A 143683-nucleotide genomic window follows, 5' to 3' on the forward strand; every position below is an offset into this window, starting at 1 on the left:
TTTTAAGCACAGAAGAACTGGGGTGTAGACCAGAGGTGCAGTGGTTGAAAGGATTCACCAGAGAGAGTGGGGAGCAGAACAGGCAGATGTACTGAAATACACTGCTCAAGGGAGCAGCAGGCATGACAGGAGAAGGCTGCTGCACCCTATGTGGCTTAGCTCCCTCGTGGGGAATTGAACTCAGGCCACAGCAGTGACAGAGCTGAGACTTACTCCCTAAGCCACCAGCGAGGCCCCTTTCCCAATAATTTCTCACTGCAGTATTGGCCATATAGAATTTAATATAAAATGAATGTGTCTTTACTGATCAATGAATCATGTCACAGGCAAGTTTTAGATTTAAATTAATTGGTATGCATGTGTAAGGACTAGATACTACATGGTTGATATGAACACCTTTTCTGGTTTTTAAGTGACTCTGAAATTGAAAAGAGTCTTTTTGGTAAATGTCAAAGTAAAAACTAATATGAAAATATTTAACCTTTCGTTCTTATTATAACAAAATGGAAAATAACAAATGGCAGGGTTTCACATGGTAGCCCTGAAGGATAATGCTTTTCAGATCCCTTTTATCCATCTCTTTTAATAAATAGCCCTTCATTATCTTTTTATGTTGTAAGTTTGCATACTGAACCAGATTGCAATGAAATAACAGTCTAATGAAAAACACTATGTTTGAAATAGATGTAGGTCATTCTGTGCCCATAAATTTTTAAGTAGTTGATGGAAAATTGGTCTCTCTAAGTAAGAGATTTTTGTTTTATTTTCAAGTTAGGCTATGGTTTTGGATCTGTGGGCAAACCATTTACTCTCCCTGGTATTATCTTTCTTCTAACTAATTCTGTGAGTCATAGTCTCTTCCGGTACCATCGATATTATTGCAAATAGCAAGATTTAATCCGGTGGGGTTTTTCAGTAGCTGAGTAGTATTCGTGTGTTGTGCGCCGTATCTTCGTAACCCACTCATCTGTTGTTGGACCCTTAGGTTGCTTCCATCACTTTGGTATTGAAATACCAAATGAACATAGGAGTGCACATATCCCTTCATATTAGTGGTTTTGTATACTTCAGAGAGATATCTAAGAATGGGATTGCTGGATCATCAGGTAGAACTATTTTTAGTATTTTCAGAAATATCTATCCTACTTTTCTAGGAAGGGAAAGAGTCTACATTTCCACCAACAGTGGAGTAAAGACATGGATATAAGTTCTGAAATCACAAAATACACAGAAAAACAAAAATGACTGAGTTCCTTAATCAGCCTTAGAGATGACTTTGTCAATCGGATTACATTGGCAAAGCAAATATACAAATATTACAAAGCAAATATAAACAAATGGGACGATATTGAACTAAAAAGTTTCTATAGAGTGAAAGAAACCACCATTAAAAAAGCTAATGATTTGGAGAAAATACTTATATATGTCAGACAAGGGCTTAATATAGAAATTTTATAAAGAACTCATTAAACTTGTCACCAAAAGAACAAATGTCCCCATTAAAAAGTGGACAGAGATGTTGAAGAGCGACTTGTCCACAGGAGACAGAGATGGCAGCAGGCGCATGAACGTGTGTTCCTCCTCTCCTATTCAGAAAGCAAATCAGAAGCAAAATGAGCTATCGTCTCCTATCTGTTAAGAGGGTTATTATCAAAATAGACAAGAAACAAGTGATGGTAAAGTTGTGGAGAGAAAAATATCTTTGTAGATTGTTGTTACGAATTTAAACTGTTCCAATCATGGAAATAGTGTGGCAATCCCTCAACAAAATTAAGAATAGAAATATCACATGACCCAGCTAGCTGACTTCTCTTTAGTTGTCAAGCTTTATCACAAAAATATACAAACTTAAATTCAAAGAGATATATGGAACACCATGTTCATCATAACATTATTCACAACACTCAAGACAGAGAAAAAAACTCAGAGCCCACTGATAGAAGATAAAAAAAAAAAATGTGATGTATATATACAGTGGGAGACTACTCAGCTATAAAGAAGATGAAATCCTGCCATTTGCAACAACATGGATTGACCTAGAGTATATATATTTTGCTATCTAAAATAAGTAAGAGGGATAATAAAAGCACCATACGATTTTGTTACAGGGCAGGGAGAGGGGCAGCCCAGACACCACAAACCTACCTGCTCTAAATAGGTTCTGCCATCCGCTGCATCAACACAACACATATGAGACTTTACTGGGAAGGGACTTCAATACAATTAGGAAACAATACAGGAAAGGCAAAGATTAGTTTCTTTTTTTTAATATTTTATTTTATATAATTCTTACATCATTTTTCATCTTTGCACAATGTATGCATTTTCATTTTGGTTATATTCCCAATACAATTGCACACCCCCCCCCCCTTATTTTGACTCTAGTCCTTCCTCTCCCTGGCCCTCCCTCCCCTTGCCCCCATCCCCCAGCAGTGTGTCTCTATAGTTTCTAAATAAAGTACCCAAAGTTACCAGTCCCCTCATGGGTAAAAGTCCATCCAAAAGGGATTGGCCCAGAATAAGGCCCCAAAGCCTGCCACAGGTCTAAGGCATCTTCCAGTGGGGACCCACAGAAAAGGATCAGAAACCACCAGACAAGTCTGGAAGGAAAAGAGTAAATTATCAAAAGCAAGAAAAAAACCGCCATTGCCACCTCCCCACGGGTCTCTCGCCCACATCTGTGTCACCCAGTCCACGACCAAAAGGCAAGCGTGGTTTCTTCATGCGTCTCTCTGCTCCACGTGCCTCCTCCGGGTCTCCTTCTGGCTCCATCCTGCTTCCTTCCTTCTTCAGTTTCCTCTGCAGCTTCTTCTCTCCCTGCTCAGCTCCACCCTCCCTTGGGTGGGGTGGGAACCTGGAACCTCCCCCTTTCCTGGGGACCACCCTGTTACAATTTCACTCCTATATAGATGATAAAGAAACAAAACAAATGAACAAACAAAACAAACCAAAAACAACATCTTAGTCTGTAAGAACCAAATATTTGCTGCCAGAGGGAAACAGGAGAAGGGGCTGAGAAATTTGGGTAAAGGAGTTCTTGTAAGGTGAAGAATAGAAACTGTTTATTCAAATGTTAATTTTTAATGTACACCAAAACCTATCACTATATAATGGTACAAACCAGTGGAACTTCAGTAAAAATTAAAAGAAAATGAAGTGAAACACAAAGATGTTTATTAGAGCTCATGAAATTTGTGATAATTCCGAAACTCCATTTTTATATATATGTAAAAAAGTAAAAGCTATTCTGAGATATTTTGACTTGCTCTCTTATACGCAATCCTCATACTTTTCCTTTTTTACATTTTTTCTCCCTCAGCAGTTAATTTTTAAAAACAATGGAATCAACTGATGGCATATGAAGGGACATTTAAAGGTCTTTATTTCAGAGGACATTTATTCTGATTGCTGTGTGTTCTTTACAGTTTTTGCTATAATACATGGGAATCAGAATCTACAAGATGGATGAGTGTTGCTCAAAGACCCACATTTTGATGCAAATTTCCTAAGTCATCCTAATTTCCAGCCACTTCAAAATTCATGGAGCAAACCCAAAGATGTAGAATTGTGGAGAAAAGGGAAATGATTACTTAGAACAAGGAAATGACACCCTCAGGCTAAATTCAACCTTGTAAATACAATGAAAAACCAGCCACCTTCATTTGTTAATTGCCTTTGTCTATCTCCTTGCTGTAGTGCAGATTTTAGTAGTTGCAAAAGGAACTACAATATATGGTAAATAAAGAGAAATTTGTCAATCCTTGTTCTACAGTCATGATTTGTAAACATTCAAGCTCAGCTTCTCTGGCATAGGGAGGGTGAAGAAAGAGATCTGAGCCTGTGTCCTTCTTCCCTTATCAGGTCTCTGAATCTACAGAAAATAAGGGAACTTTTTAGAGTTTGAAAATCAGTGAATTTATCTTTAATTGCCCAACCAATATTAGCTTGCTAATGCTGTTAATAACATTTATATCAGAAATAATAATAATTCAGGGTCAGTGATAGATGATTGGATAGTTAGTTAAGTTGAACAAACGTTATTAAGCAGTCTTTGTGGTGGAACCATAGCTGAGGGAGGCGTGAGGTATGGGGGTGTAAGAGTGCAGCAGAGATGGAGTAGAGAACAGAAAAGGAGGATTTATTGAAATACCCTGCAAGGAAACAGGGTATACAGCTGTGTGTGAAGGATTTGAGACTTTTACACTAGGGTTACATAGGGTTTTGAAAGGTCCATGCAGGAGGCCTGAATGCAGGAGCCAGCCAGGAAGCCTACCTGGGGGGCAGGAATGCGGGATACCTGCCTGGAGGACTCAGACAATGAGCCTCCCCCCTCCCCCCACGAGTCTCTTCTCAAACAAAGAACCTCTACCTGCCCCACAAACTTTTCCCACCTAAGGAGCCCAACTACCCACCTGACCTCTCCTCACCCTATAAAACCCTGCTTCCCCCTAACAAGGTGCGCGACTCCACTGACCCCTGCCTTGGGTCTGTGAGGTCTGCCCGGGGCGCAATAAACTTTCCCTCCCTTTGAGAAATGTAGCCTGGCTCTCCTTTTCTTTACCGCAACGAACCTTTCAGGTTTCTTACTTGGGGAGCCAGTTTGCAAGGGTTATCGGCTGGGGTGTCTGCTCTTGGGTGCAGACCTTTGACACAGACACATGTGCAGGCCCTGCCTCTGCATTCCTGGAGCTGGGCTGGTTTATCTGCCATGGTGGTCAGTCTAGTGGCCCAGTTCCCGTGGCAGCCTTATTGATGCCCTTCTCTGTTCAAGTCTCTCAAACATGACTATGGGGTAAGAGTGAGAGCTTAGTTTTTAACCTTATGAAATGATACCCTGACACCCGTGTTGGGCCAGATGTATACTGCAGGAGTGACAACACAATCCTTTCTCTGGAAATCACAGTATTTTCTTTCCTTTTTCCAGAATTTATACTATTTTTGCTTATTTGATGGGCACATGTTTTAATATTTGGTAATTAAACATGGTTTTGACAGGGAATGAGTAATAAAAAAATAAAGCAACCCAATTCAACCCCCTTTTGCTCTTTTGATTATACCATAACTTACAACTTAATTGTCAGAAATTCTCTCTTAAGAAAATGTAGAATTGCTTCTGTGTTTAGCCTTTGGGGAAATGGGGTTCCCTTTTTGGTAATTTACTTGACACTTATTGATGTAAGAGTGTTAAGTCATAAAGTGCATGCTTTGAATTGTTTCTGTCACCAGAGACTTCCAAATTTAATGGATGCAGACAGGTGAAGACCAGGAAGAGGGAATGTAAATCGCATATAGGAAAGTATCCACTGTGGGAGGAAAACAGAAACCAAATGGTATCTGGTGGGGGTAGCGTTAAATAAGGTGAAAATTAAACCCCACCCCTTGCCCAGCAGGATGGTTTGGGAGGCTTGAACACAGAGAGAACTGATAAGGCTGCTCTGGGTACCAATCTGTAAGATGGATCCCTTTGACCAGGAATGTGGAGGCAAGGCCAGGACACATTCTGGGTCAAAGATCAACCCCCCAGGATCAGACACCCCTGCACTAACCAGCCCAAAACTTACTCCCCAAAGCAAAACTGACAAAACCAGTTATAAAAGGGAGCCCCAAATCTTTCTTCACTTGCAGATCTTTCCTGTCTCCCCAGATGCTTCTCTTAGCAGTGTATTTGAACAAATGTGCCTTTTCTGTTCTCCAGTCTGCCTCCGGTGAAATTTTTCACCCCTGCTCCTCTGGTCTGTCAAGGTGTCGTTAAGAATTTGAAAGCTAATTCCCCACTCCTTGGCCAGCAGGCAAGTTTGGTAGGCTGGAATGATAAAGGGAGTGGATGGAACTGCCATGGAAACATGGACCTTAAGTTGGTGAGGCCCAGAACTGATGACCCTCTATGCGGATTCAGATCATCAGTCAGGACACACCCAAGACTAGTCACCCTAACATTCAATGGTTCTGAAGTATAGAGACTTGGGACCCAAACACTGAGCAGTACACACTTCCTGTTTCGCCCTCTGTTTCTTTTAGCAGTGTATTTCAATAAATTCACCTGGCCTTTCCCATATGTCTCTGGTGAATTCTTTCACCCCTGCAATAGGGCCTCCACCTTGATTCTTCCCCACAACATTATATATCAATAATCTTTGTTAGATAGAGTGGTGTGATTTCTTATAAAAGAAGATGGAACCTAACCTCTTCAATTACACCAATCTTCTATCTACCCAAACCTCTACAATTTGTTCTCTGAATTCAGCAAATAAAAATAAAACTTAAAAAAAAAAAAGCATGGGCCTCCCCTGGTGGCACAGCGGTTGAGTGCTAGGCTGCGAAGCTGCCCGCAACCTCTGCAGCGCCGGTTCGATCCCTGGCCACCAGCGAGGGTCTCACATGGTGCCACAGAACTCACCTGTTGTGCCCGCTGCTCCCCTCAGCAGTGTATTTCGTCACTCTGCCTATTCTGTTCTCTGCTCTGGCTCTGGTGAATTCTCTTACCCTTCCGTACTTCTGACTGTACCCAGGGCTTGTATAAATAAATAAATAAATCTTTTAAAAAAAAAAAAAAAGCAAATAGCAAATACATCTACCAAGTTGCTCAGGATAGAAAGTTTGGCAGCATCTTTAATTTCTGTCTTTCCCTCACTTTCTATATCCATCTAAATCAGCCCTATTAGCTACATCCTAAGCGAAGTACCACTCTGACCCACACCTCTCTCTTTGTCTACTGTAAGTTTCTCGGTTGTTTTCCCTGTTGCATTATTGTTCTCCTACAATCTAGTTTCCCCAATGCAAAGAGATTTTTCTCAAACACAAATTATTCAATTCACTCCACTCACCAACACCTCTCTCCATTTTCACAATTAGCATGAAGTTCAGGCCATCACCCTGAATTAGGAAGTTCTGAGTAACTAGTTTCTGTGAATATCTTTGACCTTGTCTCACAATTCTTTCTCCTTTGTCCACATGAAACACTGACCTCCTTTTTCTTACTGCAGGGTGATTCAGTCATTTCTGCCTCTCTGTGCTCCCCTCTGCAATTGTGCTTTCTCCCAAACTTTGCTGTATGCATCCTGGTCTGTAAATAGAGTTCATATTGTCATTTATTGAAGTCTTATAATTTCCATTAAAGAATAATGTTTTCATAGCTTTACAGATACATACATTTTATTAAAAATATCCTGAAGGGTTTCATATTTTGATGTTATCCTAAATGGCATTGAAAATTCAATTGGTTTGTTTCGAGCCTTTGTACAGATCCAATCACCATTTGTTATTTCTCTGTTGGATATTTTAACTTATTTATATTGCTTTTATTCCCTGCCACTGAAAAGTCAGTTTTATCACAACAATCTCAACAATCTCTCTATATCTTGATCACTAGAACACTATCAATTCTACAAAAGTACAATGTAGTTTCTCAATAATTAGTCATTGTTTCTTTTGAGTGAATATCATATATAGGTAACCTTGGAAAAAGTAATTAACCTCTCTAAATCTCCTTCCTCAGATATTAATATATTTGTAAGTGCACATATTGATGTATGTAATATATATAGAATTAAAACAATGATACTTATACTTCCTGATATTTATCACTATGAAATCACTTTATTTTGGCTGAAGTGTTAAAAGCAACCTAAAAAACAAAGTATTCTGAATTCCCTAACATTTTTGTTTAGTTTTTAAGCACATTGGTATTGTTTATGACATATTGGATTTGTTAGTATATTCCTTCTCAAAGGAACTTTTGTGCATATAGTATTATTATTTAATGTTATTTTTCTACTAAACTAGACTCCATGACACAATTATAACCCCCCAAAAAGAAAGACAGGTTGAAAAAGAATCCTGAAATTACCTCTTGAAAATTTTAGAATTTAAAACTTACTAGTTCATTGCAACAGTAGTAACTGTGCCTCCTTTTTTTTTTTTAATTTTTTTAAAGATGTATTTTATTTACACAAGCACCGGGGTACAGGCCAGATGCGCGGGAGGGTGAGAGGATTCCCCAGAGACAGAGCCGGGAACAGAACAGGCAGACTGACTGAAATCCACTGCTGAGGGGAGCAGCGGGCGCCGCAGGAGGGGTCTGCGCGCCACGTGGGCCCCTCGCGGGCGAGGCAGAGGCTGTGGACAGCTCCCCAGCGCGCGCCCAACCGCCTGCACTCCCTGTTTGCTGTTCTCTCCACAGTATGAGCGCGACAGTAAAGCATCTGCACAAGGCGGGGCCAGGATGGGGACGCCTGGAAAAGCCAAAACCCAGGCCGGGATTGCTCAGGACAGATGAAAGGGCCTCTCGGGCATTCCAAGGGTTGTCGTTAAGCGGCAGCTTTTTCGTTAAGGCTGAGAAACCGCTGGCGGTTCCCTCTGCCAATGGCTGTGGCCTCTGGCTCTGACGCCACAAAGAGCCCTTGTGACGGCACCGGCACCGCCTCCATCAGGCCCGCCCGGACTGCGCCTGTGTCCTCAGGAGCCGGGAAGCTTTGGACAGTGACCTGTGCACTCCGGACGCCGACAGAGAGAGTGAGAGCGTGTTTTGGGGTATTTGGTTTTCTTTGGGTTTATTTATTGGTTTATTTATTTAATTATTTGTTTCGGCTATTTATTTTAGTTATTTTATTTTTCTTTCTTTGTTTTTTTCCTTTTTTTTTGTATTTTCTTATAGTTTTTTTTCTTTTTTCTTTTATTTCTTTGTTTTTTATTTTCCTTTATTGTTTTCTTATTGGCTTTTATTTCTTTCTTTATTTTCTTTGTTTCTTCAGTTTTTAGTTTTATGATTTTTATTTTTCGAGTGGTCTCCCCCATTTTCCCTTCTGTTCTTGTTTCGTTGTTTGTGCTTTCTTCCACTTTATCGTTTCTCTGGGTTTTTATTTTGATTTGTTTGTTTGTTTTTCCAGTTTTTAGTTTCTAATTGTGGTTTGTTCTGTTGTTTGTTCTATTGGTCTTTGTTGTTTTGTTTTATTCTTAAATTTAGTGGTTAGTTTTAAATTAGTTTGTTTTTAATCATATTTTTACATTTACATCTCATTTGTTATTTTTTGTTTGTGTTGTTTCATTTATTTGTAGTGTAGTTAGTATTGCTAGTAAGTTGAGTGAGGTTAGTATTGTTGGTAGAGTTAAGATAGCATTGTTAGTATTTAGTGAGGTTAGTGAATACTTTCTGAGTACTATTAATACTAGATTAATATTCCATTTGTTAATATCTTAGGAGAGTCAGCTGTCAGCGGAGGCAGCACAAGGGCTGGGAGCATAGTCAGGGCTGGTGAGGGTAGTCAGCATAGTCAAGTGCACAGGCGCTATGTCCCAGGGACGTCAAGGGCAAAGCTACCTGGCGCTGCGGGAGCTGGGGCGGGGCTCCCACACCAAGGTGACGCTGGCGGTGCACATGCTCATGGGCACGAAGGTGCTCATCAGGGGCGTCCTTAAGTCCGAGCTGCCCGACCTCCGCCTCCTGGCCCGCGAGATGGGGTGCATGAAGGCCCTTCACCACCCGAACATCATGGAGCTCTTCCAGGTGGTGGACACTGGGCCGGAGCTGCAGCTCGTCAAGGAGTACGTGCAGGGGGAGGACCTGCAGCACTCCCTGGACAGGCGTGGGCGCCTGGGCGAGCGCGAGGCCCGCCCGCTCTTTCAGCAGATCCTCGCGGCCCTCAGCCACTGCCATGCCAAAGGCATCGCACACAGGGATGTGAGACCCAAGAACATTCTGCTGACCCGAGAGGGAAAAGTCAAGCAGGCGGACTTTGGGCTCAGCATCCAGGCCTTCAACAGGGCGCTGAGCACGTGCTGCTGTCGCCCAGAATACAGGGCCCCCAGGTCTACCTTGGCCAGCGCTACAATGTCCCCAAGGTGGACGTGTGGAGCCTGGGTGTCATTCTCTACAGAATGCTGACCGGCAAACTGCCCTTCAGGGCACCCCACCTCCCTGTGGTCAGGGTGCGCGTCCTGGGCGCGTACCTCCAGCTGCCCGACTGCCTCACGGAACAGAGCCAGGACCTGCTGGCCAAAATGCAGGAACGGGACCCCTGGAGGCGTCGGCCCCTGGAGTGCATCCAGCAGCACGCCTGGGTAGCAGAAACGAGCAAGGGACTCCTGCCCTTCAGCGAGCCCTCGCTCAGCCCCCAGGACCCGGCCATAATCAAAGCTATGGAGCGCCTGGGCTATGAGAGGCAGGAAATTCGGGAGGCCATTGACGCTGACAAGTAAGACGAAGTCATGGCCACCTACCTGATCCTCTGCTCCAGAAAGCAGGAGCGGGAGGAGGATTATGAGGAGGAAGGGGAGGAGTGGCCCAGGCGCGTCACCTTCCGGGTGCCAAAGCGTGTCACCTTCCGGGAGCCCGGTGACCCCGATTACAAGGACAGCCTCCCGCAGTCTGAGGTTTCGGGGAATACCCCAAGGCCGGGTATCCTGCGAAAGCAGGAAGTCCAAAAGAGGGGAAAGGAAGCCACCCCGGGCAAAAGGGTCATCTCCGCAGGAGTCTCTGAGCTGGAGGACGCCCAGAAGCACACCACCGCCGCAGGGCCAGGCTCCCTGTTGGAGGACGCCCCGAAGGGCAGACCCTCTGCGCTAGGCCCGGTGCTGGAGGACGCCTGGGGGGACACCAGCACCTCTGTGGCCAGACCCCAGCAGGAGAACACCAGGGAGCACAGCAGCACCTTGGTGTCAGTCCTCCAGTTGGAGGACGCTGGGGAGCATGGCAGCACCACTGAGACGGGCCCCCAGCTGGACAGGGACCAGGAAAGCAGGGCCAACATGATCTGTCCAGCTCCCCAGCCCTCCAGCACCACCCTATAACCTCCCCCAAGAAGTGGCTGGACTTCCAGTGCAGTGGCCCCTTCAGCAATCATCAGGGCCAGAGACAGAGTATTAGATATTATCCTAGAATTTGTTGCTGCTGTGCAGCATTGGAATTGCAGAGCAACAAAGACTAAAAATAGCACCACACCAGACAAAAGCCTCCCCACCCCCAAAGCACAACCACTCAGTGCCCATGGTGAACAGGAGTACACCAGGGAAGGTTGAGGCTCTGGAGAGGCTCAGGGACTGGGTCCGGTCACAGGAGCCAGGAGGAGCATGAGACCCATGGAACTGCAGCACAGAAATCTGGGCAAAACCGATGTCCCTGGAGCACAGATGTCCCTGTAGCAGAGCAGGTGAAGGGCCAGGAGGGCCACAGAACTGGTGAACCATCTGGAGGGGAGCAGAGCAGGTGAGTGGTGGGGTGTGGAGGGGCTGCAGAGAGCTGAGCAGGTACAGGGCCCCTGGAGGTTTATGAGGCTGTGTGGGTGGCCGCAGGGTCAGAGGCCCCAGGGCCAGAGGCAGGAAACCCTGGACCTCTCTCCCCCATCATAGGCTCAGTTCCCTGAGAACCATACTGCCCCCTTGCTGGGAGAGACCTGCTGCTCTATCTTGGGCACAGGGATGGCATAGAGGATGCAGGAGCTCTTGCAAAGGCTTGGGCCCAGGTGGTAAAACGTGCAGATTGCAAGGAACAGATAGAGAAGGTCTCTAGCTCCCCTTAAGAAAGACTCGGGACCAGTATATTAGAATCCAAACAGGAGTCTTCAAGGTGGACAGAGTTTATTCACAGAACAGCCCTATTCCACATGACCTGCTCAGCTGGAAAATCTGCACATCTTCCTACACCAGGAAGCCCTAGGCTATGATCAATCTCAGTCCCGCAGTGAGCATTGTCACCTCAAACTTTTGCAGCTTGGGATTCTTACACAGTGTCAGCCCAGCTGGAATTTCCCCTTTTAAAAATTCTCTCCAGAAGGCCACCCACCCCTCCTCCTCCCTGGATTCAAACCCTGCAGGGTGACCTTAGCCAAATTGGAAACGTTAATATCGCCCAACAGATGCAGGCTTTGGACACCATTCTCTGCCAAGTAAATCACTGGGGACAGGAATGAAAAGCTACAGGGGCTATCTACCTTAAATTTGTGTTTATTCATCATTGTTTAGATGGTGTTCAATTTCCTTCTAAAAGTAAGGTTTTGCTAAGTCTGGTAAATGCAAGTGAGGTGAGGTATGTGTGTTTGAAAAAAGAAATGTATGGAAGAGGGATATTCTGAAGGGCCTTAAGATTATGTAAAGCCGGATGGGTAAAATGAAATGGCATTAGAATGAAAGCAAGCAAAAGAAAGTGTTGAAGGTCTGAGAGAGAGATTTTGGTGAAAAATCGTGTGTACTCAGGTGCCTCCCCCTCCTCCAACACATTCATGGGCTTGCTCATCTGACCAGCAAAGCCCCCTCTGATCAATATTTCGTCAGCCGAAGCTGGGGCCAGGACATCATGGATCCTGCCCCTAGTAGGCCCAGTGATCATGATTATGCTTTTCTTTGTTTCTGCACCCTGTTTGCTCTGCTTTATCCAGGCAAAGCTCTCTGACATGAGCCTTCGCTCTCCCAGACCCGGGAAAGCCATTCCTGTAATTGACAGATGAGCAACAGGGCATTGCTCTAGGGGTTCTGGGCCAACCTGGGCCAGTCCAGTGACCAATTGCTTATTTCTCTAAACAAATGGATCCCACAGTAAGAGGATGGCAGCCCTGCCTGAGCGCACTTGTGGCAGCTGCTCGTCTCGCTAGACAGGCCTTAAAACCCACACTGGGCCAACCTGTAGATGTTAGTTCTCCACATAGGCTCCAGGACCTGCTCATTCACCAGGCTCTCTCCCCTCCATCACCCTCTTGTCTGTTAGATTTCTACTCTCTTTGTCAAAGAGCCTCTCATCTCCCTCTCCCAATCCTCGACTCTCCATCCTGCTAGGTCTCACGGGTGTTCCACTCCCTAACGCAGATAACACCCTCTTCTTACTATGGTGGACACCATCACCAGTCAGACAATGGGCCTGCCTTTATCTCAAAGATTACTCCACAGGTCTCCTCCCTGGGCATCACCTGGAAACTACACATTCCCTCCCAACCGCAATCTTCTGGTAAGGTAGAACGGGTAAATGGTCTGACCAGAGACCACCTAACCAAACTCTCCACTGAGCTGTGGAAATCCTGCATGGAGCTGCTCCCACTGGCTTTAATGCACCTCTGAGCCACCCCTTGTGGCCCCTTGTTCCTGATCCCCCTTGAACGGATGTGTGGCAGACCTCCTCTTACTAACCATGAGCTCCCCGTCCAACCTACGCTGTTGGCTGGATATTTTTCATACTTCTCTTTGCTCAGACAGCTGCTCCAAGAACACGCACACCGTTGTCTGCCACAACCTGTGCCTCCGTCCCCTGATGCACCTGTCAACCTGCTGTGTCCTGGAGACCAGGTTCTTCTGAAAGCCATCACTCCAAAACCACTTCCACCAAAGTGGATGGGTCCACACACGGTCATCCTGACTACACCAACGGCTGTCAAGGTCTTGGGCAACACGTCCTGGCATCAGCTTTGCAGGGTCAAACCGGTCCCTGTGGACAAGCAGTATGTATGCGAGTGCTGGGCCCAACTCGGTTACACATCACTGCGCCCCTGGTCCAGGTTCCACTCAGCCTACAGAGCAGAGGCCCTCTGACTCTCCCTCCTCTGTTTCTAATCCCATCACTTCAAGCCACTTCCAGTTCTTCTGTCTATGCCTGGATATTCCTATCAACACAGCCTCAGGCAAGGTATTAGCACTCACAGGGCCTCTGATCCTAACCTTATTTTTTCTTTTTGCCCCATGCTTACTGCATTTCATCCAACACCTGATCCAAGACCCGCCCCGTAGCACCTTTCACCAACTCCTCCACCCATATCCTCACGTCCATGCAAAGACCTTCTCATAACCAGGCCTGAGCCCCCACCCCGGTCTTCGCCCCCGTCCAGCAGGAAGTAGCCAAAGAAAGAACCGTCGCCCCTTTTCCTATCAACAAAAGGCTGGTATGAAAGGTCGATGCAGGGGCCAGGAATGGGGAAGCCCACATACAAACAAGATGGCCTGAAACCAGTACCCCTGATTCCATCAAACCGAAACTGAAGCCATAAGCAGAAGAAAACAACTCGTCTCCACAAAAAAACAGCTTTGTTCCCCCTAAGCCTGTTTCCCCCGCTACCAACCCAGTTTTCCTGCCTAACCTCTCCTCACCCTATGAAATGACATCTCCCCCCACAACGGGCGTGACTTCAGGGACACCCCACCTTGGGTCAGCAAAGCTCGCCTGGGGGCACAATGAGTTTTCCCTTCCTTTGAGAAAGTTTAGCCTGGCTCCCCTTTTCTTTGCCACGCCAAACCTTTCATCTTGGTGCCTGAAACCTGGAAGGCTGTGTTCCCTGGCGCTGGGGCCGTCTCCCCGTCCCTGGGACTCTCCTCTCCATTGCAGACGCCTCACATCCACCACCAGCCTTGATCCTTGGGGTGAGTCGCCTGTTGACCCTCCTTCCTGGGAGGCCCTCACCCCTCGTTACCTGGCTCTTCTCCTCACCCCCATCCTGGTTGACTGTTCCATAAACCGCAGGCCTATGCCAGCCGACCCCCATTGTTCCTGGTTCTGATTTGGGGACGCCCGTCCAGTCCAGGTGTCCCAGTCCAGGGGACAACCGAGCGGTGGGGACGTCCCCTTCGCTCACCTGCCCCCATTCCAAAGGCCAGGACCAGGTCGTGTGTTGCTGCGATTCGGGGTCTGGGCCCCCAAAGTTCAGATCAGGTCGTGGGACGCTCTGGTCCTGAGTCTGTACCCCCATTCGTTGGGGAGAGGAGCTGACTTAACCAGGAGTCCACAAATTCCAAGCCGAGCCCGGCCACCTCTCTGGGACGCCTTCTCTCAAATCGCAATCCTCTGGGACTCAGGCCAGATCTGCACCTCAGTGTCTCATCTTCTGCAACACTGCACGGCCTCAGTGACCATTGGAGAATGGCTCTCACTGGCCGGGACATGGCACTTTCCATTTCATGGTCCTTACAGACCTAAACAGTCTCTGTCACCGCAATGGAACATGGTCAGAGATTCCCTCATGTCCAGACTTGCTTTCTCATGCGCTCCTGTCCCTCCCTCCTGAAAACCAGTTCTACTTCCCAAGTCTCGAGACTCTTCTCACTCTTCACCCTCTCCAGACCCCTCTTCTGCGTTCTCTGATCCTCTAGATGTTCAGTCTTCACCTCCTTCAGCTCTCCAGGCCTGCCCCCACTTCCACCTCCCAGCCAGCACACCTGCTCTCAAAATCGTCCTCTTTGTCCCCTTAGGGAGGTTGCGGGGACCGAAGGAGCAGGTGGAGTCCACGATCCTTTCCCTCTGTCTGATCTCTCCCAGATTGAAAAGCGTCTCAGCTCTTTCATTAATGACCCCACTACTTACACCAAAGAATTTTGTTATCTTACCCAAGGTTACGCCTAAGGTTACACCTATAACCTTTGGTGTCATGATTACTCGTTATCCTCTCTTCCACCCTGGCCTCTAATCACAGAGAATGTGTTTTTCAGTCTGCTCAAGGCCACACAGATCAGGTCCACTTCACTGACACAACCATACCCCCAGGCCCTGAAGCAGGTCCCCGCCAGGAGCCTGGCTGGGAATCCCAGACTGACACTGACGCGGGTCGCAGGGGCAGGGCTCGCTGAGACGCTTCATCCCCTGCCTCTTAGCCGGGCTCCAAGCAGCAGCCGGGCTCCAAGGCGGTTAATTTTGACAAGCTGTGGGAGATCACCCAGTTCCACCCTGTATGGAGGAGGACGGGGACTACAAACAGCGATGAAGAGCATGTGGCTGCTAGATCCGTTCATAAACCTACCCGGGATGGGTTGGTTGCATTGTAACTGGCTTAGAGGGCAGGACAGTTCAAAGCAGGACGGCTCTACGCAGACGAAACCCTTTGGAACCTGGGGAGGGGTTGCCAGGTGGCCAGCCACGAGCAGATGGTGCTCGGTGGCCAACCTCCTCGCCCTGTGGGCACCTCCCCAGGAATGGCCAGAGGTAGATGGATCCCCGGGGCAGTTGGAACAGGCCCTGTATGAAATAGAAGAAACCCTGAGTGGATGCAGTGCCCGCAAGGTGACAGGATCCGTGGGATGGGTGTTTCTCACAGCTCTGCGACTGTCCAGGCAGAAAGAACAATCTAGAGTCCAGCGAGTATGGGAAGAGATGAGGGAAGAGATGCGGAAACTGCAACAATGTTTGAGGATTCTGGAGGGAGAAGTTCGGAGAAACCAACCCACCATTCTGGAGATGCCAGACTCCCGCTCAGAAAGGAAGGAGAGGGAGGCTGGCCCTTTGCCCGAATTGCAGCCGGTCGTGGGAAACCAACCTGCTACTCCAGAGATGCCAGACCCCTCCTCAGGACAGGAGGAGAGGGAGGCTGGCCCTTTGCCCGAGTCCCAACTGGCGATGACAGAATTTACTTCCTATCAAACATACACTCAGGCGGAACTGGTAGACTTGGGCAAACAGTTTCCACCAGAAACCAGGGGAACCCTTGGCAGCCTGGCTGCTACATTTGTGGGGCCTGGGGCTGGATGGGATTATTTGCACGGCACAAGTGATGGAGAGACTGGCCTCCATGGCTTTACACCCGTCCTTGAGACAGAGGCTACAGAACAGCCAGTGGTATGGCCAGGGCGACCACACCCTCCAGGAATGGATAATGGCTGCCATACGGACAGTCTGGCTGATACAGGAGACGTGCCGGACACAGTAAGTGGATGGCAGATGTACGCCGAGCTGGTACAGGTCCTTTGGGAATTGGGGATGCAGCAGGCCATGTTTAATGTGAATTCCCGTGGTCCTGATGATGAGCGTTTCACAGCAGTGATGAGAGACTTGGTATTAAAAATGTCCCCTCATCCTCATTTGGATCCCTCATGGCAGTTGTAGCACCCCATGTGAGTCGTCAGCTACACGACGTCACAACAGTGATAGCCAGCTTGGCCGAAGTTGAGAGCCGGTGCTCTCAAAGTCAGATGGGAATATGGGTAGTTGTTGAAAAGTCAAAAGGAATGCCAAGGAGGGAAAGGAAGCCTCTTGGCATCACAGAACTTATTAAAGTCACCCATAACCAAATGTGGACAGATTTAGTGAGAGCAGGTGTAGATAGCAGAAAATACATGCACAGCCCAATCTATATTTGTTGGAATTATGGCAGCAGCTGCAAGAAGACCAGAGGTTCATGCCCATGAGAAGGACTGCTGCTCAGGGGGAGCCTGGAAGCTCAAGGCCTCAGGCACACGCCCTGTGCCTGCAACACACTTGCTGCCAACCCCATCCTCAGGTGATGGCCTGATCGCTTTCAAATAGGGTGAGGGCCAAGGAACCTGTCCACAGGGGATGGGCGGGGACCGGAGGCCACATGTGGAGCTTGCCATTCACTGGTCCCCAACTAACATGCAAAGGGTTTTAGCTCTGGCAGACACAGGAGCAGAATGTACTCTGCTCTATGGAAATCTAGAAAGATTTCACGGGTCTACTTGTATTGATGGCTATGGAGGCCAGAGTGTCAAGGTGACAGCAGTGAGACTATCTCTGGGGATTGGGCGATTACCCCACAAAAGAGTATAAAGTATATGTATCGCCCATCCTGGAGTACATCCTGGGGGTGGGTGTACTACGTGGCTTATGGCTAGAGACCACAGCCAGAGAGTTTCACCTTAGAGTGCATGTGGTAAAGGCAGTGGTGAGAGGACACGCTAAGCATCTGCCCACAAAACTGCCAGTCCCTAGGCGAGTGACTCATACCAAGCAATATCGGTTGCCCGGAGGCTACAAGGAAATTATGGGCACAATATCAGAACTGGAGAAAACGGGCATTGTGCGTACTTCCCACGGCCCCGACAATTCACTGGTGTGGCCAGTGAAGAAGCCCGATGGCTCTTAGCGCATGACAGTAGATTATCATGAGTTAAATAAGCTAGTTCCCACCTTGCATGCTGCAGTGCCTTCAGCAGCTGATTTGGTGGATCATCTGCTGGTGCCAATGAATGTCTTTTGCCACTAGGTTGGTTCCTCGCCTGGACTAACTTGTGTTCTGTTCTCTTTTGTTGTTATAGTGTGATGTACACTATTCACTTTTGTGGGCCATGGCTGCATTGTTTATGTTTGCTAAGAAACAAAATTGTCTATATGTAGATGGTCTGGCAGAAAACCCTGAGGGAGTGGATTGTAGGGTAAGTTAAAAAGCATCAGGCTTTTCTGCCCTCCCGCCATTAGGAGAGATGACGGATCCCTGCGGGCCTGAACGCAGGCCTGATGGAGTAGGGCGTAGGGTGGGGGTGCGGTGTCGAGGGTGGAGGAGAGCAGTGGAGTGTGCGGAGGAGAACGGCAACTACAAACAATGGTGAGGAGCATGTGGCTTCTAGAACCATTCATAAACCCACCCGGAATGGATTGGTTGCGTTAAAGCGGGGTCCTGGGGTTCACTCTGGGAAAGGTGTCAGTGCTCCCCTGTCAGTGGTACGTGGCGAGTTTCCCAGGCGAGTTTCTCCACAAGACAGAGACAGTAGTTATATTTAAAGACCAGGTTTATTAGAGAAAGGGAAAGGGGCAGGTTTTGCTGAGAGAGGCCTGCATGGTTGTAGGCGGGCAGCCTTGACAGGTCATAGGCGGGCAGGAAGCTGCTGCCCTGCAGAGGGAGAGAGTTGGTAAGAAGAGGAACCTACACAGTCCCAGGTGGGCAGAGAGAGTGCTGCCCCGAGCCAGTGCAGAGACTTTACAGACACAGTCCTCTTCTGTTTGGGGGAGTCACTCCTTGTGAGCCGTCAGTTGATTGCTGATTTTGGATAACCACGCAGAATCCAAGAGGGACTGGAGATACCAGGATGGGGAGTGGAGATTCCAGGATGGGCCCAATCTCCAAATCTTTCCCCTCAGGTCTGTGCTCCACTCCCTAGAGCATCTGATCCTGCTTGGGTCTCATGCCTTGTGATAAGGCCCTGGTTCCTAAGGGTCACGACCTCTACAGCTGAGTTAATGGTCATGCAATTTCCCTCTATCCCTACCTCCTTGTGAGTCAGGTTCTGGTGTTAGGGCACCTCCTTTCCAGTCTTTCTATTCTGTCTGCCATTAAGGCATTCCTATTATATTTTGTGAGGAGGGGAAGTTGGGTCCCGAATGCTGGGTGAGTACAGAGTAAGTGGCTCCTATAGCAATCAGAAAATTAATATCTTACCTGTGACATCCAGGGTTACCCTAGGCTTAACCACAGAGACCATGTCATTGGGGACGTGGTGACGTCCTTGGGCTCTATCACTTGTCATCCAGGAGGTGTCAGTAGTCAGTCTGTTACAGGGCAGGGAGAGGGGCACCCCAGAACCCCCAAAGCTGCTTGCTCTAAATAGGTTCTGCCATCTGCCGCATCGACACAAAACATTTAAGACTTTAATGGAAAGGAACTTTAACACAATTAGTAAACAATACAGAAAAGACAGGGAATCTGTTAGAGGTCAGGGAGAAGGGCAGCCCAGACACCACAATGCTGCCTGCTCTAACTAGGTTCTGCCATCTGCCGCATCAACAGAAAACATATGAGACTTAAATGAAAAGGAACGTTAATACAATTAGTAAACAATGCAGGAAAGGTAAAGAATATAGTTTCTAAATCAAGCATCCAAAGTTACCTGTCCCCTTGTGGGAAAAAGTCCACCCAAACAGGATTGGCCTAGAGCAAGGCCTGAAAGCCTGTCACAAGTCTAAAGCGCCTTCCAGTGGGGACCCACAGAAAAGGATCAGAAACAACCAGACAAGTCTGGGAGGAAAAGAGCAAAATCAAAATCAAGACAAAAACCACCATTGTCACCTCCCCACCAGTCTCTCGCCCATGCTGTTGTCACCCAGTCCACGACCAAAAGGCATGTGCAGTTTCTTCACGTTCTCTCGGCTCCATGTGCCTCCTCCAGGTCTCCTTCTGGCTCCATCCTGCTTCTTTCCTTCTCAGTCTCCACTGCAGCTTCTTCTCTCCCTTCTCGGCTCCCTTCTCTCCCTTCCTTTGGGTGGGGCAGGGAGCCTGGAACTTCCCCTTTACCTGGTGACCACCCTATTATCCTGGATAACTCATACAGAAACACATATTTTAACTGTCTTAATTTGTTTAGGTGAGATGTCATTAAATTTTAGTTTTCTAATACTAAGAAGCAAAAAATAAACCTGCAAGCTCAACAATATTTAGAAAAAGTGATATTGTTTAACAACTTCTCATTTTTAAACTTAATAAGACCTTATTTTTATATGAAATTTGGCCACCATTTAAATAATGATAAAAGAAAAAATTTAAGGGAGAGATACCAATTGTAGCTGTTAGTTTTTCTTAGGAGTGGAATTTTAAATTAATTTCAGATTTGCAAATTCTAACATCCCGAAAACCAAATTTCGTTCTTAGGCAAGTACTAGATAGATTGATGAAAACCAAGAAAAATAAGAGAGGCTCAATATCATATACATTTCCTACATACCTGTGAGGAACTCAGTGTTGCTAAGTAACTTGCCCACAAGGCTAGTTTTTGCTAGGACAAGTGTATCAAGAAGTCAATCTGGGATTTTTCTGGAAAAGAATTTTATCAAGAGATTTAGGTCTAATCATCAAAATGCAAACTTATCTTTTTTGCTGTAGACTAGGTCAATTACTCTTTTTATTTTTCTGAATACTGTGTGCTTCATTTTGAAAATAAAGACATTTCAACATAAAGTATTGATACTCAACATGAAAACTGTAAGGCTTGCATGCTTCAAATTCAACCATTAAGTTTTGATCTAGTTTTTGATTACCAAATTCTTAAATCCTGATCTCAAAATTGGGGAATTTTTATTAGACTTTATATAGGTGTCATTTATAACTAACACTCCTAAGGCATTAGACAGTGATAGAAACAGAGATTTTTTTTATTCTTTTTTTAAAACTTTGGTCATGTGCATTAGTTTTAAAAAGTAGTTATTCTAAAAAAAATAGTAGTTATTCTATCTGTGAAAACACTGAGACATTTTTATTGATTAAATTTAGAAACTGTTTTTACTAATTCCTTTAGAGAAAACATTTCTCAAATTTGTATATTTTTTTATTTAAATTTTTTAAATATTTATTTATTTATTTATACATGAATCAGGGTACAGACCAGTTGCCCGGGAGGGTGAGAGGATTCACCAGAGACAGAGTGGCAGACTGATTGTAGGTCAAATGGTTTTCAGGCTTTTCTGCCTTCCCACCATCAGGACTGCCCTGCCTGATGGGGCACCTGCAGTTGTTACATTGTAGCAAACTGTCTTCTTTACTTCTGTGGGCCATGGGAGGAGTCCTGAGAGATAGTCATCAAGAGAAGCAGAAGCAGGAGAAAGGAGAGAGACAGAGAGACAGAGAGAGAGAAGGGGAGAAAAGAAGCCAGAGAAGCCCAGAGTGAAGACTTGGGGCTTGGAGGCCTGCTGTGCCCCCCTGGCACCCAAGCCTGCTGTGTACCTGGTTGCTGCAATGCATGTAAAGCTACATAGAAGCCTGAGAAAGCCACTGAGGACTCCAAGACTCTCCTTTACCCTGTCTGCCAGATCAGAGAACCTGCACTGTGCCTATCCTGCCACTACACTGCTGAGGGGAGCAGCGGGCGCCACAGGAGAGGTCTGCAGTGCCATGTGGGACCCTCGTCAGCCGGCCGGGATCGAACTGGCTCTGCAGAGGCTGTGGATAGCTTCACAACGCTATGCTCAAACACCTGGGCCACTAGGGGAGGCCCTCACATTTACATTTTTAAGAGTGACTTGTTGGCTTTAACTTTTTTTTATGTACCATGAGGTATACAGGAGAAGAGACACATTAAGATCTTATTTTATAGTTTGCTTATTCCTGGACTCTCACTAGAAATCTGATTTTGGGACCTCCCCGGTGGCACAGCAGTTGAGCACTGGGTTGCAAGGCTGGCTGGTTCGATTCCCGGATGCCGTTCGAGGGTCCCACATGGCGCTCAGACCTCTCCTGCCACATGCTGCTCCCCTCAGCAGTGTACTTCGTTGGTCTGCCTGCTCTGCTCTCCCCTCTGGCTCTGGTGAAATCTCTCACCCTCCTGCGCTTCTGACTGTACCCAGTGTTTGTATAAATAAATAAAGAAATCTTTAAAAAAAAAAAAGATATCTTAGGTTTGGAATTTAACTCGCAAGAGCTGCATTTTCACGCTATAGTTTTTAGCAGGCTAAGTCGTTTTAACAAAACTTTACACAGACCCGATAAGCAATTTGGAAGTTTTCTCAACCATTAAGTGTCCTGTATAGTTTGTTAGAAGTCCAAAGTAACTTAGCATTTTTTACATTAAACAGTCAGATTTAAGATTAGGAAAACACAGGGAAATAGAAATGTATACCCATAGAACAGAGCAGAACAGTATCTCATGGTGGACAAAAGAAGGGCCCAATTCCCCCACAGAGGGAAGACAGCAGAGAGGAGCCAATGATTCCAGTACTGGGGTCCAGTGCTTGCAGAGACCAGAGGCAGCCTTACCCCCAGCCCCCTCACCAGCCAACTGTAGTGGGTTTTTTTCTAATTGTGAAAGATGCTGAATCCAGACACTATACTGAGTTGTGGTTAGTGTTTTTTAAAAAGATTTATTTTGCTTATTTATGCATACAAGAGGTGGGGTGTAGGCCAGAGAGGGAGGGGGCCAGTGAGAGGATTCGCCAGAGATAGAGTGGGGAACAGAACAGGTGGATCTACTGAAATACACTGCTAAGGGGAGCACTGGGTGAGACAGGAGAGATCTGCGCCATGTGTGTAGCTCCCTGCCTGGGGATTGAACTCCTGCTGCAGTGGCTGCTGATAGCTTCATAGTGCTGAGACTTAACCCCTTGCTCCACCCGGGGTGGGGGTGGAGGGGGCCTGCGGTTAGTCCTGTTTTGATAAGGACTTTCCAATCCCATGCAGTCATTTCATACCCAGTTCTACAGCTTCAAAATTCTTTTGTAAATGAACTTGAATACTATTTTCAGAAATAGATTTTCTAAATTCTTTACAGTCAATGGCAAACTTTCATGTTAGGGACACTGGTCTCCTCCTCAAATAATGTTTCTCCCTTGGATTGTCATGCTTCATGGAACATATTTCTATGGGGGGCTCAGAATGTGCTGGAGGCGGCAGAGGAGGGAGGAGAGGAGAAGGACGCGTTGGGGCAGGAAGCCCTGGGCCCTCTGGGTGTCAGATCTTTTATCCCCTTGAGCGGGTCTCAGTGCTGATCCCAGAGACTCCACGCGGGAAGGGGAGACACTCTCCCGGTCCCGCTGATGGCCTCAGCCACTGCCCTGCCTTCCCCAGGCTTCCAGGTCCAACTCCCTCCTTTTGGGTGCTGAGAACTGTGTTGTCTGAGGATGAGAGGTAATTTATGGAGCTGGCGTTTGGTTATTTTGTGTCCTCCCACTTTTCAAAGACTCTAATTGTAATTTATGCTGTTTCTCCTCACTTGTTAAGTGGTTTCCCCAGAGTTTAAAAGCAAAGGTAAAACTCAACTAAACAAGCAGAGAAAAGGCAAAAACCTCCAGGAGAAATGCCTAACTTGACTCCCCGCAGGCTTGCAAGACCCGCCCTTTGCTGCCTGTGCTCCTCACCAGAATGAAGTGGGACCTCCAAAAAGTCCTTCCCTTTTGTTGGAATCCAGCTGGGAGAGGTCGGCCCAGTTCCCACACGGGGTTCCTCACACGGGGCACCAATTGTCTGGTTGTGACATGCGGTGGTAGCATGAAACAGGTTTACTAGAGGGACCACACCCCGAAGGGGCAGCCAAGCTCCAAGGGCAGTCTCATTTTTATTTAGCATCAGACAGAAAATAAAAAGACCAAAGCAGCAGCAGGCACACGGGGAACGCACACGTGTGGGGGGGACGCATCAGCAGCCGACCCAGCCAAGGTGGGGAGTTAGGGAGAAACAAGGAAAGTGTCAGTGTTTATGCTGCTCTCACCATCACACCTGTTGCTGTTTCTGCACACGCTGTTTCCAGCACGTGTAGACGCTCACACGAGGACATTTGCCCTGAGAGGTTCCTTATCTCAAACTTTCCCTGTTTCTGCCCACTGAGAGGTACGGAATCATCAAAGCAAAGAATAATTAAGGCAAAAAGAGAATAGCTGAGGCACAGGATCATCCAAGCTCCCACAAATGTGGCCACACTTTGGGGGCAGGTCAAGGCCTCAAGCCTGTCCTTCAAAGTCTCCGAGGGCACCATTTTTCTGAGCAACCTGGAGGGTGGAGACCGCCAGTAAGCTGTTCTGCGTGCCTGTCAGCCTGGCAGAAATGTCGGCTCTGTCTGAGTTTTCAGCCTCCTCAGTGTCAGCTCCCAACATGCTCATGAGTCTGATTCTTGGAAGCTCTGCAGCAGCTGCTCTCTGGACTTGACCTGGTTTGTCTCTGCCTGGTCACTTCCTTCCTCTTTCTGTTCCCTCTCTTGGATGACAGCTGTGGCTTCCTCTCAGGGTCTCCGGTCACTATCTTCCCCACAGCCCTCCCGGGCCCCTTGTTCTACTTCACATTGAAACCTTCAACAAGGATCTTGGAGAAGTCCCTGCCCACACTGCCCAGGCCTCTCGCCAGGCCTTCAGACCTGAGTCTGTGTGGCAAGGAGGCCTCGATGGTGGCCCCTGGGAATCCAGAGCACAGGCATTTGCCCCCTGAGGCCCCTCTGGCAGGTTTTTAGATACATGTGGTTCAGGGTTTGCATCATTATGATCTTGTGAGAGCCAGTCACAGCGGAACAGTGAGTAGACAAGGATACTTTTCTTCTCTGGAGTTAGAATGATCTTGTTCCCTCGTGGGCTTAGTTCCTGTTTTGCTCCATCTTAAATACCCAGAAACCCTCCCCTGAGGTCAGAATCTCCGTGGACATATCACACATACCAGCTATTCTTCCCACTTCATCCTGGGCAGACCCCTGTTCCACAGCCTCTGTCCTGCCTCCAGGGGTCTGGGGCCTGCTCACCTGGATGGGGCTGAAGGCCCAGATCCCTCACCTCACCCTTAGCCTCTCTCCTGTCCCTGCTTCCCTGTGGTTGATTTTGCTGTCTCCTGTTCTGTGTCCATCATCTTTGTTTCCCCTTTGCCCACCAGTGTCCTTTGCCCACTAGAGGAGGGACGTGGAAAGTAAGGCCTGAGATCACGAACAGCTGAAGTGAATGTCTGTGCCCCCAGCACCTCCCTCACCTGGGCCTGACATGAGTCTGGGCTGGATTCCCCTGAGGACTGGGCAGGCCTGGCTCCAGGGTCTTTTGCCTTCCAGGCCTGAGTTGTCTCTTGAGGGCCCCAAGGTCTGTTCTTCTCCAGCCTCTTTCTGAAAGTCCCTGGGACAGGTCATGGTGTGGGGCTGCTCATCCTCTGTAGGAGGAACCCGGGGAGGACATTCAGTGTACACATTTTATCTGTGAGTGCTCAGGGATTTTCTTGAATTTTTCAAATAATTTTCACTGTCCATTCTTTTTAGACACTCGTATTATTAACTTGCTGGAATCTCCTGATCGATAGACTCAGGTTCTTGTAGGTCTTCTCTCTGCTTGTCATTTCTTTTCCATCTACATTATACAGTGGGAGTGAGTCTTTAATAGTCCAGTTCATCTACTGATTTATTAATTTCTGTGATTCAATCTCGAATTTTCAAGAACTCTTATTCTGAGCACATGAAATTTTATAAGGTCTCCTTTTTCTTTTTTTCAGTACTAGAAAATAACCAAATTAACCTATGTAAGTGTAGGGAATCTACATCTAAATGAGTGTGAAATCCCTGCGGGAAAGGAGGGTGTGTCTCCTGGCTAAGGAGTGAGATGGGGCCTGGGGCCTCCAGGAGAAAGAAGGGGGTCACATGGCAAGGACAGGGCACCTCATAGGATGAAGACCAGATGTTCTATAATTATGTTTGCCCTGACATGTATGTAGGTTTCTTGGATCCAAACCTCGCTTCTGGTAATAACCATACTTCGGGTAAGACGAGCAATTTTCACACTAGATAGTTCTAGAAGTGGTAAATGTTTCTGAAGATGAACCCCTGGTGGCACAAGGGGTTAAGAAGCAACCTATGAGGGCCTCCCCGGTGGCAACGCGGTTGAGCGCTGGGTTGCGAAGCTGCCCGCGGCCTCTGCGGCGCCGGTTCGATCCCCGGCTGCTCCCCGGCCACCAGAGGAGGGTCCCACATGGCGCGCAGACCTCTCCTGCCGCCCGCTGCTCTCCTCAGCAGTGTACTTCGGTCCTTCTGCCTGCTCTGCTCCCCGCTCTGGCTCTGGTGAATTCTCTCACCCTCCCCGTGCTTCTGACTGTACCTAGTGCATGTATAAAACAAAACAAGCAAAAAACAAACAAACAAATAAATAAAACATGCCTCTAAAAAAAAAAAAAAAAAAAGAAGCAACCTATGAAGCTGTCTGCACACTCTGCAACACAAGTTCAATCCTCCGTCAACCAGGGTGCAACCCACATGGTGCAGCAGACCTCTCCTGACTCACCCACTGATCCCCTCAGCAGTGTATTTTGATCGATCTGCCTGTTCTGCTCCCCACTCTGTCTCTGGTGAATCTTCTCACCCCCTGGACCTCTGGCCTGTACCCCAGCTCTTGTATGCATAAATAAATAAATCTTTGAAAATAAAAATAAAAAAAAATATATGAACCCCTGATGAACCTCAGATGGAAATAACTCACATGCCAAAGTGGCCTGTCTTGGGGACACCTTCCTGAATATCTTGGGGAGTCCTATTCTTCAGTGCATAATAAATGAGGGGAAGACAGATGAGGATGAGGATGGGGCCAGGACCAGGTGGTAGATTAGGCTACAGGCCTCCTCAGTATGGTTGGGTCTTCGGTAGGTCTTGGATGGGGGCTGAGGGAAGAGGGGACAGGTTGGTCTGTTGGGTCCTGCGGTAGGAAACACATACTTCCTCCCAGCATGTATGTCAGGTTGGGTTTACATGTGTGTTTGTCACCTTTACTCAGTGACCATCTCTCACGACAGTGCAAGCTCCAAGTCTCCAGGGTCCTCTCTCTGCTCCCCATTGTATCTGCAGGGGAGGCAGCTTGGGGAGGCAGGAGCCAGCCAGGGAGAGGGATTCTGGAAAGCAAAGGAGAGGCAAAGGCAGAGAACACTTGGGAGATGCTCCCTGGTTTCCTGAGAAAAGCATTTCTCAAAGTGTGGTCTGTGTTTTATAGGGCAGCCCCGATATTAAACGGGTTGCCTGGTTGTGGGTCCTCACCTGCACACTTAAAAGGGACTTATTAATACTCCACTACAGGCATACACAAAAGGTTAATAAAGGGTTTATTTACAAGGGAAAAGGAAATAAGGAAAATGTACAACTCAGGGAGAAAATAGGGAAATAAAGTCTTTAATGCGTCCTACCCAATCCGCCGACCTGGAAACCCAAAGGCACTCTCAGAGCTGGCCGAACGCTGTGAGCTGGCGGAGAGTCAAAAATGGGGGAACCCCGGGCCCATGTGTCTGGCTTTATACGAACCTGGCTGCTTAACCCCACCCTCAGGTCCCAGCCACCTTCCCTTTGGTGGTGATGGGATTTGGAGTTCCCAATGTCTTTGGCTTTGACCTGGGGTGGGGGTGGAGTCCACAAAGCCTGTATGGAATTAGCTTTAGGGCATCCTTTTCCCCCTAACATGTGGAGCCCTTGAAGTCACCCAGAACCTTTCATGGGGTCCATGAGGTAAAATTGTTTTCAAAACATCACTTAGACACCATTTGTCTTTTCACTATTTTGGCATTTGCTGAGGTAAAATTTAGTAAGAGTGGAGCTTATAGTACCACTGCAGAAGCAGTGATTCCTCACCAGCACTTACCTGCAGAGACAAACATTAAAGCCAATTTCACTGGAAAATGTCCTGGAAAAAGCATTAAAATTATCTTCATTATTACGTCAAACTCATCCACATTTTAAAATATGTGGTGTGCTGACCTGGAAGGACACACAGAGCACTTCTGCAGCATCCCCAAGAACTGAGTGCTGAGGAAAATATTTGTTTGAGATGAATTAGGTTCTTTTTATTTGTGGGCAACACCATCTTTACCTGAAGGGATGAATAACAAAAACTAAGGTTATTTAAATTTGGTTAATTAGCAGACACTTTCCTCAAAATGATGTCTAGTTCCTGAAGAAAATCAACAGACAGTTAACAAATGGCAGTAATTTTGCCTCATAAAATATAAGCTCTCAGAGAAAACCAGGATTATGAAAAATTGAGTGCCATCAATTCATGACAACTTACAGTACGAATTTTTCATTTGGGATTTGTGATTAAAAAATAAAACAGATTTTTGATCATTTGATTCCAATGTAATTAACACTAAAGATCCATGTAACTTAGTGAAACAATGTATCACCTTAAAAAAATCACACATTAGCACAAGTTCCAATCAATATGCAAGAGAGGGCTATGGAAATGTAACAGAATAGGAAATATTCCCTGATTTCATTTCAGGTTTCACTTTGCAAATAAGGTTTGAGAAACTGTAACAGGGTGGTTCCCCAGGAAAGGGGGAGGTTCCAGGTTCCCTGCCCCACCCAAATGGAGGGCGGAGCTGAGCAAGAAGAGAAGAGGCTGCAGAGGACACTGAGGAAGGAAGCAGGATGGAGCCAGAAGGAGACCTGGAGGAGGCACATGGAGCCTAGAGACACGTGAAGAAACTGCACTTGTCTTTTGGTCGTGGACAGGGTAACACAGATGTGGGTGAGACCCGTGGGGAGGTGACAATGGCAGCTTTTATCTTGATTTTGATTTTGCTTTTTTCCTTCTGGGCTTGTCTGGTTGTTTCTTACCCTTTTCTGTGGGTCCCTGTTGTGCCCAAGATCAGCAGACTCAGTGAGCATAGCGTCCAGGAATCCAATGACAGCTGATGAAAATAAAAAAGGGAGTTTATTACGGGCTAGAGTCCGGGCTCACGGCACCTACCAACGCAGTGGCAGATAGCAAGAGCCCCGAACAGAGGAAGCAGGGGTCTATTATAGGGTCACAAGCGGTGCAAATTTTGAAAGAAGCTGGATATTACTCATTGGCTACTACAAAGGCATTTTGACGTGCACGGTTAGAGTTTCAAACTGATTGGATGGTTAGTGATGCTGTTCCATTTATGGATAGGACTGCCCTCATTGGCGGCTGGGGTGGTCTGCTTTTTCGTCACCAAGTGGAGTGAGGGTTGTGACTGCTAAAACTATCTCCGGAATGTGGCTATACAAGGACTAACATATCAAGGTGGAGGATATACAAAATGGTGAAACCTTGGCTAAGCTTGGTTCCACAGTCCCCACTGGAAGATGCTTTAGACTTGTGGCAGGCTTTGGGGCCTTGCTCTGGGCCAATCCCATTTGGATGGAGTTTTACCCACGAGGGGACAGGTGACTTTGGGTGCTTTATTTAGAAACTAGATTCTTTGCCTTTCTTGTATTGTTTCCTAATTGTATTGAAGTCCCTTCCCATTCAACTCTCATGTTTTTTGTTGATGCGGCGGATGGCAGAACCCTATATAGAATAGGGAGGTTTGTGGAATTTGGGCTGCCTCTCTCCCTGTCCTATAACAGATTTCGCACCCAACGTGATTTAGGACAGAGCCATCCGGGCTTAGTCTGCCCCTGGGGAAACTGGGCTTCCCTATGGCACTGGCTACCATAAGCGCAAATGTGATTTTTAGTTTCTCTGGTGTGTTTGTTTCATATGTAGATTTGCTGTTGAAAAACTGGCTTGGGCTTTGTGAAGATCTGTGTCTGTATGTAATTTGTTTGTAGTGACTTGCTAAGACATTTGATTTTGTGCAAATTGTTCTGTACAACAGTTTTACTTAAAAGATTAGGTAGTACATTGGACCATGTGGCCAGATCAAAGATGGCATCTGAGGCCACTTGGCAGGCTCTTGTAAAATTCAGAGGTTCTTGTTGCTGGGACTTTGGAACTTTTTTTTTTCTTTCTTTTTGTAATCTCTGCTGTCTCATTAGCATTTCTAAAGGCATTAATGATTCTTCATATGTTGCTTTGTCTTTGTCTACTTCATGACCTCTGCCTGATGGATTTTGCAAGCCAATTGTGGAGCAGTGGTGTTTAAATTAGCAAATGTATGCCTGGGTGTTAAGGAAAGACTAGCCTTAAGCAGTAACTGGTAATTGCTGGTAGCCTTGATAATAGATTCTTGGAGATAACTTGAATTTTTGCAAAGTCTGGATCAGAAAAATTAACAAGATTTTGTCTGAGTCTGAAAGGATTTGCTGCTGTGAATTTTGTCTACACAATTTGTTTTGGGCATGTTTGCCATTTTGAATCCTGGATTTGTTCAATTGCTGGTGTAAGACAAGATTCTAAGTTTCTGCTTTCTACTGAGGAAGGTCTGTTGTGGAAAGCACTCTTTATGGTGCAGCATGTAACTGTACCAGGTTTTCATACCTGTGTTGTTGTTGTCCCTCCCTACTGTGGGGGAGATGTCATCCGTGCTTTGATGTTGAATCTGCTCTTTCAGCTTCTGTCCCAGAGTGGCTAACAGAAGTAAGGAGATGACTCCTTTTAATTGAAAGTTAATTACTGATATTTTGATTTTGCTTTTTCAGGTTCTGTTCCAGGAAACCCAAGGAGTGCCTGCTTGGTGGCTAACAAGAGATGACTCCTTTTGCTTAAAAGTTAACTATTGATTTTACTCTTTCAGCTTCTGTACAGAAATGACTTCTAATAAAAAGTCTTGAATACTGAAAACCTGAAAGTGATAAACAAGGTCATGTAACTCTTGTGATTAATAAAACTTTTCCCTCCTATTTCCAAAGTCTCAGGTTTGTAGGATGACAACTGGAAGCTGTTTTCTGCCAGCAACACTCCACATTTTTTTTGGACTTGAATGTTTTTTTTTCTGAGCCTATGGAGTAAAACTGCAGCTATATAATATATTCCACATGGCATAACTAAAAAAAATACCTGTCTATATGTTGTATGTCCTTGTGTCTGTCTTGGCCTCTAGAGGTTGAAAATTTGGTATACATGGTGCCCACAGACGTTGAAAAAAAAAAGTCTCCAGTTATGAGAAAAAAACTAAAGGTTATGGTTTCATTGTACTACTGAACTAAGCCATTGCCTTCATAGAGATTGAATATTGTTGTTTCTGTTGTTTTTCTGATATTTATGGCAAAGGTTACCAGAAATCTAAATTCAAGTACAAGTTTGGTAGCCTGTCATTTGGCTGATACAAGGAACTTTTGTGGAACCTCAGTAGAGCTCCTGAGACACTCCACAAAGTTTCTTCCTTTCCTCCTGGGAGGTGTTAGATGAATTTGTTCAATTTCGTTTATCTAGTGGAGTAAAACTAGAAGGGAAGCATTTTCACTTGGGAAAACAGGTAACACCTTGACCTGATATGAATGTAAATTGTCAATGGTGATTGTCACCTAGTAATGTTGTATACTTCAATTGTTTAATATCTACAGAAATTGTTTCTGAAAATATAGGGAGAATAGATGGAAAAACAGTTCCATTGATGGAACTGTTGAGAGTAAAACTTTCCTACTAAGGACTGAATAGACCTGGAAATACACTTGATATTTACTAAGTTATCTTTGATATAATACTGGTAACTTTTTTGTATTTTGTTCTGAATCCAAAAAGTTTACTTGTTTTGGTGACCAGGATCTGCAGCAAAGTTGCAATTTTTTTTTTTTACCAGCAAAGCTAACTTATGTTTGCATTTTCTCTCCCGTTGATACCAACACAGCATAAAATAGTGGTAGTAATCTTTTGCGTGTTGATTTTGTATCCTGCCACTTTACTGAACTGATTGATGAGTTGAATTAGTTTTTCTGTGGAGTTTTTGGGGTTCTCTATGTATATTATTATATCATCTGCAAATAATGATAGTTTGACTTCTTCTTTTCCTATTTGGATTCCTTGTATGTATTTCTCTTGTCTTATTGCTCTGGCTAGGACTTCCAGCATTATATTGAAAAGCAGTGGTGGGAGTGAACATCCTTGTCTTGTTCCAGATCTTCATGGAATTGCTTTCAGCTTTTCACCATTGAGAATGATACTGGCTGTTGGCTTGTCATAGATGGCCTTTATGATGTTGAGGTATGTTCCTTGTATCCCAAGAATTTCAAGGGTTTTTATCATGAATGGGTGTTGCAGTTTGTCGAAAGCTTTCTCGGCATCTATTGATATTATCATATGGTTTTTATATTTCTTTTTGTTGATGTGTTGGATAACGTTGATTGATTTTCGGATGTTAAACCATCCTTGTGTCACTGGAATGAATCCTACTTGGTCATGGTGAATTATCTTATGGATACATTGTTGGATTCTGATAGCTAAAATTTTATTGAGGATTTTTGCATCAGTGTTCATTAGGGAGATTGGCCTGTAGTTTTCCTTTTTTGTGTTGTACTTGTTCGGTTTTGGTATTAGTGTAATGTTGGCTTCACAAAACATGTTTGGTATTGTCCCTTCCTTCTCATTTTTTGGAAGAGTTTGTGAAGGATAGGCACTAATTTGTCTCTGAATGTTTGGTAGAATTCATTTGTAAAACCATCAGGTCCTGGGCTTTTGTTTTTGGGGAGGTTTTTGATTACCATTTCAATTTTGCTGCTTGTAATTGGTCTGTTTAGGTATTCTATTTCTTCTTTATCTAGCTTTGGGTGATTGTAGAGTTGTAGGAATTTGTCCATCTCCTCTAGATTGTTGAACTTGTTTCCACAAAACTCTTCATAGTAGTTACTGATTATTCTTTTGATTTCTGTTGTGTCCGTTGTGATTTCTCCTCTTTCATTGATGATCCTGTTTATTTGTGCTTTCTCCCTTTTTTTCCTTTGTGAGCCTGTCTAGGGGTTTGTCTATTTTATTGATTTTTTTCGAAGAACCAGATCTTGGTTTCATTTATCTTTTGGATTGTTTTTTTAGTTTCAATTTCATTTATTTCTGCATTGGTTTTTATTATTTCTTTTCTTCTACTGGTTTTGGGGTTTTTTTTGTTGTTCTTTTTCTAGATCTTTGAGCTTCGAGATTAGGTTGTTTCATTGAGTTCTTTCTTGTTTCTTGATGTGCGCTTCTATTGCTATATATTTTCCTCTTATTACTGCTTTTGGAACATCCCATACATTTAGGATATTGGTGTCCTCCTTGTCATTCAATTCAAAGAATTTTTTAATATCTTCTTTTATCTCATTAGTCCAGTGGTCTTCCAGTAGTGTGGTTTTTAATCTCCATGAGGTAGGAAAGTTCCTTGCCTTCTTTTTATGGTTTATTTCTAGTTTGATGCCTTCATGGTCAGAAAAGATGGTTGGTATGATTTCAATCTTGATGTATCTGTTGATGTTTGTCTTGTGCCCCAGTATGTGATCGATCCTGGAGAATGATCTGTGTGCACTTGAGAAAAATGTGTACTTCATTTTTTTGGGGTTTAGTGTTCTATAGATGTCTGTTAAGCCCAAATGCTTTAGGTCCTTATTTAGAGCTTTAGTTTCTTTACTTATTTTTTGTCTTGTTGATCTATCCATTGTTGATAGTGGTGTGTTGAAGTGTGTTGAAAACACACTACGTATGTGTTTTCTCTGATGTCTGTTTTCAGAGATGACAACAGTTGTCTGATATTTTTTGGTGCTCCTTTGTTCGGTGAGTATATGTTAATGAGTGTTATTTCTTCTTGAAGTATTGTCCCCTTGATCATAATGTAGTGACCATTGGTGTCTCTTTTTACCTTTTTGAGTTTGAAATCTGTTTTATCTGATATAAGTATAGCTGTTCCTGCTTTCTTTTTTGGTCCATTTGCCTGTAGGATTGTTTTCCATCCTTTAACTTTGAGTCTATTTTTATCTTTTGTAGCTAAATGTGTTTCCTGGAGACAGCAAAAGGTTTTGTTTCTTAATCCAGGCTGCAAGTCTGTGTCTTTTTATTGAAGATTTTTGTCCATTTACATTTAGAGTTAATATTGATATGTTAGCATCTGTATTTGCCATTGTGTTTGTCTTTCCTTTGATTTTATTTATTTATTCTTTTAATAACTTTTTTTTTGGCCTTCTTTCACTGTTATTCGTCCCTCTGAGGTTCTGGCTTTAGCATTCCTTGTAGTATTTTTTGGAGTGGGGGTTTAGTCGTAATGAAATTCCAGAGTTTCTGTTTGTCTGGGAAGGTCCTTATTCTTTCTTCATAGAGGAAGGAGAGCTTTGCGGGATAGAGTATTCTTGGTTTGCATCTGTTTACTTGGAGTCTGTTGACTATGTCCCTCCACTCTCTCCTTGCCCGTAGTGTTTCTTGAGAGATGTCTGATGTCACCCTGATTGGTTTTCCTTTGAATATTATCTGTTTCTTCCCTCTTGTCAGCTTCATTATTTTTTCCTTGTCCTGGATTCTTGGGAGCTTTACCATTATGTGTCTTACTGTATTTTTCCTTTCATCGTGGAAGTTTGGTGTTCTTCTTGCTTCTTGTATATCAATTTTCAGCTCCTTCTTCACATTTGGGAAGTTCTTTTCAATTATCTCTTTGAATATTTTCTCTGTTCCTACATCTCTCTCCTCTCCTTGTGGTATTCCTATAACTCTTATATTTCCTTTCCTCATGGAGTCAGATAGTTCCCAATGTGTTTCTTTGTTCTTTTTCCTTTGTATTTGTCTTTCCTTTTCTGTTTTGGTTCTTTTTATTTCTGTGTCTTCAAGAGTACTTATTCGTTCTTCCATTTTATCTATTCAGCTTTCATTGCTTTTCCCAGAGTTCTTTATTTCCTCCATTAATTCTTTGATCTCCTGCGTTTCTTTTGCTTCCCTGTTTATGGACTCAATTTCATTCTTCTGACCATTGGTTTCCCTCTTTAGGGACTCAATTTCCTTCTTCTGATCATTGTTTTCCTTTATGAGTTCTGTCATTTTTTTAATCACGGCAATTTTAAATTCTCTTTCTGGAAGGCTCAGAAGTTCTTCCAAGTTACTGTCGTTGCAATCTGGGGGCTGGTTTTCTTTTTGTGGTGTGCTTTTTTCCTGAGGAGTTGTTAGTTGCGTGTGGTTCTTCTACTCCCTACTGTCTGGTTTCTAATTTGTCATATGCATTGGGACACTGTGTTGCTGGGACTGGCCGGCATCTTGGGTCAGCTTCTCTGCTCCCCTCTGGCTCCTCCAGGAGCCATCTGTCGGTTTCAAGCAGTCTTTACTGAAGAAAGGTCCCTGTTCTAAAATGCCAATGTGGGGACACACTCTCCTGTGCGCTTGGTCTGCCCTGGCGGTGGGTTCTTGCTCCCCCTCTCTGTTTGGACTGCAGGCCAGAAGGGGCCTGGCATGGGCGAGCTTCCCTGCTCACCTCTGGCTCCTGAGGGAGCCTTCTGCAGGCAGTCTTTACTGAAGAAATGTCCCTGTTCTAAAATGGCAATGCGGGATGCACTCCCTGTGCGTCTGGTCTCAGGCACACTTTTCTGTGCGCCCGGTCTGCCCTGGCCATGGGTGCCTGCTCCCCCTGTGGGCTCAGACTGCTGGTCTGAAGGGGTCTGGGGTGGGCTAACTTCCCAGCTGGCCACGGGCTCCTCCCAGAGCCTTCTGCCATTTTCAAGCAGTCTTTTCTGAAGAAAGGTCCCTGTTCTGTGGGGTGTTAGTGACTTTTTTTCTGGTCGCTAGGTGGCGCCAGAGATCTCTCCTAATGTCCTTGGGGAGCTGTTTTTTTCACCCCTTGGGACAGGGAACAGAGTGGGAATGGTAGGGAAAACCTCAACGGCTTTGGGGTGCTGTGTCTGCCTTGTGCCCCACCAACGTGGAGTTCCCAAGCCCCGAATTTCTTGCCCCAGGTCTCAGTTCCAAAGCCTTCAGGTCCAGGATGTGGGCTTAGCCCAGTTCAGTGGCCACAGGAATGGCGCCTTTTGCACCCCGCTCCCGTGTCCGGGCGCCTGGTTTCTGATTACTCAGTGAGGGACTTTCACCTCAGTGAGGGCCCCCGCGCGTCTCCCCGCAAGCCTAGGTCGCAGGCGCGGGTACCTGGGCAGCCACAATCCACGTTTACTTTTCAAGCATGCCACTTTTCCGCACAAGCTTACCGGCCAGCCCGGGGCTGTGTGCAGGTCTCCAGAGTCTTTGTTGTTATCTAATGGCGCCTGGAGCCATTTGCTCACCTCCGCAGCAAATCCTGCAGGGTTCTCCACAGCTCCAGTTCACGGGGTGTGGTGGCTGAAATAGTTCCTTTCCACTCACAGTCCCGCTTGATGCGTAGTTTGTTCTTGTTGGTCATTTTAGTTTGTTTTTTCCCTCCTTTCTGTTGGTCGGAGAGTGCCGACTTTGTGGGTGGGGGAGGGTAGCAGGGTTCTGCGCTTTCCTCCCTTCTAGTCCTCTTTTATGGCAACTTTCTTCTTTGGGTAGTTTGCTGGAGTCGTCTGTTTATCTTCCGTGTCCCAGTTCTTGCTGGGACCTGCTGCTTTTCCTCCCTATTAACTTTTTTTTTAAATGGGAGATCTTACTCACAGTGTCTCCTCACAGCCATGTTTGTTTCGATCCTTTTTACAGATCCTATAACCATTTGTTATTTCTCTGCTGGATTATTTTAAAACTTACTTATATTGCTTTTTTTCCCTGTCACTGTAAAGTCAGTTTTATGACAACATTCTCTCTATATCTTGATCACTAGAACACTATCAATTCTACAAAAGTACAGTGTAGTTTCTCAATTATTAGTCATTGTTTCTTTTGAGTGAATATCGTATATAGGTAACCTTGGAAAAAAATGATGAACCTCTCTTCTCAAAATCTCCTTCCTCAGATACTTATTAATGTATTTGTAAGTGCACATACTGATATATGTAATATATAGAGAATTAAAACAATGATACTTATACTTCCTGATATTTATCACTATTAAATCAATTTTGGCAAAAGTGTTAAAAGCCACCTAAAAAACGAAATATTATGAATTACCTAACATTTATGTTTAGTTTTTAAGCACATTGGTATTGTTATGACCTATTGTATTTGTAGTTTGTTCCTTCTCAAAGGAACTATTGTGTATATAGTGTTATTATTTAATGTTATTTTTCTACTAAACTAGACTCCATGACATAATTATAGCCCCCAAAAGAAAGACATGCTGAGATAGAAATCTGAAATTACCTCTTGAAAATTTTAGAATTTAAACCTTACTAGTTCACTCCAACACTAGTAACTGTGCCTCCTATTTTTTATAATTTTTTTTAAAGATTTATTTTATTTATTTATACAAGAACTGTGGTAAAGGCCAACTTCGCGGGAGGGTGAGAGGATTCCCCAGAGACAGAGCCGGGAACAGAACAGGCAGACTGACTGAAATCTACTGCTGAGGGGAACAGCGGGCGCAGCAGGTCTGCGGGTCATGTGGGACCCTCCCCAGCGTGGCTGAGGCTGTGGACAACTCCCCAGCGCGCACCCAACCGCCTGCGCTCCCTGTTTACTGTTCTCTTCACAGTGTGAGCGCGACAGTAAAGCATCTGCACAAGCAGGGCCAGGATGGGGACGCCTTGAAAAGCCAAAACCCAGGACGGGATTGCTCAGGACAAATGAAAGGGCCTCTCAGGCATTCCAAGGGTTGTCATTAAGCAGCAGCTTTTTCGTTAAGGCTGAGAAACCGCTCGGGGTTCCCTCTGCCAAAGGCTGTGGCCTCTGGCTCTGATGCCACAAAGAGCCATTGTGACGGCACCTGCACCACCTACATCAGGCCCGCCCGGACTGCATCTGTGTCCTCAGGAGCCGGGAAGCTTTGGACAGTGACCTGTGCACCCCGGACGCCTACAGAGAGAGTAAGAGCCTGTTTTGGGGTATTTGGTTTTCTTTTGGTTTATTTATTGCTTTACTTATTTAGTTATTTGTTTAGGCTATTTATTTTAGTTACTTTATTTTTCTTTCTGTTTTTTCCATTATTTTCCTTGATTTTTTTTTTTTTTGTATTTGCTTATACTTTTTTCTACTCTTTATTTTTCCTTTTATTTCCTTGTTTTTTATTTTCCTTTATTGTTTTGTTATTGGCTTTTTTCTTTATTCTTTTATTTCAGTTTTTAGTTTTTTGATTTTATTTTTTGAGTGATTTCCCCCATTTTCCCTTCTGTTCTTGTTTCATTGTTTGTTCTTTCTTCCCCTTTGTTGTTTCTCTGTTTTTGTTTGTTTGTTTGTTTGTTTGCTTGTTTGTTTGTTTTTCCAGTTTTTAGTTTCTAATTGTGGTTTGTTCTGTTGTTTATTCTATTTGTCTTTGTTGGTGTTCTGTTTTATTCTTCAATTTAGTGGTTAGTGTGTAATTGGTTTATTGTTATCATATTTTTACATTTTTATCTCATTTGTAATTTTTTGGTTGTGTATTTTCATTTATTTTTAGTGTAGTTAGTATTGCTAGTAAGGTTAGTGAAGTTAGTATTGCTGATTGAGTTATGTTAGCATTGTTAGTATTTAGTGAGGTTTAGTGAATACTTTTTGAGTACTATTAATACTAGTACATTTGTTAATATCGTAGGAGAGTCAGTTGTCAGCAGAGGTAGAGCTAGGGCTGTGAGCACAGTCAGGGCTGCTTAGTGTAGTCTGCATAGTCCAAGTGCATAGGCGCTATGTGCAATCGCCTCACTCCCCAGGGACATAAAGCAAAAAGCTACCAGGCACTGTGTCGCTGGGGCGGGGCACCCATGCCAAGGTTATGCTTGCGCTGCATGTGCTCACAGGCACGAAGGTGCTCATCAGGGGCATCCGGAAGTCCGAGCTATCTAACCTCTGGCTCCTGGCCCACGAGATGGGGTGCATGAAGGCTCTTTATCATCCGAACATCGTGGAGCTTGTCCAGGTGGTGGACACTGGGCCAAAGCTACAGCTGTCATGGAGTACATGCAGGGGGAAGACCTGCAAGACTTACCTGAGCGAGTGTGGGTGCCTGGAGGAGAGCGAGGCCTGCCATTTCTTTCAGCAGATCCTCGCGGCCTTCAGCTACTGCCATGCCAAAGGCATTGCATGCACACCGGTATGTGAGGCCCCAGCACAACATGTGCTGACCCGAGAAGGAAAAGTCAAGCTGGCAGCCTTCGGGCTCAGTGTCCAAGGCTTCCCCCAGGCGCTGAGCATGTGCTGCTGTCACCCAGAACACAGGGCTCCCGAGGTCTACCTTGGCCAGTGGTACAACGGCCCCAAGGTGGATGTGTGGAGCCTGGGCATCATGCCCTACCAAATGGTGACTGGCACACTGCCCTTCAGGGGGCCCAGCCACAGGGGGATCAGGGAGTGCGTCTAGGGCGGGATCGTCCACCTGACCTCCTACCCTCATGGTCCAGGGCAGGGACTGCTGGCCAAAATGCTGGAATGGGACCCCTGGAGGCCCCACCCCCTGGAGAGCATCCAGCAGCACGGCTGGGTAGCAGAAATGAGCGAGGGACTCCTGCCCTTCAGCGAGCCGTCTCTCAGCCCCCAGGACCCGGCCATAACCAAAGCTATGGAGCGCCTGGGCTACAAGAGGCAGGAAATTTGGGAGGCCATTGACGCTAACAAGTACAAGGAGGTCATGGCCACCTACCTGATACTCCGCTCCAGGAAGCAGGAGGGGAGGAGGACCACGAGGAAGAGGGGGAGGAGCGGCCAAGGCCCGTCACCTTCCGGGAACCTGGTGACCCCAATTCCAAGGACTGCCCCCCTCAACCTGAGGTTTCAGGGGTTACCCCAAGCCAATTATCCTGTGAAAGCACCCAGTGAAAAAGAGCGGAAAGGATGCCCAAACCCCCCACCTCCCCACCACCCCAACCCCTACCCCCCCACAGCCTGAGGTTTTGGGGAATACCCGAAGGCCAGGTATCCTGCAAAAGCAGGAAGTCCAAAAGAGGGAAAGGATGCCACCCCGGGCAACAGGGTCATCTCGGCCAGGTCCCTGAGCTGGAGGACACCCAGGAACACACCACTGCTGCAGGTCCAAGCCCCCTGCTAGAGGACACCCCAAAGGGCAGACCCTCCGTGCTATGCCCAGAGCTGGAGGACACCTGGGGGGACACCAGCACCTCTGTGGCCGGACCCCAGAAGGAGGACACTGGAGAGCACAGCAGTACCGTGGTGTCAGTCCTCCAACTGGAGGACGCTTGGTAGCACAGCAGCACCACTGAGATAGGCCCCTAGCTGGAGAGGGACCAGGAAAGCAGGGCCAACACAATCTGTCCAGCTGCCCAGTCCTCCAGCACCACCCTAAGACCTCACCCAAGACGTGGCTGGCCTTCCAGTGCAGTGGCCCCTTCAGCAATCATCAGGGCCAGAGATAGAATATTGGAAATTATCCTGGAATTTTGTTGCTGCTGTGCAGCATTGGAATTGGAGAGCAACAAAGATTAAAAGTAGCGCCATACCCGGCATAAGACACCCACCCCAAAGCACAACCACTCAGTGGCCATGGTGAACAGGAGTACACCAGGGAAGGTTGAGGCTCTGGAAAGGCTCAGGGGCTGGGCCCAGTCAGAGGGGTCAGGAGCAGCATGAGACTCACAGGACTGCAGCACAGAAGACTGGGCAGCACAGATGTCCCTGGAGCACAGATGTCCCTGGAGCAGAGCAGGTGAAGGGCCAGGTGGGCAACGAAACTGGTGAAGCACCTGGAGAGGAGAAGAGCGGGTGAGGGGTGGGGTATGGAGGGGTTGTGAGAGCTGAGCAGGTACAGGACCAAGAGAACGGTGTGAGGCTGTGTGGGCAGAGCCTCTAGAGGCCCCAGGGCCAGAGGCGGGGAACCCTGGACCTCTCTCCCCCATCTTAGGTTCTGCCCCTTGGTGGGAGAGACCTGCTGCTCACCCCTGGGCACACGGATTGTGCAGAGGATGCAGGAGCCCTTGCAAAGGCTTGAGCCCAGGTGGTAAAACGTGTAGATTGCAAGGAGCAGATAGAGAGGCTCTCTAGCTCCCCTTAAGAAAGACTCTGGGACCAGTATATTAGAATCCAAACAGGACTCTTCAAGGTGGGCAGAGGTTATTCACAGAGCAGCCCTACTCCACACGACCTGCTCAGCTGGAAAATCCGCACATCTTCCTGCTCCATGAAGCCCTAGGCTATGATCAATCTCAGTCCCGCAGCGAGCACACCTAGGTGTCCAGTGTCCCCCGGGCCGAAGCTTCAGCTCGTCATGGAGTATGTGCAAGAGGGATTTTGCAGCTTGGGATTCTTACACAGTGTCAGCCCAGCTGGAATTTCCCCTTTTAAAAATCCTCTCCAGAAGGCCACCCACCCCTCCTCCTCCCTGGATTCAAACCCTGCAGGGTGACCTTAGCCAAATTGGAAACGTTAATATCGCCCAACAGATGCAGGCTTTGGACACCATTCTCTGCCAATTAAATCACTGGGGACAGGAATGAAAAGCTACAGGGGCTATCTACCTTAAATTTGTGTTTTTTCATCATTGTTTAGATGGTGTAAAATTCCCTTCTAAAACTAAGGTTTTGCTAAGTCTGGTAAATGCAAGTGAGGTGAGGTATGTGTGTTTGAAAAAAGAAATGTATGAAAGAGGGATATTCTGAAGGGCCTTAAGATAATGTAAAGCTGGATGGGTAAAATGAAATGGCATTAGAAAGAAAGAAAGCAAAAGAAAGTGTTGAAAGTCTGAGAGAGAGATTTTGGTAAGAAATCGTGTGTACTCAGGTGCCTCCCTCACCTCCAACACATTCATGGGCTTGCTCATCTGACCAGCAAAGCCCCTTCTGACTGACCTTTCATCAGCCGAAGCTGGGGCCAGGACATCCAAACGTGGACCAGCTCTCCCTTACTGCCATGGATCCTTCCCATAGTAGGCCTGGTGATCATGATGATGCTTTTCTTTATTTCTACACCCCGTTTTCTCTGCTTTATCCAGACAAAGCTCTCTGAGATGAGCCTTCGCTCTCCCAGACCCGGGAAAGCCATTCCTGTAATTGACAGATGAGCAACAGGGCATTAATCTAGGGGTTCTGGGCCAACCTGGGCCAGTCCAGCGACCAGTTGCTTATTTCTCTAAACAAATGGATCCCACTGTAAGAGGATGGCAGCCCTGCCTGCACGCACTTGCAGCAGCTGCTCGTCTCGCTAGACAGGCCTTAAAACACACACTGGGCCAACCTGTAGATTTTAGTTCTCCACATCGGCTCCAGGACCTACTCATTCACCAGGCTCTCTCCCCTCCATCACCCTCTTGTCTGTTAGATTTCTACTCTCTTTGTCAAAGATCCTCTCATCTCCCTCTCCCAATCCTCGACTCTCCATCCTGCTAGGTCTCACAGGTGTTCCACTCCCTAACTCAGATAACACCCTCTTCTTACTATGGTGGACACCATCACCAGTCAGACAATGGACCTGCCTTTATCTCAAAGATTACTCCACAGTTCTCCTCCCTGGGTATCACCTGGGAACTATACATTCCCTCCCGACCGCAATCCTCTGGTAAGTTATAACGGGTAAATGGTCTGACCAGAGACCACCTATCCAAACTCTCCACTGAGCCCGCAAATCCTGGGTGGAGCTGCTCCCACTGGCTTTAGTGCACTACTCCCTGAGGACCCTTGTTCCTGAACCCCTTTGAACGGATATATGGCAGACCTCCTCTTACTAACCATGAGCTACACTGTTGGCTGGATATTTTCCATACTTCTCTTTGCTCAGACAGCTGCTCCAAGAACACGCACATCGTTGTCTGCCACAACCTGTGCCTCTATCACCTGATGCACCTGTCAACATGCTGTGCCCTGGAGACCAGGTTTTCTGAAAACCATCTCTCCAAAACCACTTCCACCAAAGTGGATGGGTCCATACACAATCATCCTGACTACACCAACGGCTGTCAAGGTCTTGGGCAACACGTCCTGGCATCAGCTGTCCAGGGTCAAACCGGTCCCTGTGGACAAGAAGTATGTATGCGAGCACATGGGCCCAACTCGGGTTCGCATCACTGTGCCCCTGGCCAACATCCCACTCAGCCTATAGAGTAGAGGCCCTCTGATTCTCCTTCCTCTGTTTCTTTTTTTTTTCTTTTTTAAAGATTTATTTATGCAAGCACTGGGTACAGTCAGAAGCACAGAAGGGTGAGAGAACTCACCAGAGACAAAGCGAAGGGCAGAATAGGCAGACTTGATGAAGTACACTGCTGAGGGGTGCAGTGGGCAGCAGGAGAGGTCTGCCCGCCATGTGGGACCCTTGCCTTGAGGCCAGGGATTGACGGTGCTGTAGAGGCTGCTGGCAGCTTCACAACCCAGCGCTCAACCATCAACTGCTGCGCCACCGGGGAGGCCCCTCTCCTTCCTGTTTCTAATCCCATCTCTTCAAGCCACTTGCCGTTCTTCCGTCTATGCCTGGCAATTCCAGATCAGCACAGCCTCGGAAAAGGTATTACCACTCATAGCACCTCTTACCCTAATCTCCTCATTTTTTCTTTACCCCATGCTTACTATGTTTCATCCAACACCGGATCCAAGACCCGCCCCATAGCACCTTTAACCAACTCCTTCTCCACCCATATCCTCACGTCCCTGCAAGACTGTCTCATAACCAGGCCTGAGCCCCCACCCTGGTCTTCGCCCCGTCCAGCAGGAAGTAGCCAAAGAAAGAACCATTGCCCCTTTTGAACAAAAGGCTGGTATGAAAGGTCGATGCAGGGGCCAGGAATGGGGAAGCCCACATACAAACAAGATGGTCCTGACACCAGTACCCCTGATTCCATCAAACCGAAACTGAAGCCATAAGCAGGAGAAACCACTCGGCTCAATGAAAAAACAATACATTTCCTGGTGCATGCAAGAGGTTAATAGTTTGCAGGCCGTGTGGAGGTTAGGAATTTCTAGTTAAGAGTTAGAACTTACGTAGATTTGATGAACCAAGTTAATTGAGTACTAGAGAATGGGTTGATTTTAGTAGTATAGCATAACAATGGACTTTCATGTCCACTCCAAAATTAGGAAGGCTTGACAGGATGATTGATTGTTACTGAACATTATACTATCTTAGACAATTGATTATGTTAGAAAATGAGTTATACCTAGAAGAGTAATTGTCCCTGTTGATTTTCTTAATCTCACTGCTCACCTTAAGGTATAAAGACCTGCTGAGACCCTCAGTAGGAGATACTTGCACCAGAGAGGGTGTCTGTGTCTACCTCACTTCTACCTCGCTCCACTTCCCCTCAGTCCTCCAAGAGAAAACTTGGCCGACGCTGTCCTCTCCCCCTCCCTGAGACCCCTGACACGACTTCTAGCTGAAGCTGGTCTCCAGCAACCTTAGAGGGGAGCACCCCCTGGGAACACCTCCCAATGCCACTGTGAGTTGGATCCTGGCCCAGTGCTTGAGGCTGTGCCCCCACCTCCAGGCCCTCCCTAACGGGACTGTACCAGCTTGCACAGCAGCCTTAATTTGGAACTATTGGATGCTGCAGACACTATCTGGGGTGAACAGCTGCCACTGAGGCCTTAGAAACTCTTTATTTCACTGCTCCCCTGTTTGTTAACAAAACCTCATTGCTGTTCCCTGAGCCTGAGTGGTCTTGCAATTGAGCACATGGGTGAGAACCACAGACAGTGCCCTGTCCTCTACCTCAGCTCTGTCCTTTTGAGAGGGTGCCAGGGAGGCAGGCCCCATACCTAGGACAGGAACCTGCACACACACAGGCTGCACACACATGCTACATGACTCATGATCTGTTTTCTTTGAACTAAAGCTCTTGTTTTAAACTGAGATCCTGCCCTGCTGATGCCCCAAAGAGTGCCGGACACTGACGCCCTCTGATGTACCAGGGGCAGGATACCCAGGAGGCTGATGGCAAGTTCTGGGGCTGAACAGGACAGACACCAGGAGTGTCAGCTGTGATGGGCTGTTCTGGTGGGCTGTTTGCTCAGAACATAAAGGTTTGTCAGTGCAGAGAGCACCCAGAGACACACAGGAGAGAGACGTGTGGAGAAGGCCCCTTGTTTTTTGGCTTTGGACTTGAACCAGGAACTTAGAGACATGGCACGAAACACCTGGAAGAGACACCGTGATGGCCCGAGATGGATCCCCTGCCAGGGAGCTGCCCACATGGTGCCCGCTGCTCCCCTCAGCAGTGTATTTCAGTAGATCTCCCTGTTCTGTTTCCCACTCTGTCTCTGGTGAATCCTCTCACCAGCCTCCCCACCACCTCTGGCCTATACCCCATCTCTTCTATGCATAAATAAATCGCTGAAAAAAAAAAAGTTTGCATAAATCCAGTAAAGTTCTTTTTCCCCTTCTCTTTAATAGACAATTGGAAATACGGATATTTTACCAAGGCTTTGTCTGGAATGCTGTGTTTTCAGAAACCAGACTCATCTCAGAGGCTGCAAGACAACAGTAAACTGGCACCTATTTAACGGGTACAAGGGTCTGTCATGAGGGTAAAGAAGGCAACCCCTTGTCACATCCAGAAACCCCAAATGTCTTGGGAGCCTCAAGAGGAATTTTCCCAATGATACAGGTACTGCAGGCCAATTCTGGTGGTGAGAACTTGGCGTGGTCCTGAGCCCTGACTCCTGAATGTTAGGAGTTCTCAGTCTGAGGGTTCCTGTATGAAGGTCTGACAAAGCAAGATTAAAAAGTTTGCATAATAATTTCTATTTTCTGTTGAATTCATGCAAACTGACTATGGCGGTATAGTGTCTGGGTGAGGCCGGGGCCTGATAACCAGTACTGGAGGCTGAACATAATGGATACCAGGAGCACAACTGTGATGGGCTGTTCTGACGGCTGTTTGCTGTGACTGTCTGTGTGTAACTGATTATAATTAGGCCAGCTGGAGATGAGATGGGGAAACAGACCCTTCAGGGTGCAATGCCTCCCATTCTCTCAGATCAATGGACTGTAATCTGAAAAGTAAAATTGTTACAGGGCAGCCCCGATAATATTGGTTGCCTGACTGTGGGTCCTCACCCGCGCGCTTAAAAGGGACATATTAATCCTCAACCGCAGGCACACACAAGGGTTAATAAAAGGTTTATTTACAAGGGAAGAGGAAATGTACAGCTCGGGAGAAAAGAGGGAGATAAAGTCTTAAATGCGTCCTACCCGTCTCTGCCAACCTGAATTCCCAATGGCACACTGAGAGCTGGCGGTGAGCCAAAAGCCCTGAAGCCAAGGGACCCCCCCCCCCAGGGGCCCACATGTCTGGTTCTATGCCAAACCTGGCTGTTTAACTCCACCCTTAGGTCCCAGCAACCCTCCCCTGGGTGAAGAAGGGATTTGTAGTTCCCAGTGTCTGCATGGCTTTGACTGGAGTGGGGGTGGAGTCCACAAAGCCTGTATGGAATTAGCTCAGGACATCCTTTCCCCCTAGCAATTCCCCCCATTCACTTTGTGCTACCATTTCCATGGTGATGAAGATTAAATACATGGATGCTGGGATACAGTCTCAGATGAAAATTGTTCAGGGTTCCAGTGTGAAAGAAAACCAGTCTCTCCAGGTACTGTCCATTGTGGAAAGCAAAAGTCCTCCATTCCTGGAAAAAACAGTTCATCAGTCCAAGCCAAAAAACAAAAAACATAAAACAAAACAAAACAAAACATCTGGAGGCATTAGCCAAAACAAGACAGCAAATACGTCAAAATCACAGGAAAAAATCTTAAGATTGGTTCAACTTATGTAAAAAACAAAATCTCTCAACCTTGAGCCCAAATTGTTTCCACAGCATAGCAAAAGTTTGCAAAATAAATCTACTTGTAAACCATATTACCTATTTTTGCATAAAATCATATGGCAGAATAACTAAACAGCAATTTTATCTGGCTTTTGGAATACTCCATTTAGGATCAGAGTGAACTCTTATCACCTGGTCCATGTAGGCTTCAGGAACAAAGTTGGTCTCATCAGACTCCACCTGGGCTTTCCTCCTCTTGAGGGTACCAGGACTTTTTCATTTGCCGGGTTGTCCAGTCCTGCCAATGGAGGCAAGTTTCCTCACCTTCTTTGGAGGTCTCTGGAACCCTACGAACAAAGCGACAGGTTCTCCTCTTCTTGGTTCAGCTCTGCTTCAACTTCCTGGAAGAACTCCACTCAAAGCCACACAATGAAACTCATGTCCAATTTTTTTAGTTTAAGCAGACAAAATCCCTATGGAAGTTATGCAAAAACAGTCTCTGAGATAAGTAGTAAAAAAAAATTACTACCACTATTTTTATGCTGTGTTGGTATGAAGGGGAGAGAAAATGTGAACACAAGTGAGCTCTGCTGAAAAAGGAAAAAATTCAACATTGCTGTAGGTTCCAGTCAGTCAAAACAAGAAAATTTTTGTGGATTCATAATGAAATGCAAAAAAAATTTAACAGTATTATGTCAAAACTTAGTAAAAATCAGGTGAATCTCCAGGTCTATTCAGTCCTTTGTAGGAAATTTTTACTCTCAACAATTCCATCAATAGGAATCTGTTGAGGCCTTTTACCCCTACTTTCTCCAGAAACAATTTCTGTCAATAAACAATTGAAGTATACAATATTACAAGGCGACAATCACCATTGACAATTTACATACATATCAGGTCAAGGTGTTTCCCGTTTTCCCAAGTACAATGCTTCCCTTCTAGTTTTCTCTGCTAGGTAAGCCAAATAGGACAAATTCATCTAATACCTTTCCCAGGAGGAAAGGGAGAAAATGTGGAGTGTCTCTGGAGCTCTACTAAGGTTCCACAAAATTTCCTTGCATCAGCCAAATGACAGGCTACCAAATTTGTACTTGAATTTAGATTTCTGGGAAGCTTTGCCATAAACATCAGAACAATAACGGAAACAACAATGTTCAATCTCCATGAAGGCACCGGCTTAGTTCAGTAGTACAAGGTTGACAATCAAACCATAACCTTTAGTTTTTCCTCATAACTGGAGACTTTTTTTTTTCAATGTCTATAGGCACTATGCATACCAATTTGTCAACCACTAGAGGCCAAGACAAGGACACAAGGAAAGGACATACAGACATACAACATATAGACACAAAGAGCTCTTTAGTTACCATTTATCACACGTGGGGTATCTTATACAACTGCAGTTTCACTCATAGGCCAAAGTAACAAAAACGAGCAGAAAATAAACCTCAAAGTTAAAAAAAAAAAAAAAAAAGTTAAAAGGAAATACCAAAATCAAGATTGAAAGCCTTTCTGTGTAAAAAAAAAAAAAAAAAAACACTGCCAGCATATGCATGATTTTAGATGTTATTTCACATCTCCTAAACTTCCAAAGGAAGATGATTGTTTTGAGCATGTTAGTCATCTTATGGTTTCTTCAGAAAAGTGAATCTGGGCCTCCCCTGGTGGCACAGCGCTTGAGTGCAGGGCTGTGGGGCTGCCCAAAGCCTCTGCAGCGCTGGTTCGATCCCTGGCCACCGGCAAGGGTCCCACATGTCGCACAGACCTCTCATGCCCGCTGCTCCCCTCAGCAATGTGTTTCATCCGTCTGCCTGTTCTGTTCCGCGCTCTGTCTCTGGTGAATTCTCTCACCCTCCTGTGCTTCTGACCATACCCAGTGCTTGTATAAATAAATAAATAAATAAATCTTTAAAAAAAAAATCCAGAAAAGTGAATCCTTTGGCATCCTGCACAATAACTGGAAAAGAAGTCAGTAACATTCAAGTTTTTGTCTTTTTCTTAAATAAACATCTCAAGTCCTGAATGGGTTCACAAGACCATTGGAACTTTATCTCTGGGTCAGTTCCTTCTGGTGCTTGCTTAACTCTGGAATGATGTACCCAGGGTTTTATGCCTGGAAGTTTCAAAGAAGTATGTGTGCTCAGCAAAACGTCATGTGGACCAGTGCATTTTTCTGACAGCTGGTTTTGGGCATCCCCACTCTGCCAAGTCTTGAGTAAGACCTGATCTCCATGTCTCAAAGGAAGCAATGGTTGATCAGGAGGCATAGAGATCCCCGAGGTTGCAAAGTTGTGAATTACTGCCAGAACCTACTGGATGTGTTTCACAAATTGTATGATCCAGCAATCTTGTGCTATTTCCAGACTGGCTTTCAAAACTGAGGCCTGGAAGGGTCTTCCGAACACAATTTCAAAGGGGCTTAACTGGAGTCCATTCTAGGTGCCACTCTTATGCGGAGGAGGGCAAGGGATAGTACCTGGTCCCAACGAAGATGTGTTTCTTGGCACAGTTTTGCCAAGGTTTTCTTTAAGGTGTGGTTCATTTTTTCCAGAAGACTGGTCTCCATGCAGCATGCGATTTCCAGTTGATCTGTAACACATTGCTTACTGCATGAGTAAAGTCAGAGATGAATGTTGGCCCATTATCACTCTGGATGGAGTTGGGCAACCCAAAGTGAGGGATTATCTCTTTCAGCAACTATTTTGCCACCTTGGAAGCTTTCTCCGTCTTTGTGGGAAAACCTTCTACCCACCCCAAGAACGTGTCCACATAATCCAGTAGGTATTTGAAATTGCCTGTTGTTCTAAGTATTTGTGTAAAGTCCACCTGCCAGTCCTCAAAAGGGCACTTGCCCCAATATTGAACCCAAACGGCTTTAGGGTGGGAGTCAGTCTTGGGGTTATTCCTGGCACATAGTTGACAGCCCCAGGTGTGCTATTTTATGTAAATATGGGTCCTTCAAATGTGGGCGCACTGTTTCTAATAAGGCATCTCTCCCATAGTGAGATCCTTCATGAAGATGTTTTAGCACCGGATATACCAGGGCCTCCGGGAGGAGTATCATCCCATGGGAGTTTACTCTCCCAGTGGAGCTGGGGTCAAACTCAGTAAATCCCCATGCACGAGCTCTCTCCTCATCCCGCTCGGTGTAGTCGGGAGCATACTGAGTCAGGTCCACAAGAGGGATGAGTGCACCCTGAAGAAAGGGGAAATGAAGAAATGTACAACTCAAGGAGAATATAGGGAGATAAAGTCTTAAATGCATCCTACCGTTTCCACCAACCTGGAATCCCAATGGTACTCTGAGATTTGGACTTGAGCCAAGAGCCGTGAAGCCAAGAAGGGGGTACCGCAGACCCACGTGTCTGCTTTTATATCAAACCTGGCTGCTTAACTCCACCCTCAGGTCCCAGCCATCTTCCCTTTGGTGGTGATGGGATTTGTCTTTCCCAATGTCCTGATGGCTTTGTTCTGGAGTGGGGGTGGAGTCCACAAAGCCTGTATGGTATTAGCTCAGGACTTCCTTTCCTCCTAACAATTTGATGGGCACATGTTTTAATATTTGGTAATTAAGCATATGGCTTTGACAGGGAATTAGCAATAAAAAAATAAAGCAACCCTATTCAGCCCCGTTTGCTGCTTTTGATTTCACCATAACTTACAATTTAATTGTCAGAAATTCTTTCTTAAGAAAATGTAGAATTGCTTCCGTGTTTAGCCTTTGGGGATTTGGGGTTCCCTTTTTGGTAATTTATGTGACACTTATAAGAGAGTTAAGTCATAAAGTGCATGCTTTGAATTGTTTCTGTCAGTAGAGACTTCCGAATTTAACAGATGCAGACAGGTGAAGACCAGGAAGAGGGAATGTAAATCGCATATAGGAAAGTATCCACTGTGGCAGGAAAACAGAAACCAAATGGTATCTGGTGGGGTAGCGTTAAATAAGGTTAAAATGAAGCTCCTACCCCTTGCCCAGCAGGAAGGTTTGGGAGGCTTGAACACAGAGAGAATTAATAAGGCTGCTCTGGGTCCCAAACTATAAGATGGATCCCTTTGACCAGGAATGTGGAGGCAAGGCCAGGACACATTCTGGGTCAAAGATCAACCCCCCAGGATCAGACACCCCTGCACTAACCAGCCCAAAACTTACTCCCCAAAGCAAAACTGATTATAAAAGGGATTATACCAATTATAAATTGGTATATAAATTGGTATATAAATTTATATATAAATTGGATTATACCAATTATAAAAGGGAGCCCCAAATCTTTCTTCACTTGCAGATCTTTCCTGTCTCCCCAGATGCTTCTCTTAGCAGTGTATTTGAACAAATGTGCCTTTTCTGTTCTCCAGTCTGCCTCTGGTGAAATTTTTCACCCCTGCACTCTGGCCTGTCAAGGTATCATTAAGAATTTGAAAACCAAGCCCCCATTCCTTACCCAGCAGGCAAGTTTGGGAGACTTGAATGATAAAGGGAGTGGGTGGGACTGTCATGGAAACATGGACCTTAAGCTGGTGATGCCCAGAACTGATGACCCTCTATGCTGATTCAGATCATCAGTCGGGACACACCCAAGACTAGTCACCCTAACCAATCAATGGTGTCAAGAATATAAATAGAGACTTGGGACCCAGGCTCTGAGCAGTACACCCCTCCTGTTTCGCCCTTTGCTTCTTTTAGCAGTGTATTTCAATAAATTCACCTGGTCTGTTCTCATCTGTCTCTGGTGAATTCTTTCACCCCTGCAACAGGGCCTCCACCTTGATTCTTCCCCACAACATTATAAATCAATAAATCTGGTGTGATTTCTTATGAAGGAAGATGGAATCAAACCTCTTCAACTACACCAATATTCTATTTACCCAAACCTCTACTCTTTGTTCTCTGAATTCAGCAAACAAAAATAAAACTTAAAAAAAAAAGCAAATAGCAGTTACATCTACCAAGTTGCTCAGGATAGAAAGTTTGGCAGCATATTTAATTTCTGTCTTTCCCTCACTTTCTACACCCATCCAAATCAGCCCTATTAGCTACATCCTAAGCAACGTACCACTCTGACCCACTCCTCTCTCTTTGTCTACTGCAAGTTTCTCGGTTGTTTTCCTGTTGCATTCTTGTTCTCCTACAATCTAGTTTCCCCAATGCAAAGAGATTTTTCTCAAACACAAATTATTCAATTCACTCCACTCTCCAACACCTCTCTCCATTTTCACAATTAGTGGATTCTGGGGGGAGGGGGGAATTGGAAACCTCACACCCAGGGCAGGCTCCGGAGTCTCCTCTCCTCTGAGCCCTGCTGCTCTGACTCCTCACAGAGCATCTCACCCCAGGACGCAGCCCTCCAGCACCCCCAACTCTGCCCACCTCAGCTCCCACCCCTTCCTGGCGGCTCCACCAGAATCCGGACCAGCGCGGCAGCGCCCCCGTGTGGCCACAGGGCTGAGCACAGGAGACCAGAGCTGCCCTTTCTCCTGCTCAGCCAGGCCCTCCCCAGGCTCCCTGGGTCCCCAGCAGCAGGACAGGGATCTGCACACAAGGGGGCGCCCAAGTAAAGTGTCAGGTCAGAAGTCCCCAAATTTTCTTCCTAGTGAGTCCTATGGTCTAAGGATAGAACCAAGTTTCCAGGTTTTAACAGCTGATTCCCAGATTATGGGCAGATCCTCCAAATATTCCTTAAGTCTTGGAATGTAGCCTTTGACTCCAGAGTCTCTGTAATTTGTTTCTGCTTCCAAGGGAGAAAGCACCTCCTCCTGGGAATCAAACTTCAATTTCCCCAGGAGCCCAGGACCTCACCCAGGTAAAGAGCAAGTTTTCTAGAAAAAGGCAAAGCCCATGAGCTGACCATTGAGCCATGTCTTGCAGCAGGGGGCAGCGGAAATGATCCAACTGGGGAAGAGCTGGAGGTTGTATGTGGGTGGACTATTGGTGGGAGCACCACACCTAAGGGTAACAATAACTATAGAAAGATGACCCACTATGTAAGAAAATAAATAAATATATATATTTTAAAGTTCACCATCCTTGAATGAGGGGCGGACAGAGGAGAGCCCCCAGGGCATGGCTAGGAAGATGGGGAGGCTCCTGGAAATGGAGCAGAGGATGAAAATGGGGACTAGGGGATGGGGCCCAAAAGGAGTGGTGGGGGCACCAGAGAGGATGGGGCCAGGACGGGCAGCATCAGGGACACTGCCGGGAGAAAGTCTGTGTGGGTGACACGGGCTCTGGCTGGGGGCTGGGAGAGTCTCTGGTTTCTCCTGGTAGAACTGCAGAGGGGTTGACTATAACTGACCAGTAAATTACTTGTTTTGGGCCTTTTCCTGTCCATGTAGGGCTGGTGTGACTCAAACACACATACTCAGGCTGATGAAGGAGAGAGATGAAGAGAAGACAGATGTTTGGAGGAGGCCCCCATTTCCTGAGCCAGAACATCATCCTCAACTCCACCAATGCTAGGAGCCAAGAGGAGGGCAGAGTAAGGCTTGTGCTGCCCTGGAGGACCAGCCCTGGGGGCTGATTCTGGGGCTCCAGGGCCCCACTCCCTGTAGGCGAGCCTGTATGAATTTTAAGAGGCAAGGAGCAAAAAGAAAAGACAAGGTTATTATTAGTATTGGCCCCAATAGTGGGAGGAGCCATGACACTATAGGAATTTGAAACCATGTCAGCGGAGAGTTGGAGCCCCCACTTTCCCTTTCCACGTCTTTGCATAGTTTCATTAAGGCCTCCACATTTTTTTTACAATCCCTGACTCACTGATATAGTAACAACATTCTTCCCTGAGGAACAGGCAGAGCCTGCCAGTTTTGGAGAGTGGCCTGTGCCAGGGAGTTGTAATGATGCTAAGGACACAGGTTTTTCTAAGGAGGTATCTATCCTTTAACCGAAATGTTAGAAGTGCGGGAATGAAAGCCTACAAGGGCGTCAGTTTGCAAGCAGGGTTAGGTGTGACTGGAGTCCCACAGGGGAACTGAGAGTTGGGGAGTCTGGCAAGCAGCGTCCGTTATCTTGGTCGTAGTGGTATTGAGATTAATTGGAGCTGCCGCCAGTAGAGGCCTCTGAAGAGAAGCGCAGAGGAAACAAGAGGAGGTATTAGTCCCAAAAGAGTCATTTAGGAAGGGTATAACATTTTGGATTATATGAATCCAGGTTGAGGGTGTCTCGGTCTTTTCTGATGATGTTAGCTGATTTTGTAGGACTTGCTCTGAATGGAGGATGTCCTGGGAGACTTGGACCATGGCATTTTGTATCAGGACATATTCCCTTGAGATGGGACAATGTTGCCACTGGGTAGAAATGCCAGCCAGTATACCTTGCGGCTTGGACTCCCTGTACCCAACGTTGGTCTCAAGGATCTGAAATAGCAGAGTTAACTTGATTCGTATTGAAACCGGTATTATGATGGACGGGAGAGAACATTCAGCCTTTGTCTGGAAGGTGCACTGTACACCTTCCAGTAAGGGTAAGGGCACCCCCCATATTATATGTAGGTATTTTTGCAGTGATTTAAGGTTTGATGGTAAAAGAAATAAAAGAAGGTGTTCATAGGGTTAGTAATCGACGAAAGAGTTATGATGAGCATGATAGGTGCTGTGCATCCGGCCTGTGGGCACTCCGCAGTACCCACCAAGTGGGTAGTCTCAGTGGATCCTGAGACAAAGGTCTCCCTAACTTTGAATTTCCATACACACAGTACACTGGGCTCCGGGAGATTTTGACAAGAAATGCGCATCCTAGTAGGACCCAAGTTACGACATGCATACTGTTTGTCTTTGGGGGCATGTTTCACCCGAGAGAGATGGTGCCAGGATGGGTGTCCCAGAAGTGTTACTGCTGCAGGCGTGGTGAGAATGACCGTGTGCGGACCAGTCTATGGAGGCTGCAGTGGCTTTGGCTGAAGTGATTTGAGCAGGACTTGGTCTCCCGGATGCAGTGGTGGGGAAGGTCAGTTGAAAAGGTTGAGATCCAAGGCAGGACTGGGGAAGTACCGGTCTGCGTGTTCCCAAAGCAGCTGCAGAGCTCTAACGAGAGTTTAGTCAAGTGATCCTTGATTAGCCCATTGGCGCACCCCACTTTCCCTGAGGATTGTGGGTGGTGGGGAATGTGAAGTTTTCAGGTGATACCCAGAGCTGCAGAGACCTGCTGAGTAATATTTGAGAAAAAAGCTGGACCATTGTGAGATTGGAGAGATGTGGGGAGGTCAAAGCATGGGATAATGTGGTTAAGAAGGGCCTCAGTAGGGTCTCCCCTGGTGGCGCAGCAGTAGAGCGCTGGGCTGCAAAGCTTCCTGCAGCCTCTGCAGCGCCGGTTCGATCCCCAGCCGCTGGGCGAGGGTCCCACATGGCTCGTAGACCTCTCCTGCCGCCCCCTGCTCCCCTCAGCAGTGTACTTCAGTCCTTCTGCCTGTTCTGCCCCCTGCTCTGGCTCTGGTGAATTCTCTCACCCTCCCGCGCTTCTGAGTGTACCCAGTGCTTGTATAAATAAAATAAATAAATCTTAAAAAAATAAAAAAAATACATTAAAAAAAAAAAGAAGGGCCTCAGTTAATACCTGAGCCATTTTTCTAGCTGCAGGAAGACCTCAACCCAACCTGTTATTGTATCAACCATTGCTAGCAGATATTTAACCTTTTTGTGAGTAGGGAGGTGAGTAAAATCAACCTGCCAATCCTGTCTGGGTAAGTGTCCACGCAGCTGGTGAGCTGCAAGGCTGCTAAAAGCTTAAGGATAAGTTTAGCGTTCATGATGGGGGACCCCTTGGTGGAGAGGAACCCTGTTTCCTGCCAAATCGCAGCATGACTGTGAGCCATAAGGAAGGCATATTTTGGATCCGTATAGATGTTGACTTTCTTATGGTTGCTGAGGGTCAGGGCCCTGGTTAAATGCTATGAGTTCTGCCTTTTGGAAGGTGGTTTCTCTGGGCAGCTTTCCTGCCTCAATTACCTGATTGACGGTAACAATGGCCTAGGTAGCCCTCCGCTGACCTCGCGCATTTACGCAAGAGCCGCCAGTCTACACACACAGTAGGCATCTGAAAAGGGGAGTCAGTTAAACCCAGTCTGGAGGTTTGCATTTTTTTCCCCCAGGATTTTAGGACACGAATGGGCCACAGAAGGGGGCCAGAGACAGCCAGAGGAGTGGCTGGGTTGAGAGAATTAGACTGAATAAGACTCACCAGAGGGTTTGCGATAAAGAGCACATGGAAGTCCTGTGAGCGGACAGGAGTGAGAGTGGAGAGCGGGTGGGGAGAGAGGAGGGCCTGAAGGCGGTGTGGGGAATGTGCTTGGACAGGTCTTCCCAGAGTAAGTTTGAGGGGTTCCTGGGTGAGTAGAGCTGCCGCCGCCAGGGCTCTAAGGCAAGGTTGCCAGCCCCTGACGGTGGGATCCATCTGCTTGGAGAGAGAAGTGACAAGACACAGGGCTGGGCCCATAGGCCAGGAAAGGACACCTGCCCCAATACCCCCGACGTGCGTCTGTGAACAGGAGGAAAGGCTTTTTTTGATGAGGAAGGGCAAGGGCAGGCGCCTAAGGAGGATATGCGTGAGTAAAAGGAAGGCCCTGGGGGATTAGAGACATCCTTTGGGGGAGGCTTTTGCTTCCTCTTACAGTGGCTTGGCTAGGAAAGCAAAATTAGAGATCCAAGATGGAAGAATCCAACCAAACCTAAGAAGGAAATGATTTGTTCTGCCAATTCAGGGGAGGGAAGGTCCCTGATGGCCTGTTTGTGGTTCACCGTCAGCTGTTTGGAGGAAGGAGTTAGTCGAAGACCCAGATAGACGGCTGTGGGAACTGAAAGTTGGGCTTTGGATGGGGAGACACGGTTTCCTTTTGAGCACAGGAAGGTGAGGAGTTGTGCAGTGTGTTGCTGAGATTGTGGTGGAGAAGACTGCAGAGGAGGAGGTCAGCACATCCTGGAGGAGAGTGCTGGGTGGAGTATGACATGACGAGAGATCACTAGCTCATGCCTGACCAAACAGATGAGGGCTGTCCCAGAACCCCTGAGGCAGGACTGTCCAGGCCAGTTGCTGGGAGGCGTGTGTGTGTCCAGATCTTCCCAAGTAAAAGCAAATAGAAAATAACATTGAGGATCCAGAGGGATGGTAAAAAAAAAAAAGGCATCTTTGAGGTCAAGTACAGAGAAGCGTGTGGTAGAAAATGGTATATGATATAGGAGGGTGTAGGGGTTGGCACTCCGGGATGGATAAGCACCACTGTCTTATTAATGAGGTGAAGGTCTCGCACTAGGCAATAAGAACCATCAGGCTTTTTTAACTGGGAGGATGGGAGAATTACAGGGTGGGTTGGTACGAGTAAGGAGTCCCTTTCCCAGGAGTTGTTGGATGATGTTTTGAGACCCTGACGGTGAGTGAGGGAGATTGGAAACTGGGGTCGAGAGGGAAAAGAGGGATCCTTGAGGCAAATGAGGACGGGGGTATGATGGGTGGCAACAATCAGGATAGAGATATTGCAGACCAGGGGGTGACAGGAGAGAGCAGGGAGTCCTGAGGAGGATCAGGAGATGTTTGGAGCAGTGGGAGGATAAGAGCAGCGCTAGGATCTTGGAACCATGAGTAGCCCTGAGTTTGGTCAGGAGGTCGCGACCCAGGAGTGGTGTGGGGCAAGAAGGCATGACTAGGAAAGAGCGGACCAGTGGTCCTGGGCTGAGAAGGAAGGCCGTCAACACCCGTAACCGAGACCTGAGGATAAACTTGACCGAATTAGGAGGGGAGGACAGAGAAGGTAACCCCCGTGTCAACCAGAAAGGAGATTGACTCACCTGCTACCTTGACAGTACCCTGGGCGCCTCGAAGGTTATCGGAGTCGATGAGTCCGGGTCTCTTCAGTCCTCAGCCACCAAACCCAACAGCGCCGGTGGAAGTGTAGCAGGGGCCGGAAGGACTGGCCCACCACAGCCAGGCGTGGAGGTGTTAGGGGGAAAGGATGTCCTGAGCTAATCCCATACAGGCTTTGTGGACCCCACCCCCACTCCAGACCAAAGCCATCAAGACATTAGGAGAGACAAATCCCATCACCACCAAAGGGAAGGTGGCTGCGACCTGAGGGTGGAGTTAAGCAGCCAGGTTGGGTATTAAAACCAAACACGTGGGCCTTGGGGTCTCTCGCTCTGTCGCTCGCCTCCTGGCTTCATGGCTGGTGGCTCGCGGCCAGCTCTCAGAGTGCCATTTGGGATTCCAGATCAGCGGATCGGGTAGGAAGCATTTAAAACTTTGTCTCCCATTTTTCACCCTGAGCTGTACATTTCCTCATTTCCCCTTCCCTTGTAAATAAACCTTTTATTAACCTTTCACGTGTGCCTGCAGTAGAGTATTGGTAAGTCCTTTTAAGTGCGGGGGAGAGGACCCACAGTCAGGCACCCCGTTTTGTATCAGGGCTGCCCTATAACAGAGGGACAGTCACTTTTCCAGTGACCCTGGATGTTGTAGATGGGGCATGGTCCTGGCGGAGAGTCGGGGTTGGGCATTGTCTGGACCAGTGGCCTTTTCGGACACATTTGAAGCAGGCTCCCAGCGGCAGACGGTTGGGGCCCATTGTCGTCCTCTGTCGGGCGGCAGGTGCTGCAGTCGTTGGAGGAGCTGGGCCTGGCGGTCATAAGGCAGCTATTAGGGCCTGAGCTTGAAGCTCAGCCCTCTGGCGATTACGGAGTTCCCTCTCTGCCCTGTCCTGTTCCTCCCGGTTGTTAAATACTGTAAAGGCCATATTCAGCAGATCCTGGATAGGGATTTGAGGACTTTCCTCAGCCTTCTTAAGCTGTTTATTAATGCCTGGGGCTGACTGAGATATAAAATGCGCACCAGAACTGTGGCGCCTCCAGGCAAGTCAGGGTCAAGCCTGGTATTGTGCTGGAGCGCCTCAGTCAGGCTAAGGAGGGCAACAGGGTTTTTTGAGGCAGACTGGGTAATCTTTGTGAGCTTAGTAAAGCTTATAGGTTTAGGTGCTTCCCGTTGGAGACCAGCTAGGAGACAGGTAATAAAACGGTCTAGGTGAGCCCAGCCCCGGGGGTCCTGCCTGTATCAGTCTGGAAGTCCCACCTTGGCTCTGGGCTGGGAACTGCTGCAGAGCCTGGGGGCAAGGTTGTGTCAGTCAAAGGGACCTGATCTGCATGGTCTTGGGCCGACCTAAAAACACATTCCCTTTTATTAGAAGTCAGGGTGGAAGAGAAGATCACATGTAATCATGACTTGTAAGGTCATAGACTTGGGTAAGATAACGAAATTTGTGGGTGTAGGGAGTTAAAGAGCCAAGGTTTCAGTCTGGGAGAGGTCAGACAGAGAAAGGAACATGGACTCTAACTCCTCCTTGAGTCCCACCCACTTCCCTGAGGAGAGGGGCAAGAGGATAAGCACAGAGAGGGTGGGGAGGTTAGGAGGTGAAAAGAAAGGGGAGGGAGGGACTGGATTGGGGAGCTGGAGGAGGAGAAGATAGAGAATTTGGAGTATCAGAGAACGCGGAAGAGGGGTTCGGAGAGGGCGTGAAGAGTCTGAGAGGAGTCTGGAGACTTAGAAAGTATGGCAAGTTCTCAGGAGGGAAGGAAGGGCCGGAGCGCAAGAGAAAGACAGCCTGGGCCTAAGGGAATTTTGGGCCACTTTTTCTGCCTACAGCAAAGGTTGTTTAAGTCAGTTAGAATTTTGGGGTCAAAATGTTAGGGGGAAAGGATGTCCCAAAGCTAATTCTATACAGGCTTTGTGGACCCCACGCACACTCAGACCAAAGCCATCAAGACATTGGGAAAGACAAATCCCGTCACCACCACAGGGAAGGTTGTTGTACCGGGGTTGCCCTGTAACAAAAAGAGCCCATTTCCGGCCACCTAGAGCCATTGTCCAGTTCATATATGGGCCAGGCCGTGGTGCAATAAAAAATGAGGCGCTTAGATCTCATATCCGGCTTTAAATGTAGAGGGCCAAGGGCCTTTAGGAGGCACCCCAAGGGGGTGTCTGCCAGAATGGGGGATTGTGTTGACCCCATAGTGAGTGTCCCTCTTAGGATCTCAAACAGAGGGTCGGGGAGGGAGGCTGGAGTCCCAGTGTCCCTGGCCCGATCCTCAGGGAATTGAGCAGGAGAGTGAAAGAGGAAGGCGGCGTCCTGCCGTCCTCTTTACCTCCAAGAAATAGGACAGGTCGTGCCCCTGAGGAGACGTCTCACCTCAGAGGGAGCCCCAAATGGAAAGCGCGCATCAGGAGGGGGCAGCGATCGCTGAGTGAAAAGAAGAGACCCCCGTGATCCAAGGGATCCTAGAGGCAACAGCTCACCCTGGGAGAGTCAAGAGCCAGGCGCTGGTGGTCCACAGGCCGGCCGGGTCTTTTCGTTCTTCGCGATTATTTGGCAAAGTGCCCTAGGAAGAGAAGGTGGGCCAACAGGAGGAAGAGGAGGATGGCCCCTCCAAGGGAGATGGGAAGAAGTTAAGGCGGAAGTGGCCACATGGATTGGAGTTACCAGGGAAGCCCGGTAAGGGACTCGAGCAAGTCCCTGCTCCGCTCACGTGGCATGAGAGGCAGCGAGGGCCCGTTCTGCCGCAGGGAGGGTGCCCAGGTCATGCAGAGGCCATTAAGCCTTAGTGAGCTTGGAGGGGTTCTTGGCTTCCAGTTCCACAGGGAGAGGTAGAAAGAGGGAGTGAACAAGAGGGAGAGTGGAGGGTTCGGGACGGGGCAGGGTCCCCACGCGGGATTGAACCCCATTCCCGGCCAACGCACCAGATGAAAGATTCGGCGCAGTAAAGAAAAGGAGAGCCAGGCTAAATTTCTCAAAGGAAGGGAAAATTTATTGCGCCGCTGGCGGACCTCGGGACCCAAGGTGGGAGTCCGTGAAGCCACACACATTGTCAGGGGGATGCAGGCTTTTATAGGGTGAGGAGGTCAGACAGGGAACTGGGTTTGTAGGGCACAAAAAGAATTTGTAGGGCGGGGGGAGTTTCTTTGTCTGAGAAATGATTTGTAGGGCAGGGGGAGGTTTATTATCTGAATTCTCTAGGCAGGCTTCAGCATTCCTGTTCCCAGGTGGGCTTCCTGGTGGGTTTTTGCATTCAGGCCTCCTGCATGGACCTTTCAGTAGTGAAACAATAGGTAACTTTTTTTAAAAAATCATACAATTGTATGATTATCCTTACATTTACAGAAAGTTATTTTCTTAAAAATGCTTTGTTAGCATACGTTGGTTATTAATATTCTAAAGTAAAGAAGTAATAATGCCAGGGACCAGCCTTGGCAAACTGTCCTGTCAGGGGTTCCTGTAAGGATGAGAGGGCATGGGACAAATCTGGGTTAGGGAGGGTTAGGGACAAATCTGAGAGGGTTAGGGATAAATCTGAGGGATTAGGGGGAGGGGGAGTGAGGAGATGCAAACACTTGATCAGGGTACAGACATCATCCTGCTGAGGGTGTCAGCAGCCCTTTATATATTACAAGCAAACCCAGTGTTAGGGGGAAAAGGATGTCTTAAAGCTAATTCCATACAGGCTTTGTGGACTCCACCCCCACCCCAGGCCAAAGCCAAAGACACTGGGAACTCCAAATCCCATCACCACCAAAGGGAAGGTGGCTGGGACCTGAGGGTGGGGTTAAGCAGCCAGGTTGGTATAAAGCCAGACACGTGGGCTTTGGAGGGGTCCCCCATTTTGGCTCTCAGACAGCTCGCAGCATCCGGCCAGCTCTGAGAGTGCCTTTGGGTTTCCAGGTCGGCAGACCTGGTAGGACACATTAAAGACTTTATTCCCTATTTTCTCCCTGAGTTGTACATTTTCCTTATTTCCTTTTCCCTTGTAAATAAACCTTTAATTAACCTTTTGTGTGTGCCTGTAGTGGAGTATTAATAAGTCCCTGTAAAGCGCACGGGTGAGGACCCACAGCCAGGAACCCATTCAATATCAGGGCTGCCCTATAACACCAGAGTACATAAGCATATGTATTAGAGTAGGAAGATAACAATTATCACACCTTCCTCTAGAACAGCCAGGGGTTTATTTGTCTTTCAGCAGAGGTTGTAATATATTTTATTTTGAAGAAGGCACAGTTGCTAAACAAAAGTGTTCTTAGAATAGTCATTTATCTTAAACAATCATTTTATTACCAACAAAAACTTTTGTGACTGAAACTAACATTTCTGTGTTTACCATGGTGAAGGATTAACTAAGGGCTGGGGAAACAAAGGGCTGGAAGTTACCTGGGGGAAGGGCGACAGAGGGATTTTTTCTAACTAACCTATAAAGTTGAGACTAACATATAACCATATTGTTACAGGGCAGGGAGAAGGGCAGCCAGACCCCACAAACCTGCCTATTCTAAGTGGGTTCTGCCATCTGCTGCATCAACACAAAACATATGAGACTTTAATGGGAAGGAACTGTAATACAATTAGGAAACAATACAGAAAAGGCAAAGAATATAGTTTCTAAATCTAGCACCCAAAGTTACCTGTCCCCTCGTGGGTAAAAGTCCACCCAAGCAGGATTGGCCTAGAGCAAGGCCCCAAAGTCTGCCACAAGTCTTAAGCATCTTCCAGTGGGGATGTTATAGGGCAGCCCCAATACAAAACGGGTTGCCTGACTGTGGGTCCTCACCCGTGTGCTTAAAAGGACTTATCAATACTCTACTGCAGGCACACGCAAAAGGTTAATAAAAGGTTTATTTACAAGGGAAGGGCAAATGAGGAAATGTACAACTCAGGGAGAAAAGTGGGAGACAAAGTTTTAAATGCGTCCTACCTGATCCACCGATCTGGAACCCCAAATGGCACTCTGAGAGCTGGCCTCAAGCCAGGAGCCATGAAGCCAGGAGGCAAGCGAGACCCCCCAAGTCAACGTGTCTGGTCTTTATACCAAACAGTCCATTAGCTAAGCCAAAAGAAAAAATATCTGGGGCATTAGAAGCGCGCGGTTGAGGACCCACAGCTAGGCAACTCGTTTTATATCGGGGCAGCTCTGTAACAATATGATTAAAGCAAAAAACAGAAGGCTTTTATATAGAAATCATCATCTAATAGTATATTGTTTTAATAAGATATTGATTCAATATTAAGGAACCAAGGGTCTGGAGGGTGACAATGCCAGACAAGCCACACTGACTCTTCCCTAGCCTCAAGCTCTCAATTAAGGGAGGAATTCTCCTAATCTAACAGAAGAGTTTTTCTACCTATTACTCCTATACTTATCTAGTCAGCCTAGTTTCCATATCTAACTTTAAGGTCAAGGGAAAATTCCTTTTTTTGTAAGACTGTTGATTGTTGTTTTAAGGAACTACAAATATTTCATCAGAGGCAGGGCCGGAGATGGTTATAGCTTTTGGTTTTCAGAATGGTTAATAGGTGACATATCAGTAGTGGTAACATTGACTATTTCCAAGTGCATTATTTGTGCTGTCAAGGTTAGTAGCTTAACCAGTCACAAAATTGTTGTTGGCTTATTCTTGAATGCATACTCCAACAGCTACCATACCCATTGTCACTGAAAGGGAACTGTTAAAGGAAAAGGGAATCTTTCCCTGTTAAAGAGCCATAGACATGGAAATGTCAGTAAAAGACAAGCTTGCTTCCTTAACAAGCATATCTAAACAGGGCCTGGCAGCCTGCTAGGCTGGTTGTTCTCCTGGGCCAGTCTCAAAGATCTGCATCCTTCCCCTTTTCCTGTGTCAAGAATTTGTATGCTAACTAACCAATGTTATCAATGAATCATGCAGTGCCATTTGCTGTCAAATTGGTTATTCAGTAATTGATCAAACAGCATTGGCAGTTTTACTTTTAAATGCATATTTTAACAATGGTAGAAACTAGCCATAAACAAATGAGAATCTAGCAGGAGTCAGCTAAAGAGATTCCTGATTTTTCAGGAATCTGCCCCATGCCTGGACCTTTGTAAGACGACAGGAGTAGCATGGCTCCCAACATAATAACATCTTTTTGAAAGGTTTTATTCTAGTAAAGTAAATATGTAAAGCTATAATCCACATGAAAAAATTATACATGGGATCCATAATAATTTGTGAGACGGTAGAGACATCCTGAAAGAAAAACGTTTGAGAATCGCTGACCCAGTTCCTGGGCCTGGATTCAGGGAGGCAACAGTGTGACAAAGGTCTTGGTGCAGGAGAGGAGGGGCCTCGGGGTGTGGCTCTCAAGGTCTCAGTCTCCAGGGCACTGTAGGGTTACTGTTGGGGCTTCCTCATCTCCCCAGTTTCACTTCTTCTCACAACCTGTGTCTGGTCCTACTTCCTGGATACTGGTGAGTCACCCCAGGGCTCACTCCCCATTGCCTGGAGGTCTCCAGAGCAGCCAATCAGCAGCCCCGCGGCTCCCGTTCCAAAGCCCTCGCCCGCCCGCCGGGACTCCGTCTCCCCAGCCCGGGTGGAGGCGCGTCCTGGGGGATGGGGGGCGCAGCCCTCCTGCTCCTGCTCGCGGTGGCCGCGGCCCCGAGGGAGACCCGGGCGGGTGAGTGCGGGTCGGGAGGGGACCGGGCGCTACCAGAGGCGGGAGCGAGGGCGTGGGCGGGCGTGGGAAAGGCGCGACCTCGCCGCCGCCCTAGTTGTCCCCCCATCTCGGCCCCGCCCCGTCCTGGCCCCTTTCCGTCCCCCCCGAGACCCTAGCCTCCTCTGGCCCCCCGAGTCTTGGCCATTTTCGTCCCGCAGGCGCTTTCCACGCTCACTCTTCTTTTACCCACTTTTGGTCTCGTGGGCGTCCCTTGGGACTCGAGCCCCCGAAAGGGAGAAGAATAGCCCGGGTCTCCCCTCCCGCCCCCAGGCCCCCACTCCCTGAGGTTTTTCCACACCGCGATGTCCCGGCCCGACCTCGGGGAGCCTCGCTTCATCTCCGTGGGCTACGTGGACGACACGCAGTTCGACCGCTTCGACAGCGATTCCCTGGGCCGGAGCTTGGAGGCCCTGACGCCCTGGGCGGAGCAGGTGGAGCAGGAGGAGCAGGAGGAGTGGGACGAGGACACGCGGATCCTAAGGGAGCGCGCACTGTGGTACCGCGCGCAGCTGGACACCCTGCGCGGCCTCTACAACCAGAGCGAGACCGGTGAGCTGGCGCGGGGCCGGGCCGGGTCAGCACCCCCATCCCCACGGACGGGGGTCGCTCAGGGTCTCCCCCTCCAGGCTTCTCTGCAACCTGCCCGGGAACAGCCCGCGGGACTTTCACCCCGTTTCATTCTGTTTAGTTTATTCCCGGCGGGAGGGGGTGCGGGAGGGGAGATCGCTGGGTGACTGGGGGTCGGGGACAGGCTCTCACACCTTCCAGAGGATGTCTGGCTGCGACGTGGGGCCCGATGGGCGCCTCCTCCGCGCGTACAGACAGTTCGCCTACGATGGCGCCGATTACATCGCCCTGAACCCGGACCTGCGCTCCTGGACCGCTGCGGACACAGCCGCTCAGATCACCCGGCGCCAGTGGGAGGCCCAGGGAGAGGCAGAGAGATTCAGGAACTATTTGGAGGGCAGGTACTTAACGTTGCTGCGCACATGCCTGGAGTACGGGAAGGAGACTCTGCAGCGCACGGGTAAGAGGGGCCTGGGGGCCTCCCAGTCCTCCCCTGCCTGGAATAACTGCGGGTAATGAGTCCTCTCTCGGGGGACTCCCCTGGGTTTCATGTTCTGCACCAGAGACTCCCAGAGACTCCTGCTTCTCCTGAAGGACAGTGAAGGGATCCAGTCTCTCCTGAGAGACAGACAGTCCCTGACATCACATGTCACCGGGTCCTTTTGACCAGGGGCCTGTTTGAGAATCACAAGTTTCTCTCTCAGTCTTGTTGCTGGTCTGAGAACATTTTTAGTTATGTGATTCCTGCTTTTCTGTGTCATTCACCTTCCACCCAGGTCAGGAATAAAAAGTCTGTGTTCCACTCCCTCTGCTTCATCCTACCCTGGGTTTTCATCCTGATTCTAGGACTTTCAAGGTATAGGAGAATCGCACAGATTCCCCCAGATTAGCCTGTTTTTTACATTTTGTGCTTCTTCCTGCCACACCAGTTGTCTGGTCCATTGTGAGGATGGTCTCATGAGGATTCTTCAGTGTCCATAGGGAAACACAAAGTGAATTTTCTGATTTACCACCTCAGATCCCCCAAAGACACATGTGACCCATCACCCCTCCACTGACCATGAGGTCACCCTGAGGTGCTGGGCCCTGGGCTTCTACCCTGCGGACATCACCCTGACCTGGCAGCGAGATGGGGAGGACCTGACCCAGGAGATGGAGCTGGTGGAGACCAGGCCTGGGGGAGATGGAACCTTCCAGAAGTGGGCTGCTGTGGTGGTGCCTTCTGGAGAGGAGCAGAGATACACGTGCCACGTGCAGCATGAGGGGCTGCTGGAGCCCAGAGTCCTGACTTGGGGTAAGGAGAAGGATATGGGCACTGAGGCTGTTCTCAGGGCCATCAGGAACCCTTCTGGAGACCTTCAGAGGGTCAGGATAAGGTCTGGGGCTCAGGGTATGATCTTCCCTTCCCTTCCAGTGTCCCCTCAGTCCTCCATCCCCACCGTGGGCATCATTGCTGGCCTGCTTCTCCTTGGAGCTGTGCTCACTGGAGCTGCTGTGGCTGCAGCTGTGATGTGGAGAAAGAAACGCTCAGGTAGGAAAGGAACTGGGGGGATCTTGTCCACTGGGGGCTTTCAAGTCCTAGGGAGAACTTATCCTGCCTGGTTAATGGGAAGTACCATCCACACATACGTGTGGTGCCCAGAGGGCATTTGGTTCAGTCCCCCCTCACCTCCTTTCTTCATTTTTCCCAGTCCTGACCTGGGTCTTTAGTCACAGTTCTGGAAACTTCCCTGTTGAGCAGGATTAAAAGATTCCCTTAGGTCTTCTGACCTGACTGCTTCCTGGTCTCACATGATGTTTCTTCCCACAGGAGGACAAGGAGGAAGCTATACTCAGGCCGCAGGTAAGTGTGGATCAGGGGTTTGATCCCTGAGCCCCTGGGGACAGTGTAAATGGACTCCATGGGGAGTCACCCTCATCAGTCCCTCCTGTGGTCTCATCTCTGACCAGGTTCTGTTCTGTTCTCAACCTGGCTGCGACAGTGCCTAGGGATCTGATGTGTCTCTCAGCCCCTAAGGATCTTTAACAATGAACCTGATGAAGCTTCTGTTCTGCACACCCTGGACAGCAGTGTGATGGTATCACTGTTGTTCTTAACTGTGATATTGAGCCTTTGTTCATATTTTTATTTTTCTATGTCTACATAAGTTGCTATGTCTATAAATAATAATAAATATAAATATAATAAATAAAAAGATTTATTTATTCATGCATACAAGAACTGGGGTACAGGCCACATGCATGGGAGGTGATAAGATTCACCAGAGACAGAGTGGGGAACAGAACAGGCAGACTGATGAAATACACTACTGAGGTGAGCAGCGGGTGAGACAGGAGAGGTCTGCTGCGCCATGTGAGATTTGTGCCCGCCGGTCGGGATCGAACCTGCACTGCAGAGACTGTGGACAGCTTCACAGTACTGCACTGAACCACCAGTACCACCAGGGGAGGCCCGGAAGTCAATTTTTTTTTATACTGTTATATTGTTATAGTTGTGTTGTTTACTTCTGTGGGCCATGACTGCAGTATTGAGATATTTCAGGAGAGAGGCAGGAGAGAGAAGGGGAGAGAAAAACGCCAGAGTAACCCAGAATGAAGACTTACCTGGGGTTTGGAGGCCTCAGGCCTCCTGGCCCCCGGACACCCTTTCCTGCCTTGTACCTGATTGCTGCACTGTGGCCCCGTCCCCTGTAATAGGAGAACAACAAGGAATGTGACCCAGGGGCTCCAGCATACTCAATAGCTGCTGCACAGGAAGGCGCCATAATGCAGAGACCCCTGCGGAGAGAGAGGAAGCACGTTCACACCACACCCCTGACAGCACAGACAGCAACTGTTGGTGGGATAGGCCTGGGCACTGCTGCCGTCACCCCCAGAAAGCCATAAGCAAAGCCAGGAATGGAATCTACAAGCACTTTCACTTTTCAGATCACTGGCCATTGATCTGAGAGAATGGGGGCATCGCACCCTGAAGGGCCCGTTCCCCCATCTCATCTCCAGCTGGCCTTGTTATAATCAGTTACACACAGACAGTCAGAGCAAACAGTCCATGTGAATAGCCCATCACAGTTGCTGCTCCTGGTATCCAGCACCTGAGACTAATTATCAGCTCCTGGCCTCACCCAGACATACACTATCATAGTGAGCTTGCATGAATTCAGCAAGAACAGAGATTATTATGCAGACCTTTTAATTTTGCTTTGTTGGAACTTATAGGAACCTCAGACTGAGAGCTTCTAAAGCCAGGAGTCATGGCTCAGGACCACACCAAGATCTCACCATCAGACTTGGCCTGCGGTACCTGTATCTTTGGGGAAATCCCTCTCGAGTCTCTCAAGACATCTGGGGTTTCTAGCCCTGTCAAGGGGTTGCCTTCTTTACCTTCATGATAGATCCTTTGTACCCCCAAACAGGTGCCAGGTTATTGTTTCCTTATTGGCTCTGAAATCAGTCTGTTTTCTGATAACACTACATTCCAGACAAAGCCTTGATAAAACATCCATATTTCCAATTGTCTATTAAAGGGAGGCGGGAAATAACATTATTAGGTCTATACAAACACACATTTTGAAATTAGAAATCAGAATATTTAGTAAAAATTTTACATTTTGGGGGGAAGAGAGAGAAAAGCAGTTGCTTCAGCTTGCTCATAAAAAGATGTAAGATTTATGAATTAAGTTATGCACTTTTCTTTAGTTTCATGACAATCTGTATTTTTTTTCATAGTGTGAGAGAACTTTGAAAGAATTAATGCACATAGAAAGAAGAGAAGAGAGAACACGGGGAATAACACACCTTAAGTTACCCATCATCTCATGGGTAAACACCCAACCACACAGTCTTGGCTCAAAGTAGGGCCACTTGCAGCCTGAAAGATCTCCCGAGTCTGAGGCGCCTTCAGGTGGGGACCTGGGAAGTGGATGAAAGGAGCCAGCAAGTCTAGGCCAAAAGGAGCAAAATTAAAGTACAAGGCAAGGGAGAGGTGGGTCTCCCCATGGGTCTCTTCCAGGCATCTCCTTCCACGTTTCTAAGTTCCTGGTTCAAGTCCAAAGCCAAGAAGCAAGGCGGCTTCTCCTGTGTGTCTCCGGTGCTCTCTGCACTGACAAACCTTTATGTTCTGAGCAAATTGTCCATCAGAATAGCCAGTCACAGCTGACACCCCTAGTGTCCATCATGAACTTGCCCCAGAACTTGCCGTCAGCCTCCCGGTTATCCTGCCTCTGGTACATCAGAGGACGTCAGTGTCCGGCACTCTTTGGGACATCAGCAGGGCAGAATCTCAGTTTAAAACCAGAGCTTTAGTTCAAAGAAAACAGATCATGAGTCATGTAGCATGTACGTGCAGCCTGAGTGTGCAGGTTCCTATACCAGGTATGGGTCCCTCCTCCCTGGCCCCATCTCAGAAGGACAGAGCTAAGGTAGAGGACAGGGCACTGTCTGTGGTTCTCACCTGCCGCAGACCAGCCTCCGGCAAAATGTTGTGTCGAGTTCCTGAAAGGATGAGACAGCATCGGCGAAAACGGAAGGACTAAGGGGAAGGGGATGAGGTAGTGAGGAGACACTAACACTGGATGACGTGCAAGTATCTTCTGCAGAGAGACTCAGCAGGTCTTTATTTATTCATTTTTAGTAATCAGAAAAAAATGCATTATCATGTGTAAAGCAGAGACAATCAGCGTATTTTATTCCCATGGACTACTGGCTCCTATAGTTTTCAGCTAGATGGTAGCCATCAAGGTTGATAGATAAAAAAACAAACCTAACACTAAAACTTATTATTTCAGCTAGACAATTACCTAAGACAGTGGATAGCCGCCAGTGCATCCCTATCAGCTAAAGCCTAAGCATCAAAAGACTCTTCTATTCACATGGCCTTCAGTCAGAGACCAGCTTCTTCTCAGCTATCAGAACTTTTTGTACCTACAAACTTCTTAACACAGTTAACTTCATTTAAAAACTTTCCTAAGAAACTTCTAAATAAAAAGGAACTTCTAAAAAAGCAAAAGAAGGACTTACTACAATAGTTGTGCCTGATTGCTTGTCAGATATGTACAATAAATCATCTCCCATTGTCAAGTGGGACAAATTGTTTAATAACTAATTTCTAAACAGGTAATTGTCAATGCCAATTGCTTGCAGTATGCTGATAAATATAATTTATTGCCTAATGTACTTTTCTGATAAATTTTTCTCCTTTTATGACCAAGAACAAAAAATAAAGGGATGTCAAATCTTCAGCCCCACGGTGTGAGGCACAAGAAATCTTCAGCCCCACGGTGTGAGGCCCTTTAACTTCGGCCCCAAGGTGTGGGCCCTTTAGCTTCGGCCCCAAGGTGTGAGGCCCTTTAGCTTCGATGCTTGCCAGTATCTTATCTGGCTGGGGCATCAAGGCCTCCTGCAGCACTCACCAGTGTGCTCAAGTGCAAGACCACTCAGGCTCAGGGAACAGCATTGAGCTTTCTTTTCTTTTTTTAAAGATTTATTTAATGATGCACGCTAGAACAGGGGTGTAAGCCAGAGGTGCAGGGGTGAGAGGATTCACCAGAAACAGAGTTGGGAGCATAACAGGCAGACTGAATGAAATACACTGCTGAGGGGAGCAGCGGGCAAGACAAGAGAGGTCTGCTGTGCTATGTGGGTAGCTCCCTGGCCAGCCTGGGATCAAACTCATGTTCCAAAGCTGCAGATAGCTTCACAGTGCTGTGCTTGAACCCTTGCGCCACCAGGGAGTTCAGAGTTTCTTTAACAAACAGGAGAACGGGAAATAAAGAGTTTCTAAGGCCTCCGGGGCCAGCTGTGTCACCTCACATAGTGTCCACAGTGTCCAATAGTCCCAAATTAAGGCTGCCCGTGTGAGGTGGTACAGTCCCGTCAGGGAGGGCCTTGAGCTAGTGGCACAGCCACAAGCACTGGACCAGGATCCAACTCACAGTGGCATTGGGAGGTGCTCCAAGGGGGTGCTCATCTCTGAGGAGACACCCAGCGGGCACAGACACAATCTGAATGCTGGGCTGGATGGGAAGGAGGCAAAGTACCAGGAGGTGGTGTCGGATAGTCAGCAGCAATGAAGGTCTCAAAGGGGACCTTGCTGCTGTAGCCTAAGTGGGCTGCATGCCTTGGGGTGGTGTGGGGGTGACAGAGAGCCTCTGCTGCCAGATTGCCTGCTGCCTTTGTCCATGACACTGATGGGAGCTGGTGGTAAAGTGTTCACCCACTGTCACCCACTGCCACTCCCGCTGCTGGGTGCAGTGGGTACAGCTGTCAGGGTGGCCTGGGCCCTGTTCTCAAGCAGCAGCCTCCTGGAGCCTGCCAGGGTGGGTGGGGTCCATTCAAACCCAGCTGTGTCCCCAGCTCTCATCCCTAGTCCAGTGAGGTGGCCTCAGCAAAGCTGTCTTGTGGCACCCACTGCGGGCGGTCTTGGTGCTGCCCAGAAGCAGCTCCTCTGGGGGGCAGGGGAGTGGGAGCCTAAGCCCTAGGGGCTCCTGTGCTTAACCCTGGCTTGCTCTGGGGGAGGGGCCCTCAGAAGGCTGCCTGCCCCCTGACAGGAAACCCCCCTCTGCCACCCCCTCTCAGGCTGTGCCCACCAGCTCCCACCTGCACATGCAGGTGCCAGGGCAGGAAACCCCCACTGCTGCTGCCAGCCCTTTCAGATTCCTGTTCCAACTGGCCTCTGGCTGTGCCCACAGGGGCAACCCCACCAACAAAGCCTGCATGTGCCACCACTCAGGGGGCAGGAAAGAGTTGGGTAAGCCGTAGGGGTCTGGAGTTAGTGTCACACACTATACCATTATACACAAACATATACATTCACATGTATCTATTAATGCCTTTAGTAAATTTTACTTGGAAAATTTGTGTTGTGAATTTGTATCAAATGAGTGAGAAATCCAGGCCCTGCACATCTCTACTTCACAGTCTGAAATGTTGGGTGGCATCCTGACCCCTCTATCTCATAACCCAGATGTCACATTAGGAAATGCTATAAAGTCCATCTCTAAATATATCCAGCTCCAGCGACTTCCTATTATTTTCCTGATCACAGCCCATAAAGCTACCGAATTTTCCATCTTAGAATCTGTGCATGTTTCCTGCATTTATCTTCCCACCTCTCACCCTGCACTGTTGATTCCACACAGCAGCCAGACTGGGGCTTCTAAAGAGAAGTTGCAACATGTCACGCTCTGTCCAGAAAGGTCCAGGATTGATAAGACATCTTACTCAGAGAAAAGATTATGAATTCCAAACCAATCTGCAGTCAAGCTAAATATTTGGCAATTATTTTCTTTTATAGAAAAGTATAGTTTTTTCATTTTAAAACATAGCAAAAGCACAGTGTATCAGTTTAGTTAAAAATCCAGTAGCCAAATATACAACTTAGGCATGAAGTTTCCCTTTGTAAATACATTTAGAATCACACAATTCTACGCTTACTACATAATGGTTTTAAATAAAAACCATCAAAATCTTTAGTGAAGAATTCCCACATCAGGATTTGAATCATTGTAGTATGGATATTTTTTAGAAATTCCAGCTTATTTCTTGATCAGTAACCATGTAACATTTGACAATGTCCCCAGAGAAGAAGCTTCTTGCATGTGGGGAGATGACAGTGTCATCACACCTGCTAGGAAGTGGGTCACTTGCATAGTCACTACTAGATTCTGTCAGACCTGCTGTCATGCTGAGGTTTCCCCATGAACAAAGTACGACAAGTGGTCACTGCCGGACCCACATGGAAGACGGAGCTCACTCCTGACACCAGGCACCACCTGAATCCTGTATTTGTGTTTCCTTGTTATGGTGCTGAGCCTTGGTGTTATTAAACACAATGAGTTTTCCTTAATGAATGTGGTGGGTTAAAGCAAAAGAATATAACCTGGTCCCCTCAATCATTTACTTTCTCTCCACCTTTTTAAAAATTATTGATGGGACACTATAAGTTACAGGTTCACTGGCTGGAAAGACACAGTCATCTCTTAGGTCACCCCTGGTATTTACGCAGGAGGTTGGTTTCCCTTGGTCTCTCAGCATGACCATCCCTCAGCAGGGCTCTCAATGTGGAGTTTCAGACACTACCATTGCTATGTCCCATGGCTGGGTATAGGTTATTTTCCCTCATTAAAAATATTTAATAATTGGGTGATAATCTGCTCGGCCTTTGTAACTTCTCCTTGGAATAACTTAATTTTTTAAAACATTTATTTATTTATTTACTTATTAAAGATTTATTTATTTATTTATACAAGCGCTGGGTACAGTCAGAAGTGCGGGAGGGTGAGAGAATTCACCAGAGCCAGAGCTGGGAGCAGAGCAGGCAGAAAGACCGAAGCACACTGCTGAGGGGAGCAGCGGGCAGCAGGAGAGGTCTGCTCGCCATGTGGGACTTTCCTCCAGTGGCCGGGGAGCAGCCAGGGATAGAACCGGCACTGCAGAGGCTGCGGGCAGCTTTGCAACCCAACGCTCAACCGCTGCACCACTGTGGAGGCCCTAATTTTAATTTTTTACCATTCCCTGCTGGCTGCTGTGCTTTTCTTCTGTCTCCTTCTTCACATAACTGTGGGCCTTTCCCTTCAAAAGAGAAAGAATTTTTGAATGAGCCCCCAATTCTATCCCACAATGTAAAATATTGTCCTCAGTTGTAGTCAAAGAAGAGATGAAGGTGTGTATGGTGATCTGAGCCATTAATAAATGGCCTTAAGATTTGAAGATACGAAAATCCCCATCATGAATGGAAACTGTCCAGTAATTGATGGAGATGTACACCCTAAATAAGCCAGCTTGTGGGATGAAACATCATGTGAGACCAGGGAGTAGTCGGGTCAAAAGTCCTAAAGTAATTTCGAATCCTGCACCGCAGGATAGTTTCCAGAAATGTGACTAAAGACCCAGGTCAAGACCGGGCGTGCAGGGGAGCACGTCCCCGCATTGGCATTTTAGAACAGGGACCTTTCTTCAGTAAAGACTGCTTGAAACCAGCAGAAGGCTCCCGGAGGAGCCAGAGGTGAGCTGGAAATTTCGCCCAAGATGCCAGCCAGTACCAGCAACACAGTGTCCCAATGCACAAGGCAAATTAGAAAATAGGCAGAAGGGAGTAGAAAAACCACATGCAACCCAGCAACTCCTCAGGAAAAAAGCACACCACAAAAAGAAAACCACTCGCCAGATTGCAATGACAGTAACTTGGAAGAACTTCTGAGCCTTCCAGAAAGAGAATTTAAAACTGCCATGATTAAAAAACTGACAGAAGTAATAAAGGAAAACAATGATAAGGGAAAAATAATCAACAATCAGAAGAATGAAATTGAGTCCCTAAAGAGGGAAGTAAAAGAAATGCAGGAGATCAAAGAATTAATGGAGGCACTAAAGAACTCTGGGAAAAGCAATGAAAGCAGAATAGATGAAATGGAAGAACAAAAAATACTCTTGAAGACACAGAAATAAAAAGAACCAAAACAGAAAAGGAAAGAGAAGTACAAAGGAAAAAGAATGAAAAAAGACTTTGGGAACTATCTGACTCCATGAGGAAAGGAAATATAAGAGTTATAGGAATCCCAGAAGGAGAGGAGAGAGATGTAGAAACAGAGAAAATATTCAAGGAAATAATTGAAGAGAAATTCCCAAACGTGAAGAAGGAGCTGAAAATTGATATACAAGAGCAAGAAGAACACCAAACTTCCATGACGAAAGGGAAAACATAGCAAGACACATAATAGTAAAGTTCCCAAGAATCCAAGACAAGGAAAAAATAATGAAGCTGACAAGAGGAAAGAAACAGAAAACATTCAAAGGAAAAACAATCAGACTGACATCAGACTTCTCCAAAGAAACTCTATGGGCAAGGAGAGAGTGGAGGGACATAGTCAACAGACTCCAAGAAAACAGATGCCAACCAAGAATACTCTATCCTGCAAAGCTCTCCTTCCTCTATGAAGAAAGAATAAGGACCTTCCCAGACAAACAGAAACTCTGGAATTTCATTATGACTAAACCCCCCTCCAAAAAAATACTACAAGGAATCCTAAAGCCAGAACCTCAGAGGGACGAATAACAATGAAAGAAGGCCAAAAAAAAAGTTATTAAAAGAATAAATAAATAAAATCAAAGGAAAGACAAACACAATGGCAAATACAGATGCTAACATATCAATATTAACTCTAAATGTAAATGGACTAAACTCTTCAATAAAAAGACACAGAGTCACAGGCTGGATTAAGAAACAAAACCCAATCTTTTGCTGTCTCCAGGAAACACATTAAGCTACAAAAGATAAAAATAGACTCAAAGTTAAAGGATGGAAAACAATCCTACAAGCAAATGGACCAAAAAAGAAAGCAGGAACAGCTATACTTATATCAGATAAAACAGATTTCAAACTCAAAAAGATAAAAAGAGACCCCAACGGTCACTACATTATGATCAAGGGGACAATACTTCAAGAAGAAATAACACTCATTAACATATATTCACCAAACGAAGGAGCACCAAAATATATTAGACAACTATTGTCATCTCTGATAACAGACATCAGAGAAAACACATACGTAGTGGGAGACTTCAACAACCACTATCAACAATGGATAGATCAACAAGACAAAAATAAGTAAAGACACTAAAGCTCTAAATAAGGATCTGGAGCACTTGGGCTTAACAGACATCTATAGAACACTAAACCCAAAAAAATCTGAGTACACATTTTCTCAAGCGCACAAAGATCATTCTCCAAGATCCATCACATACTGGGACACAAGACAAACATCAACCAAGATTGATGGCAGATAAACCAAGATTGAAATCATACCAACCATCTTTTCTGACCATGAAGGCATCAAACTAGAAATAAACCATAAAAAGAAGGCAAGGAACTCTCCTACCTCATGGAGATTGAAAACCACACTACTGCAAGACCACTGGACTAATGAGGAGATCAAAGAAGAAATTAAAAAATTCTTTGAATTGAATGACAAGGAGGACACCAATTTCCTAAATGTATGGGATGCACCAAAAGCAGTAATAAGAGGCAAATATATAGCAATAGAGGCTCACATCAAGAAACAAGAAAGAACTCAAAGAAACAACCTAATCTTGAAGCTCAAAGATCTACAAAAAGAACAACAAAAAAACCCAAAAACCAGTAGAAGAAATGAAATGATAAAAACCAAAGCAGAAATAAATGAAATCAAAACTAAAAAAATAATCCAAAATCAATGAAACCAAGAGCTTGTTCTTTGAAAAAATCAATAAAATAGACAAACCCCTCACCAGGCTCACAAAGGAAAAAAGGGAGAAAGCACAAATAAACAGGATCATAAATGAAAGAGGAGAAATCACAACAGACACAGCAGAAATCAAAAGAATAATCAGTAACTACTATGAACAGTTATATGGAAACAAGTTCAACAATTTAGAGGAGATGGACAAATTCCTACAACTCCACAATCGCCCAAAGCTAGATAAAGAAGAAATAGAACACCTAAACAGACCAATTACAAGCAGCGAAATTGAAATGGTAATCAAAAACCTCCCCAAAACAAAAGCCAAGGACCTCATGGATTTACAAATGAATTCTACCAAACATTCAGAGATGAATTAGTGCCTATCCTTCACAAACTCTTCCAAAAAATTGAGAAGGAAGGGATAACACCAAACACGTTCTATGAAGCCAACATTACACTAATACCAAAACCGAACAAGGACAACACAAAAAAAGAAAACTACAGGCCAATCTCCCTAATGAACACTGATGCAAAAATCCTCAATAAAATTTTAGCTATCAGAATCCAACAATGTATCCATAAGATAATTCACCACGACCAAGTAGGATTCATGCCAGGGACACAAGGATGGTTCAACATCTGAAAAACAATCAACGTTATCCAACACATCAACAAAAAGAAATATAAAAACCATATGATAATATCAATAGATGCTGAGAAAGCTTTCGACGAAGTGCAACACCCATTCATGATAAAAGCCCTTGAAATTCTTGGGATACAAGGAACATACCTCAACATCATAAAAGCCATCTATGACAAGCCAACAGCCAGTATAATTCTCAATGGTGAAAAGCTGAAAGCAATTCCATGAAGATCTGGAACAAGATAAGGATGTCCACTCTCACCACTGCTTTTCAATATAATACTGGAAGTCCTAGCCAGAGCAATAAGACAAGAGGAAGACATACAAGGAATCCAAATAGGAAAAGAAGAAGTCAAACTATCACTATTTGCAGATGATATGATAATATACATAGAGAACCCCAAAAACTCTACAGAAAAACTAATTCAACTCATCAATCAGTTCAGTAAAGTGGCAGGATACAAAATCAACACGCAAAAGTCAGTAGCCTTCCTATACACAAACAATAAATCTGAAGAAGAAGAAATCAAAAAAACCATCCCTTTTATTATCGAAACACCATGACATGACGATTCACACAGAGGTGACTGGACAGAATATAGACGGAGCACACGGAACCCGGAACCATGGAGAGAGGAAAGGAGAGAAATGATAGCACAGAGTAGAGGCTCAGATGAAGACAGGAGGGAAGACGGAGAGTAGAAGGAATCTAGAGCCAAGTGCAGAGGAAAGGAGACAAATGATAGTTCATGGAGAAGGTTCAGATGAAGAATGGGGGTGCCCGGGGGCTGCACTAGATGTAAAGAAGCCCATTAGAATAACCCCCTCAGAGCCCCGGGTAACACTCGCTGTGGGGGATCATCTGATTGATTTCTTGGTGGACACTGGAGTGACATTCTCAGTTCTGAATTCTAAATTGACGAAAGTGAGCAAAGAGACCGCAGCAGTCACTGGGATCACAGGAAGGCCACAACAGAAAGCCTTCCTACAACCTCTGGAGTGCCGCCTGGGCACCACACAGCTCCAGCACAGCTTCCTCTACATGGAAGAGTGTCCAATCCCTCTGCTTGGTCATGACCTTTTAAGTAAGCTTAACGCATGAATTATGTTCTCACCCAAAAATCTGAGGTTTCACCTACAGGTACTTCCAGAGCATGCTCTGCAGTTCCAGATGTTATTTACGCAAGATGTTCCACCAAAAGGTGAAGTTTTACCTTTAGAAATCGTTGAATGAGTAAGTAAATGGGTATGGGCTGGTGGGACCCCAGGATATGCGAAAAATGCAGAGCCTGTAAAGATAGAAGTGATTGAAGGGGGCCTCCCTGGTGGCGCAGCATGTTGAGCGCTGAGCTGTGAAGCTGTCCGCAGCCTCTGCAGCACTGGGTCTATTCCTGGCCGGCCAGGGAGATGCCCACATGGCGGGGCAGGCCTCTCCTGCCTCGCCCACTGCTCCCCTCAGCAGTGTATTTCAGTCTCTCTGCCTGTTCTGTTCCCCTCTCTGTCTCTGGTGAATCCTCTCACCATCCCTCGCTTCTGCCCTGTACCCCAGTTCTTGTATAAAAATAAATAAATCTTAAAAAAAAAAAGAAGTGATAGAAGGGAACAAAACCCCAAGGAGGAAGCAATACCCCTTAAAGGAGGAGGCCTTGAGGGGAACTGAGCCAGTGTTAAAAAGATTCCTTCAATCTGGACTCATTCGGCTCTGCCGCTCACCGTACAACACTCCGATGTTGCCAGTGAGAAAACGCCATACAGGCGAGTACCATTTTGCCCAAGATTTAAGTGCCATCAATGACATTGTCCAGGATTTATATCCCAACTGTGCCTAATCCCTACACCTTATTAACTGCTATACCTGGTGACTTTGGGTAGTTTTCCATATTAGATCTTAAGGATGCCTTTTTCTGTGTCCCAATAGATGTTCAGGATCAACTGCTTTTTGCCTTTGAATGGCAAGACCCTAAGTCCAAGAGCACCCTCCAGTATTGCCGGACTGTGCTTCCACAGGACCTCCCTGGTGGTGCAAGGGGGAAAGACCAACCTATGAAGCTATCAACAACCACTGCAGCAGGAGTTCTAGCCCCAGCCAGGGAGTTACCCACATGGCACAGCAGACCTCTCCTGACTCGCTCGCTGCTCCCCTCAGCAGTGTATTTCAGTCAGTCTGCCTGTTCTGTTCCCCACTCTGTCTCTGGTGAATCCTCTTGCCCCCCACACCTCTGGCCTGTACCCCAGTTCTTATATGCATAAATGAATCTTTAAAAAAAAGAGTTACAGGTATCCCAGAAGGTGAGGAGAGAGACCAAGACACTGAGAAACTATTCAAGGAAATTAAGCATGGAGTTTGGTAATTGCATCACCATTGCTTCATTAACTATTAAAAAAATAGCAACTTTAGTCATGTAAGATGTTAACAAAGTGGAATTGGTGTGGGATAAACAAGAACTGTACTACCTTTGTAACTTTTCTGTAAATTTAACAGTATTCTTTAAGTGTTATTATTTTTTTTAATGTCCTCAATACTAAATAGGCTGTAGAAGGAAACAATGATCTACTTTCCTGTTTTCCCAGGTTTTGTTATCCAGGGACTGGAGAGAGGGGTCCTGGGAGAAAAGTTGGAAACCTCACACACAGGGCAGGCTCCAGAGTCTCCTCTCCTCTGAGCCCTGCTGCTCTGACTCCTCACAGAGCATCTCACCCCAGGACGCCGCCCTCCAGGACCCCCAACTCTGCCCACCTCAGCCCCCGCCCCTTCCTGGCGGCTCCACCAGAATCCGGACCAGCGCGGCAGCGCCCCCGTGTGGCCACAGGGCTGAGCACAGGAGACCAGAGCTGCCCTTTCTCCTGCTCAGCCAGGCCCTCCCCAGGCTCCCTGGGCCCCCAGCGGCAGGACAGGGATCTGCACACAAGGGGGCGCCCAAGTCTGTGTCAGTGTCAGTGTCCTTATTTTTAGTTTCCAGTGGACATGACAACTGGTTCCTAGGTTCTGGGAAAATCCCCAAATATAAAGGTTGCCTAAGTCTGTTGGGATGGAAACTTAGATTCCAGGGTCCCTGTAATTTGTTTCTGCTTCTGCTTCCAAGGACGAAAGCCCCTCCTCCTGGGATCACCTGACATTCTCCATCCTTTGGATCAGGGGAGGGGCCCAGGAGAATCCCCAGGACACTGACTAGGAGGATGGGGAGACTCCTGGAAAAGAAAGCAGAGGATGGAAATGGGGGCTTTAGGAGACAGAGGTGGAAAGAGGTGCGGGGGAGCCAGAGAGGACCGGGCAGGGAAGGGGCAGCATGGGGGACACCGTGGGGGGAAGGTCTGTGTGGGTGACACGGGCTCTCACTGGGGAGCTGGAGCATCTGTCTCACCTGGGGGGATGCAGCAGTGCTGGCCTGTGACTGCCCAGGGAACTGCGCACATCTGGGGCCTTGCCCGTCCTTGCAGGGCTGGTGTCACCCACACACATGCACATGCTGGTGATAGAGAGGACTGTAACAGGGGGCCCCCAGGGGAGGGTCCAGGTTCCTGCCCCACCCAAGGAGGGTGAAGCTGAGCAGGGAGAAGCAGCTGGAGAGGAGGCTGAGGAGGAAGGAAGCAGGATGGAGCCAGAAGGAAACCTGCGAGAGGCACATGGGGCAGAGACACGTGAAGAAGCTGCACTTGCTTCTTGGCCTTGGACTGGTTAACACAGACGTGGGTGAGAAATCCATGTGGAGGTGACAGTGGCAGCTCCTATCTTGATTTTGCTCTTTTCCTTCCATACTTGTCAGCCTGTCCACCCCTTTTCTATGGGTCCCCGCCAGGAGGTGATTTAGACTGTGACAGGTTTTCACGCCCTGTTTTGGGCCAACCCTGTTTGGCTGAACATTTACCCACAAGGGGATGGTGACTTTGGTGCTTGATTTGGAAACTTTATTCTTTCCTTTTTCTTTGTTGCACACTAATTGCACTTAAGCTCCTTTCCATTAAAGTTCTTACATGTTTTGTCTTGATGCTGCAGTTGGCAGAGAGATGGGGGAGATAGATAGTTAAGGGGAGTCCTCCTCCTCTTCCAGAACATCCCCGTTCAGTTCCCCAATGCTGGGGTGGCAGGGAGATTCAGGGAGCCAAGAGGAGGGCAGAGCAAGCTTGTGCCACCCTGAAGGTCCAGCCCTGGGGGCTGATTCTGGGGCTCCAGGGCCCCACTCCCTGCAGACAGTTGAGTCAGCCCTGCTCACAGCTCCAGGCTGCTGACAGCCCCTCTGTGCTGTGACCCTGCAGACACTGCTCTGGGGATAGTGTGAAAAATTAATGAACAGCAAAATTAAATGAAATCTTAAAACACTAGGAACAATTTTTTAAATTCAGGTTCATTTTGAAGGACACTTGTCTTCTATCAGGACCTTGACTGTCATGTGACTTACTCAGTCTCCACTATTTCTTGTAAGAAAACAGCCAATGATCACTTTATTGCCTTAATTTTTTTAATAGTTTTTTTTAAAGTTTTTTTTTATTATAGAGGCATGTTATTTATTTATTTATTTATTTTTTGTTTATACATGCACTGGGTACAGTCAGAAGCGCGGGAGGGTGAGAGAATTCACCAGAGCCAGAGCAGGGAGCAGAGCAGGCAGAAGGACCGAAGTACACTGCTGAGGGGAGCAGCGGGCGGCAGGAGAGGTCTGCGCGCCATGCGGGACCCTCCTCCGGTGGCCGGGGAGCAGCCGGGGATCGAACCGGCGCCGCCGAGGCCGCGGGCAGCTTCGCAACCCAGCGCTCAACCGCTGCGCCACCGGGGAGGCCCTTTTTTTAATAGTTTGTACCAATCACTTCATCCTTTGCACCTAAAACAAAGATCTGGCAACTCGCAGTCTCCGAGGGGGAGGCAGCAGGAGGGGCCTCACTCAGACTCAGAGGCTCCTGCTCTGGGTCTCAGGAGGCTGTGATGGGGAAGAGATGTTGGCGGATCTGAAGGGCCGTGATCAGCGTGGAAGTGTTAGGGGGAAAAGGATGTCCCAAAGCTAATTCCATACAGGCTTTGTGGACTCCACCCCCACCCCAGGTCAAAGCCAAAGACACTGGGAACTCCAAATCCCATCACCACCAAAGGGAAGGTGGCTGGGACCTGAGGGTGGGGTTAAGCAGCCAGGTGGATATAAAAGGCAGACACGTGGGCTTTGGGGCCCCCCATTTTTGGCTCTCCGCCAGCTCGCAGCATCCGGCCAGCTCTGAGAGTGACTTTGGGTTTCCAGGTTGTCGGATCGGGTAGGACGCATTAAAGACTTTATTTCCCTATTTTCTCCCTGAGTTGTGCATTTTTCCTTATTTCCTTTTCTCTTGTAAATAAACCTTTTATTAACCTTTTGTGTGTGTCTGTAGTAGAGTATTCATAAGTCCCTTTAAAGCGCGCGGGTGAGGACCCGCAGCCAGGAACCCGTTTAATATCGGGGTTGCTCTATAACAGAAGGATCATCCCTTCCCCAGGCGTGGGCAGCCAGAGCCCACTCTCTGCTTCTGGGAACAGGCCTGAGAACTTCTCTCTAAATACACCCCAGGTGAGCCTGATGGCACAGACTTGCAGTCAGGCATTTGGGGTCCCCAAGCCCAATGCATGCTGGTACCCAGGAACATACGCCACAGGGTGCTGGGGTCACAGAGAACCACGTGACCCCGCCCTGGAGGCCCTGCAGCCTGGGGTGTGTGAGGAGAGAAGGGCTGCAGTAGCTGCCTAGAGGGGGCCAAGGCAGAGCTGGAGAGTTTCCTTCCACAGCAGGAAGAGGACATGGGAGCTGGGTCTTGAAAGCCAGAAGTGGGCACAGGAATAGAAGTGGCTCAGGGAGCTGATGGAAGGCCGACTATGTGACCTCAGCAGTTACTTTCTCTGTGTGACCTCGGGGATTCCTCCCCAGCACTCTGTGAATTGGGAATTGATACTGTCCTGACACCCCTCCCCCACATTCCCCTTCAGAAACAAGGGCATGGAGACTGAGGGGTTATGGCAGTGCCCAGCTCAGAACCCCAGCCACCTGGCTAATGTCTGGCCTCCCGCCTGACACCATCCTGCAAACTGACCAGGGGACCAAGGAGGCAGTGACCCTGGAGCCCTCACCACCCGCTCCAGATATCACACATTTCTGGGCTGGATTTGACTAAAGACAAACGAGCAGTAGTAACTCATCATGTCATCACCCTTTATGGAAATGAATTGAACTCACCAAAGAAAAAGACACAGAGTAACTGGTTGTACCAAAAAATAAAACCCAACTTTATGCTGTCTCCAGGAGACTGGATCAAAACAGTTCTTGGGAAAAACACAAGAAAATGGGGCACCCCCAAAATTGCAGGGTCTGCCATTTAAGATAAAATAAGCTTCCAGCAAAAAAGCTAACAAGAGACAGAGATGAACATCATACGATTAAGGAATCCTACATCAGGAAGACATAACACTCATCAATACACATGCACCAAGCAAAGGAGCAGCAAAATACATAAGGCAACTATTAACAAATCTGAAAACATATATTGGCAGCAACACAAGAGTGGTAAAGAAATTCAACACCCCACTTTCATCAAGGACACACCACCTGACAGAACTCCGGGAAACTATATCTTTAAGTGAGAAATTAGACAATCTGGGCTGAGTAGATATTTATAGGGTGCTACACTCCAAAAAGCTAAATAATATTCTTGTCAGGTGCACCTGGAATAGCCTCCAGAATACATCACTTGTTGGGTCACATAACAAGTGTCACAAATTCATGATGACTGAAATCATATAAGTATCTCTCTGATCACAATGGTATCAAACTTGAAGAACTATAAAAGGAAACCGGGGGAAAAATAACATGTGAAGATTGAACAACACACTACCAAATCACTCTTGGGTTAAGAAGGAAAGCAACCAAGAAATTTAAAAATACCTTGAGACAAATGACAACCTATTAGTGGGCACAGCACTAGCAGCACTAAAAGGAGAATATAGAGCAATACAGGCCACACCTAGAGTCAAGACAGAGCTCAGGTAAAGAATCTAAACAGCTAGAAAGAACAAATGAAACCAAGAAACAGTAGAAGGAAAAAAATATTAAAGCATAAATAAATGACAGAGAAATCAAAAACAAATTAAAAAAAATCAATGAAACCAAAATATGGTTCTTTGAAAAAAATAAACAAAATAGACAAGTATTTTACTACACTTTCAAGGAGGAAAAAAGGAAAAAAAAAATTAATAAATAGAATAAGAAACAAAAGGGAAGAAGTTACAACAGACACATTAGGATACAAAAGGTCATAATACCAAATCTATATGTCGATAAGTTGAATAACCTCAAATAGCCTTGAAGGAAGCGACAAATTCTTAGAAGTATACAACCTTCTGAGACCGAGTCAGGAAGATTCAGAACAAAGCAACTACAAGCAAAGACACTAAAACATGAATCAAAAGTTTCCTGAAAATCAAAGTCCAGGACCAGACATTTTCAGTCACTTCTACAAACCCTTTAAAGATGAACTAACACCTGACTTCTCAACTCTTCAAAAAAACAGAGGAAGAGGGAATGCTGCCATCACATCTCATAAGCCCAACATTCCCTTGATACCAAAAGCAGAGAAGGACATCACACAAAAAAGAAAGCTACAGACCAATCCCTGATGAACATAGATGCAAACACCCTCAACAAGACCTTAGCAAACCAAATTCAATTACACATGAAAAAGGATCACACGTCATGACTGAGTGGGGTTTATCTTAGCAACACAAGGATGGGTCAACATTTGAAAAAAATCAATTAGATTTCCGCTCACACCAGTAAAAATGTCTATTATCAAAAGTCAAGAAATAAATTCTGTGAGGAACAAGGGTTAAAGGACCCTTGTGCACTATTGGTTGGATGTAACTGGTGCAGCCATTTGGGAAAACAATACGGTGGTTTTCAAAAAAATAAAAAAGAATTGCAATATGATCCAGTATTTCCACCTCTGGATATTGACCTGATGAATAAGAAAACACTTATTCAAAATGAGACAGGGCCCCTATTTTCATTGCAGTGCTATTTACAATTGCCAAATAGGGAACAACCCAAGTTCTAAAGAACAGATGAAAGGATTAACAAAATATGATTGACATATATCATACACACGCATAATGGAATAGTACTCAGATACTGCAAAAAAGAAGAAATCTCGCCATTTTCAACAATGTGGATAGAATTTCAGGGAATTATGCTATATCAAATTGAGAAAGACCGATACCATAGGATTGGACTCATTTGTGGACTATGAAGCAATCAACAACCACAACAAAATGGCAGTCACCAGAGGGGACGGAGGGCGGAGGGAATATCTTGGTGAAGGATTGTGATTGGACTTTTGCTAGTGGGTATGTGTGAAATATACAGTTGCCTGCTGAGAAGCTCTACACCTCACATCTGTGCAGTGTGTAAATTAATGTTACCTCAATTAAAAAAAGAAGAAAAAGCTTCACCCAGCCTGCTCCCCAGTCAGAGCCCTCCACCTGATGAGGCCTGGGAAGATAGGACAGGACTGTGCTGTCCTCGGGAGCCCCCTGCATCTCCAAGGAGCCACTTCTCACCTGTGCTGCCCCAGCTTGGCCTGAGCCCCCTCTCTCTCACCTGGAGACACAGACTAGAGTCTTCTGCCACCTGGGAGTTGAACCAGGCCCTGGTCTGCTTACAGCGTTGAATAATTTCTCTCTCTCTCTCTCTCTTTTTTAAAGATTTATTTATACAAGAACCGCGGTGCAGGCCAGATGCACGGGAGGGTGAGAGGATTCACCAGGGACAGAGTGGGGAACAGAACAGGCAGACTGAAACACACTGCTGAGGGGAGCAGCGGGCAAGACAGGAGAGGTCTGCCGTGCCACTGCAGAGGCTGTGGACAGCTTCACAGCACTGCACTCAACTGCCTGCACCACCAGTGATGCCCTAATTTCTCATTTTTACAACCATTTCCTGATCGCTGCTGTGCTTTTCTTCTGTCACCTTCTTCACATAACTGTGGTCTCTTTCCTTCAAAGGAAGAATGCGCCTCCAATTCTACCCCACAATATAAATTATTGTCCATAGTTGAAGTCAAAGAAGAGATGAATGTCTGTATGGTGAGCTGAGCCTTAAAATAAGTGGCCTTAAGATTTGAAGACACGAAAATCACCACCATGAATGGAAACTGAATGGCTTCATCAACAGTATCCCCAGGGCCTCAGGGATCAAACCCCTGATCCACACTTAACCTGCAACCTTAGTGTCACTTCCTCCTTGTCTTCCTGTGGGAAGAATCATCATGTGAGACAAGGGAGGAGTCAGCCAATGCAATCTTAAAGGAATCTTCTAATCCTGGAATACTGTGACTAAAGACCCAGGTCAGGACTGGGAAAAATGAAGAAAGGAGGTGAGGGGGGACTGAACCAAATGCCTTCTGGGCAACACACGTGTGTGGATGGTACTTCCTGTTAACCAGGCAGGGCAAGTTCTCGTGGGACATGAAAGCCCCCAGTGGACAAGATCCCCCAGTCCCTTCCCTACCTGAGTGCTTCTTCCTCCACATCACAGCTGCAGCCACGGCAGCTCCAGTGAGCACAGCTCCAAGGAGAACCAGGCCAGCAGTGATGCCCGCGGTGGGGATGGAGGGCTGAGGAGGGGCACTGGAAGGGAAGGGAAGGGGAGACCCCAGTCCTTAGTCTGACCCTTAGAAGTTCTCAGAGGGTTCCTGATTCTCCTGAGAAGAGGCTCAGTGCCCAAGTCCCCCTAGTTACCCTATCTCAAAATAAGGGGCTCCAGCAGCCCCTCATGCTGCACATGACACCTGTATCTCTGCTCCTCTCCAGAAGGCACCACCACAGCCACCCACTTCCAGTAGGTTCCATCCCTCAAGCCTGGTCTCCACCAGCTTCATGTCCTGGGCCAGGTCAGGGTAATGTTCACAGGGTAGAAGCCCAGGGCCCAGCACCCCAGGGTGATGTCATGCTCAGAAATGGGGTGCTGGGTCACACGTGCCCTTTGGGGGCCTGAGTGGGAAGAATTGGACATTTATGGTTTCTATTTCCTCTATGGTCACTGAAGCAGCCTCATGACCATCCTCAGAATGGACAGGAAAACATGCTTGGAGGGAGGAAGCACAAACCCCTAGAAACCAGCCTGGTCTGAGATTCCGGGATAGCAGGTGAGAGCCCAGGGTGGGATGCAGTATCTAAGCATTTTGCTACTGACTTGGGTGGAGGGTGATGACACAGACAGGCAGGAGTGAGATCTCCAAAAATGCTGTCTGACCAAAAAACAAGATCTCGAGAGAGAAACTCATTGTTCCTAAGATGGCTGCTGATGAAAAGGGTCCTGTGCAGGGTGATTTCAGGGATGGTCTTCCCTCTTTCTCAGGAGAAACTGGAATCCTTAGCTGTCCTTCAGAAGCAATAGGACCCTCAGGGCCAGTCTCTATGCAGAGCTTGAAAACTTGAGAGACAGTTCTCTCTCTGACCAGAAGGGGGCGTTTTCTGACCATTCAGTGTTCCCTGTGGGGTTTGAGCCTCAGGGAGATCAAAGGCCCCACAGCCCCTCTTACCTCTGAGCTGCAGGGCCTCCTTCTCAATCTCCAGGAGACTTGGGATCCACTCCAAGTACGTGCCCTCCGGGTTGTTCATTTCATGCTTTACCCAAACTTCCTCCTCCACTATGGCAGGTGCCATATCCTCTGGGATCACCGAGACCCTGACTAGGGGCAAAGGTCTCTGGGGAATGGGAGCTGTGACCTGGCCCTGGGCAAGCATTGTTCACTGGTTGAAGCAGCCATGCAGGTCCTCCAGGAGCCATTAGGGCAGCTTGAACCTCTGTGCCTATTGTCTTTGGTTCTGTCTCCTTGTCCAGGTCCTCCTGCCCCACCTGCTCCACCCTGGGCTCCAGCATCTCCACACTGACCTAGAGATTTGCTGTCAAACCGCCTGAACTGTGCGTGGTCCATGTAGCCCACTGCGATGTACCGGGGCTCCTTGAGGCTGGCCTGGGAGGTCTTGATTTCTAAAAGCCTTAAAGAGTGGGAGCCTGGGGGCAGGAAGGGGTGAAAGTCGGCCTGAACCTCCTCCCTGCACTGGTCCTGAGTCCCAGGGAGATGGGGCATGAGAGGAGAAAGTGTTCAGGAAGGGAGGAGGCTCGAGAGCTTGAAAAGGGGCATCAGGTGGAGAAGGAGTGGGACTCAGGGGGACAGAAGAGGGCGCTAGGGTGGGGGGACAGAAAGGGACTAGGATTGAGAGGAACCCTGGGAGGACAGAGGAGCCTTAGGCAACAGCCTCTACCAGAGAAGCCTTTTCCCTCCTCCCTGCACTCACCAGCCCAGGTTTGGGCCACAGCCCTGGAGAGAAGCAGCAGGAGGAGGGTTGGGGGCCCCATGACCAGCACTACTGGGGCCAGGGGAGCTTCTGACTCTAGGCTGGTGGGTGGAAACTTACCTGGGGGCCATGCTGATTGGCTTCCCTGGGAACCATCTAGGCACTGGGGACTGAGAACGGGGATGAGCATTCACAAGGGTCCAGGGCCCAGCACAGGTGGTGGAGACAGAAGTGAGGCTAAGGGGGCAGTGGGGTATCCCCAACAGTAACCTTCTTGCCCTAGTCACAGCCCTGGGGCCTGGAACTATGAGAACCAGACTAGGGCACCTGGGGCTTTGCTCTGGCCCCTCCTCTCCTCACCCAAAGCTTCCTCACCCTGTCTCCGTGACCCAAGCGCTGGGTCTGCGATTCTCAGTCATTTTCCTTTCAGTAACTAAGTGAGGACACCAAGTATACTTTTGTGTATGAGATATCACTCCCCATATTTACCACACTGGGAATAAAGCTGTGTTTAATCATGTAACTATTTCATTTGGAATAATATGAATAACCCAATGCATGTTAACAGAAATTATTTTTTTAATAAATTATTTTATATACTTCTTACATCATTTTTCACTTTTGCATAATGTATGCATTTTCATTTTGGTTATATTCCCCATACAATTCCCAGCCCTTTTTCTGACCCTAATCCCTCTTCTCCTTCCCCTGCCCCCCACTGTAGTGTGTCTCTGGTCTATAGTTGCTTGTTCATTTTGATTTTCACTTTATTGCAATTAGACTGTTTCCTGGTTTCTTATTTAGGTTTTCTAAATTCCTGCTATGAGTGAGACATCCGGTACTTTTTTTTCTTTCTGGCTTATTTCGCTGAGCATTATCCCTTCCAGCTCCATCCACATTGCTGCAAATTGCATGAGTTTATCGTTTTTGATTGCTGAGTAATATTCCATTGTGTATATATTCCACATCTTTTTGATCCAGTCATCTGTTTTGGGCATTGTTATAAACATAGGGGTGCAGGTGCCCTTTTGAATTAATGTTTCTGTGTCCTTTGGGTAAATACTTAGGAGTAGAATTGCTGGATCATACAGAAGCTCTATCTTTAGTAGGTCAAGAAATCTCCACACAGCTTCCCATAGTGTTTGGACCAGTTTGCACTCCCACCAGCCGTGCAGGAGAGTTTCTTTTTGTCCACAACCTCGCCAACATTTGTTGTTGCTAGTTTTTTAATATGTGCCATTCTCACTGTGTAAGATGGTATCTCATGGTAGTTTTGATTTGCACTTCCCTGATTACAAGTGATGTTGAACATTTTTTCATATGCCTGTTGGCCATTTGCATTTCCTCTTCAGAGAAGTTTCTTTTTAGCTCTTCTGCCCATTTTTTGACTGGATTATTTTCTTTGTTTTTGTTGAGTCTCATCAGCTTTTTGTACATTTTTGTGATCAGTCCTTTATCACTCCTAACAGTGTTGTGTGCAAAAATTTTCTCCCAGTCGATGGGGTTTCTCTTTGTTTTGGTTATTGTGTCTTTTGCTGTGCAGAAGCTCTTTAATTTGATGTAGTCCCAGCTGTTTGTCTTTGCCTTCACTATCTCTGCTTTGAGTGATGATGTCTGTAAAGATGTCTTTGAGGTGCATGTCATGTAGTGTCTCATCTATATTTCCTTCTATATATTTTATGGTTTCCAGTCTTTTGTCTAGTTCTTTAATCCATTTTGAGTTGGTTTTTGTGCATGGTGTGAGGTAGTAGTCAAGCTACATTCATTTGCATGCAGTGACCCAGTTTTCCCAGCACCATTTATTCAGCAAACTTTCTTTAAATGAGAAAGTATTCTTTTTTTTTTTTTTTAAGATTTATTTATTTATTTATATAAGCACTGGGTATAGTCAGAAGCGCGGGAGGATGAGAGAATTCACCAGAGCCAGAACAGGGAACAGAACAGGCAGAAGGACCGAAGTACACTGCTGAGGGGAGCAGCAGGCTGCAGGAGAGGTCTGCGCGCCATGTGGGACACTCTCCAGGCGGCTGGGGATCAAACCGGCACTGCAGAGGCTGCCGGCATCTTCTCAACCCAGCGCACAACTGCTGTGCCACCGGGGAGGCCGGAGAAAGTATTCTTAACAAAAATAACATTTCTGAAAATAATCAGGCCAATGAGAAGTGTGGATCTTTTGCATTTTATATTTTTGCAATTGTCTTTCTTGTCTGTCTCATTAGAAGACCTTTGGATTTTCTTCATATTTTCTTCTCCATTTAGTCTGTTGTTCTGGTTGAAGTCTATGAAAAAATATACACTGCCTTACTATAACTATGCAGACACTGCCTTACACAAATATGTCGAAGTAGTGTTTTCAGACAATTTGGAATATTCCACTTTGATACTACATTAAAACTATACAGGTGGTGTTTTGGTGTTTTCTCCAAGGTTAATTGCAAAGTGAAACCTGAAACAATATCATTGAATATTTCTTATTTTGTTACATTTCCATAGTCCTCTTGTTGTAGAAATAAATTCTGGCCTTTTACCCAGGCAGAGGAAGAACAAGGGGTACTTCATAATGGTGAGGTCAGAAGCTTTATTATTCATGCATGAGGTCCCAGACCTGGGTAGCCCCATAAGTCAGAGCACCAGTTTAAAGACCAAGGGTTCTTTTTAAACGCAACTGTGTCCCTATCTGTTATATTGATAGTGACGTGTTTTTTGTGGAGTCTGTGGGTCCTTGGGGTCACTCTGGGAAAGATTTCACCAGAGCTCCTCTTTCAGCGACACGTGGTGAGGTCCCCAGCGAGTTTCTCTACGAGACAAAGACACTAGTTATATTTAAAGGATAGGTTTATTAGGGAAAGGGACAGAAGAGTAGAAGACACTTGCATAGACACAAGCGGGCAGGAAGAGCTGCCCCGAAAGGGACAGGTTTGCTGAGAGAGGCCTGCGTGGTTGCAGGCGGGCAGTCTTGAGGAGAGTGGCCTTCGCTGAAGGAGGTCAGTGCAGAGAAGTCCAGGCATGGTGCAGGTCACAGGCAGGCAGGCAGGAAGCTGCTTTCCTGTGGAGGGAGAGAGTTGGTAAAAAGAGGCACCTGCATAGACACAGGTGGGCAGTGGGCTTGCTGCCCTGAGCCTGTGCAGAGACTGCACTGATATAGTCCTTTGCTGTTTGGGAGGGGCCACTCCTTGTGAGCTTCAGGGTTAGTGGCTGATTTTGGATAACTAAGCAGAATCTGAAAGGGACAGCAGATTCCACAATGGGCTCACTCTCCACATCTTTACCTGTGGATGTGTGCTCTGATACCTGCTTAGATGTTATGTAATCCAGACACTGGTGCCTGAAGATCTGAGTTTTCACAACTGTGTAGTCTGTGCCTAAGGATCCTAGTTTCCATAACTGTGTTGACAGTTATGCTAATCTCTTCCACCCCCATCTTCTTGTGAGAGCCACATTTCTGGTCATGTGGTGCTTCCTTTTTCAGTTTATTTATTTATTTATTTCATTCCTGTCCTCCATCAATAGTATTGTTTTTTCAGAAGGCACAACCATTTGCTGCAAAGTCCCCCGACAAGGGGGGCCAGGCAAGGGGGTAAAGATGCAGGCATTTGGGGATGCCCTTTAAGAGATAGGCCAGCGGGTTGACTGTCCAGCCTTGTAGATAAGAGTGCTGAGGCCCTGGCCATGCATCTTGAAAGGGAAAGAGCTGTGAGTAAGCAAACTTGTTAATTATGCCTGCATGGGAGTGTTCATTGTGTTACAGGGCAAGGAGAGGAGCACCCCAGGCCCCCCAAACCTGCCTGCTCTTAATGGGCTCTGCCATCCACTGCATCAACACAAAACATGTAAGACTATAATGGGAGGGAACTTGAATACAATTAGTAAACAATACAGAAAAGACAAACAATATAGTTTCTGAATCAAGCACCCATGTTACCCATCCCCTTGTGGGGAAAAGACCACCCGAATGATCTTTTGGGCCAGAGCAAGGCCCGAAAGCCTACCACAAATCTAAAGCATCTTTTAGTGGGGACCCACAGAAAAGGATCAGAAATAACCGGACAAGCTTGGGAGGAAAAGAGCAAATTCAAAATCAAGATAAAAGCTGCCATTGTCACCTCCCCATGGTTCTCTCACCCACATCAGTTTCAGGACCAAAAGGTAAGCGTAGTTTCTTCACATGTCTCTCTGTTCCATGTGCCTCCTCCAGGTCTCCTTATGGCTCCATCCTGCTTCCTTCCTTCCTCAGTCTCCTCTGCAGCTTCTTCTCTTCTCTTTAGCTCCACCCTCCTTTGAGTGGGGCAAGAGAACCTGAAACTTCCCCTTTTCCTGGGCACCCTGTTACAATTGCACCAAGACTGGAAATTCTGCTGGAATCTTTATTATATTCATTTGCTCAATAATATATTTTCTCATCAGTTTCTTGCATATTGGTTGGGTATTCTGCTATTGTGTGATTTTTTTAAAGTAATATATTGCTCCACTAAGTTATAAAGATCTTCAGTATTCATTACACTGGAATCAAATTATTAAAAAAAAAATTTCACTTTATTTTTCACCACAAATCCCGAAAGTACAAGTAGTACTGGAAGTTGTCAAGTTAGTGAAAGATGGAGGACAGCAATAGAAAGACTGGAAAGGAGATAAAGATGGCCCAAGACCAGAAATCTGGCTCACACAAGGAGTAGGGGGTAGAAGGGATTAACACAGCCATTGACTCAGATCTAGAAACCAAGATCCTTAGGCTCCAAAGCCTAGATTACAAAGCAGAAAATCCAAGCGGGTATCAGACTGCTGTCTAGAGCACAGGCCCAAGGGTAAAGATATGGAGATTGAGCCCATGGTAGAATCTCCTGTCCCTTTCAGATTCTGCATAGTTATCCAAATTCAACAGCTAACCAGAGGGCTCACAAGGAGTGACCCCTTCCAAACAGAAAAAGACTATGTCAGTGCAGTTTCTGCACAGGCTGGGGGCAGCAATCTCTCTGCCCACCTGTGACTATGCAGGTACATCTTTTCACCAACTCTCTTCTCTGCAGGGCAGCAGCCTCCTGCTTCCCTGTGACCTGCATCATGCCTGCACTTCTCTTCATTGACCTCCCTCAGTGGAGGCAGCTTTCCTCAAGGCTGCCTGCCTGCAACCATGCAGGCCTCTCTCAGCAAACCTGCCCCTTTGGGGTGGGGGGAGGGCTTCCTGCCCGCTTGTGTCTATGCAAGTGTCCTTTACTCTTCCATCCCTTGTCTAATAAATCTGTTCTTCAAATATAACTAATGTCTCTGTCTTGTGGAGAAACTCTCCTGGGGAATTCTTCGTGTGTCGCTGAAACAGGAACTCTGGTGAAACCTTTCCCAGAGTGAACCCAAGGGCCCAGCACTCCAAACCCACTGACTCCAAAAACTCATTAATTAGCATACCATAGGTTATTTATATTATTTTTTTTTAAATTTATTTATTGGGCCTCCCCGTTGGCGCAGTGGTTGAGCGCAGGGTTGCGAAGCTGCCCGCGGCCTCTGTGGCGCTGGTTCGATCCCCGGCTGCTCCCCGGCCACCAGAGGAGGGTCCCACATGGTCCGCAGACCTCTCCTGCTGCCCGCTGCTCCCCTCAGCAGTGTACCTCAGTCCTTCTGCCTGCTCTGCTCCCCGCTCTGGCTCTGGTGAATTCTCTCACCCTCCTGTGCTTCTGACTGTACCCAGTGAGTGTATAAACAAAACAAACAAATAAATAAATAAATAAAAACATTCCTCTATTAAAAAAAGATTTATTTATTTATGCATACAAGAACTGGGGTACAGGCCAGAGGTGTGGTGGGTGAGAGGATTCACCAAAGACAGAGTGGGGAGCAGAACAGGCAGATCTATAGAAATCCACTGCTGAGGGGAGCAGCAGGTGAGGCAGGAGAGGTCTGCTGGGCCATGTGGGTTGCTCCCTGGCCATGGATCGAACTGGTGCTGCTGCAGCTACAGTCACTTCATAGTGCTGATGCTTAACCCCTTGCGCCACCAGGGAGGCCCCAGGTTATTAATATTCTAAAGTAAAGAAGTAATAACATCTTTTAAAAAGGTTTTATTCTAGTAAAGTAAATATTTAAAGCTGTAACCCACATAACAATATTATACATGGGATCCGTAATAATTTGTGAGACTGTACAGAGTTTCTGAAAGAAAAATGTTTGAGACTTGAGTACCCAGTCCCTGGGCCTGGACTCAGGGACACGGTGTGACAAAGGTCTCGGAGCAGGAGAGGAGGGGGCGGCAAAGACCCAGGTCTCGGGGTGTGGCTGTCTGGGTCTCAGTCCCCAGAGCGGGGTGCAGGGCTGGAAGGTGACTGCTGGGGATTTGCCCTCTTCCCTCAGTTCCACGTCTGGGCTCACAGCCTGGGCGGGTCCTCCTGCCTGGATACTGGTGAGTCACCCCAGGGCTCACTCCCCATTGCCTGGAGGTCTCCAGAGCAGCCAATCAGCAGCCCCGCGGCTCCAGTTCCAAAGCCCCCACCCACCCGCCGGGACTCCGTCTCCCCAGCCCGGGTGGAGGCGCGTCCTGGGGGATGGGGGGCGCAGCCCTCCTGCTCCTGCTCGCGGTGGCCGCGGCCCGAGGGAGACCCGGGCTGGTGAGTGCGGGTCGGGAGGGGACCGGGCGCTACCAGAGGCGGGAGCGAGGGCGTGGGCGGGCGTGGGAAAGGCGCGACCTCGCCGCCGCCCTAGTTGTCCCCCCACCTCGGCCCCGCCCCGTCCTGGCCCCTTTCCGTCCCCCGAGACCCCAGCCTCCTCCTGCCCCCCGAGTCCCGGCCATTTTCGTCCCGCAGCCGCTTTTCACTCTCACTCGTCTTTCACCCACTTTCTGTCTCGTGGGCGCCCCCCGGGACTCGAGCCCCCGAAAGGGAGAAGAATAGCCCGGGTCTCCCTCCCTCCCCCAGGCCCCCACTCCCTGAGGTTTTTCCACACCGCGATGTCCCGGCCGGCCCCGGGGAGCCCCGCTTCATCTCCGTGGGCTACGTGGACGACACGCAGTTCAACCGCTTCGACAGCGACTCTCCGGGCCGGAGCTTGGAGCCGCGGGCGCCCGGGGCGGAGCAGGCGGAGCAGGAGGAGCAGGAGGAGTGGGACGAGGACACGCGGATCCTAAGGGAGCGCGCACTGTGGTACCGCGCGCAGCTGGACACCCTGCGCGGCCTCTACAACCAGAGCGAGACCGGTGAGCTGGCGCAGGGCCGGGCCGGGTCAGCACCCCCATCCCCACGGACGGGGGTCGCTCAGGGTCTCCCCCTCCAGGCTTCTCTGCAACCTGCCCGGGAACAGCCCGCGGGACTTTCACCCCGTTTCATTCTGTTTAGTTTATTCCCGGCGGGAGGGGGTGCGGGAGGGGAGATCGCTGGGTGACTGGGGGTCGGGGACAGGCTCTCACACCTTCCAGAGGATGTCTGGCTGCGACGTGGGGCCCGACGGGCGCCTCCTCCGCGGGTACAGTCAGTTCGCCTACGATGGCGCCGATTGATTACCTGGCCCTGAACTGGGACCTGCGCTCCTGGACAAGGCCGCTAGGATCACCCGGCGCCAGTGGGAGGCTGAGGGTTTGGCAGAGGGATTCAGGAACTATGTGGAGGGCAGTAACTTGAGGTGGCTGAGCACATTCCTGGAGTATGGGAAGGAGACTCTGCAGCCCAGGGGTAAGAGGGGCCTGGAGGCCTCCCAGTCCTCCCCTGCCTGGAGTCACTGCGGGAAATGAGTCCTCTCTCTAGTCCCTAGAGGGGGACTCCCCTGGGTTTCATGTTCTGCGCTAGAGAGACTCCCAGAGACTCCGGCTTCTCCTTAAGGACAGTGAAGGGATCCCGTCTCTCCTGAGAAAGACAGACAGTCCCTGACATCACACGTCACCGGGTCCTTTTGACCAGGCGGCCTGTTTGAGAACCACGAGTTTCTCTCTCAGTCTTGTTTCTGGTCTGAGAACATTTTCAGTTATGTGATTCCTGCTTTTCTGTCGTTCATCTCTCCCCTCCCCCCTCGTGGGAAATAAAGTCTGTGTTCCACTCCTTAGAGACCTGCATCATCCTAGCCTGGGCTTTTATCCTGATTCTAGAACTTTCTATGGAATAAGGGAATCTCATAGATTCCCCCCACCACTACCACCCTGCTTTTTACATTTTATGTTTCTTCCTTCTAAACCAGTTGTCTTGTCCATTCCGAGGATGGTCACATGAGGATACTTCAGTGTCCATGGAGGAAACCCAAGATGTGAATTTTCTGATTTACCCCCTCAGATCCCCCAAAGACACATGTGACCCACCACCCCACCTCTGAGCATGAGGTCACCCTGAGGTGCTGGGCCCTGGACTTCTACCCTGTGGACTTCACCCTGACCTGGCAGCGAGATGGGGAGGACCTGACCTAGGAGATGGAGCTGGTGGAGACCAGGCCTGGGGGAGATGGAACCTTCCAGAAGTGGATGGCTGTGGTGGTGCCTTCTGGAGAGGAGCAGAGATACACGTGCCATGTGCAGCATGAGGGGCTGCTGGAGCCCCGAGTTCTGAGATGGGGTAAGGAGGGAACATGGGCACTGAGCTTCTGCTTGGAGGAATCAGGACCCCTTCTGGAAAACCTCTAGTGGCTCAGGATGGGGGACCTGGGGCTCAGGGTCTCACTCTCCCTTCCCTTCCAGTGCCCCCTCCTCAGTTCTCCATCCCCATCGCGGGCATCATTGCTGGCCTAGTTCTCCTTGGAGCTGTGGTCACTGGAGCTGCGGTGGCTGCAGCTGTGATGAGGAGGAAGACGCGCTCAGGTAGGGAAAGGAGTGGGGGATCTTGTCCACTGAGGGCTTTCAAGTCCCAGGGAGAACTTGCCCTGCCTGGTTAATGGGAAGTACCATCCACACACATGTGTGTTGCCTAGAGGGCATTTGGTCCAGTCCCCCCTTACCTCCTTTCTTCATTTTTCCCAGTCCTGACCTGGGTCTTTACTCACAGTTCTGGAAACTTCCTTGTGGTGCAGGATTAGAAGATTCCTTTAGGCTTCTGACCTGACTCCTCCCTGGTCTCACATGATGTCTTTTTCCACAGGTGGAAAAGGAGGAACCTTCACTCAGGTTGCAGGTAAGTGTGGATCAGGGGTTGGATCCCTGAGCCCCTGGGGACAGTATAGGTGGATTCAATGGGAGAGTCACCCCCATCAGTCACTCCTGTGATCTCTTCTCTGACCGGGTTCTGTTTTGTTCTCCCCCAGGCAATGACAATATCCAGGGCTCTGATGTGTCTCTCAGCCCCTAAAGTGTCCTTCAAAATAAATCTGATTGAATAAAATTATTCCTATGGTTTTCAGATTCCATTTAATTTTGCTGTTTGCTTTTATTTTATTCACACTATCTCCAGAGCGGTGTCTGCAGGGTCATGGCACAGAGGGGCTGTGAGCAGGGCTGAATCTGCAATGCCTACAAGGAGTGGGGCCCTGGAGCCCCAGAATCAGCCCCCAGGGCTGGTCCTCCAGGGCAGCACAGGCCTTGCTCTGCCCTCCTCTTGGCTCCTAGCATTGGTGGAGTTGAGGATGATGTTCTGGCTCAGGAAATGGGGGCCTCCTCCAAACATCTGTCTTCTCTTCATCTCTCTCCTTCATCAGCCTGAGTATGTGTGTTTGAGTCACACCAGCCCTGCATTGAAAGGAAAAGGCCCCAAACGAGTAATTTACTGGTCAGTTATAAAGTCAACCCCTCTGCAGTTCTACCAGGAGAAACCAGAGACTCTCCCAGCCCCCAGCCAGAGCCTGTGTCACCCACACAGACCTTCCCCTCACAGTGTCCCCGATGCTGCCCATCCTGGCCCCATCCTCTCTGGTGCCCCCACCACTCCTTTTGGGCCCATCCCCTAGTCTCCATATTCATCCTCTGCTCCATTTCCAGGAGCCTCCCCATCTTCCAAGTCATGCCCTGGGAACTCTCCTCTGTCCGCCCCTCATTCAAGGATGGTGAACTTTAAAAAATATATATTTATTCATTTTCTTACAATGTGGGTCATCTTTCTATAGTTATTGTTACCCTTAGGTGTGGTGCTCCCACCAATAATCCATCCACATACCACCTCCAGCTCTTCCCCAGTTGGATCATTTCCGCTGCCCCCTGCTGCAAGACATGGCTCAATGGTCAGCTCACTGGCCTTGTCTTTTTCTAGAAAACTTGTCCTTTACCTGGGTGAGGTCCTGGGTTCCTGGGGAAATTGAAGTTTGATTCCCAGGAGGAGGTGCTTTTACCCTTGGAAGCAGAAACAAATTAGAGAGACTCTGGAGTCAAAGGCTCCACTCCAACACTTAAGGAATATTTGGAGGATCTGCCCATAATCTGGGAATCAGCTGTTAAAACCTGGAAACCTTGTTCTATCCTTAGTCCATAGGACTCACTAGGAAGAAAATTTGAGGACTTCTGACCTGACACTGGACTTGGGCGCCCCCTTGTGTGCAGATCCCTGTCCTGCCTCTGGGGGCCCAGGGAGCCTGGGGAGGGCCTGGCTGAGCAGGAGAAAGGGCGGCTCTGGTCTCATGTGCTCAGCCCTGTGGCCACACGGGGGCGCTGCCGCGCTGCTCCGGATTCTGGTGGAGCCACCAGGACGGGACGGGGTCTCAGATGGGCAGATTTGGGGGTGCTGGAGGGCGGCGTCCTGGGATGAGATGCTCTGTGAGGAGTCAGAGCAGCAGGGCTCAGAGGAGAGGAGACTCCGGAGCCTGCCCTGGGTGTGAGGTTTCCAATCCCCCCTCCCCCCCCAGAATCCCTACTCTAGTCCCAGGATAACAATACCTGGGAAAACTGGAAAGTAGAAAAAATTTTCCTTCTCCAACCTATTAAATTTTGAGGGCATTTAAAAAATAACATTTAAAGGATACTGTTAGACTTACAGAAAAGTTGCATAGGTAGTACAAGTCTTGCTAATCCCACACAGGTCTTGTTTATCCCATCTTCAGTGTTAACTTCCTACATGAGTAAAATTTTTATTTTTACAACTAAGGGAGCAATGTTGACATAATTACTAAACACCATGCTTTCATTAGTTTTTGCTAATGTGCATTTTATGCTCCATAATCCCATCCAGTTTGCCTAGAAGGCGATTTCTCAGGCTTTCCTTGTTTTTATAACATTGACACTGCTTAGGAGTGATGTTTGGGAGAGGTGCTGGGGTCACAGATGGCGGTTCTCGGGTCACCTCTGAGAAAAGTTTCTCTAGAGTCCCCCTTTAAGTGGCTCACATGTGCGTGCATACACACACACACACACACGCACACACTGAAAGAAGATGCTTGTGCAGACACAAGCAGGCAGGAAGAGCTGCACCTGGAGAGGGCGGGTGTTTTAGCAGGAGCCTGCAGATCCCAGGCGGCTGCCTTGGGAGCCGAGCTGAGCCTTCCCACAGTGCACTGGTTTAGTGTTCTAGTTGGGAGGGCTTCATTCCCCTGTGCAATTGTTATCTGTCTTTAATTACTTCTATGGTGTGACTAGGCTGATTTGTCAGGAGCAGTGATTCTCTGCAATGGCTCCATCCCCATATCCCAGCTCTGGTCTGTGCCTCCTTATACTTCCTATAGTATCTGATACTTGCGATAGCAGTTGGCCCAAAGTGTTTTTCATTTCTATAGTGGGTTTAATGACGATGTTAATCACTTCTCTCCCCTCCTCGTTTCTGGTCATGTGACCCCTCCATCCTGCATTTTCTACTCTTAGCCTCCATCACAGAGCCCTGCTCAGGAATACTGTCCCTTAATTTAGTTTTTTTTTTTCTTTCTTTCTTTCTTAGTGAGACTGTTGGTTTGGGGAAGTAGACCACAAGGATGCAGGGTCATTCTCCACTCAACACAAAAAGGGCACATCATTTCCATCTGACTCATCACTGCTGGTGTTAACCTTCAACACCAGGCTAAGGTAGTTTCCCAGCTGTCCTCCTGCAAAACTTCTCTTTTTTCCATTTCTTTAGATATTGTAGTCTTTGGAGGGGTCTCAGTGTGGCCCTCAAGTATATGTGTCATTTCCAATGGGAATTTTTTTGCACATTTCCTAATTATTAGATTCTGGCTCACAGAAGACCCTGTAGGATGAGAAGTCACATCTACTTTGGTGTGATAATTAGTATTGTTTAGGATTTGATAACAGCAATGCAGGTACATTTTTGGGAATTATTTTCTAGAATTTAGATTTGTATCATTTTCTGCTATATCTTAAGGAACCGGAGGGAACGTGTCAGAGGAAGGTGGTGGTGTCCCTGTAGGCCCTTCCCTCACAGCCCGGCCCAAGGAGAGTCCCCGAGTGTCTCCTCAGGGGCCTCTGCTGCCTCCTCAAGTGAGCAGAGGACTCATGTCCATGGAGGATGGAGACCTTCCCTGTCATGTCTTCCCTCCTTGGGATGAATGTGGGGAGTGAGCCCCCAAGCATGTGTGCAGGGGGTTCCTAGGACCCTTTTTGGCAGAAAGGACTTGATGAATAGCTAGAAGAGCACCAGAGCAGTATCTGCTCCTCTGCTGTGAGTCTAAGGTCTAAGCTCCAGGGACAGCTGTGGGGTGTCTCTCAGACGGGGCTGGTTCTAAGTGACTTACCTGGTGGCTTCCTTTGCCCAGCCTAGGCCTGCCTTAGGCCTTGTCCCTAGCTCAAGATTTTCACCTATTCTTGGATCTACAAGCAGGAAAGGCCCCTGTAGGGAAAGTGATTATCAGGCTTTTCTCCCCTCCAACCACTAGGATTGATGATGGATCCTGCGGTCCTGAATTGCATGCCTGATGGCGGCCCCTGGAATGGGGGGTGGGCACAGTAGGGACACCTGGGCTGAGACTGGCTTATAAGGGTGGAGTCACAGGGACACCAGCAGAACAGAAAAGGAGAAAAGAATAGAAAGGAAATGAGAACAAGTAGAAGAACAAGAGCAGAAGAGAGAAAGAGAAGCAGAAGAGAGAGAACGAGACCACAACAGAACGCTGGAAAGTCCAGGAAAAGTGAAGATTCACCAGGGGCTGCGAGGCCTGCCAGCTCCCAGACCCCCCCACACCTGCCTGCCGTGTACCTGGCAGATCCCAATAAAAGCCTGAGAAAGTCACTGAGGGCTCCAGGACTCTCCTTTACCCATCTGCACAGGGTCTTAGAGATTCTGCTCTGTGCCTTCCTGTCGCTACAGCCCCTTTCCCTGCACAACATGTGCACACGCCCATTTTCACTTGGGAGTTCGGGTGCCCATAGACCCTCTCAGCACCCGGCTCCTTCTGTGAGGACATCCTGCACCATCAGGATCTGGGCTGTGGCTGGAAATGGGAGATGATTAAGACCTGGAGCGCCTACCGGGGCTCCTACTTACAGATCTAGGGACACGTGGAGAACACAGACCTCCCACACTGACTGTGCCATCCTCCCTGTCCCTGCACACTGACTCTGGGCCACTTCCCCACATCCTTACCCACCTCTAACCAGACATGCCCCTTATTTACTGTCACAGTCTCCAGTCTCCCCTTCCCACCAGGACACGCGCTCCACAGGCCAGCAAGTTGGGCTGTATTTAGTTCATTGAGGTTTCCTAGATGCAAAAACAGCCTGTCACACATCTGATGCAACAATTAATTTATGAATGATCAGGGATCAGGGTAAAGCACCTCCCCATTGCAGAGACAGTGTCTTTACTAAGATAGCCTCAGATCACATTCTACACACTCCTCCACTCTCAGAGACATCAGTGTCCTCTCCATTTTTATCACAAATACTGCTCCTTCCCCCCCACCCCCATCTTTTTCTCCCACACCAAACCTGCACACCACAGCTCACAAGAATATTTCTCCATTTAGAAAAGAAGATCCTGGGTGGCACAGGGATTAAAGACACAGCTCTATCAAGCTATCCACAGCCACTGCAGCACAAGTTCGATCCCCACCATGAGGTGACCCACATGTCGCCCCAGACCTCTCCTGTCTCACCCGCTGCTCCCCTCAGCAGTGTATGTCAGTCAGTCTGCCTGTTCTGTTCCCCACTCTGTCTCTGGAGAATCCTCTCACCGCCCCCCCACCTCTGGCCTACACCCCAGTTCTTGTATGCAAAAATAAATAAATCTTTAAAAAAAAATCTATAAAAAAAAAGAAGATCCTAAGTTTATGGGTCTTATTGTTAACCAGCAGTGAACATAACTTAGATCTGGGATATCAGACCTGAGGGTGGGGAGAGGGGGCAGCTGCAGAGAAGACAGAAACCCAACAGGGACTCATCTAAGAAGAGGAATTATCTGATCCTCCTCTCTACTAATACCCAAATTGGGTCCTTTTAAATGGTGGGGAAAAAGATGGAAATCTTTTCAAAAAGTGTTCCAAAATGGAGCCTCCCTGGTGGCACAGGGGTCAAAGACAGTGCTATCAAGCTATTGCCAGTCACTGCAGCACAAGTTCAATCCCCAGCCGGCCAGGGAGCAAACCACATGGCGCAGCAGAGCTCTCCTGTCTTGCCCACTCTCCCCTCAGCGTGTATTTCAGTAGATCCTCCTGTTCTGCTCCCCACTCTTTCTGGTGAATCCTCTCACCCCCCCCCCACACCACTGGCTTATATCCCAGTAATTGTATTCATAAATAAATAAATTAAAAAAAAAACAGTCCCAAAGCTATTTGAGTCTGGACATTAATTTCTAACACCAGATACTCCTGTGAGCAGGGGCCGCCCTGCGCCATATGGGGATAATGACAGATGCTCCTGCTACTGTCAGAGACAGGGATGCCCAGAGGACATAAGCCCTGGTCTGTAAACATGAAAAAGAACAGACATAAAGCAATAAAACCCAGGAAGTAAAATCATAAACACAGAGTATGAGGACTAGGGAACAAACTCTCACCTGAGCCTAGGCTGACGAGGCCCCATGCAACCTCCACCCACATTACTGGAGACAGGACAGGCCCAGGTGGGGTCTGAGTCTCTGTGATCACAGGCCCTGCCAGGACAGGTGCTGCTGAAGGACAAGGACAAAGGAGCAGAGAGATGACCCCTGAGGAGTGACTACATCGAAGCCCAAAACACACTGAGCACTGATTGGACACAGGCCCTGTCCCCCTCGGCTCCTCACAGCCTCTCCCTCCCCCACCTGCACAGACTCAGCACAGCAAACCTGCAGCTGTGGCTGGTCCTCAGGACTCTTTATTTCCTCTTAAATCTTTCTAATTAACCCATCAACCCCACATGATAAGGTAAAAAAAATAATTTCATATGTGGATGGTTATTTTCAACAGGGAAGTAGACATTATTCTCAGGAAAACACAAAGTACAGGCAGGGGTGGAGTCAGTCCCGCCTTTGCTGGAGCAGGAAGGTCATCAGGGAGACAGACACACAGGTCAATGTGGGGAGGGGCCTGGTAGGCAGGGCTGGGCCAGTCTCCCCACCTCCTCACATTACGCTGATATGAGCTCATATATATATGAGCGTATATATATATATATATATACATATTTACATATGTATATATATAAAGTAATGTTGGTTTACATCATTGTTGGAAGTGTAAGATGAGCCCCTTCAGGTGTTTTTAATACACCACAGGCACCACCCAAACCCCCATAATCCACCACTGTGCTCCTCCACACTTTGTTTTTGCTCTTCCCACTTCCCCTCTGGTAGCTGCAGTTCTAGTCAGATTTCAAGGGTTAGTTTTTTAGTTTGACTTTATCTGAGCTTTTGTTTGATTTCTCTATATTCCGCATAGAAGTGACACAAGTAGTATTTGTCTTTCTCCCTCAGACTTAGTTTGCTTAGCATAATCCCTTCCAGCTCTGTGTTTGGCCTGAAGAAAATACACTGCTGAGGGGAGCAGCCGGCAAGACAGGAGATGTCTGCTGCGCCAAGTGGGTTGCTCCATTGCTGGCCAGAGATCAAACTCGTGCTGCAGAGGCTGTGGATTGCTTCATAGTGCGGTTCTTAACACCTTGTGCCACCAGGGAGGTCCTGAGTTTATCTTCTTTGAACACTGAGTAGTATTCCACAGTGTAGACAGACCATATTTGTTTTGGGGAATTTGAGTTGTTTCCACAGCTTGGCTACTGAAAATAGTGCTGTAATCAACATGGGAGTGCATGTCTCCTTTTAAATTATTCTTTTTATATTCTGGAAGTAGATGCTAAGGAGTGGAATTGCTGGATCACATGGCAGATCCATTTTTAATCTTTTTTTAAAACTTTTTTAATTTAATTTTTTCTCTACATAGAAGAACTGGGGTGCAGGTCAGGGGTGCAGGGGTGAGATGCTTCACCAGAGAGAGTGGGGAGCAGAACAGGTGGATCTACTGAAATACACTGCTGAGGGGAGCAGTGGGCGAGACAGGAGAGGTCTGCGCCATGTCGGTTATCTCACTGGCCAGGGATTGAACTCAGGCCACAGCAGTGATAGCACTGAGACTTAACCCCTAGATCAACAGGGAGGCCCCATTTTTAATATTTGAGAAACCACCATTTCCTTTTCCATCGGAGCTGGACCAGTGTACATTCCCACCACAGTGTAGAACTTTTCCCTTTTCTCCACATCCTGTTTCTGGTCTTTTTGTTATGGGTCATTCTCACAGGTATGAGGTTGTATCTCATTGTGGATTAACTAGGGGATACTGAAGTCACAAAATGGGGATCAGAAGAAATCTGCATATCTTAGTCCATGCAAGGTAGCTATGTCACACTGTAAAGGAAAAATTATCAGGAACACATTCAGGTGAGGCACAAAAGTATTGACATTCTCTCTTTTTTTTTAAAAGATTTATTTATTCATACAAGCACTGGGTACAGTCAGAAGCATGGGAGGGTGAGAGAATTCACCAGAGCCAGAGCAGGGAACAGAAGAGGCAGAGTGATGAAATACACTGCTGAGGGGAGCAGTGGGCACGGCAGGAGAAGTCTGTCGCGCCATGTGGGACCCTCGCCAGTGGCCGGGGATAAAACCAGTGCTACAGAGGCTGCGGGCAGCTTCGCAGCCCAGCGCTCAACTGCTGCGCCACCAGGGGAGGCCCATGTTGACATTCTCAATAGTCCACCACATCCTCAGAATGTCCCCCTCACAGCTTCCCTATAACCTGGCCCCATCCTCTTTGCCCCAGCCCCTCCCACTGCAGGCCTCCAGGGTCTGACCTATGCTATGAGGCACAACAGGGCCCTGGGCACTGTCATGCCTGAGGTATAACAAAACAGAACCAGGTCAGGGTCCACAGGAGATGAGAATGAAGGAGGAACTGATGGGTCAGCTTATCCTATGGGCTCCATCTACACTATCCCAAGGGTCTGAGTAATCATAAACCTGATCCATTTACCTCCAGTCTGGGAGTAGCTTCCTTCTTTCCAGCCTGTGGGAATAAAACATCATGTGAGACCATGGAGAGGTCAGGTCTTGAAGTCTTAAAGGAATCCCCTAATCTGGACCACAGGGACATTTCCAGAACTGTGAATGAAGACCCAGGTCAGGACTGAGAAATATGACAAAAGGAGATCAAGGGAGACTGGGCTTACTGCCTCCTGGAGCCTGTCCAAGGCAGGAAACTTGCCCTCTGATATTTTCTGGGAATCAGGTCCCTATAACAAGAACTAGCAATGAGAACACGTTGATTCACTTTCACATGTGCTTTACAAAGACTAAGTGTTAGCAATCAGCTCCAGTTTGATTGCAATAGGTGTGTGGATGGTATTTCCATTAACCACACAGGGCAAGTTCTATGTGGGACTTGAAAGTCCCCAGTGGACAAGATTCCCTACTCCCTTCCTTACCTGAACACTTCTTCCTCCACATCACAGCTGCAGCCACCGCAGCTCCACTGAGCACAGCTCCAAGGAGAACCAGGCCAGCAGTGATGCCCGCGGTGAGGATGGAGGACTGAGGAGGGGGCACTGGAAGGGAAGGGAATGTAATGGGAGACCCCGAACTCCAGGCCTCAGTCTGACACTTTGAAAGTCTCTAGAAGGGCTCCTGGTTCCCTTGACAACAGGCTCTGTGCCCATGTCCCCCTCCTCACCCCATCTCAGGACTTGGGGCTCCAGCAGCCCCTCATGCTGGACATGACATGTGTATCTCTGCTCCTCTCCAGAAGGCACCACCACAGCCGCCCACTTCTGAAAGGTTCCACTCCCCACCCCCCCAACCCGGCCCCAGGTCTGGTCTCCACCAGCTCTGTGTCCTGGGTCAGTTCCTCCCCATCTCACTGCCAGGTCAGGGTGATGTCCGCTGGGTAGAAGCCCAGGGACCAGCACCTCAGGGTGACCTCATGCTCAGAGATGGGGTGGTGGGTCACCTGTGCCCTTTGGGGGCCTGAGTGGGAAGAATCGGAAATTTCATGCTTTTTGTTTCCTCCATGGACACTGAAGCAGCCTCATGACCATCCTCAGACTGCACAGGACAACATGCTTGGAGGGAGGAAGCACAAACCCTAGAAACCAGCCTGGTCTGGAGTCGGGGATAGCAGGTGAGAGCCCAGGGTGGGATGCAGGTCTCTGAGCATTTTGTTGCTGCCTTGGGTGGAGGGTGATGACACAGACAGGCAGGAGTGAGATCTCCAAAAATGCTCTCTGACCAAAAAACAAGATCTCGAGAGAGAAACTCATTGTTCCTATGATGGCTGCCGGTCAAAAGGATCCTGTGAAGGGTGATTTCAGGGGTGGTCTCCCCTCTTTCTCAGGAGAAACTGGATTCCTTTACTGTCCTTTGGAAAAAGTAGGAGCCTCTGGGCCAGTCTCCCTCCCAGAGCTGGAAAACGTGGCCGACAGCTCCCTCTCTGGCCAGAAGGGGGCGCTTTCTCACCATGATTCCATTTCCCTGCGGGGTGCGCACCTCAGGGAGATCAAAGCCCCGCAGCCCTCTCTCCTCTGAGCTGCGGCGCCTCCTTCCCCAACCCCAGGAGTCTGGGGGCCCCTCCACGCACCCGCCGCCCCCGCTGCTCCCGTCCTGCTCTGCCCGACCTTCCCCCTCCCCCTCGCGCCGGGGAGCTGAGCCGCGGGCCGCGGGGTCCAGGCGCGCAGGTCCCCGCCCAGGGCGCGTCCCCGGCGCCGTCGTGGGGAGCTGGTCGTGCCCGAGGGGGAGGCGCCGTCGGGCCCCGCGGCGCAGCCCAGAGTCCTCCGGATCGTGGGAGACCCTGAGCCCGCCCTTCAGTCACCCCGTGGTCTCCTCCCGCACCCGATCTCCCTCCCTGAATAATCCGAAACTTAAATAAAACCTAAAGGGTGAAAGTCCCGCGGGCTCTTCCCTGGTCAAGGGACCTTGCAGGGGCCACGGCCTCGGGGGTCACGGGTCCCCGAGACTAGGGGCTGGGGGTGGGGCGGGAGCGGTGACCCGCCCGGGTCAGCGCTGCTCCCCGGCCCGGCTCTGGCTGCGGCGGCCGCGCGGGGCCTCCAGGAGCGCTTGGAGCCTCCGCGCCGAGTGTCTGCGGAGCCGCGTCTCCTCGCCAGACCCGCCCGCCCACCCAGGGGCCCGCCCGCCCGCCCAGGGGCCCGCCCGCCCGCCCAGGGGCCCGCGGCTCCGCGCTCTGGCCCGGGGAGTCGCTGTTGAACCCCCGAACTGCGTGTCGTCCACGTAGCCCCCGCGATGTATCCCGGCTCCCCGAGGCCGGGCGGGACATCACCATTTCTAAAAGCCTCAGAGAGGGGGAGCCTGGGGGCGGGGAGGGGTGAAAGCCTGGCGGACCCTCCTCCCAGGGCAGGTCCTGAGTCCCAGGGAGATGGGGCAGGGGAGAAAGTGTCCAGGAGGGAGGGAGCTCCAGAGACTGAACATGGGCAGCGGGTCCAGAAGGGGCAAGACTCAGGGGACAAAAGGAGGAGGCGGGGGGGGGGGGGGGGCAGAAAGGGACCAGGACTGAGGGGCGCCACGGGGGTGACAGAGGGGCCTAAGGCAGCAGCTTCCTCTGCAGAAGCCTTTTCCCTCCACCCTGCACTCACCAGCCCAGGTGTCTGTCTGGGCCAGAGCCCTGGAGAGAAGCAGCAGGAGGAGGTTGGGGGCCCCATGACCAGCACTGCTGGGGTCTGGGGAGCTTCTGACTCCAGGCTGGTGGGTGGAGACTTACCTGGGCAGGCAGTGATGCTGACTGGTTCTCTGGGAGCCTCCAGGCACTGGGACTGAGAACTGGGGAGGAGTCACAAGTGTCCAGGGCCCAGCACAGGTGGTGGAGACAGAAGTGAGGCTAAGGGGGCAGTGGGGTATCCCCAACAGTAACCTTCCTGCCCTACACACAGCCCTGGGGCCTGGAACTATGAGAACCAGACTAGGGACCTGGGGCTTTGCTCTGGCCCCTCCTCTCCTCACCCAAAGCTTCCTCACCCTGTCTCTGTGACCCAGGCACTGGGTCTGCGATTCTCAGTCATTTTCCTTTCTGGGTCCGTGTCCAGTCTTTCAAAATAGGGAGGACGCCAAGTATAATCTTGTTTAGGAGGTATCGCTCCCCATATTGACCACACTGGGAATAAAGCTGAGTTTGATCATGCAGCTGTTTATTTAGAATAATCGTAATAATCCAATGCATGTTAATAGAAAATGTTCTTAAGAAAAATAACTTATTTCTGAAAATAATCAGGGCAATGAGAAGAGTGGATCTTTCAAGTTTTTTGTTTGCAGTTGTCTTTCTTGTCTGTCTCATTAGAAGACAGTAGGATTTTCATGCTTCCTTCTGCATTTAGCTGTGGTTCTGGTTGAAGTCTATGAAAAAATGTCTACAGCCTCACACAAATATGTTGAAGTAGTGTTTTCACATAACTGTGAATATTCCACTTTGATACTAAATTAAATCTATACAGGTGGTTATTTTCTCCCAGGTTATTTGCAAAGTGAAACCTGAAACCATATCATTGAATATTTCTTATTCTGTTACATTTCCATAGCCCTCTCTTGCATAAAACTAACTGCAGTTAGTTTTAATGTGTGATTTTTTTAAAGTAATGTATTGTTTCACTAAGTTATAAAGCTCTTCAATGTTCATTACACCGGAATCAAATTATTTTTAAAAATTCATTTTATTTTTCACCACAAATCTAAAAAGTAAAAGTAGTACTGGAAGTTGTCAAGTGATAGGACACAATTTTCCATGATTCTGTTTTTTTCTGAGCACTTATATTTGGTCAAGGTGAAGTTACTCTCAGTTAGCAATTTATTTATTTACACAAGCACTGGGTACAGTCAGAAGCGCTGGAAGGTGAGAGAATTCACCAGATTCAGAGTGGGGAGCAGAACAGGCAGAAAAACAAAATACACACCTGAGGGGAGCATCAGGCAGCAAGAGGGGTCTGCATGCCATGTGGGACCCTCACCAGTGGCCAGGATCACAGCCCAACCCTCAACCTCTGTGCCACCAAGGGAGGCCCTTGTCAGTTGATTTTCTTAAAGGAGCACACACTCATTTTCAGGACAATGTCTGCTAATTAACCAAATCAAATAGCCACAGATTTTGTTATTCATTCCTTCATGTGAAGATGGTATTGCCTACAAAAAAAAAAAAAGAAAAAAAATAGTCTAATTCATCTCATACAAATATTTTTCTTGGCACATAATAGCTGGGAACGCAGCAGGAGTGTGGTGTGTGCACTTGCGTGTCATCGCATCAGGTACTGTAAAATGTGGATTTGAGGATGATAGAATAATGAAGATAATTTTTAATGCTTCAACCAAGACATTCTGAAATGAAACTGTCTTGGAGTTGTGTTTCTGAGGTAAGTAATTGTGAAGAATAACTGCAGTTAGTAAGTTTTACCTCAGCAGATGGCAAAATAGTGAAAAAGTCAATGGTGTCTAAGTGACATTTTGAAAATAGTTTTGACTTCGTGGCTCCTGTGACAGGCTCTGGGTGACTTCAAGGATTCCACAACCACACTTTGAGAAAAGCTTTTCTCAGTGAACCAGGGAGCATCTCCCAAGTGTTCTCTGCCTTTGTCTCCTCATTACTTCCCAGCATCCCTCTCCCTGGCTGGCTCCTGCCTCCCCAAGCTGCCTCCCCTGCAGATACAATGGGGAGCAGAGAGAGGACCCTGGAGACTTGGAGCTTGCACTGTCAGGAGAGATGGACACTGAGTAAAGGTGACAAAGACACATGTAAACCTGACCTGAGCCAAAGGCTGGGAGGAAGGAGCGTGTTTATTATGAAAGTAGAGCAGTAGGAGTGCTTCTATTATTTTAAATAATATCAAAAGATGTAAAAAATATATAAAAACAGGGCCTCCCTGGTGGCATAAGGTTTAACTCTGAGTGCTATCACTGCTTAGAACTGAGTTTGATCCCTGGCCAGGGAGCGACACACATGGGGCAGCAGACCTCTCCTGTCTCACCCACTACTCCCCTCAGCAGTGGATTTCAGTGGATCGGCCTATTCTGCTCCCTACTCTGTGTCTGCACCCTCTGCACCTCTAGCCTATACCCCAGTTCTTGTATGCATAAATAAATAAAAAATGAATCTTAAAAACAAACAAAGAAAAAATTAAATGCAGCATCCAGTACAAGATCCATCTCAGACCCAGTAAACAGCAGAGGCTGGGGACCCAGTGGTGGTGCAGGTGAATCAAGACACAATGGGGGATTCAGTCAGCTGGAGTCAGGCTTTGTCATCAAATGAGTCTGATGTCAAACTAGAGAAGGTCAGTCCACCATCCAGCTGCCAGGCCAGAAAGTCTGGGCTGGTCTGCAGGCCCAGCCAGTAGTCAGGCACCACCTGGAAGACTCAAGGGATAGCTTAAACTAGCCCTTTGTTTAAATATCTATATCTAAGTGATATATTTGTCTTTCTCCTTTGGGCTTATTTCCATTAGCTCCATCCATGTTGCCCCAGATGGCATGAGTTTATGTTTCTTGATGAGTAGTATCCTATTATCTATGTACCATCCCTTCTACAGCTCAGCTACTGTAAATAGTGCTGCAGTGATCTGGGGGGGGGGGGTGTGCCGGTTCCCTTTGAAGTAGTGTAAGGTCCTCTGAGGGTGTTCTGGCACCTGCCGCCCTAAAGGGAACCAGAGTCTCTGAGAGCACCTGCTTACTCTGCACAGGGGGTTCCAGGAGGTTAGAATTTCTGCAAACAGAACTTTTTTTTTTTTAATTTTATTTATACAAGCACTGGGTACAGTCAGAAGCGCAGGAAGGTGAGAGAATTCACCAGAGCCAGAGCAGGAGCAGAACAGGCAGAAGGACCGAAGTACACTGCTGAGGGGAGCAGGGAGCAGCAGGAGAGGACTGTCGCGCCTTGTGGGACCCTCGCCTGTGGGCAGGGATCAAACTGGCGCGGCAGAGGCTGCGGGCAGTAGAGGCTTCAAGCAGCTTCACAGCCCAACACTCAACCACTGCGCCACCAGGGGAGGCCCCCAAGGTGGTTGTTTCCAGAGCCTGAAGTCGCTTGCAATTGTGCACACGGTTGAGAACCACAGCGATGAGTCTCCTACTGGGCACTATCCTTCCATCGGCTCCAGACTGTAGGCCCCTATCATATGGGTACTGAATTGCTCTAGCCCTTGGTTTTGGCTTTGGGGCTTTTTGGCAGCCCTCTTGTCTTAGAGCCCTGGCAGGTGGGTGCCACTGCGGCCTATCCTGGCATCCCATCCTCATGCCCCGTGAATACCCATTTTAGTTGGGATCCCAGCCGGTGTCAGAGACACCAAGGGTTAAAAGCTCTTTGTGAGTTGCTGGACAACACCAAACAACAAACAGCTCTTTCAGACATGAGGCCCGGAGTCTTGGGTGCTCCTTTCTGGTGATGTCAGACACAGGACTGGAGGCCCAGTCTCTGACAGAGGTCTTCATCCTCTCTTCCTCCCACAGAGGTTGGCTACTGGATGCTGCTTTTCTTCTTTCAGCTTCTGGTCCTCCTTTCTTCAGAGGCCAGGAACAGAGTCTTCCCCTTCTTTCTTTGGAGGTTGGAACAGAGCCCCTCAGCTCCCTCTAACCCTGGCTTATATCACTCTTCAGGGTGTCCCAACATCAAGTCCGGTTGGACCGTTTGTCTTTTTTTGTGCAGAAGAACTGGGGTATTGGCCAGAGGTGTAGAGTGAGCAGAACAGGCAGACTGACCGAAACACACTGCTGAGGGGAGCAGCTGGCAAGGCAGGAGAGGTCTGCTGCGCCTTGTGGGTCAGCTCCCGGCCAGGGGTCAAACTCAGGCAGTAGTGGTGATGATGCTGAGACTTAGCCCTGAGGCCACCAGGGAGGCCCTGGACCATGTTTCATCCTTGACTGACTGGGCCACTTAGCACCAATCAGCTCATAGCTTGCACCTGATTGGTCCTGTCCATAACCCAGGAAGCTTGCAAAAAAGGGCAGTTCTGAGGAGCAACTGCTACAACGGACTTGTGGTTGGGCAGCAGAGTGGAGACCACCGCTGCTGCTGGCTCTCGCCACAGAGGCATCTCCCAGATCTGCGCCACAGATGTGGGGGAGAGGCACGGACCCCTCTTCCTGAGGCAGGCACTGTGGGACTTTGCCACCTGCCCAGGCCCCTTCCTTCACTGCAGCAGAACTGCTTTCTAGTGCTCTCTGAAGTGAAGGATGCTGAGGCTCAGCCCTGTTCAGTGAAGCGTGACCCAGGCCAAGTCTGGAACCAGGATGTCTCCACGTCTCCTCGTCTCTCCCCTACTGGCTCATGCCTTCAGCAGGGAGGTGACCTGCTGTCCTGAGGAACCCACCACTTCATGTCAGAGCCTAGGGCACAGGTGGTCACGGACCTGGCAGGACTGCAGGGTCATCAGTGCCCCCCAGCCCTGAGTTGGAGCTATCTCTGTCCTGGCCTAAGGACCTCCCTCCCAGAGGCCTCTGAGCCCTTCCCAGCTGCTGCAGGCCTTACCAGCTCCTTCAGCTCTGCCAGCTTCTCCCGCAGCTGGCCGAGATTCATGGCCAGCTCGCTGTTGGTGTGCTGCTCCGTTTGGAGTGAGCCGGTCACCTCCATGTTCTGATGGGCCTGGATAGACAGAAGAAACAATGAGGCGCCACTCAATATAGCTGGAGACCCAGAGCTCAGTGTCTCTTCCCACATCAGGATGAGGTCATCCCCCAGGCCAGGGCACCCCAGGCACCTTACCTTCTTGCCAAGCGCTCTCTGGGCTCCGAATCCTGATCATCTCCTGCACCCACCCTCTGCCTGGGACTCCCACGTCACCCGCTCTCCACGGGGATGAACACTGCCCACCTCTACACATCAGTCTCAAAGGCACCCCCTCCAGCCTCTAGACCCTTCAGAGCCAACTGCTCCCTCAGTTGCCACATCCCACCTTGCCGCCTAGCAAAGGGTCTGCTGCCAAGGGCCCATGGGAGATGGGTAAGTGTCCAGTTGATTTTTAAAAGACAACAGGGAAGAATGTCCCAGTCACTCATCTCTGGTGAACTTCAGGTACTTTGCAGTTCTGCTACAAAACCCACCTGAATCCTGGCACCTATAACAAAAACCCCCTTTCTCCTAAGCCTGCATTTCCCACTCCTAAGCTAAAATGAATTCATCACTTTGAAAAATCAACCGCTATGTGCACTGTTGGTCTTTGGGAGACATGCCCAGAGGGCAAGCCCTGTGTGTGTGTGTGTGGGGGGGGTGGTTAATGACACTCTCCCAGTAGGACGGGCCTCTGAGCATTCACCCTGGAGGCTTGGAAGGCCCAAATCTCACACCCCTGCTCTGGAAGCTCTCCCCAAAAGACCTTTCACCCTTTACGGTGTATTGTGTCTTCTCCAAGATGATAAAGATGTGTGGAAAGGAAAACAACAATCAACCAAGCAGGTGAAATATCAGACGTGGACTCACCGAGGCTTAATGATGGCAACATAAAATCAGCCAGAGGCCAAGTAACCTAATCAGACAAGCCTCGGGCATGCACGCTGGGAGAGGCCAAGCCAGAGAGGGGTGTCTCTGCACGGCCTCACCTTCCTCCTGTCCAATGAGGGCAGCACTACCCCATTGGAGCGGTTAAGGTCGGACACATGCTCTTCACTTCTCACTCGGCTGCCCCTGGAGCACTCCTCTCCCAGGAAGCCTGGCCGAGCAAGACTTACATCTTCAGATGACTTACAACCACTGGCCTACTGCCATGTTTCTTCTTTTTTTCTTAAATCCTGCAGAAGACCCCAGGATGTTTTTCCTTTGGCATTCTCTCAACTGCGGAGAGGAAAAAGAGAGTTGAGGCTCACGAGAACGGCAAGCCTCTGTACTCACACCCCACTTTACAAGTTAGATTTGCCATCTGACTTCATGCCACCAACATCTCCACCAGGTGCTGTGAGTAGTCCCCCGTCCCATCGTCCCAATGACAGAAGAAATGAACTGATAACTTGGTTTAAAGAAAAAATGTTTAGGAATTTTCACTCAGTCTTCAGACTCGAACTTCTGGGATGCCATGAATCAGTAGCTGCCAGCAGGCAGCGCTGCTCAAGCTCCTGCACCAGTGGATGCTGATGGCAGTGAGGAGACAGCCAGGGGGACACAGGCACATTTCAGAGCAATCTGTTACAATTTCACATATGTCTGCATATGTTCATTAACACAGAAGGCTTTTTTTCTCAAGAGACTCAAGCAGAATTGATGCTTCAGTCACCTGTTTATCCTGTGGCGTGCTGAGCAACCCATGTTGAGACGACTGGGGGAAGATTCCCAACTGGGAAGTTCAGTTTGCTGGGATCTGATCCACAGAGGATAAACAGATCACTCCAAAGAGCACTGACTGGGGGGCACTGTGGCCCCAGGGTTATAAGGAATTAGAATGTGAGATGGAGGAGTCAGACAAAAATTGGAAAGTCTCCAAAGAGAAGTAGAAACCCCGCAGAAAACCAAACTAAACAATTCTTCCCAGTGTCACCCAGAGTGGTTGTCAACGCTTCAAGTTTACTAGGGAAGCGTAGGCTTTGTAGGCGCTCAGTGTTTAAAGGTGGGGTACAGTACAGAGCAAGCAAGCCTGAACCCTCTCCCATGGTCGGGTCCCATGATCTCGAGTCCCCTTCAAGTTGGTAATCTGAGGCCACAAGGGAAACCTGAAAGGGGGTTAGTCCTGGGTTGCTGGGGCAACAAATCAAGCACCCAGCTCTTGATGTGACATAAGAATGGTTCCCAGGGATTGTTACGTAACTACATTCCACCCCTTGCCCCGCCACGCACATTCGCCGCTCCTCTTTGTCCTGGGCCAGCCCGTTTATGAACCCCTTCTCTCTGTGCTCCCCCCTCGTCACTGCTCTCTGGTTCTGACAGAGAGCCAAGGGGGTGGCTCAGGCCTGGTTATGAGGGTCTTCTGCAGGGATGCGAGAATATGGGTGGAGAAGGGGTTGGTTAAAGGTGGTAGGAAACATTTCCTGAATGTGAGCCTGTGTGAATTTTAGGAGGCAAGGAGCAAAAAGAAAAAAATAAAGTTATCATTAGTATTGGCCTCAAGAGTGGGAGGAGCCATGACACTATAGGATTTTGAAACCATGTCAGTGGAGACTTGGAGCCCCCGCTTTCCCTTTCCACGTCTTTGTGTAGTTTCATTAAGGCTTCCACATTTTGTTCTACAATCTCTGATTCATTGATATAGTAACAACATTCTTCCCTGACGAACATGCAGGTGCCCCCTTATCGGTTGTTAACAGATCCAGAGCCCGCCGGTTTTGGAGTGACCTGTGCCAGGGAGGGGAGCTATCTTTGTGATGATGCTAAAGACACAGAGGTTTTTCTAAGGAGGTATGTGTTCATTAACCGAAATGTTAGAAGTGCAGGAATGAAAGCTGACAAGGGCATCAGTTTGCTAGCAGGGGTAGCTGTGATTGGAGTCCCATAGGGGGACTGAGAGTTGGGGAGTCTGGCAAGCAGCGTCCGTTATCTTGGTCGTAGTGGTATTGAGATTAATTGGAGCTGCCACCAGTAGAGGCCTCTGAAGGGAAGCACAGAGGAAACAAGAGGAGGTATTAGTCCCAAAAGAGTCATTTAGGAAGAGTATAGCATTTTGGATTATAGGAACCCAGGTTGAGGGTGTCTCAGTCTTTTCTGATGATGTTAGCTGATTTTGTAGGACTTGCTCTGAATGGAGGATGTCCTGGGAGACTTGGACTGTGGCATTTTGTGTCGGGACATAGTCCCTTGAGACGGACAATGTTGCCACTGGGTAGGAATGCCAGCCAGTGTACCCTGTGGCTTGGACTCCCTGTACAAAGTGTAGGTCCCAAGGATCTGAAAAAGATAGTTAACTTAATTTGTATTGAATCTCATATTATGACAGACCAGAGAGAACATTTGGCCTTTGTCTGGAAGGTGCACTGTACATGACGGATAAGGGCACCCCCCATATTCTTTGCAGGAATTCTTACAGTGATCTAAGGTTTGATGGTAAAAGAAGCAAGGAGTTCATAGTGTTGGTAATCAATGAAAGAGTTAGGGTGAGAGTGATAGGTGCTGTGCATCCGGCCTGTGGGCACTCCGCGGTACCCACCAAGTGGGTAGTCTCCGTGGATCCTGAGACAAAGGTCTCCCTAACTTTGAATTCCCATACCTAGGACACTGGGCTCGGGGAGATTTTGACAAGAAATACGCATCCTAGTAGGACCCAAGTTACGACATGCATACTGTTTGTCTTCGGGGGCATGTTTCACCCGAAAGAGATGGTGCCAGGAGGGGTGTCCCAGAAGTGTTACCGCTGTAGGCGTGGTGAGAATGACCATGTGTGGACCGGTCCGTGGAGGCTGCCGTGGCTTTGGCTGAAGCGATTTGAGCAGAACTTGGTCTCCCGGACGCAGTGATGGGGAAGGTCAGTTGAGGAGATCGAGATTCAAGGCAGGACTGGGTAAGTGCAGGTCTGCGTGTTCCCGGAGCAGTTGCAGAGCTCTCAGGAGAGTTTAGTCAGGTGACCCTTGATGAGCCCATTGGCGCGCTCCACTTTCCCTGAGGATTGCGGGTGGTGGGGAATGTGAAGCTTCCAGGTGATACCCAGAGCCGTGGAGACCTGCTGAGTAATCTTTGAGATAAAAGCTGGACCATTGTCAGATAGGATAGAGCTGGGGAGGCCAAAGCGCAGGATAATGTGGTTAAGAAGGGCCTCGGTTACCACCTGAGCTGTTTCTCTAGCTGCAGGGAAGGGCTCCACCCAACCTGTCATTGTATCAATGATTGATAGCAGATATTTAACCTTTTTGTGAGTAGGGAGGTGAGTAAAATCAACCTGCCAATCCTGTCTGGGTAAGTGTCTACGCAGCTGGTGAGCTGCAAAAGAAGAAGGTGGGTGAACTCCCCCATGAGGTGATCCACGAGCACAGGTTTGATGATGGGAACGTATCTGCCAGACTTTTGCACTCAAGGAGGGGTGGAAATGAGGACTCAGGAATTGGCGTTCATTAGGCTCCTAAGTCAGAGTGATGGAGGGGACAGATAGAGAGAGAATAGGACCAGGATCTGCAGCAGAGTGAGTGGTGGGAGCCCTTGCTGCTGCATCAGCCTTGTTATTCCCTGTGGTCACGTAAGAACTGTCCGTGTGGTGTCCTTCTCAGTGGATAATGGCGACTTCAGTTGGAAGCTGCAAGGCCGCTAGAAGCTTAAGAATAAGTTTAGCGTAAATGATGGGGGACCCCTTGGTGGAAAGGAACCCACTTTCCTGCCAAATCACAGCGTGACTGTGAGCCATAAGGAAGGCATATGTTGAATCCGTATAGATGGTGACTTCCTTATGGTTGCTGAGGGTCAGGGCCCAGGTGCTCTGAGTTCTGCCTTTTGGGAAGTGGTTCCTCCGGGCAGCTTTCCTGCCTCGATGACCTGATCGAGGGTAACCATGGCCTAGGCAGCCCTCCGCTGACCTCGCGCACCTTCGCAAAAGCTGCCGTCTACAGACAGAGCCCAGTAGGCATCTGACAAAAGGGAGTTGGCCAAACCCAGTCTGAAGGTTTGCATTTCAACCAGGATTTCAGGGCATGAATGAGCAGCAGAAGGGGGGCCAGAGACAGAAGAGGGGCTGGTTTGAAAGAATTTGACTGAGTGAGACTCACCAGAGGGTTTTTGATAAAGAGCACGTGGAAGTCCTGTGAGCGGGCAGGAGGGAGAGTGGAGAGCGGGCGGGGAGACAGGAGGGCCTGAAGGAGGTGCGAGGAATGTGCTTGGACAGGTCTTCCCAGAGTAAGTTTGAGGGGTTCCCGGGTGAGTAGAGCTGCCGCCGCCAGGGCACTAAGGCAAGGTTGCCAGCCCCTGATGGTGGGATCCATCTGCTTGGGGAGAGAAGCAACAGGACGCAGGGCTGGGCCCAGAGGCTTGGAAAGGCCGCCTGCTGCCATGCACCAACGTTTGTCTGTGAACAGGAAGAAAGGCTTTTCTGGATCAGGAAGGGCAGGGCAGGTGCCCTCATTCTCTAGACTGAGAATCTAGAGGATCAGAGAACGTTGAAGAGGGTCCAGAGAGGGGAGAGTGAGATAAGGAGGATATATCTGAGTAAAAGGAAGGTCCTGCGCACCTCCCCGGGGGATTGGAGACGTCCTTCAGGGGAGGCTTTTGCTGCATCGTACAGTGGCTTGGCTAGGAAAGCAAAATTAGGGATCCAAAATGGAAGAATCCGACCAAACCTAGGAAGGAAAGGATTTGTTCTGCCGATTCAGGGGAGGGAAGGTCCCGGATGGCCTGTTTGTGGTCCACCGTCAGCTGTTTGGAGGAAGAAGTTAGTCGAAGACCCAGACAGACGGCTGTGGAAACTGAGAGTTGGGCTTTGGATGGGGAGACATGGTATCCTTTGGAGCACAGGAAGGTAAGGGGTTGTCCAGTGTGTTGCTGAGATTGTGGCGGAGAAGGGCTGCAGAGGAGGAGGTCAGCAACATCCTGGAGGAGAGTCCAGAAAGGAGATGGACTTACCTGCTACCTAAACTGTTATCCTGGGCTCCTTGAAGGTTATTGGGGTCGACGAGTCCGGGCCTCTTCAGTCCTCAGCTGCCAAACCCAAGACCACCAGTGGCAAGTGTTGCTTGGGGCTGGAAGGACTGGCCCACCACAGCCAGGTGTGGAGGGATAGTCACTTGTACAGTTGCCCTGGTCATTGCAGATGGGGCATGGTCCTGGCAGGGGTTGGGGCATTATCTGGACCAGTGGCCTTCTCGGCCACATTTGAAGCAGGCTCCCAGCGGCGGTCAGTTGGGGGGCAGGGGGCCCATTGTCGTCCTCTGTCAGGTGGCAGGTGCTGTGGTGGTTGGAGGAGCAGGGCCTGGTGGTCTCAAGGCAGCTATCAGGGCCTGAGCTTGAAGCCCAGCCTTCTGGAGACTACGGAGTTCCCTCTCTGCCTGTCCTGTTCCTCCAGGTTTTTAAAAACTGTCAAGGCCATATTCAGCAGATCCCGGATAGGGGTTTGAGGACTATCCTCAGCCTTTTCTTTTTTTTTTAAAGATTTATTTATTCATTTACACAAGAACCGGGGTACAGGCCAGATAAGTGGGAGGGTGAGAGGATTCACCAGAGACAGAGTGGGGAACCGAACAGGCAGACTGACGAAATATGCTGCTGAGGGGAGGAGTGGGCACAACAGGAGAGGTCTGCTGTGCCATGTGTGACCCTCACCCGCTGGCCGGCCGGGATCAAACTGGCGCGAGAGCCTCACAGCGCGGCGCTTAACCACTGCGCCTCCAGGGGAGGCCCCTCAACCTTCTTAAGCTTCTATCTAATGTCAGGGGCTGACTGGAATATAAAATGGGTAGCCAGAACTGTTGTGTCTCCATTTGAGTCAGTGTCAAGCCTGGTATGGCGCTGGAGTGTCTCCGTCAGGTGGCTAAGGAAGGCAGCACGGTTTTCTGAGGCAGACTGGGTAATCTCCCTGAGCTTAGCAAAATTCACACTTTTGTGCACAGCTTCTTGGAGACCAGATAGGAGACAGGTAATAAAGTAGTTTTGTGGTTTTGGTGAGCCCTGCCCCGGCGGCCCTGCCTGTGTCAGTCTGGTAGCCCACCCCAGCTCTGGGCTGGGAACTGCTGCAGAGCCTGGGGCCATGGTTGTGTCAGTCACAGGGACCTGATCTGCTTGGTCTTGGGCAGACCTAGAAACCTGCTCCCTTTTGTCAGAGGTCAGGGTGGAAGAGAAGATCACATGCAATCATGACAAGTAAGGTCATAGGCTTGGGTAAGATAAGGAAACTCTTTGGTGTAGGTGGTGGGATTGTTAGTGAAAGAGCCAAGAAGCTTTTCAGTCTGGGAGAGACCAGACGGAGAGGAAGGAACATGGACTCTAACTCCTCCTTCAGTCCCCGCCACTTCCCTGAGGGGACCCAGAAGAGGACAACCCAGAGCAGGTGTGGCAGCTAGGAGGTGAAAAAAAAGAGGGGATGCTGGATTGGGGAGCTGGAGGAGGTGAAGACTGAGATCTAGAGGATCAGAGAACGTTGAAGAGGGTCCAGAGAGGGGGAGAGTGAGAGGAGTCTCAAGACCTGGAGAGTGTGGCAGGTTTTCAGGAGGGAGGGGCTGGAGTGGGGGACTGGAGCGCAAGAGAAAGCCAGCCTGGCCCTAAGGGATCTCTGACCATTTTCCATTGCGGTGACAGAACTCTAGGTCTGCAAGGATGGAGAAGTCAAAAGCGCCATGCTCGGCCCGTGGGAGCCATTGTCCAATTGGTATTGAGGCCACGCAGCGCTGCAGTAAAAGATGAGACACTTAGGGCGTATATCTGGCCGAAGCCCCAAGGGACCGAGGTTTGAGAGAACACATCTGTTGCCAACGTGATAGATAAGCTTCAGTCAGAAGTTGGCTCTCAGAGACAATTTTATTCCTATATTGGTCACACACACACTTACGTTCATAGAGGCAAGCCAACCCCAAGTTCCCAAAGTACCTTTGACTGTAGACAGTGGCTGCTACGTGTCTCAGCCGGGCCTTCCACCTAGGTGGAGGTCCTCTGGCTGTGGAAGTCTCTAGGCTCGAGGGCCCACAGTGCAGATGGTCACGCAGGGTGTTGAGCTGATAGGCCGCTTGTGCCGCTGTCAGGGAGCAGGCCATCAGGGAGCCTTCGAAATTCATCCTGGGGGTGCAGCCCCCATCCCCCTATGTGAGTGTGCTGCTGGTGCAGGGCAGCTGCCTTGGGAGCTTTGGAACCAGATCCACCACAGGGCAAAGAAGGTCTGAACCCTCCTCCTTATTGTGGCAACTGAGTCGCCTTCAGGAAGGCTCAGGTTGTCTGATGGCTTTGGAAAGCCTGAGGTTCCAAGCCACACCTCGGCCCAGAGCCACCTTGCAACCAGGCAGGTCACAGAGCGCCTTGCCCTATGTGCCAGTGTTGCTGTGCCCCAGGTAAAGCACCGAGGCCTGCCTGCAGGCCTGTGGACCTGGGCCTGTTGCTCCTTAGGGTCACCTCCCCTTTTCAGCCAGGGGAACTCAGTGTCTGCTGACCCGGGCAAGTTGGCTTCTCTGAGTTCTGCTCCAGTTGGGCAGTAAAACTGTGGCAGTAAAACTCACCACAGACCTGCCTGCCCCGCATCCCTCCACTGATGCTTGCTCTTCTGCTTTTCCACACCAGGAAGGGCCCAGCCTCACCTATTCAACCTGCGGTCCCCCGGCCAGCTGAGGCTCCCCTCTTAGACTTATAAGCCTGTGGCCACTGGCATCCAGCCTCCTGCCCTCCCTGCCTCCAGGATCCGTATGGAGGACTCCTGGGCTTTCTGCCCACCCCAGGGGGGCCCCCCGGTGCTCCCTCCAGCCATCCTCTCAGCTCTGCCCTCCGGGTGCAAACAGTGGTATTCCACCTGTCTTTCTCCATCAGAAATGGTGGTGTCGCGTGGGGCCCGAGGCCCTCTACTCCTGACACTAAGGGTTACCCTGGGCTGGGGGGTTGAAAGACAGGGGAGCAGAGAGGAGGGAGCCGGAGGGGGCCGATCACATGCTGGCCCACGGGTGCACTGTCTTGTATGTGTGAGAAGCCGGCGAGCGTGCAGGGAGAGGCTCCAGTTCCTGCTCCTGCATCCCCCCCTCCCTGTCCCCCCTCTCCTCTCATCCAGAACCCCTGCCCACACCCTCCCCTGCTTCGTCTTCCCTCCCCACCTCCCCCCAGCGCTGCAGTCCAGGCTGCACCTGCCTTCCCAGCTCTCCCCCTTCTCTCCCCTCCCCGGTTTTCTCTCTGCTTCTCTCCAGCTGCCAGCTGATCGGGTCAGGCAAGTCCATCCCGTCCTGAGAGCCCCAGGGCCCCCTTCGGCTTCTAACCAGATCCCTCCTCTTCCGGGGACACCTCTCTTCCCAGGCCTGCCTGGGTGGTTGTTCTGTGACTTGGCCCCCAGCCCCCAAGCCTCCCCCTTCATCTATGACTGTAGTCTGTTGTGGTGGTGAGCTGACACCCCAGGTGTGACCTCGGTGACTCTTGTGCCCCCTCGGTGGTATTGCTCCTGCCCTGCTCTATACATGTCTATAAATACACGGGCAAACACACGTGCGTGCGCGTATCTCTAGTGTTGGGAACCGCTGTGCCGTGCTGTCCTTCTGAGTCTTGTGGCCCAACTACAAGCAAACGCTGTCACCCCAGCCGCCCCCGCCAACACGTGCCACCTCCGACGAGCCTCCCTGCCATTCCTGGCCTGTGCCTATTCAGCACCCCTGCTACCTTCCTGCCCCTTCCCCGAGCATGGGGGTGCTGTCCCGGCAGCTGTATTCTTCTGGCCACGACCAGTCCTGCTGTCTCTTGGCTGAGAATGAAACCCATTTCTGAACAATGGGGAGCAACGTGCTGTGTGCTGGTTGTGTTCTGTGGCGTTCAGGGGGAGGGGAAGTCTTAAGCATGGGGGCGCAGGGGTGCCTGGGATGCCCCAGTCCTTCCCGGGCTGCCCTGGAAAGCACCTGGATGTTAGCTGGTCTTCATCTGGACCCTGCTGTGGATACCAGGGGTAGAGTGCCAGCCTGGAGGACTCATGGGGCCTGGGTGCGGGCCCCAGAGGAACAGGGTGAGAGGAGAAATGCCTAGGCTGGAAGCCAGTACTCTGGGGTGCTGGCACCCTGCTTTCCTCCCACAGAAGTAGACCAGGTTTCCCAGTCTTGGTCATCAGAGCAGGAGCTGGCCCTCCCGGGGTGGCACGCAGTGGGTGGCACCTGTAGGGCCTGAGAGCTGAGCTGGGTTGGATGCCTGACAGGCAGCCACAGTGCGCACCTTGCACCCCAAAGTCTGCCCTCTGCTGGCAGGACCCACACCCAGCGCAGCACCTGAGCCCAGATCCCAGGGCCTGACCACGTGGTGAGTTCGGTTTATTCAGAAACAGAAGTGAAACACCAGGAACCACTCCCTGTCCTTGCCTCCTTCCTCTGTCCTGGGCGATCTATAAATAAGTTTCCTCGATGTCAAATGATTCACAGAAACCTCCTCTCCCAGGGGCCACCGCAGCCTCCGCTGTGATACAGGGGCCGTCTCAGCCCCATGTACACACGTCCCAGCACAGTATGTACACCGCGGGGCTCCCGCGTACCTTCCGCCTGGCCTCCACCAGCCACCCAGGCCCGGCTTCTGGCCAAGCCCAGTTTTCCACAGGGTTGGGGGAGTAAGTGTGTACCCCCAAATTGCCTGAGTAAGCCATGCATCCCCTCTATGGGGACTTTTTATTAAAGAAACAGTGAAGGCCACTCTGCAAATCCTGGGTGGCCTCCAAGATAATCAGGCACAGAGATCCACGGGACTTTTGTAAAGACAGCAAGTGGAGGCCACCCCTTTGTGGACTGTGGTGGTTTCATACCTGCAGGATATTTGAGAGGAGGGAAGGGAGGCCACCCTTTTGTGGATCGGGGTGGCCTCATGCCCGCGGGAATTTTGTGAGGTGGCACGGGGTGAGGGAAGCCACCCCTTTGTGCATTGGGGTGGCCTCATGCCCACGGGTCTTTTGGGAGGGGGGACAGGGTACACCACCCCTTTGAGGATTGGGTTGGCCTCATGCCCGCGGGTCTTTTGTGAGGCGGGTCTTTTTTGAGGGGCGGGACAGGAGAGGCCACTCCTCTGTGGATTGGGATGGCTTCATCCCATGGGCCTTTTGTGAGGGTAGAAGGAGGAGGCCACCCCTTTGCACAATGGGGTGGCCTCATGCCCACGGGACTTTTGTGAGGGGGCACAGGGGAGGCCACCCCTTTGCACACTGGGGTGACCTCATGCCCACGGGCCTTTTATGAGCCGGGACAGGGGAGGACACCCCTTTGAGGACTGTGGTTCCCTCATGCCCGCGGGACTTTTGTGAGGGGAACAGGGTAACCTCAAGCCATAAGACTTGCATAGTGAGCAGAGCTCCCCCCCTTAACAGGTGGGTGCCTACAAAATAATCGGGCACACATTCCCATGGGGACTTTTGCTAGGTAGTAGGAGAGGCCTCCCCTCTGCATATAGGGATCACCTCCAAAATAATTGGATGCAACAAAAAGTAAAAAGAAAAAAATAAAGAAAAATCAAAACAATTACTGAGTCCAACAAAAAATTGAAAAAAAAAAAATTGGGTGCAAAGACCCATGGGGAAATTTCAAAAGGGAGCAGGGGAGGCCACCCCTTTGTGGATCTGGGTGGTCTCACTGCTATCTCTTGGCTACACTCTAGACAGGTGTAGGTGCCCACCTGCACCAGCTGGTATCTCTGTCTGGACTTAGCCCCCATGCCGGGCCTTCAAAATGCTGCCCCACTCCACATGGTTGGGGTGAGGTGGGGGGGCACGTGGCCCCAAATTGCCTGATATAACCTAGGCCCTCTGCAGGAAGGCCTGGTAAGGATTCAATTGGTCATCAAGGAGCCCCTATGTTGTAGAAGGGAGCCCCCTAAATAACTAGTTGGATGTTTCTAGCTCCTTGTCTCTGGAAGTATGATTAGCCCAGAGATTGAGACACAACCCTGACCTAATAGGCTAGGGTCTGCACCTGTTTCCCCCTATTAGATAGGGGAGTTGTTGTACCCCTTTTTTAAGCCGAGGGATAAAAGGACGACTGGGAAGGAGAGCCAAAGGACGGAGGGGGGGAAAGCTTGGGGAACAGGGATGGGTTGGTGAGGGCCAGGTGGGGGCAGAGCCCCCGCCCCCATGCCGGTGGCCTAGATCTCCATTATCTTCACCTTGTTGTCATCAGCCTGGTAGAAGAAGGGAATGCATGGGCTGTTTCCAATGGTGATGCCTTCCTGGGGGGTTCTGCATTTCTTGAAGCAGCTGAATGATCTGCTGCACAGAGGTGTTCTCGAGGGGAGTCAGGCCCAGCTGGGCCTTGCCCTGGGTTGGCTGCACGTCATGGACGAGGCTCACCTCACTCCGTGCTTTAGAGAGACAGAGACAGAATGCTGTGTGCCTGGCGCAGTGTGCTCCTCCTGCCTAGATGCCCGTGCGGGGCTTTCCTCACCTTGGCCGCTGGCAGCGCCAAGCTCCTTGGGGGCTAGGCATGCGCTGGTGGGCTCAGCAGCAGGGTTCTGGGCAGGTGCTCAGAGCTTCGCCCACCATTCGTTGTGTACCTCCACCAGCCACAAAAACAGCTTTTGCAGCTCTAACAGCTTCACCTAGAAGCAGAGATGCTCAGAAGCCCGCCCCGTGCCCAGCTGCACCACCACGGAGCCAGAGCTCTGACTACCTTCATCTCCTCTTTGCTCTGGGCCAGCTGGCTTATGGACTCCTCCTTCTCTCTGTGCTCCTTCCTCATCACTGCTTTCTGGGTCTGGTAGAGAGCGATGTATTGTCCTAGGGGGAGGGTGCATAAACAGCTCAGCTGCTGGGGTCTCCCCAGCCTTTGCATAACACCCCAGCTGCAGGGCACCACTCACCGATGGTGTCAGTCTCTCCAGACATCTAGATACATCGATGCTTCAGCTCCTCCATCCAGTCCTATAAGTTTACTTTCTCCTGAATGAGCTCGGTAAAGTGACCCTGCAGCCAGACAGCGGGCTCAGGGGCTCAGCAGTGCCAGCCTGCCCAGCACCCAACCCGCCCAGCCCTCCGGAGAACCACACTGTAGGGTAAGAAAAAACTATCAGGCTTTTCTGCCCTCCTGCCATTTGGATAGAAGACGGAACCCTATGGTTCTGAATGCATGCCTGATGCAGGCACCTGGAGTAGTGTGTGGGCATATGTAGATGGGATTCACCTGGGCTAAGATGGGCTTTTAAAGGTGGCATCACAGGGACGCCAGCAGAAGCAGAGAAGCAGAAGCAGAACCGAGAGTGCAGAGCAGCAGAGACCACCAGAGAACACCGGAGAGCCCAGAAAGAGTGAAGACTTGCTGGGGGCTGGGAGGCCTGTCAGCCTCCCGGCCCCCCAGCACCCCTACTTGCCATGTACCTGGTAAATCCCAATAAAAGCCTGCAAAAGCCATTGAGGCTTCCAGGACTCTCTTCTCCTAGACCCGGTCTGCTGGATCAGAAGACCTGCCCCGTGCCCATTCCTTTCTGCCTTACAATTGGTGTAAGTCGGCAAGGTGATCCATGCAGACGGTATGGAGCCCTCAGAAGACCGGGAGGGACTGAGGAGCAACAGACTATGTTTTCCTGTGACAGCGCTGGACGTGTCATGGCAGCACAGGAGATGGAAAAGGTCCGGAAGCTGCGGGATGAGACCTCGCCTGGAGGAGGAGACGCCCGAGAGGACCAGCCAATGATCCCCGAGGCAGCAAGAATCGTTCGGGAAGAAAGGACCACGATTCAGAGCTCCCCAGTGTGGACAAAGGGAAAAGCCGATGAACTTGGACTAATGGACTAACAATCCCGCCAGAAGGCGGAGGACCTTGGCAAGTTTGATATGTTTTGGGGACCCTGGGGGAAGATGGGATTGCACACCCCCAGAGATGGGAATCTGGGGGTGGCCAGTGGGCCTTGGTGGCCAAAAGCAGCCAGTGTATTTCCCAGCATCCAGGCAGAGGAGAAAAAGCCAACTGAGAAGGCAAAAGCTGGTGCTAAGTTCGGGAAGCCCTGAGCGGCTGTTAAGCACTACATAAGCTAAAGAAGGCCAGTGAGTCTCTTAAAATCACCTGTGGGTGTTGTCCTGTTCATTGCTGAGTGAGGGTGAGGAGCTGAGGAACCCGTCCTTGGGGGACAGGCGGGGAACGTGGCTTGTGGTGGAGCCCACAGCCGAAGAGGGGACCCAAGGGAGGCTGCATGTGGAGCTTGCATCCACGGATCCCCGACCCATGTGCTTGTGCAGTGGGTTGGCCTGAGTGCAGGGACCTGCATGTTGCATTAGTGACTATGAAAGCCGAGTGTTGGAGTGACTGTAGACAGAAACCCTGAGGGTTGGGCGATTACCCCCAAAGAGTACAGAATCGCCAACCCAAGAGTGAGTGCATCCTGGGGGTGGATGCGGTGTGTGGCTTGTGGCCGAGACCCCAGCCGGAGGGGGCCGGGAGGCCTGAGGGCTCCTGGCCAGTGACGGCAGATGCCTGAGTGGTTCCCTCTCTCGCATGAGCAGTGTCTTCGGCAGCCGAAGTGAAGTGGTGGATCACGTACTGGTGCCAATAGTCTTTTGCCCCTAGGTGAGTGCCCTGCCTGGATTTATTTGTGTTCTGTTATATTACATTGTGACATATTTCATTTGCTTTTGTGGGCCATGGCTGCAGTGTTCATATTCGCCAAGAGAAATGTGTGTATAACTCGTATAGACTGTCTGGCAGGTAAAAGTATCAGGTTTTTCTGCCCTCTCGCCATTAGGATGGATGACGGAACCCTGTGGTCCCGAAGGCATGCCTGATGCAGACACTTGGAGTAGGGTGTGGGTATAGGTAGATGGGATTCACCGGGGCTAAGACTGGGCTTTTATTTATTTATTTATTTTTTAAATGAACTTTGTGAAGTCACTCTCTCTCTCTCTTTTTTAAAAAGATTTATCTATTTATTTATTCATACAAACACTGGGTACAGTCAGAAGCGCGGGAGGGTGAGAGAATTCACCAGAGCCAGAGCGGGGAGCAGAGCAGCAGAAGGACCAAAGTACACTGCTGAGGGTAGTAGCGGGCGGCAGGAGAGGTCTGCGCGCCATGTGGGACCCTCCTCCGGTGGCCGGGGAGCAGCCAGGGATCGAACCAGCGCTGCGGAGGCTGCAGGCAGATTCGGTACCCAGTGATCACCCGCTGCGCCACTGGCGAGGCCCAAGACTAGGCTTTTAAGGGCGGCGTCATGGGGACGCCAGCAGCAGCAGAGAAGCAGAAGCAGACCCGAGACAGCAGAGCAGCAGAGACCACCAGAGAACACCGGAGAGCCCAGAAAGAGTGAAGACTTGCTGGGGGCTGGGAGGCCTGTCTGCCTCCTGACCTCCCAGCACCCCTGCCTGCCATGTACCCGGTAAATCCCAATAAAAGCCTGCAAAAGTCACTGAGTCTTCCAGGACTCACTTCTCCTGTACCTGGTCTATTGGATCAGAAAACCTGCCCTGTGGCCATTCCTTCCTGCCTTACACACACTCACCTGCAGTTTCTCCATGGCTCCCTGAAGGGCCTGGTGGGTCTCCCCAGGCACACTCTCCCCCCAGAGTGGCGGGGGCTGGGGCCTCCATCTTCTTGGGCTCCTGGTCCCATGGGGCTGTCTGCTGAGCCCGGAACTGGCAGAGCAGCTTTTGCTCCTTGAGCTGCCCGCGTAGCCGCGCCGCTCTTCCTCAGCACTGGCCAAGGCCGAGTTACAAAATGCCACCTGTGTGCCAGAGGAGCAGGGTGTCCCTGAGGGTCGGGCAGGGGGCTGGGAGGCACACCTCTCAGGGCCTCCGTGGGCACAGCTGAGATTCGAGGATGGTGTTGGTGTCTGCCCACTGGTCCCCAGCAGAGGTGGGGGGAAGCTTAATCAAAGGGAGGGAAACCAAAGAGAAGGGTGGGAGGGGGAAGGTGGGGCAGGAAGGGGCTCTGGGGCCGAGCTCACCATGGCCTCGCGGCTGTCTAGGTCATCAGGGATGCTTAGCTTTGGCAGGGGACCCTTGTTCTCCTCTTCCTCCTTCTCACTGCTCAGTCCATTTACTGTTGGGGGGCATCCAGAGGGGCTCAAAGAACACCTGGGTTCTGAAGCAGCCCTGAAAGCCAGCAAGCTCTGCCCCCTCCTCTCTGTGCAATACTGCGCCAGCAAGTCCCCAAAGGAGAAAGATCCAAATTGTCCTAAGGGTGGCTTCCACTCTTGCAAACCCCTCCTCTGCTAAGTCCCACTCACTTTCTCCAGTCTGAACCATGAGGTTCAGTGGGGCCGGCAGGAAAGAGTGAGAAGGGATGCTACTTGCAGGTCTTCCTGCTTGGGCGGCCACAGGGTGTCTGGCACTCCAACTGCCCCACCTGTGTTTCCAGTAGCTCTTGGCGGGCCAACTCAACCTCCATCTTGCCCTGCTCTTCTTCGTGCTCCATCCAGTTGACAAGCTGGGTGTTAAGCAGCACCTGCTTCTGCAGGACATCCTTCTCGTTGGCCAGCTGCTGGTAGGCGGCCACGAGCTGCTGGTAGGCGGCCATGTACTCTGAAGGTGACTAAAGTACTGGTCCCACTGCTGCTGCAGCTCCTGAGCCTCTTGATATTTCTCCCCCACCTGCAGGGAAGACGTGGGGGGTGAGGGCAGGTGGCAGTTGACCTCCAAATTGTCACTGGAACCCAGCTGCCTCTGCTAGACGCTACCTCAAGGAGACCAGTAGTGACCATCACTACTGACCAGTGCTGCTCAGCACTCCTGGTGACAGGGCATTGGAACCCTACTTGTACTTCTGGTGGACAGTACCTGGCTGAGGTAGACACCACTCGTGGCTACAGTAAGCTCTGTTTCCCGTTTGTAAAATAAACCCCAAGGTGGTTGTTTACAGAGGCTGAAGTCTCTTGCAATTGTGCACACAGTTGAGAACCACAGTGATGAGTCTCCTACCAGGCACTATCCTTCCATAGGCTCTAACTTGTAGGCCCCTATCGTATGGGGTTTGTATTGCTCCAGCCTTTGGTTTTGACTTTGGGGCTTTTTGGCAGCTCTCTTGTCTTAGAGCCTGGGCAGGTGGGTGCCACTGCGGCCTATCCTGGCATCCCATTCATGCCCGGTGACTACCCTTTTCAGTTGGGATCCCAGCTGATGTCAGAGATACAAAGTGTTAAAAAGTTCTTTGTGAGTTGCTGGACAACACCAACAACAAACAGCTCTTTCAGACACGAGGCCCGGATCCTTTGGTGCTCCTTTCCGGTAATGTCAGACACAAGACTAAAGGCCCAGTCTCTGACAGAGGTCTTCATCCTCTCTTCCTCCCGCAGAGGTTGGCTACTGGATGCTGCTTTTCTTCTTTCAGCTTCTGGTTCTCCTTTCTTTAGAGGCCAGGAACAGAGCCTTCCCGTTCTTTCTTTGGAGGTTGGAACAGAGCCCCTCAGCTCTCTCTAACCCTGGCTTATATCACTCTTCATGGTGTCCCAACATCATGTCTGGTTGGACCATTTTTCTTTTTTTGTGCAGAAGAACTGGGGTATTGGCCAGAAGTGTAGAGTGAGCAGAACAGGCAGATTGACTGAAACACACTGCTGAGGGGAGCAGCTGGCAAGGCAGGAGAGGTCTGCTGTGCCCTGTGGGTCAGATCGCAGAAAGGGATCAAACTCAGGCAGTAGTGATGATGGGTGCCAAGACTTAACCCCTAGGCCACCAGGGAGGCCCTGGACCATTTTCATCCTTGGCTGACTGGACCACTTAGCACCAATCAGCTCATAGCTTCCACCTGATTGGTCCTGCCCATAACCCAGGAAGCATGCAGAAAAGGGCAGCTCTGAGGAGCAACTGCCTCAACGGACTTGTGGTGGAGCAACAGAGTGGAGACCACCGAGGCACCTCCCAGATCTGCACCCACAAATGGGGGGGGACAGGCACTGTGGGACTTTGCCACCTGCCCAGGCCCCTTCCTTCAACTGCAGCCGAACTACTTTCTTTCTTTCTTTCTTTCTTTCTTTCTTTCTTTCTTTCTTTCTTTCTTTCTTTCTTTCTTTCTTTCTTTCTTTCTTTCTTTCTTTCTTTCTTTCTTTCTTTCTTTCTTTCTTTCTTTCTTTCTTTCTAATAGAGGCATGTTTTATTTATTTATTTGTTTGTTTGGTTTTTTTTTTTTTTGTTTATACATGCACTGGGTACAGTCAGAAGCGCGGGAGGGTGAGAGAATTCACCAGAGCCAGAGCGGGGAGCAGAGCAGGCAGAAGGACCGAAGTACACTGCTGAGGGGAGCAGCGGGCGGCAGGAGAGGTCTGCGCGCCATGTGGGACCCTCCTCCGGTGACCGGGGAGCAGCTGGGGATCGAACCGGCGCCGCAGAGGCCGCAGGCAGCTTCGCAACCCAGCGCTAAACCGCTGCGCCACCGGGGAGGCCCCGAACTGCTTTCTAGTGCTCTCTGAAGTGAAGGATGCTGAGGCTCAGCCCTGTTCAGTGAAGCGCAACCCCGGAGCCAAGTCTGGAACCAGGATGTCTCCACGTCTTCTTGTCTCTCCCCTAGTGGCTGAACCTCCAGCAGGGCAGGTGACCTGCAGTCCCGGGGAACCCACCACTCCATGTCAGACCCTGGGCACAGGTGGTCGCGAACCTGGCAGGACAGCAGGGTCACCGGTGTCCCCCCAGCCCTGAGTTGGAGCTACCTATGTCCTGGCCTAAGGACCTCCCTCCCGGAGGCCTCCGAGCCCTTCCCAGCTGGCACAGGACTTACCAGCTCCTTTAGCTCTGTCAGCTTCTCCTGCAGCTGGCCGAGTTTCATGGCCAGCTCACTCTTGGTGTGCTGCTCCATTTGGAGTGAGCCGGTCACCTCCATGTTCTGATGGGACTGGACAGACAGAAGAAACAATGAGATGCCACCCAATGCAGTTTTAGACCCAGAGCTCGGTGTCCCCTCCCACATTGGGACAAGGTCATCTTCAAGCCCAGGGCACCCCAGGCACCTTACCTTCTTGCCAAGTGCTCTCTGGGCTCCGGATCCTGATCATCTCCTGAACCCACCCTTTGCCTGGGACTCCCATGTCACCCGCTCTCCACAGGGATGAACACTGCCCACCTCTACAAATCAGTCTCAAAGGCCACCCCTCCAGCCTCCAGACCTTTCAGAGCCAACTGCTCCCTCAGTTGCCACATCCCACCTTGCCACCTAGCAAAGTGTCTGCTGCCAAGGGCCCATGGGAGATGGATAAGTGTCCAGTTGATTTGCTTCCCCCCATCCCTTCTGTTTGAGTCTCCACAGAATTTCCTTCCCCAAGGCACCAGTGCACCATCACCACAGTCCCTGTGCACCTCTCTCCTTCCCTCTGACGCCTCTTCCTTCTCCTCTCCTGCAGTATATCTCTGATTTATAATTGCCTGTTTTTGTTTTGTTGTCTTTTGTATTGCTATTTTTTTTACACTGATGTCTTATTAGGCTCCCCTATATTCCTGTTATAAGTAAAACCATCCAATATTTTTCTTTTTCCTTCTGTCTTATTTCACTGAGCATAATTCCTTCTAGCTCCATCCACATTGCTGCAAATGGCATGAGTTTATCTTTTTTTGATTGCTGAATAATATTCCATTTTATATATATATACCACATCTTGTTGATCCAGTCATCTGTTTTTGGGCATTTGGGTTCTTTCCGGTTTTACCCATTGTAAATAGTGCTGCAACAAACATAGGTGTACAGGTGTTCTTTTGAGTCAATGTTTTTGTTTCTTTTGGGTAGATTCCCTGGTAGTGGAATTTCCGGGTTGTATGGTAGTTCCATTTTTAGTAGACTGAGGAAACTCCAGATAGCTTTCCATAGTGGTTGGACCAGTTTGCACTCCCACCAGCAGTGTAGGAGAGTTCCTTTTTCACCACATCCTCGCCAACAGATGTTGTCGCTTGTTTTTTTTATGTGCCATTCTTACTGGTGTAAGGTGGTATCTCAGTGTGGTTTTGATTTGCATTTCCTTGATTATAAGGGATGTTGAACGTTTTTTCATGTGTCTGTTGGCCATTTGCATTTCCTCTTTACAGAAATGTCTTTTAAGTTCTTCTGTCTGTTTCTTGACTGGATTGTTTATTTTGTTTTTGTTGAGCCATGTGAGTTCTTTGTATAAATTTGTGATCAGTCCCTTATTAGTTGAATGGAGTGCAAAGATTTTTTCCCAATCACTGGGGTGTCTCCCTATTTTGGTTAATGTCTCTTTGGCTGTACAGAAGATTTTCAGTTTGATGTAATCCCAGGTGTTTATCTTTGTTTTCACTATCACTGCTTTGAGTGATAAGTCTTCAAAGATATTTCTGAGATGTATGTCTTGCAGTGTTTTACCTATATTTTATTCTATATATTTTATGATTTCAGATCTTAAGTCCAGTTCTTTTATCCATTTTGAGTTGATTTTTGTGCAGAATGAGAGGTAGTGGTCTAGTTTCATTTTTTTACATGTGGAGGTCCAGTTTTCCCAGCACCATTTATTGAACAAACTGTCCGTGTTCCATTGCATATTCTTTGCTCCTTTGTCAAAGATTAGTTGTTCATAAAAGTGTGGCTTTATTTCTGGGCTCTCTATTCAGTTCCATTGGTCTTTGTGTCTGTTTTTGTTCCAATACCAAACTTTTTTAATTATTATGGCTTTGTAGTATAGCTTGAAGTTTGGAAGGGTGATACCTCCTTTCTCCTTTGTTTTCATCAGTAGGGCTTTGGTTATTCGAGGTTTTTTGTGGTTCCATATAAATTTCATCAGTATTTGTTTTTGTTCTATTTCTTTGAAGAATGTCATTGAGATTTTTGTTGGAATAGCATGGAATCTTTATATTGCTTTTGGGAGAATGGCCATTTTAATAATTTTAATTCTTCCAATCCATGAGCAGAGACTGTCTTTCCATTTCTTTGTGTCATCTTCAATTCCTTTTAACAGTGTTTTATAATTTTCTTTGTATACGTCTTTCACCTCTTTTGTTAGGTTTATTCCCAAGTATTTGATTTTTTTTGTTTCAATTATAAAAGGATGGTGTTCTTGATTTCTTCTTCAGATTGATTGTGTATAGGAAGGATGCTGATGTTTCTGTGTTGATTTTGTATCCTGCTACTTTACTGAACTGGTTGATTATTTTAAGTAGTTTTTCTGTGGAGTTTTTAGGGTTCTCTATGTATACTATCATATTGTCTGCAAATAGTGATAGTTTTACTTCTTCTTTCCCTATTTGGATTCCTTGTATGTCTTCCTCTTGTCTTATTGCCCTGGCTAGGACCTCCAGTATTATATTGAAGAGCAGTGGTGAGAGAGGACATCCTTGTCTTGTTTCTTATCTTAAAGGAAAGGCCTGCAGCGTTTCGCCATTGAGAATAATATTGACAGTGAGTTGTTGTATATGGCTTTTATCATGTTAAGGTATGTTCCTTCTATCCCGAGAATTTCAAGGGCCTTCATCATAAATGGATGTTGGACTTTGTCCAATGCTTTCTCAGCATCTATTGATATGATCATATGGTTTTTCTTTTTCTTGATGTGTTGGATTACACTTACCAATTTTCATATGTTCAACCATCCTAGTGTCCCTGGGATGAATCCCACTTGATTGTGGGGTATTATTTCTCTGATGCATTGTTGGATTCTGTTGGCAAGGATTTTCTTTTTTTGTGCTGTCTTTGTTTGGTTTTGGTATTATTGTAATGTTGGCTTGGTAGAATGTGTTTGGTAGTATTCCTTCTTTTTCAATTTCTTGAAAGAGTTTGTGTAAGATAGGTACTAATTCACTGCTTATTTTTTGGTAGAATTCATTTGTGAAACCGTCTGGGCCTGGGCTTTTGTTTTGGGAGAGTGCTTTGATCACTGCCTCAATTTCACTGCTTGTAATTGGTCTGTTTAGTTGTTCTATTTCTTCTTTGTCCAGCTTTGGATGATTATATCATTCAAGGAATTTGTCCATCTCTTCTAGGTTGTTGAATTTGTTTGCATATAAGTGTTCACTGTAATCTCTGATTATTCTTTTGATTTCTACTGAGTCTGTTGTGATTTCTCCTATTTCATTTATAATCATATTTATATGTGTTTCTCCCATTTTTTCTTTGTGAGCCTGGCTAGAGGTTTTTCTATTTTATTTTTTCAAAGAACCAACTTTAGGTTTCATTGATCTTTTGGATAGTTTTTTTTTAAATTTCCAATTTGTTTATTTCTGCTTTGATTTTTATTATTTCCTTTCTTCTACTGGCTTTTTTGTTGTTCTTTTTCTAGCTCTTTAAGATGTGAGATTAGGTTGTTTCTTTGAGTTATTTCTTGTTTCTTGATGTGACCCTGGATTGCTATACATTTTCCTCTTATTACTGCTTTTGCTGCATCCCATACATTCTGAAAAGTGATGTCCTCCTTGTCGTTCAACTCAAAGTATTTTTTAATTTCTTTTTTGATCCCCTCATTAGTCCAGTGGTCTTCCAATATTGTGGATTTCAATCTCCATGAAGTGGGAGTGTTCCTTGTTTTCTTTTCATGATTTACTTTTAGCTTGACGCCTTTATGATCAGAGAAGAGAGTTGGAATGATTTTGATCTTCATGTATCTGTAGATGTTTGTCTTGTGGCCCAGTATGATCAATTCTGGAGAATGTTACATGCACACTTGAGAAAAATGTGTACTCAGATTTCTTTGGGTGCAGTGTCCTATAAGTGTCTGTCAAGTCCATGAGTTCTATGTCTTTATTTAGGGTTATAGTCTTTGTTTTTGTCTCATTGATCTGTCCATTGGTGAGAGTGAGGTGTTGAAGTATCCCACTATATATGTATTTTCTTTCATGCCTGTTTTCAGAACTGATAATAATTGTCTAATATATTTTGGTGCCCCTTCACTTGCTGAGTACATGTTGATGAGTATCTTCCTGAGGTATTATCCCCTTGATCATAATGTAGTGTCTGTCTATGTATCTTTTTACCTTTTTTAATTTGAAGTCTATTTCAACTGATATAAGTATGGATGTTCCTGCCTTCTTTTTTGTTCCATTTGCTTGTAGGATTGTTTTCCAATCTTTTACTTTCAGTCTATGTTTATCTTTTGTGGTAAAATGTGTTTCCTGGAGACAGCAGAAGGTTGTTTTTTTTTTTTTTAATCCAGCCTGCTACTCTCTCTTTTTATTGATGAGTTTAATCCATTTATATTTAGAGTTAATATTGATATGTTGGCATCTGTATTTGCCATTTTGTTTGTCTTTTTTTGTGATTTTTGTTCCTGGCTTTGTTTTGTTCTTCTTGTTCATTCCACTGTTGGTTTTGGCTTTAGGATTTGTAGAATTTTTTTGGAGTGGGGGTTTAGTTGTAATGAATTTCTGGAGTTTCTGTTTGTCTAAGAAGGCCCATATTTTTTCTTTGTAGAGGAAGGAGAGCTTTGCTGGGTAAAGTATTCTTGGTTGGCATTTGCTGTGTTGAAGTTTGCTGAATATGTTACTCTAATCTCTTTTTGTCCGTAATGTTTCTTTGGGGAAGTCTGAAGTTAACCTGATTGGTTTTCCCTTTAAAGTTATATTTTTCTTCCCCTTGCCTGTTTTATTATTTTTTCCTTGTCTTGGACTCTTGCAAGCTTTACTATTTGGTGTCTTGCTGTAGTTTTCTTTTCATTGTGGTAATTGGGAGTTCTTCTCACTTCTTGTATGTCTATGTTCGTCTACTTTTTCATACGAGGGAAGTTTTCTTCAATTGTCTCCTTGAATAATTTCTCTGTTCCTTTGTCTCCTCACCTTCTTGAATGCCTGTAACTCTTATGTTTCCTCTCTTCATGGAGTCTGATAATTGTCTAAGAGCATCTTCATACTTCTTTATTTGCTCTTCTATCTCTTTTCTTTTGACTCTTCATTTCTGTACCTTCGATAGTACTGATCCATTTTTCCATTTCATCAATTCTGTTTCCATTGCTTTTCCCAGAGTTCTTTATCTCCTCTAGTAATCTTTTAATCTCCTGTGTTTCTTTCTTTCCTTTCTTAAGGTCTCAATTTTATTCTTCAGTGATTATTTGTCTCAAATCATTTTTTCCTTTTTATTTTCTTTGTTTTTTGATCATGATGAGCATTATTTCTCTATCTGATAGGCCGAGAAGTTCTTCCATGTCATTGTTGAGCTCTGGTAACTGTATTTCTTTTTGTGTTGTGTCCTTCTCCTGCAGGCTTGCTTGGTTATTTATGTTTTCTTCTCCCTGTTGTTTGCTTTCTATTTAGTTCTATGCATTGGGACGTTGTGCCACTGGTGTTGGCGAGCATCTCTTTGGAGTGCTCCTTTAGGGGTGTCGGAAACTGTTCACCAGACTGAGACTAGCACTGGCAGACCAAAACTCCACCAGAGTGTTGATGCTGTGTTGCTGGGCACTGTCCCTTACAGTTCCCTCCCTCTGTATTTACTTAGTTCCAACAGGGAATCAGTTAGTTGGTGATTTTGTTCTGGTGATTTTGTCCTACGGTGGCACCAGAGACCTGTCCTTGCTGACCTTTGCTTTTTCCCAGTGGTTCTCGGCTGGCCTTAGGCTATTTGTAGGTCACTGTGGAGTCCTTGTCTTCCTCTGATGGCATCCGGAGCCGCTTGATCACCTCTGTGGTGATTTCTTCACCATTCTCCACAGTTCCCACTTGTGGGATGCGGTGCCTGAAATAGTTCCTCTCTACTCAGTGTCCCACTTGATCTGTGGTTTATTCTTGCTGGTTTTTTTTTTTTTGCCTCCTTTCTGTTGGTCGGAGAGAGCCTACTCAGTGGGTGGAGGAGGGTAGCAGGGTTCTGACTCTTTCCCTTTAAAAAAAAAAAAGAAATAATAAAACTTCTCTTTGGCAGAGACTAAAAGTCTCTGTCTTGTGGGGAAACTCACTGTGTATGTGAAAGGGGGAATCTGGTGAATCTTTTCTCAGACATGACCCAAGAACCCCAACTGTGAACCCAACAGCTCTCCAAAATATTACTCCTCACTAATGTCAATGTTATAAAAACAAGCAAAGTCAGAGAAACAGTCAGCAAGAGGCACATCGAAGAAAACTGGCTGTAATTGAATGAGGCAATTTGGATTATGGAACATAAAATGTACATTAGGAAGAACTAATGAAATTAAGCACGGAGTTTGGTAATTGTGTCAATATTGCTTCATTAGCTGTAAAAAAAATACAAAAAAATTCACTTAAGATGTTAACAAAGTGGAAATGGTGTGGGATAAATAAGAACTGTACTATCTTTTCAACTTTTCTGTAAATTTAACAGTATTCATTAAATGTTATATATTTGTTTTTAATGTCCTCAATACTAAATAGGTTGTAAAAGGAAAAAATGATCTACTTTCCTGTTTCCCCAGGTTTTGTTATCCAGAGCCTGGAGAGAGGGGTCCTGGGGAGAAAAGCTGGAAACCTCACACCCAGGGCTTGCCCCCAAGTCTCCTCTCCTCTGAGCCCTGCTTCTCTGACTCCTCCCAGAGCATCTCACCACCAGGATGCCGCCCTCCAGGACCCCCAACTCTGCCCATCTCAGAACCGGCCCTGTCCTGGCAGCTCCACCAGAATCCGAAACACTCCACCAGAATCGGGAAACAGTCAGACAACCCTTTTTATACCGGGGTTGCCCTGTAACAGTTTGGCACAGTAAAGAAAAGGGGAGCCAAGCTAAACTTTCTCAAAGGAAGGGAAAATTCATTGCACCCCCGGGCGAGTTTTGAGGACCCAAGGTGGGGGGTCCCTGAAGTCGTGCCTGTTGTGGGGGGAGATGTCATTTTATAGGGTGAGGAGAGGTTAGGTGGGAAAACTGGGTTGGCGGGGGGGAAACAGGCTTAGGTGGAACAAAGTTGTTTTTTCGTGGAGCCGAGTTGTTTTCTCCTGCTTATGGCTTCAGTTTTGGTTTGATGGAATCAGGGGTACTGGTGTCAGGACCATCTTGTTTGTATGTGGGCTTCCCCATTCCTGGCCCCTGCATCGAACTTTCATACCAGCCTTTTGTTCAAAAGGGGCAATGGTTCTTTCTTTGGCTACTTCCTGCTGGACAGGGGCGAAGACCAGGGTGGGGGCTCAGGCCTGGTTATGAGACAGTCTTTGCAGGGATGTGAGGATATGGGTGGAGAAGGAGTTGGTTAAAGGTGGTATGGGACAGTTCTTGGATCCGGTGTTGGATGAAACGGAGTAAGCATGGGGCAAAAAGAATAAATGAGGAGATTAGGATAAGAGGCCCTATGAGTGGTAATACTTTGTCCGAGGCTGTGCTGATCTGGAATTGCCGGGCATAGACAGAAGAATGGGAAGTGGCTTGAAGACATGGGATTAAAAACAGAGGAAGGAGAGGGGCCTCCCCGGTGGCGCAGTGGTTGACGGTTGAGCACTGGGTTGTGAAGCTGCCTGCAGCTTCTACAGCACTGGTTCTATCCCTGGCCTCAAGGTGAGAGCCCCACATGGCGGGCAGACCTCTCCTGCTGCCCACTGCTCCCCTCAGCAGTGTGCTTCATCAAGTCTGCCTGTTCTGCTCTTCACTTTGTCTCTGGTGAGTTCTCTCACACTCCTGTGCTTCTGATTGTACCCAGTGCTTGCATAAATAAATCTTAAAAAAAAAAAAAAAGAAACGGAGGAAGGAGAATCAGAGGGCCTCTACTCTATAGGCTGAGTGGGATGTGGACCAGGGAATCATTGATGCATACCCGAGTTGGGCCCAGCACTCGCATACATACTGCTTGTCCACAGGGACCAGTTTGACCCTGGACAGCTGATGCCAGGACGTGTTGCCCAACCTTCACAGCCATTGGTATAGTCAGGATGATCATTTGTGGACCCATCCACTTTGGCTGAAGTGGTTTTGGAGAGATGACTTTCAGAAGAACCTGGTCTCCAGGACACAGCAAGTTGACAGGTGCATCAGGGGACGGAGGCACAGGTTGTGGCAGACAACTATCTGCGTGTTCTTGGAGCAGCTGTCTGAGCAAAGAGAAGTATGGAAAATATCCAGCCAATGGTGTAGGTTGGACGGGGAGCTCATGGTTAGTAAGAGGAGGTCTGTCATACATCCATTCAAGGGGGCTCAGGAACAAGGGGCCACAGGGAGTGGCTCGGAGGTGCATTAAAGCCAGTGGGAGCAGCTCCACCCAGGATTTGCAGCCTGAGTGGAGAGTTTGGTTAGGTGGTCTCTGGTAAGACCATTTACCTATTCTACCTTACCAGAGAGTTGCGGCTGGGAGGGAATGTGTAGTTTCTAGGTGATGCCCAGGGAGGAGACCTGTGGAGTAATCTTTGAGATAAAGGCAGGTCCATTGTACGACTGGTGATGGTGTGCACCATAGTAAGAAGAGGGTGTTATCTGCGTTAGGGAGTGGAACACCCGTGAAGCCTGGCAGGATGGAGAGTCGAGGATTGGGAGAAGGAGATGAGAGGATCTTTGACAAAGAGAGTAGAAATCTAACAGACAAGAGGGTGATGGAGGGAAGAGAGCCTGGTGAATCAGTAGGTCCTGGAGCCGATGTGGAGAACTAACATTTACAGGTTGGCCCAGTGTGGGTTTTAAGGCCTGTCTAGCGAGACGAGCAGCTGCCGCAGGGCTGCCATCCTCTTACAGTGGGATCCATTTGTTTAGAGAAATAAGCAACTGGTCGCTGGACTGGCCCAGGTTGGCCCAGAACCCCTAGAGCAACGCCCTGTTGCTCATCTGTCAATAACAGGAATGGCTTTCCCGGGTCTGGGAGAGCGAAGGCTCATCTCAGAGAGCTTGGCCTGGATAAAGCAGAGAAAACAGGGTGTAGAAACAAAGAAAAGCATGATCATGATCACTGGGCCTACTAGGGGCAGGATCCATGGCAGTAAGGGAGAGCTGGTCCAAGTTTGGATGTCCTGACCACAGCTTCGGCTGACGAAGGGTCAGTCAGAGGGGGCTTTGCTGGTCAAATGAGCAAGCCCATGAATGTGTTGGAGGAGGGGGAGACACCTTAGTACACACGATTTCTCACCAAAATCTCTCTCTCAGACCTTCAACACTTTCTTTTGCTTGCTTTCTTTCTAATGCCATTTCATTTTACCCATCCTGCTTTACATTATCTTAAGGCCCTTCGGAATATCCCTCTTCCATACATTTCTTTTTTCAAACACAAATACCTCACCTCACTTGCATTTACCAGACTTAGCAAAACCTTAGTTTTATAAGGGAATTGAACACCATCTAAACAATGATGAAAAAAGGTAGATAGCCACTGTAGCTTTTCGTTCCTGTCCCCAGTGATTTAATTGGCAGAGAATGTTGTCCAAAGCCTGCATCTGTGAGGTGATATTAATGTTTCCAATTTGGCTAAGGTCACCCTGCAGGGTTTGAATCCAGGGAGGAGGAGGGGTGGGTGGCCATCTGGAGAGGATTTTTAAAAGGAGAAATTCCAGCTGGACTGACATTGTGTAAGAATCCCAAGCTGCAAATTCCCTTCTGCACATACTCCATGACGAGCTGCAGCTTCGGTCCAGGGGACACTGGACACCTAGGTGTGCTCGCTGCGGGACTGAGATTGATCATAGCCTAGGCTTTGTGGAGCAGGAAGATGTGCGGATTTTCCAGCTGAGCAGGTCGTGGTGGAGTAGGGCTGCTCTGCAAATAACCTCTGCCCACCTTGGAGAGTCCCATTTGGATTCTAATATACTGGTCCCCGAGTCTTTCTTAAGGGGAGCTAGAGAGCCTCTCTATCTTCTCCTTGCAATCTGCATGTTTTACCACCTGGGCCCAAGCCTTTGCAAGATCTCCTGCATCCTCTGCACCATCCGTGTGCCCAGGGATGAGCACCAGGTCTCTCCCACCAAGGGGGCAGAACCTAAGATGGGGGAGAGAGGTCCAGGGTTCCCCGCCTCTGGCCCTGCGGCCTCTGGAGGCTCTGCCCACACAGCCCCACACCCCTCTCCTGGTCCTGTACCTGCTCAGCTCTCCCCACCCCTCACCCACTCTGCTCCCCTCCAGGTGCTTCACCAGTTTCGTTACCCGCCTGGCCCTTCACCTGCTCTGCTCCAGGGACATCTGTGCTCCAGGGACATCTGTGCTGCCCAAATTTCTGTGCTGCAGTCCTGTGAGTCTCATGCTGCTCCTGGCCCCTCTGACTGGGCCCAGCTCCTGAGCCTCTCCAGAGCCTCAATATTCCCTGGTGTACTCCTGTTCCCCATGGCCACTGAGTGGTTTGCTTTGGGGATGGGGGTCTTCTGCCGGGTATGGCGCTATTTTCAATCTTTGTTGCTCTCCAGTTCCAATGCTGCACAGCAGCAACAAAATTCCAGGATAATTTCTTTAATACTCTATCTCTGGCCCTGATGATTGCTGAAGGGGCCACTGCACTGGTAGGCCAGCCACATCTTGGGGGAGATCCTAGGGGGGTGCTGGAGGGCTGGGGAGCTGGACAGATTGTGTTGGCCCTGCTTTCCTGGTCCCTCTCCAGCTGGAGGCCTGTCTCAGTGGTGCTGCCGTGCTCCCCAGCGTCCTCCAGCTGGAGGACTGACACTGAGGTGCTGCTGTGCTCCCCAGCGTCCTCCTGCTGGGGTCCGGCCACAGAGGTGCTGGTGTCCCCCCAGGTGTCCTCCAGCTCTGGGCCTAGCGCGGAGGGTCTGCCCTTTGGGGTGTCCTCTAGCAGGGGGCTTGGACCTGCATAGTGGTGTGCTCCTGGGTGTCCTCAAGCTCAGAGACCTGGCGGAGATGACCCTGTTGCCCGGGGTGGCATCCTTTTCCCTCTTTCGGACTTCCTGCTTTCGCAGGATACCTGGCCTTTGGGTATTCCCCAAAACCTCAGGCTGCAGGAGGTGGGGTGGGGGCATCCTTTCTGCTCTTTTCAACTGGGTACTTTCGCAGGATAACTGGCTTGGGTATTCCCCAAAACCTCAGGTTGTGGGGGGTGGGGGGCCAGTCCTTGGAATCGGGGTCACCAGGCTCCCGGAAGGTGATATGCCTCGGCCGCTCCTCCCCTTCATCCTCGTGGTCCTCCTCCCCCTCCTGCTTCCTGGAGCAGAGGATCAGGTAGGTGGCCATGACCTCATCGTACTTGTTAGCGTCAATGGCCTCCCGAATTTCCTGCCTCTGGTAGCCCAGGCACTCCATACCTTTGGTTATGGCCGGGTCCTGGGGGCAGAGCGACAGCTCACTGAAGGGCAGGAGTCCCTTGCTCATTTCTGCTACCCAGGCGTGCTGCTGGATGCTCTCCAGGGGGCGGCGCCTCCAGGGGGGTTCTCGTGTCAGCATTTTGGCCAGCAGGTCCCCGCCCTGGATGGTGAGGTAGGAGGTCAGGTGGACGTTCCCGCCCAGGACATGCTCCCTGATCGCCCTGAGGCTGGGCCCCATGAAGGGCAGTGTGCCGGTCACCATTTGGTAGGGCATGATGCCCAGGCTCCACATATCCACCTTGGGGCCGTTGTACCACTGGCCAAGGTAGACCTCGGGGGCCCTGTGTTCTGGGCGACAGCAGCACGTGCTCAGTGCCTGGGGGAAGCCTTGGATGCTGAGCCAGAAGTCTGCCAGCTTGACTTTTCCTTCTCAGATCAGCACAACGTTCTCAGGGCTTCACATCCCGGTGTGCAATGCCCTTGGCACCGTAGTATCTGAGGGCCGCGAGGATTTGCTGAAAGAGCTGGCAGGCCACGCTCTCCTCCAGGCGCCCACGCTCGCTCAGGAAGTCCTGCAGCTCTTCCCCCTGCATGTACTCCATGACATGCTGTAGCTTCGGCCCAGTGTCCACCACCTGGAAAAGCTCCACGATGTTCGGGTGATAAAGGGCCTTCATGCACCCCATCTCGTGGGCCAGGAGGTGGAAGTCACGCAGCTTGGACTTGCGGACTTCCCGGATGAGCACCTTCGTGCCCGTGAGCGTGTGCAGCGCCAGCATAACCTTGGTGTGGGAGCCCCGCCCCAGCGCCCGCAGCGCCTGGTAGCTTTTTACTTTATGTCCCTGGGGAGTGAGGCGATTGCACATAGCGCCTATGCACTTGGACTACGCAGACTACACTCACCAGCCCTGACTGTGCTCACAGCCCTTGTGCTACCTCCGCTGACAGCTGACTCTCCTACGATATTAACAAATGTACTAGTATTAATAGTACTTAAAAAGTATTCACTAAACCTCACTAAATACTAACAATGCTAACTTAACCCGCAATACTAACTTCACTAACCTTACCAGCAATACTAACTACACTACAAATAAATAAAAATACAATAAACCAATTACAAACTAACCACTAAATTGAAGAATAAAACAGAACAACAAAGACCAATAGAATGAACAACAGAACAAACCACAATTAGAAACTAAAAACTGGAAAAAACAAACAAACAAAAAAACAGAGAAACCACAAAGGGGAAGAAAGAACAAACAACGAAACAAGAACAGAAGGGAAAATGGGGGAGATCACTCAAAAAATAAAATCAAGGGCCTCCCCGGTGGTGCAGCGGTTGAGCACTGGGTTGCGAAGCTGCCTGCAGCCTCTGCAGCG

The 143683-nt window shown here is 48.5% G+C and overlaps 1 protein-coding gene across 1 annotated transcript; it reads left to right on the top strand.

Moving 5' to 3' along the window:
- Positions 1 to 9873: 9873 nt before the first annotated feature.
- On the top strand, positions 9874 to 100882 carry LOC311188272 (class I histocompatibility antigen, Gogo-OKO alpha chain-like; the record flags this gene model as incomplete). Its single annotated transcript, XM_084259412.1, has 12 exons — positions 9874 to 10056; positions 15556 to 15630; positions 37260 to 37272; positions 38497 to 38789; positions 64103 to 64406; positions 64609 to 64884; positions 65443 to 65718; positions 65839 to 65955; positions 66235 to 66267; positions 96621 to 96653; positions 97722 to 97741; positions 100760 to 100882. 12 exons carry the CDS (start codon positions 9874 to 9876, stop codon positions 100880 to 100882), a joined length of 1746 nt encoding a protein of 581 aa, XP_084115538.1.
- Between the last annotated feature and the right edge of the window lie 42801 nt (positions 100883 to 143683).

This window comes from Talpa europaea, assembly GCF_964194135.1.
Source record: "Talpa europaea genome assembly, chromosome: 2".
In the NCBI taxonomy this organism is placed as follows: domain Eukaryota; kingdom Metazoa; phylum Chordata; class Mammalia; order Eulipotyphla; family Talpidae; genus Talpa; species Talpa europaea.